The sequence below is a fragment of the Theropithecus gelada genome, chromosome 15 (genome assembly GCF_003255815.1).
Source record: "Theropithecus gelada isolate Dixy chromosome 15, Tgel_1.0, whole genome shotgun sequence".
Taxonomy (NCBI): Eukaryota; Metazoa; Chordata; class Mammalia; order Primates; family Cercopithecidae; genus Theropithecus; species Theropithecus gelada.
Genome location: NC_037683.1, coordinates 39,535,747 through 39,679,925, shown reverse-complemented (window position 1 = coordinate 39,679,925; position 144,179 = coordinate 39,535,747). Strand labels below are relative to the sequence as shown.

Here is a 144,179-nt window from a genome sequence, read left to right as displayed (position 1 = left end):
CAGATTTACCAGCTCCTGGGACTGCGAATGTTACCCACTTACCCTCACTAACTACTTTATTGTCTTGTAAGGATGATACTATTACTGACTTTGCGAGGTTGTTATGAGGATCAAGTGAAACAACGGAAATAAACACTCTTCATCAATGGTAAAGTTTTGTAAAGGCAAAAAGAGTCTAACACACCAGCGATGCTTGGCATTACAAGAATAGAGCCAGGTAAGCTTTCTGAAGAACAAAATTCTTGTCTCTAGCCAGAAAAAAAAAAGGGGGGGGCATTTTTCAGGTTCTCTCAAATATTATGTCAGTGGAATTCACATTTAAATAGCATTTTATAGCTACAAAGATTTTGCCCATATATTACCTCCATATTCAAGGGCTAATCCTGAAAGCAATGAGAGTATAAAGACAAAAGGCTTGGATTCAAGAAATAATTGAATTGTAGTAACAATAGGAAAAGGTAGTAGCTCATAGAGGAGGATCATTAATTCTCTGGTAGACTGAGGGAGCTGAGGGGACGTGAAAAGTCTGAAAGATGAGGGGGGAAAGGAAAGGCACTCTGGACAGACAACGACAAGTACATGAAGACCTAGTTTGCTAATTTTGCTCACAATTGTACCCCCAGCACTTTCTGTCATCAGAATCATCTGATTTTTATTTTAATTTGAGCTTCCTGAAACTCAATTTTTCCAGTGTCTGTTCCCATAGGTATGAGTGGGCCCAAGAATCTGATACTGTAAAATGTCCCCCAAGGAAATTGGGAAACATCTGTGTGATTAATGAACGAGGGAGTGAAGGAAGATGGCTGTAACTGAAAGTAGGAAACTGCTTAGTAGGCTAAAACACTCTCAAGGAGGATGAAGACGGTGTGATGTATTGAGAAAGACAGGAGTAGAACCTAAAATACTTTGTGATTGGTTGAAGACTTGGGGAGAGAGGGAAGAAAATAGATGGGCAAAGATAACAAAGTGGATTTTTTCAGAGTTTATGCTAACTGCTATACACACATTATTTCAGTTGGTCTTTCTAATAGCCAAACTGGATTCAAGAAACTTAAAAGATTTGCTTAAGGCCACAACATTATCAAGGGGCAGAGGTGGAAATTGAAGCTTATCCCCTGAATCTAAATCTAAGTTGAATATTTGCAGCTGACTTTTCTTCCTCAGACTAATTTCACAAATAGTTAAATCTGAAATGGAAAAAAAAAAATTTAAAACATTTTAGTTGGGATTTAATTCTTTTTAGGCAATCTTTTAAAAAGACCCAAATAAGCCTAGAAAAATTACACATGTTTTCTCAACGCTAAAGATGAAGATGTTGATAATGCCCCAATAGGAAACATATCCTATCTCTCCTTGAGAAGAGTCAAGGCTCTCCAGGGTTGGGTTGGAAGAGAATAAAACATTTGAGGAAGTCAAAGATAATTTAATGGTTTGGAGCAAGGACATTATCAGATTATATCTGTCACTTACTGCCTATGTAGTTTTGACACATTACTTTAAATATGCTTTCTCATCTAGGAGGTTGTTGTTGATAGTACTTCATAAGGCTATTGTGAATGTTACATGAGACTGCATATAAAATGTTTAGTATACAGTCTAATAGTCACTCGACAAATGTAAGCCAGTACTGTTTTACCATTATTAAGTTGATCCATAAGAAATGACTGACATTTGAACATTTTGATCTGCAAAACAGTAAGTTAAACTTAGTAGAATACCAACCCTGATACTTGATATCGTGATATCTATTTCTGGGTTTCTATTTTTTTTTTTTCTGGAGACAGAGTCTCACTTTGTCTCCCAGACTGGAGTGCAGTGGCCCGATCTCGGCTCACTGTAACCTCTGCCTCCCAGGTTCAAGCATTTCTCCTGCCTCAGCCTCCTGAGTAGCTGGGACTACAGGTGTCTGCCAACACGCCTGGCTAATTTTTGTATTTTTAGTAGAGATGGGGTTTCACCATATTGGCCAGGCTGGTCTCGAACTCTTGACCTTGTGATCTGCCCACCTCAGCCTCCCAAAGTGCTGGGATTACAGGTGTGAGCCACTGAGCCTGGTCTCTCTTCTTAATCATTAGCACAAATATCAGTACTTTGGAACTCCTCAAGAGAATAGATCCTAGTTCAACTAACATTTACCTCTTAGAAGAAGCTAGGTTAATGTTACTATTCCAGTCCTTCTCAACCATTAATGTGCATAAGAATCACCTGAGGATCTTGTTAATATGCAGTTTGCTGTTTCAGGGATGGAAAATGAGATGCTGCATTTCTGAAGGCTTCCAGGTGATGCTGTGGCCACTGGTCCAGAACTACATTTGCAATAGTAGAAGCACACACTTGACGAAGAGTGCTAAAATGACCCTTCCTTTTCAGGTTCCTTTCTCTAGCCTGGCTCTTGGCATTGGACACTTACTCTATGCTTCACTCTGCCCCTAGCTCTGAAACTAACTAAAAAGCTAATTCAGCTAGTCAGACAATGCAGTCAAGTCAGTTTTGCCAATACTCCCAACTTGATCTTGTACCTTTGTCCTGATCTTAGTTTCAGGACTCTTCAGTGTGACTTACTACAGCATTATCCCCCTGCAGAGATAATCACTGGAGTTTGAAAACATGTCAAATCAGATAATTCATGATTTGAGATGAGTGGCAGTAAAGCATTGAAGAGAACCTTATGAATAAGTTACAAACACTTCAAATGAAAGACATCTTGGTTTTTTTCCACTAAAAAATAATCATATTATGTCCACCATTTATTGTCTTCTATGTGCCAATAAGCACAAAACTGATCACAAATCAACTCAAAAATCTTACAAGGCAGCTATTACCATCCCCATTTAACTGTCAGCTGTGCTGTGTCCAAGTCTGCACAAGTTGGTAAAACAGAGCAGACATTGGTGATTTTGTTTTTTTGTAGTTGTCCAAGGTAAAATGTAAAGTGTTTTAAATACCTTAGGATGAGCTAGTAGCAAGTTGGCAGCTTCCTCAAAAAAATTTTTTTTTTTTTTTTTTTTGAAGACGGAGTCTCACTCTGTCACTCAGGCTGGAGTTCAGTGGCCGGATCTCGGTTCACTGCAAGCTCCGCCTCCCGGGTTCACGCCATTCTCCAGCCTCAGCCTCCCGAGTAGCTGGGACTACAGGCGCCCGCCACCTCCCCCGGCTAGTTTTTTTGTTTTGTATTTTTTTAGTAGAGACAGGGTTTCACCGTGTTAGCCAGGATGGTCTCGATCTCCTGACCTTGTAATCCGCCCGTCTCAGCCTCCCAAAGTGCTGGGATTACAGGCTTGAGCCACCGCGCCCGGTCTCAAAATATTACAAGTCCACCTCCTGCAGTTTGTCAGGCAAGTCTTCCTAGGCAAAATATGCTAATGCCAGCACTGCAAAACCATGGGAAGCCAAAAGACTGGCCGGAAATTCTATTAGGCCCCCAATGCCCCCAAACAAATCGATGACTCCTGGGAAAGGGCCTTCCACTGAGAGTGCAAAGAGAGAAGAGAATGGGATCAGAAAGAGTGATAAAAGGGTCAAACAGCTGCAAAAATATAAGGTGAGCAAAATTACATACACACACACACACACACACTAGCATATTAGTTTTAAAACTTTATGGGAAATACCGGTTTTTTAATAATTTGATACAATTTGTTGTTGTTTTTATTTCCATTATGATATGGTTTGGCTGTGTCCCCAGCCAAACCTCAACTTGAATTGTATTTCCCAGAATTCCCAGAGTCAAAGAAGGAATTCTGGGAGATACAATTGGGAGGGACCCAGGGCAAGGTAATTGAATCATAGGGGCTAGTCTTTCCCGTGCTATTCTCATAATAGTGAATAAGTCTCACGAGATCTGATGGTTTTATCAGAGGTTTCTGCTGTTGCTTCTTCCTCATAATATCTTGTTGCTGCCGTGTAAGAAGTGCCTCTCGCCCTCCACCGTGATTATGAGACCTCCCCAGCCATGTGGAGCAATTAAATCTCTTTTTGTTCCCACTTTCGGGTATGCCTTTATCAGCAGCATGAAAACGAACTAATACACATTAACAGTGATTTCTGTATCACCAAAGATTAGTTTCACCTGGAGGGAGAAAAAGGGCTCCTCGTACTCAACCTTCTCGGATCTGCTTCCTCTGCACCCCAGGGCCTGAGAAACAGCGCTGCACAGTCTAGCTGGCCTTGGGCTGAACAGTGACTGAATCTTGAAAATAAATGGAGTCATATAGGTCCAGACTGACCCAAAAGGGGCTGTTCATCACATCATGTTTGAGCAGCCTCCGGAAAGGCTTCTCAGGCTTCAGAGACCAAAAGAGATCCATTGGATGTACCCCCATGTAGTCACCTCCAAATGCGGGAGCCTGCTCCAGATCCACCTCACCAGCCTCATTAGCCCTGCAGAAGGCCAGGGACCAGAACAGATTCCCCTTCTCATCCTTCAGCGAGGCCTTCCGAGTCACCACCTGGGATGGGGGCAAGCCTGTCAATTGGATATGCACTGGATCATCTGCAAGGGCACTTGCTGGGGTGGCTGACAGCTGGAACATTGACAACTGGCAAGGGAGCAAGTGGTGCCTCACCCCCTGTGGTGAGAGAGAAGACTTTAAATTGGAGAATTCAATTCCAAGAAAATGTCAAGGCAAGGTTTATATTGGGTCTGACCAAATTAAACTTCTGGGAACTTAGTGAAAAATATGCAGAACTTTTGGAGGAGGGAGAGACATGCAGAAAGTACTCATTGTTCTTGTTTTACAGATGAGGAAACGGGTTATATGGCATGCTCCAAGTCTCACAAGTAGTTGGTAGAAGTGGGAATTCAAGCTATATCTGACACCGCAGCCTCCTGTTTTATCCATTATAACACTAGTAAATCTTAGTTTTATGGTTTTCAGTACATTAAGGTTTAATTCTTCAGTGGAAATAATACCTGTGTGACCTATTTTTACAAGGTGTTAGGAGCCAAGGGGGATAATACATGACAAAGCGTCTGAAACAACACTGCTTTTCAGCCCCACCTGTTGGGTATGGGTATGGGCACAGAATTACGTAAACACGCACTCTGTTATGGTCCTTGTTGTTGTTTTTCTTTTAGTCTCTCATCCCTATCTGCCATTGTTAGACCTCTAGCTCTTTGCAGATTTTCCATTGTTTGGTTTTTTTTAAGAGAAAATAAAACTTCATGCTCTTGTCTTTGCTATTATGCTTCTCTAATAGAGTTATAAATGCCAATGTTGTTTGTAGTAAAGAGACTATAATATACATTTGATTGGCCATTTTGTACCCTGCTCCATTATAAGGAAAATCTCGGGTCTTCTTCCCTCCCTCCCTTCCTTCCTGTACAATGCATTAGCCCAATACAGCTTTTATTTTTATAGTTAATTAATTTGAATTGCTTACTATAACCACTCTTCAGCATGCATCCTTTATCTAGTTTTATCCTCCCAAGTGAGCCTCTCAAGGGTAGTAACTGTGTATGAAAACTTTAGGGATCCTTTCGACACTGATATAATAAATTATACAATGCACCTGTTTAGGAGTTATAAGGTTCATAAGGGGCAGAATACAATAGCACCAAAAATGTAATAGAAATAAATATTTATATAGTACATTTGTGATTGAAGATTTGAGGCTTTCTTCCCAAGTTGTGGTTCCTTTTTATCTGAGAATAGTCTCCTAAAGCCCAGAGCTATGATCACTCAGGAGCTATGTATGTACCTTGTGGCATGAACCCTGGTGCCATTGCTGATTGGATTAGAGCTGAATTTCAGATTCAAGATGTGGCAATGATGTTTTCATCTTGCTAGCTTAGAAATGAGACCCAGAGATCACCAGTCACTCTATCAGGGTCAAGCCTAAGGTTAGGCAAGAGAGGCATCTAGAGGACCAAAACTTACTTTCATGTCACTGATAGACCAAGCCTCTAAGGTCTTCCTTATATTGTGCACCCTTGGAACCTCTCTTTCCTTACCCTGGCCCTGGACTCACATGCAATTGGATCCATAAAATTCAGAAGCTGAAGCTATATCCAGATAATTCCAGAAAATCAGTCTTAGGGGAAATATGTGGGAGTTTGAGGGGAGAGGGAGAGGGAGAGGGAGAGAGAGAGGGAAAGGGAGGGGGAGAGAGAGAGGGAGAGGGAGGGGGAGAGAGAGAGGGAGAGGGAGGGAGGGGGAGAGGGAGAGGGAGGTGGGGAGAAAGAGAGAGAGAAGTTATGAATGAATAAAGTAGATACAAAGATGAAAGTCAGAGAAAGTAATCTTACTAGATTTCAAATTCCTGGTTCTAATCACTCCTGAAGGTCAACTGTACTTGAGTTCCTTGAGACACTCTGGCATCCCTATAATAGAATCCCTTTGTTTACATTAGCTTGAGTTAATAACTATTACTTGCAATCAAAGAGTCAACTAGTTCAACTTTGTATTTCCAAGCTCAGGATGATTGTCTTCTGTAAGGTCATATGATCAAGAGAGAAAAGGTGCCAAGTTTCCTGACTTAGTTGCATGCTTTTTTTTAATGGCCAACAGACTATGATTCAAACTTTGGGAAAGCACATGACTTTTACTTTTTCTAAAAAGTTCTACTAAGTGAGAAATTCCTCCAGGATATCAGAACAGTCTGGAGTTTCCTTTTGGTCATATCTGAGAGTCCACCAACAGAGAAAATCCCAGCATCAAACTCCTTTCTAAAACCAGGTTGGCTGTGCCCCTAGACTGTGTGATAGAATCAGTCTCACCCTGTTATGTGAAGGCCTGGTATCCCACATCACTCATCACCTCTCTCTGTTGTCTCTGCTACTCTATATTAGTGAAGGCTACTAATGATGAGGTACAGAAATCTCCAAATTTTGAGGCCCCTAGTCCCCAAAAGATACACTTCAATATAATCCCACTTAACCTTTACCACCACAAATATATTTAACCTGGAAAAATGATTTTGTTATCATAAACTGAAAAGACATATTATACATTTTCATGTATAGATTCATTTCTGGTGAATTGATAGCATCAGCACACTGTAAACTAAGGAGATCAGTTGTAGGATTTATTAGTTTAGCTACAGAAAAATCAGTCTTTTCCCATGAGTGTTGGTACTTTTTTATTCTCAGCCCACTACTATCAATTTTCCTTAAATCTGGGGTATTTGTTTGTAGACACCTGATTTTCAGTCTGTACAAAACACAATGATTCCATCATGTTTCTGTCCTTGAATCACTCGTTGAATTGTATGTCAGGACAGTGACTGTCTTTAGGACTCCGAGAGTGCATATTAAACAGCCATGAGACATACAAGACTGTATTAGTCTGTTCTCACATTGCTGATAAAGACATACTTGAGACTGGGCAAGTATTAATTCTGGATAATATTAATTTTGGATAATATTAATTCCCATGGTAAAGCTTTTTCATTTTTCAAGGCTCTTTCAAGGTCATTATTCCCTGTGGGAACAACAACCCTGTAGGAATAAAAACATATTACTATCCTTACATTACAAATTAGGAAATAGAGCTCAGTGAGTTAAATGGTTTAGCCAAGTTTTCCTATGTAGTCAATGATGAAGCAAGAATCTTAACTCATATCAGGTGACCCAATATCTAAACTGTAACTATTTTCCCCAAATGAGAGTAGAAATATGAAAACTCACTCTTCTCTTAACCTACCCCTCCTTTTTTTTTCTTTCCCAATACTTTATTTTTAATTTCATCTTTCTTTTTCCTGACTCTGAACCTTTTAGTTAAGTATACACCCTGGTGCATACTTTGGCAGGACAGATAGTGAAATAGTAGAATTATAGCCCACAAACTCATGTGTGCACAAAATGCATTTTTTCTATTTTTCTAGATTCCAAGTAAATTCTATTTTAAGTCTTTGTTCTAAGATTACATCTCTGCCACCTGGAGGAACAAAGGCTCAAAATAGAAATGACTTGGAATCCAAGTAAGTTTTCTGTGACTTCTATAATGCTGAAAGACTCGGGAAGCTTATACATTATTGTGCATTCTTCCGAACCTGCTGTACAATGTGTGCCAGAGGCTCCAAATTCAGATACCCATGGGGACCAAGCAGGTAATATAAATTTATAGATAAGGGCCAGGAATAAATGAGATATAGAACTGTAAAGAACTAAAGACAACCTAGTCTTTAGCCCAGTCTAAAGATATCCAGTGTGCAACAAAACAAGATGTGAACCAAACAAAACATACTCATTTATGACTTCTGGAGTGCATATCAGCCATTAAGTTTTTTGTAACTCAGAAATCAAAAGAAGATTTCCCCCCCCCTTTCTGATGTGCTACATTTTTTTAAGGCAATGGATATCAACTTGTCTCCTTTAGGTAGAAGAAGGATGACAAAGTAAAATGGAAATGCCAAAATGAGGGGATGAGAAGTGGGAAGTGAGGACTCACATATTAATATGTCCAGTGATAAAGAACAAGTTGAGCTGGGCATGGTGGCTCATGCCTGTAATCCCAGCACTTTGAGAGGCCGAGGCAGGTGGATCACGAGGTCAGGCGTTCGAGACCAGCCTGGCCAATATGGTGAAACGTCATCTCTAAAAATACAAAAATTAGCTGTGGTGGCATGTCCCTGTAGTCCCAGCTACTCGGGAGGCTGAGGCAGAAGAATCACTTAAACCCAGGAGGTGGAGGTTGCAGAGAGCCAAGATCACGCCACTACACTCTAGCCTGGGCGACAGAGCAAGATATTGTCTCAAAAAAAAAAAAAAAAAAAAAAAAAACAAGTTGACACCGGCCCCAAAATCCAAAGCCTTCAAAACCTTCTCCTTGCCACCTCTCCCCATGCTTAATCTATATGACTTTTTCCTACTTTTATTTTGTTACATTTGTATTACCTTATTCTCAGTTGGATCCCAACTAATCCATATACATGGATTCATACCCTTGTTAGTTGATAAGGCTTATTGCTTCTCAGAGCTAGCTCCTCATAGGTTCCAGAGTGTTCATTTATACGATCCTTAAGGCTTTTCCTGTCCAACACTGCATTGTCACAATCATCAATAAACTACCTACTATATAAGGGACACCCATCTGAAGAGGTCTCTCCTTCTTCTGGGCCCTCTAGAATGCCTCTCAAAGCACTTAATATATTGAGCCTTATAATCATTTATATTGTGTTTTCTCTCTCCTATTAATCTGAAATTTTCTTGAAGGCAGAATTCTGTTTGATTTATTCGTCACTTTTACTGTATACAGAGCCCTTCACATTCCATGTGTTCATAAATGGTTTTAACTTTACACTCTTCTTCATTCCCACAAACTCTTGTCCTTTTTCCCAAATCTTTCTCCCTTTCTACCGTTTTTTTTCTAGTCTCTACAATATTGTCAGACTGATCTCCGCAAAACTCAAAAGTCAAATTACTCTTCTACTTTAAACTTCCAGTAACTCCCAGATTCATTTAAGGGTGGAATCTAAATCCTTTGGCATAGCACTCAAGACCATTTCCAAGGGAGTGGCTCTACCATGGAGCCTTAGAGACTCTACATGTGTCTACATGGGATGCACAGGCAATGCTTGGACTGCCGTGTGACCTAAATCTGGGTGGAATGCCCTGCGATCCTCCTAACATGGCAAGGGAGGAAATCTTCAGAGAAGGCTTCACGAGGTTGTTTTCTCATCTGCCTCTATCTTGTGGGATGCTGCCATGAGGCGGTTTTCTGATATACCTCCCAGGTTGCAGAGGAACGTGAGACTTTCCAACTTAACTCCTATGCTTCCGTAGGGCAGAACTGCAGCTCTATAGCCATTTAGCTGCCGTCTGGAATTGACTGGCCAGCAATAGGGTGTATCACAACTCTTGCTGAAGCCATCTGACCCCTTCTGTTTCAGTGCCATCCTTTTGGTGTGTGGGATGAGGACTCACATCGTTAGCTTCTCTTGTCTTCACTATATATGTATAAGTAATAATCTGGCTGAATCTAAAAGTAGTTCATTATTTCTTTACCAACTGAATCGGTAAGTGTTAGACTTGGATGGACCTTTGTGTTTGGCACCCTTCATAATCTGATTCAATCAAAGCATTTAACCCTGATCTATTTACTAGTCTAAACAACTATCTCATTACAAACTTAACATACAATATTGTGAAAGTCTGCTTCTTTATCTGACTATCCATTTTCTGCTCTATACAAATACAGTAGTCACTAGCCATACATAGCTAATTAAATGTAATTAATTAAAAATAAAACAGAAATCTAGTTCCTCAGCCACACTAACCACAATTTAATTGCTCAATAACCACATGTAACTAGTGGCTACTATATTGAACAATGTAGATATGGAACATTTCTGCCATTAGAGAATATTCTATTGGATAGCACTATTCCAGATTATAAATTCCTCAAGGGCAGAAATTACACCTTGTTCAACACTATGTTCGTCAGTTCTTAGAATAGGGCCTGACACATATTTACTAAGCAAGTGACTGCTTAATAAATATTTGATGAATACATGAAAGAATAAATGATATGCATGAAGGAAAAAAATTGAGAGAAATTTCTGAGAGACAATGAATAAGAAAGAATAGAAGCCAACTTGACTGTTTATAGTCTACTTCTGAAGGTGGGAGATGCTTCAAGATCCAGTTGAATATATTTTCCCAGCTTCCCCACTCTTTTGCACTGGAAGCCGGGATTCCCCACACTGCAGGGTATCCGGGAGACAAAGGATACAAAGCAGTGGATAACAAGCAGCATTAACCTTGCTGCCTCCCACAGGATTCACCTTGGAGTGGTTGGGGAGGGAGCCCTTAGCAATATGGAGACAGCCTTATTGGAGGCTGAACGTGAAAGCAATGTTATGGAGTCTGGAGGTCCCTGACCACAGTGAAAGGGATCAGGTCTGTATCACTGGGAGACAGTGACTTATTAGAAGAAAGAGAAGTCAAAATCTGATAGGGCACCAAAAAGAGGAGGCAAAAAACAAGGAATAAAAGAACGGAAGATCACCAATGCAGATTAAAATTACTAATCGAGAAACAAAACTCTTATTCTCTTTAGGAGCCTGTTGCTTTTGTCATCGTTGGCACTTCATCTCTCAGTCCAGGTAGAACTATCGCCCCCACCTCACCTCCCCCTACTCCCATGCACTAAATCCCAGAGAAAAGTGTTTTGAAAGTCAAGAAACCATCTCTATAAATTCGTATTAGCTGGACCCTTACTACTCTGGTAGCCCAGTTGTGCATGTTGCCTCCAAAATAGTCACCCAACAATCTCTTAGTTAGGTTAATGCATCTGATAAAAATCTGTATTTCAGAGCAATGAACCACCTGAGATGATGATTACTCATCCCTCAGAGAACTGTTTCCCTCTGGGATGAGAGAAACAAGCACAGCAAGATGAAAGCAGCCTTTCCAGATGCCCTGCAGGCAGATGTGTCAGAAAGCAGACCCTCTCCGCTAGGCAGTGACAGCCCTGACTCCCCGGATACTCACTGTGAGTTCAGCTGCAGGAGGCAGACGAAAGCAACTTGCTTAACTTAGAAGCCAACTTAGAAGCACTGGATGCTTGCCTGTTGCTTGTGAATTTATATCATTTAAAACAACCCAGCCCATTGAAAATTGAAATTATCTGCACAGAAACCATCCAGTACTCCTCTTTTGAAGTCCCCAGTGACAGGGCTACCAGCAGTTGCTGCTGAAGGGTCTTGGCAGAGCCCGGTCTCTCTAGTCTGCTTTTTAGTTCAGGTGTTCATAATGGAGTCTAATATTTCATCACATAGCTCAGGTTTCTAAGCGTTTTCTCTTGACTCGCTCAACTCCTGGTTCTAATCTCCTTTGCTTTAGTTCCTTCTGTGTCTCCTCCTCTAAGTCAGTGGTCTCTGGACAGTTTCCTCTGGAACAGTGTCTAAGAGAGCAAGTCCCAAACACCAATTTTAGGAGCAATGTGAGCTGATGGCATAAGACTCACCTGAGGAGCCTGTTAAGTGAAGATTCCTGGGTCCTGCACCTGAACGTTCTGACTTGATAGGTCTGAGATAAGGTTCTTGCATGTGTATTTTTAACAGGGGTTCCTAATGTGTATCCTAATCTGGAAACCACTTTTCCAAAGGACAGCAAAATCTTTCCCAGATGAAAATGCTACCCAGGACTGGAACTACTGAAATTTTCATTGTCCCATTGTTAATCCCATCAGCCACTGGCCAATGTCAAAATGTTTAAATGAGCTAACTTACAGATTGTAGACTCTGCTTTAGGCAGTGAATTCCTTAAGGGAGGGGCCTTGCCTTTTTGTTTTTGCATCTCTTGCAGCCAGTAAGGTATAGTTGGAAGATCAGTGGTCTCTGGACTCAGAGAGATTTAGATTAGAACCCTTACTTCATTACTCTGTGCGACTTACATCAAACAAATTACTTAACTCTCCATGTGCTTCAGCCTTCTAATTTGTAAAATGGGAGTAATATGATAAAATGGAATAAAAGTGAAACATAAGACTTGGGAAAAAGGGGTTGATCTTGGAACTCAAAGACATATTGGGATGTCTAGAAAAAGAGGGAGGTATTTTGGTACACAGTACTCATACTGGATGAGAGGTACATTGGTGAGATAGCAAGGACCCTATATTCATGATTAATTTCCAGAACCAGATACAAACATAGGAGGTAAAGTGGAGGAGAGGTGCAGCAGAAATAGAAAGTGTTGTTTTCACTAAGACTCTAAGAGAAACACAGAAAAGGGTGGGCAAGTCATGATGACCCAGGTGACAAAGTGAAGTACCAGCTAAGAAGTACATGCAGGCCTTCTCCACCCTGCTCCCCAGAACAGGGAACACGGTACTCCACAGACCATCAAGGGATATAGCCAATGAGAACTTAGGACACTGGCAAAGCACTGGACGTAAGGTGTTCACCATATACAAGGGAGGTATTTGCAGTTGTCAGTAGTAGGTATGAGCCACACACACACACCAAAAAGTAAGAGGACATCACTCAGCTTTGGTCATATCACTGAAGAAGGCCTGGAGCAAGCGGAGCTAGAAAAAGAAAAAAATGAATGGTCAGTGTTGCAGGGAAGCAGACAGAACTTATTGATTAACACATGAGACATCCGTAAGGATACCCCACAAATAACTGTCATGGGTGTTTTCAGGAGAAAAGATTTTCCACATTTTCCAGAAGGATTAGGAACTGTGAAATAGAGGTTAAGGTATAAAGTAGTTGGCATATTTTAGTGCTTAATGACTGCTACTTGATTTTCCTTGCAAACAATTGAAGAAAAATTTAGAGTGCCTGGATACCCTAATATTGACAAATTATTGTAAATAAACCTCTGTTTTATTTGGTGCATCTGTGTCATTCCATTTGGAAAAATTATAGGAAAACTTAACATATGACACAGCTATATATGTGCATATTTGCTTAACTAAAATATATGCACATGCAAACTGAAGAAAAACACATATGGCCATCCAGATGACATAATCAAACATACTTGTAATCATTAGCAGCCATCCTTAACTATTGTGAGATATAGTTCCTGATAGTAACCAAGATGATTGTGAATTTGCCAACATCCAGATCCATAATGGCAATCACATAGCTATTATGGTATCAGTTCGATATTCATTCAATAATAATTCATTAAGTTCTCGTTATTTCCAAGGATGTTTGAATTAACCAGGACCCTGTTCCTGCTCAAGAAATGCATAGACTGGTTCAAGGGTTGGCAAACTACAGTCTGCAGACCAAATCCAGTCTCTATCTGTTTTAATAGATAAAGTTTTTGTTTATGTGTTATTTACAGTTCCTTTCACTTTACAATGGCAGTTGATGATTGCAATAGAGACCACATATTTTGGAGCCTTTCGGATTTCAGATTTCAGATTTTCAGATTAGGGATCAACCTGCATAAAGTTTCAGTTGCTTTGGAAAACCCTAATACAGCCCACGATCCTAAAATATTTACTATCTACCCCTTTACAGCAAAAGTTTGTTGACCCCTGGTGTACCTGAAAAGATAGAAAAAGTAAACAGGCAATTCCAATGGAGTGTGGTAAGTGCACTTCAAAAACTAAAATCCTAGGAATACTCAGAAGGGGCACCTAACACATAGCAGGAAAGATTCCTGGAAGGGGTACCTATGAGTGGAGCTTGACACCTGGGCAGGGATTCACTGGATAAAGTAGTATGAAGTGACTTCTAGAAGGAAGGACAAGTTTAGATATAGATATATCCCCTTTGTGGGACTGCAGTATAATAAAAGCTTCATGAGGGCAGGCATTTTTTTTTTTTACTATTTTGTTACTTAAAGTATCCAGTCACCTGGAACTATTCCTGGCTCATTGTGGGTGCCACAATGAAATGCTCCTGACTATCTACCATGCTTAGCAAAAAGGTCTTCTTTTCCTTAATATAAATTTTAGTATCAATAAATATGCACTGAATGAATTCAAAACATTCAAGTAACTGGAGTACTGGGAAGATGAGTTTGGAAGGAAGACAGTTATATAATCTAGCCAAACAACAAGGTGAGGCCTCAGCAATCATATGCTAGTTTTTGAACACTGATCAGTATTTACATCACTAATGACAGATTAGTTTGGACTTTGAAAACAGTCCTTATCTGCTGGATTCTGGCCTCCAAACCCAATGATTATTACTTGAGAGATTTTAGAGATTGAGCTGGGAGGGGGTTAATGCAGACTGGGAAATTTATGAATTTTCTCTTTGGAATGTGCTTCGAGACTAGTGCCCAAATCTGTGGAATGGGGAAAGTTTTTGAAATGACAATTATTTTTAACTCAAGCCTGTATCCACTAATGCATTATCTTCTTAATTTACTTGGATGCAGTAGCCATGACTAGGGGGTTTAGAGCCAACAGTTTTAATTAGAATGAAATAATAAAACATTGTCCCTATCTTACCTCATTTGCCAATGGCTGGTTGATAAACCTGAGAAATGTTATGAATAGCATGCTCATGGGGGAAATAACTGGCTAGTTTTAAATATGTCAGTATGAAAATACTACTTTAAATGAGAGATTTCAATGGTACAATGAAGGAAAAAATGATTTCTGGCTAAGGCATAAGTAAGCTCTATGTTTTACCCTCCTTTGGTTACAGTGTATATTGGTCTTCAATAACACTTATCAATGATTTTTCATAACTAAAATTAATCTTCCAGTTATCCTAGAATATTATTTTTCATTCTTGAATCCCACAAATTATTTCAGGACCTTTGTTATAACATACCACACTGGACTGCTCCTATCTACCATGCTTAGCAAAAAGGTCTTCTTTTTCTTAATATAAATTTTAGTATCAAATTAATTTATACCATGTGTCATGTAACACCTTTTATCATGGAAATTTTACTTTGTAGATTGCAATCTTGGAAATATATTATTGTGCCCATTATAATCTTTAAAAGTATATTTTTTAAAAATCTAGAACTACTGACAAAAAGGTTAAAATTTAGGAACATCCGATTGCTTAAATCATGGACAAGGAGAGGGGAAATGGTAGCAAAAATGAAATAAATGATTTTGCAATGAATACTATTTTTTTTTTTTTTTTTTTTTGAGACAGAGTCTCACTCTGATGCCCAGGCTGGAGTGCAGTGGCACAATCTCGGCTCACTGCAAGCTCCGCCTCCCAGGTTCACGCCATTCTCCTGCCTCAGCCTCCCGAGTAGCTCGGACTACAGGTGCCCGCCACCATGCCCGGCTAATTTTTTGTATGTTTAATAGAGACAGGGTTTCACCGTGTTAGCCAGGATGGTCTCCATCTCCTGACCTCGTGATCCGCCTGCCTCAGCCCCCCAAAGTGCTGGGATTACAGGCATGAGCCACCACGCCCGGCCACAGTGAAGACTATTCTAATGGTTTAAAGTCACCAGGTGTACTTAGGGATTCCATGACGTTTCCACAAAGCTACAACACAATCAATGGAAACTATGACTCTTTTTGTGATAGACCCAAGAATGTTCCTAGTCATTATTGGCACCTAAAAAATGTTCTCCATAAGAAAGGTAAACATAGAAATTGAAGTGTTTCTAGCTGCTCTGAGATAAAAACAGTGATAGCGTATGACCAAAATTTATTTCAAATTTCCAGAGAAGAGAGTTTAACAGCCTATGGAAGAAAATCTCAGTATAATGGAATGGAGAAAATATAGGGATAAGTCCCCGAATTCTAATCCCAGTCCTGCCATTAAATTAATTGCAAAAAAAAAAAAAAAAATTTCTAGGCTATATTATTTACCTATATAATGAGAAGGCTGGCTCTAAACAGTCTAAACAGTATTCAAAAAAGTTACTCATTAGGTAGCTATTGTATTTTCCTCTAATTTGGTCTTGAGGTCTCTCTCAGGAGATGGGTAAAAACCCTTGCCCTGCCCTGCCAGGGCTCCAGGGATTTGGTCATGAATGTTTATAGTATGTCTTTCATGGGACACTTCTTTATCCCAGCAGACAGCCTCATGCCTGGGTGTCCAACCCATGGCAGGGTGTTCCTCTCACAGAAAACTTGTTTATACTAGAAGATGCCTTTGTGGCTCTTGTCTGACCTGTGTCCAGTTTATTCCTACAAAGACAGCCCCTCTCTAGGAGAGCCCTGATGGAGAAAGAAGGTAGATTTTGGTGTGTTGGTCAGGTGAGACACAGAAGAGGCAACTCAGCAAAACACATGAAATAACAGAAGAGTATATTACTCATAGATTATAGAAGAGAGGGAAAGAGCGCCAACGGGAAGGGGAGAGCTGTCCAGGATATGCACTCAACCAGCATGTGGGGAGCGAGAGAGAGAGAGGGACCTTTGGGCCAACACCTTTATTGGGGTTCAGGGTGTTACCCAAGCAGGTTTCCCAAGGGAAGTTTGAATTGATGGGTTTAGAATAAGCAGTCAATAGTTCCAAGAGGTCACAGGCAACTGAGAGGTGGTTGCTAAGCATATCTGCACAGTTCATATGAGGTTTTGGGGTTAGTGGGCAAGTGAAGTAAGTTGTATCTAACTGTCCCCTAGGGAGGCAGTCACAAGAAGGCAGTTGTATAAGCAGATATCCTGATCAGCCACACTGAGGAAGTTGGAAGAGGCAGAGAACTAGAAATTGTTGTTAAGGGTGACTAAGTCCTGCTTTTGGGATGAGAAGGTCCAACTTACACTCAAAATGGATACATTTGAGTATACATGCATATAAAGGTAATATAAAATTATAAGAATTCACTGTAGTAGCATCTTTATAATTTTTGCCATATCTGGGTACTCCCTGACCTATTACTTTTAAGGTAAGAGTAATATTTAATAATATCTCTCAATGCATTTACAATTCTCAGTAATCATTTTATTGTTCCTCTGAAGCTTTATTACATTAAGGCAAACCCTGGGGCTTATTGTCCTCGGGAAGAAGGCAACCCTGCCTAGAAAGGTCGAGGCCTTGACCAAAGATGGAAGTGGATTATGAAAAACCGAAAATCCCGGAGGAAACTTTTGTTCTGTTTCCTGTTTGGAGTTCTGGAAAACAGTAAAATGGGACATGGTGTGTTTAGACAAATGGAGATTCAAAGATAGCATACACAAGTCTCTTTTTGCTCTCCTGTTCTGTGAAAGGTTTCTGGGAGTTTCCATATTCTCATAGTGATGGGCTTGGAAGGCAGCTGAGAGTTGAATGCCAATAAGTCTTACCTGAAAACATTATGGCCATGGGTGATCTGGGAATCACATAACTGTCTTGGACACTTTATTTATAAGGAAATAACATAGATTCCGTAATTTGTAAGTAATAGAAATTTATTTCTCACAATTCTGAATGCTGAGAAATTCAAGATCAAGGCACTGGCTGGTTTAGTGTCTGATGAGGGCGTGCTCTCTTCTCCACAGATGGCACCTTGTTGCTGCATCCTCACATGCAGAAGGAGCAAAACAGCTCCCTTCAACCTTTTTAAAGCTGATCCCATTCATGAGAGTAGAGCCTATGTGATTTAATCACTTCCCTAAAGGTTCTACTTCTTAATACCATTACTTTGGGGGTTAGGTTTCAACATATAAATCTGGGGGATACACCAACATTCAGACCATAGAGTTCTGCTTCTGGCCGTCCAAAATGTATGTTCTTCTCACATGCAGAATGTATTCATTCCATCCCAATAGCTCCCCAGGCCTTAACTTGTTCCACCACCAATTCAAAAGTCTGAAGTCCAAAGTCTCATTTAAATCAAATATGACTGAGACTCAAAGGTGTGACTCATCCTGAGGCAAATTTCCCTTCAGCTGTGAGCCTCTGAAATCAAACAAGTTACATGCTTTGAAAATACTATGGTGGAGTAGGCACAGGGCAGACATTTCCTTTCCAAAAGGGAGAAGTAGGAAAGAAGAAAAAGATAATAAATCCTGACTAACTCCAAAACCCAACAGGGCAAATATTAAGGCTCAAGAATAGTCTTCGACTTGACGTTTTACCTTCTAAACCCTTGGAGGGTGGGGGGTAGTCCTGTCTCCATGGCTTTGCTAGGCACAACCCATACAGCATTTCTCACATATTGGAGTCACATGCCTATGGCTCTCCCAGGCTGGAATTGCACACTGGTGGCTCTGGCAGTCTGGGGTCTTGGGGGTGGCTCTGCTCCCACGGTTTCACTGGGCATTGCCATACTGGGGGCTCTCTGTGGTGTTCCTGCTCCTGTGATAGTTCTCTGGGCTCTGAGGCTTTCTGGGGCATCCTTTGAAATCTAAGTGGAGGCAGGCATGCCCTCACAAGTTGTGCACTCTGCACTTTGGTAGAGATAGTACTGCACAGACACCACCAAGATTTACTAGATTGCCTTCCAGAGAGTGGCCAAACCTGCACATGGCCCTGCTTGAACCATACCTGGGGCAGCTGAGGAGCACTGCATCAGAATGTAGGAAGTGGAGATTTGAGGCCACCTGGTGCTAAGGTCCTACAGGTGCCCAAGCTTCCTCTTTTGATATAGATATGCTGCCCCCAGCCTTGGCACTCTGTGCCTATGATTGGAAGGACAGCACAAATAAACACTGAAAGGCCTTTGGGGTCATTCTTTCATTATCGTGATAAATAGCACCTGATTTCTGGCTCGCCGTACTAATCTCCTTATCAAATGGTTACTTAGCCACACCTTTGGTATTCTCTCTTGAATACACCTTTCCATTCTATACAGTACGACCAGGCTGATAATTTTCCAAATCTTTAAGTTCTGCTTCCACATTTTATTATAAGTAGTCAAAATCCTCAACATTTTGCTTAGAGATTTCTTCTAGAACATGAACATAATTTGGCCAAGTTATTTGCTCCTTTGTAACAGAGATCATCTCATCTTCAGTTGCCAATAGCATGTCCTTCATTTCCTTCTGAGATTTCATCAGAATGGCCTTTACCATCTGTATTTCGATAATATCAACATTTTGATCACAACCACTTAGTAATCTCTAAGAAGATGGAGGCTATTTCTACAGCTTTTTCAACCTCACCTTCTTCTGAGCCCTCGCCTGAGTTGCCTCTAAGGCTCCTTTCATGGCAGTGGACCTGTAATTCTTTCCATCCTTTATTTATTATTCAGTTCCAAAGCTGCTTTCACATTTTTAGGTTTTGCTGTGAACACATCACCCTATCTCTCTGTGCCTATTTCTGTCTTTGTCGGTCTCTGCTGCTGTAACAAAATACCTTAGACTGGGTAATTTACAATAGAAATGTATTTCTCACAGTTCTGGAGTGTGAGAGGTCTAAGATCAAGGAACTAGCAGATATGGTCTCTGGTAAGGGCTATTCTCTGCTCCATAGATAGCATCTTGTTTCTGCATCCTCACATGGTGAAGGTGGCAAGGCACCTCCCTTCAACCTCTTTTTATTTTTATTTTTTTATTTACTTTTTTAATTTGTTTGAACCTTTAATAAGAAAAAACATATACTATTGAGCTCAAGAACACGGTGTGTTTGGTGTGCCATTGGGCCAAGGGTTGGGGATACACAGAATTAGGAAACGGGATATACATCAACAAAAATACACACGATCATAAGAAGGAAAACTGGCGCTTGGCACAATCAACTCTCAGTTTCCTCATCATTCAGCAGCATGTTGGGAATCCTGTGGCTGAGGCAGAACACACGTCCAGACTCTGGGCACTGCAGGGTGCCTCCAACACATCCAGCAGCACATGGTGCATCTTCCTCAGAAACTGTTTATCCTCCTCATATCCTTCAACCGGCCCTATAGGCACCCCAATCAGGTGCAAGGTATGTATCAGCTGCCTCCAGGAGCACTGGTCACTCCTAGGGTATCAAGCTATACTACTAACATTTAGTGTTCAAAAACTTCACTTCACACTATTGTATGTAAGTGATCACATGTCAGTGTGCCAGATCTGTCTTAGCTAAAACTAGTAAATGACTTAACTTAGATGGTTTCTGAAACCTGTACGTTTGGTATTGTTTGGCCCATAAGCTTTTAATTCTCTTAGCATGGAGGATGAAGGAAGCTGTACATTGTTGCTTGAGAGTCTGCAGCTTTAGACCAGATTTATATTTGCACTGGAAGTATGGCAAGTGAGTGAAAAAAATGTTAGTGCACTTTGGATTTTTAATTTCCTTTTTTAAAATTATTCTGCTTGTACCAAGGCTGAAAACCTCAATTTATGTTAATGACAGTAGAGATTTTTTTTTTATGTCTACATTCTTTCTAATAAACTGCTGGAAGACTTCTTGGCTGTCCTTTTAAGTGTCTGGCTTACTGTAATTTTATGTATTTACCATTGATTGTAATGTATTTTTATTTGAGGAAGAATTTGGGATTCTTCCTCTGTTTGGAAAAAAAGGCTTGCTTCAATGTAATAGGAAACCTTTTAAAAGTGGATCTGTAACAGAAAATTTTATATGCACTTTGCTGCAGTTGGAAAAGAAAGCATTGTGATTTTATTGAAATAAAACTAAATGTGTTGTCCTCCTCTAAAAAAGATAATAATAATTCAAGATTTGAACAAAAACTTGAAAGAGGTGATGAAATTGTTCATCTCTACAACAGTATTCATGACTTGGACTGGACATGCAAATTAACATATAATGCAAATTGATCTACTTATTTGAACAACCTGAATTTATACTTATAAATCAAATGTATATCAGTGTTCTCCATACAAGACAACATGAGTACGGCCATTGTAAATCTAGCAAGGTGAACGAACGCCTTAATTATAATATATTGGATTCTTTTTATCTTTTGAATTACCAAATTTCATCAGAAGTTTCTGAAAACAATCTATTGTGAAGAGTCATTTGAAAGAGTAGAAAAAAATCAAAGATAATTATAAGAATTTTCCTGACTTTTAGCTCTAATAGGAATATTGTGGCAGCTTAGTTCTAAATTACCCCGCTCTTCCTAAAAACCAGAGTTACAAAAAAAGGCACACTTTCGGTGAAACTAGAAGACAGATAAATCTAACAAATTGCAAATATCCACTCCCAGAAAGAGACAGCACTATGAGAAGAGGAAGCATCTGTGAGGAAATCAATCTCCAGGCGAGGCAGAAAGAGAACTGTCAGAAATAGAGAGTGGAACCCATAAGTGGCAGAACTCAGTAAGCCATTATGGTGGACACACTGATGCTGTACTGAAATCCTCCTTCAGAAATCAAGGATTTGTAATCCAGCTGTTGAAAGCACTGCTGGGAAACAGCGCTCAGCTGTCAGCCATCTTCAAGGATTACCTTGGCTGAATAAAGCCACCTAAGGCATGCCCCAACGCAATGGCTATTATCAAAAAAAGAAAAAAAAGAAAAAAACAAGTGTTGATGAGAATGCAGAGAAACTGGAACCCTTGTGTATTGCTGTTGGAAATGTAAATGGTGGAGCCACTATGAAAAACAGTATGATGGTCCACCAAAAAGTCAAACATAGAATTACCATGCGATCCAGTAATTCCACTTTGGGTATATATCCAAAAGTATTGAAAAGCAGGACTTAAACACATCTTTATATACCAATGTTCATAGCAGTATTATTCAAAATAGTCAAAAGGTAGAAAAAACCCAAATGTCCATCAACAGATGAATGACTAAATAAAATGATGGGTATATACACATGCAATGGAATATCATTCAGCTGTAAAAAAGAAAAGAAAATTCTGACACATGCTACAAAATGGATAAACTTTGAAGACATTACATTAAGTGAAATAAGCCAGACTCAAAAGGGCAAGTAAGGATTTTACTTATATGAGGAACTTAGAATAAATTCACAAAAACAGAAAATAAAAAGGTGTTTTCCAGGAACTAGGATAAGGGGAAAATGTTATTGTTTAATGAATATAAAGTTTTAGTTTGGAAAGATGAAAAAGTTCTGGAGATAGGCAGTTGTAATGATAGCATATCAATGTGAATGTACTTAATGCCACTATACAGCATATATGTTACACAACTAAAAATTTTATGTCTATTTTATGTTGTATCTATTTTATCACAATAAAAAAGTCAGTATCTTTTACAAAGTTTTGTTCATATTTTTTAATTAAGCAAAAATTTACATAGATTCCTTTTTTTGCTTAAATTTTTTTATTTTTATTTTAGATTCAAGGGTAAGTGTGCAAGTTTGTTATACAGATAAACTCATGTGACAGGGATTTATTGTACAGATTATTTTGTCACCCATGTACTAAGCATAGTACCCAATAGCTACTTTTTCTGTTCCTCTCCTTCCTCCCACCCTCCACTCTCAAATAGGCCCCAGTGTCTGTTGTTCACCGCTTTGTGTCCATGTGTTCTCATCATTTAGCTCCCACATATAAGGGAAAACATGCAGTATTTGGTTTTCTGTTCCTGTGTTAGTTTATTCCAACTCAATCCGTGTTCCTGCAAAGAACACAATCTTGTTCTTTTCTTGCGGCTGCGTAGTATTCCATCGTGTATATGTACCACATTTTCTTTATTCAGTCTACCATTGGTGGGCATTTAGGATGATTCCATGTCTTTGCTATTGTGAATAGTGCTGCAATGAGCATATGCATGCATGCATCTTTATGATAGAACAGTTTCTGTTCCTTTGGTAATGGAATCCTAGTAATGGGATTGCTAGGTCAAGTGGTAGTTGTATTTTTAGCTCCTTGAGGAATTTCCACACTGCTTTCCACAATGGTTGAATTTTATACTCCCACCAACAGTGTATAAGCATTCCCTTTTCTCTGCAACCTCACCAGCATCTGTTATTTTTTGACTTTTTAATAGTAGCCATTCTGACTGGTATAAGATAGTATCTCATTGTGGTTCTGATTTGCATTTCTCTAATGATCAGTGATGTTGAACTTCTTTTTATATGCTTGTTGGCCATATGTATGTCTTCTTTTGAAAAGTGTCAGGTCATGTCCTTTTCTATTTTCACTCTGGCAACATTAATATGCCAGATTAAGGATTTTTAAAAATATTTTATTATGTAATTTAATTTTAAATCTTTTTTTTTATTTTCCTGGTATGTGAAAGTCTAAAAAATATAAAGAACTGGTTTGGACTGGAAATATCCACTATAATATAGAAAAAAATATATTATACTAGATATCAATAAAAATCCAGGTTGTCTTTTTAAAAATTACCAGGAATAATTACATATCCAGGATTGTACTACTAAACTTTCTAAAAAGAAGATAATTTTTATTGTAATTAAACTATTATATTTAAAAAGAAATTTTTTAAGATTCTGTTTATGAAAGAAGTACATTGGTATAATATCTAACCCAAAAATATCATGAAAAAGGAAACCACAGTTTAATTCCATTTATTAATGTTAATTGAGAATACATCATGACCAAATGAGTTGCCTTTCTCAAATGCAAAGATGACTAAATACTAAAAAATAATTTATTCCATTTAGCTATCCAGAGAAAAAACATAAAATTATTTCTGATGATGATAAAAAGACACTTGAAAAACAATTCAAAAATTCTTAGTTTAAAAAATTTTTTCATAGACTATAAATCAAGTGACATACATGAGGCCAAACACCAACATCATACTATATAGGCAAAAACATTCCTCCTAAAGTCCAAAACAGGAAATAAGAAAATTACACCCATTATTACAACTATTATATAACTTTGGACGGCAGGTGTTAGCCATTACATGATTATTACTCATATAGTCAAAGGAGATGTTCCTATTGAGTGGGTCTATGAAATATGACCACTTATATAACTGAGAGAGGAGGGAGGCTATTAGTCTCACTCAACCAAATGGAATGATTTTACTCTAAACAGAGGGAGTATCAGAAAGCAGATAGAAGGAAAAGAGTTTAGGCACACACAACCAAAGTGTCCTCAAGTTACTTCCACTACTCTAATTCTTCACTGGCTCCCCACCTACCTACAAAATGATTCAAAATATATTTCTAGTCATCCATCTTCACCTTAATTATCCACCAATCACCTTCCACTTCCATACATTGCAATTTAGTTGCTCAGAAATATTTGGGCTATGACTTGCCCCTTAGAGAAAACCCCTCAAAGTTGACCTTGGACAAAGTTATTTGGATTTCACTATGCCCATGACCATAAAATTATGTCCTGCAAGCCAAATAACCTACAGCCTATTTTTGTACTGCTTGTGGATTAAGAATGGTTTTTACATTTGTAAATACTTGGAGAAAAAATAAAAAGAAAATTACTATTTTGTGATGCAAAGACTATAGGAAAATTTTAGTGTCCATAAATCAAGTTTAATTGAAACACAGACAGTCATTCATTACATACTATCCATAGGTGTTGCTGTGCTATCATGGCAGAGCTGAGTAATGGTAACAGGGACCTTATGGCTTGCAATACTGAAAATATTTGCTATCTAATACTTTACAGAAAGAGTTTGCCAGCTCCTACTCTAGAGATACACAATCCCCTCATCATGGCTGTGTCCCCAAGATGCAATTCTGTGAATTTCATATGGTTCCTTTCTCATTGCTGAGAATGCCAAAATGTTGGACATTTTTAAGTGCAAAAATAAGTTTATTTAATTTTATTAGCTTTTGCTGAATTATTGATTGTAGACCCATTCTATGATCTTATATCCATATCAACTTCCATATTGCCTTAAACTAATAGATTCTTTTCCCAGATCTAGTTTTCCAATAACAATTGCATTACTATTTTAAAATATGAGAGATCTAAGCATATTTAATTTGAGTTTTAGGACCTCAACAAACATCAACCTTTGATTCATTTCATGTCTGTTTTATAAGCCAGGGTATTCTGTAGTTTATTGGTGGTAGCTTTTTTTCCCTTACGTATTGCTATGATTGCAAACTGGAATATTTTAGGTCAGGTAGAACTCTAAGTTCATTTCTACAAATATGGGACTCTCAGTATATGATATTGGGTTAAGAGGAAACGATTTTTCCCTTTTAAAGTTAAGGCGACCATTCTCAGTCCTCTTGGTCTTCTCTTGCTGTGACTTCCTTCTTACAGTAAAAGATCAAAGACATTCCTCTGTGAAGGGCAGTAGTGTAGGAGCTGGTGAAGGAGAGACTGTCTAGAACTTCCTGCTCATGCAGTCCAAGTCTCTAGTGCAGAAGCTGCAGTGCTCCTCGAAGACCTTGTAGCTCAAGCACATTCCCTTGCTGCAATATTCCAAGGATACTGGCCTTATATCTTGAGGTTGGTGCCAAACGACCCCCATGGATGACGGAAGTCTGAACCATCCCCAAGTGGGGCATGATGACCTTTCTTGGGGGACCCATAACAACAAGAAAACCCTTCTGTGGTACCACATCTCTGTTGAGTACAAACTCCCTGGAGATAATGCCGAGGAGTCAGCAATACCATCAGAGGAGGGGTACTATGACTTTACTAGTAGACCAAATGAGAAGTGATACTGCTGTCAACTTCTGTGACAACAAAATGAACTAAAAAAGAAAGGTATCCTTTGTGGTGTCAGTGCTCTAGTAAGCAGAAAATCTGTAAGGCTCCTAAGAACATCCTGGTTGCTGGCAGCCATTTCTTTAAGACTTTATATAGCGTTAAAAGCTAAGAAAGCCCTAACCAAAATAATACTACCCACTTAGATATTGCTGGAGTCAAAATTTTTCAGTCTTTGTGGACTTCTTATATTCTGGTAACCTGGTGCTCACAAGCCAGAATAATGATAGTGACCTATCTTCAAACAAGTGAAATTTCAAACTTGCTGAAATTTTATTAAAGATGCCTAAATTTATTAAAGATTAAATATAAGCATTAAATCAGAAGTTCCAGGGTCTGCAGTTGTGGACTATAATAATAGAAAACCAGGCTGGGCATAATGGCTCATGCCTGTAATCCCAGCACTTTGGGAGGCCAATGTACATGGATCACTTGAGGCCAGGAGTTCAAGATCTGCCTGGCATACATGGCAAAACCCTGTCTCTACTGAAAATACAAAATTAGCCAAGGAGGGTGGCTCATGCCTGTAATCCCAGCTACTCAAGAGGCATGAGAATTGCTTGAATCTGGGAAACAGAAGTTGCAGTGAGCCAGGATCCTGCCTCTACCCTCTAGCCTGGGTGACAGGCAAGACTGTCTAAAAAACAAACAAACAAACAAACAAACCTCAGTTAATAGAGATGGTCTGTCTTCATCATGGGATCAAAAAATTGCCAATTTGGGGGAAACATTAAATCTTACCAATTTGGTAAGTAATATAAAAATTGAAAATGATGGCTGTAATGTCAACAAGGGCCAAACAGAAAACTACCAAGTGAATGACAATAGTTGGGTCCAGAATGCATCTCCTGAAATGGCTGAAAACAAATCCAAAGGTCAAACAAGTGTTTGCTGGGAATCATATGGGCTCCCAGGGAATTCAAGAAACTGGGAAACATGGAGGAAAAACCAAACTACAAAGAGATTTATTTATAATACATCATCTAATAATGAAACAAATTTGGAAGATTACTCAATGATGCAGCCACCTATTGCCTTTTCAGGGGAAAATATGCTACTCATATTTGAGTAGAAACCTTGGAAGAACCAGATTTGGATGTTGCTCTACTTTCAGGGCTGGATGATGATAAGAATGTATTAGCTGAAGCTGGGTCTAATCAAGATGGAGGTGATATTAGAACTTCACATGATTTTATAATAAGTGTGGTTTGACACCTGGCACTTCAAGTGACTTCAAGTATGAGTTGATACCAGATACTTCAAATGATTTCAAGTATCAATTGATACCAGGTCCTTCAAATGATTTCAAATATGGATTATTGCCAGAATCTTGGCCAAAACAAGAAACTTGGGAAAATGGTGAATCATTCGTGTTAGGTTGTTCTTGTGTTGCTATAGAGAAATACCTGAGACTGGGTAATTTATAAAGAAGAGAGATTTAATTGGATCATGGTCCTGCAGGCTTTACAGAAGCATGATGCTTGCATCTGCTTGGCTTCTGGGGAGGCCTCAGGAAGTTTACAGTCATGGCAGCAGGTGAACGGCGAGGAGGCACCTCACATGGCGAGAGAGGAGGCAAGAAAGAGTGTGAGGGCAGGGAGGAGGTGCCATACACTTTTAAACAGTCAGATCTCTTGAGAACTCACTCACTATCATACTCTCATGAGGACAGTATCAAGCCATGTGGGTTCACCCCCATGACCCAAATATCTCGCAGCAGGCCTCATCTCCAACACTGGGGATTACATTTCAGTATGAAATTTGGGCACAACAAATATCCAAACCATATCATCATCTCCAATCATGAATAAGTTAAAATGCCATCATTGTAGCTATGCAGCCAAATGCAACACTAAAAAGGCACTTGCTTATTTATACATGAGTGAGGTCATTTAGCTGTGATTTTTTACACTTGAAGAAAACATGGAAGAAAACATTTCTTGGTGCATAAGAAGGATAAAATTGCAAATATATGGTATGTAAGAAGATCATGCTAGCAGCCAGTGTTGGAGTAAGACATGGATCTTGACCCTATGGTTTTTGTGTAGGCTGTACAAATAAATCACAGCCAGGAAGGCAAGAAAGTATAGATGAGAGACAGGATACAGAATCCCTCATGATAAAGACTATGAGGAGAATGAAGTAGGAGAAGCTGATGAAAAACGGGTTGATGATGGAGATCAGAATGACCCATCGCAGTGAGATGAATTAGCAGATGTTTGTATGTCTCTAGATATTTAACTGACACACTATATTCCCCAAGGATACTGCATTTGTACAAAATACAAATTGACAGTTTGGATTGTTGAACTTAAAGGCTTGCAAAATGTGGTACATGCTAGATGGTAGTTATGTTGCTAGAGAATTGTATGATCAAAGCCTTATAGCAAAAAAAGTTTTAATATTTGCAAAGGACTGTACAACAATCATGTGGTTGAATTACATGGAGTCTTCATATATTTTGTTGGTTATCAAACTAAAGTATTTTTTACTTATGGGATGTACAGTAACTATTTGGGTCTTATGGAAATATAGTACCTGTCCTAATAGAGCTCACATTCATGTGCTACTCTAACATGACTGAAAAAATTCATTATGGAAGTACAGTGACAGTTGACCCAATCACTCAGTTCATCAAACTCCCCAGGTTAGCCTGTACTAGCAGAGTTGTATTTCTATATTTATTTTTTGCTTTATTAATTTTATTTTTAATACAGATTTTCAGTAAGGGGCATTTTCAACCTCATTGGTTCTATTTTCTTGTCTTTTCCATTTTAATTTGCTTCATAACTTAAACCAAGTCTCTTCTAGTCTTAGTTATTATGTCTCAATTATGTGCCAGTGGGCATGTTTTTAAGAACTGAAGAAGTAATTTATTGCAATGAACTAACTGACTTCCTCTATTCCTTCTTTCCTTTTTGACATGAATTTTACTACCCCACAAATGAAAAATGATGTTGCAAAGTTACTGTGGTGAAGTTGAAAAATATCACTAAAATGATTATAATTTAGTATTACCTTTCTCCTGCAGCTCTAATCCGATGAATTCTTACTATATAGTGTGTTCTGACATGGTATTTGGTTTTAGGTATCTGTTACTTTGGTGCTATTCTTGTTTGCCTTTTCTTATTTTTGCCAGGGTACTATACCTCAGTCCTATTTAGAAGACCTGATGGAAAGAAAAGTCATGTAAATAATAAGTAAAATGATTTGTTTTATGATTTATCCACCATGTCCAGTTTGGTAGCTTGTTATGCAGTATAAGTGAAATATCAGGTTTTTACCCTATGCTCTTTTTAATCATTAAAATTAATACAAAATGTATATAGCAGTTGGGGGAGACATTCCGCCATGAAAATTGAGAGAAGGTCCTGGTAAAGAGATGTGCTTCTTTATTTTCTAGGAATATCTAGTCTTCTTAGAGTGGACTGGTCATATCTGGAATGAGGTGCTTCCTGAGAAATCTCTGGATCTCCTTCCAAGCATGTTCCTGTGCGGCTGCGTGTGGGATCACTTCTCCTCCCCAGTGTAACTTCAAATCGCGGGTCATTGAGGCACAGCACAGAGGAGAATAGGGAGGTTCTATCAGGTGGCCTGCCCCAGGGTAAGAGAGCAGGGTCCAGTTGTTCTTCCCATGTCTCCTCAGCTGTCCTATGGCTTGTTCAGCATGTGCTTTGCTGTTGATAATCTTATCGCCTTCTCCTACGATGAAGAGGAAATGCCCCTGGGCCTCTTCAACAGGAAATAAATATTGACTGGCCCCAACTTCAGTTGTCTCATAAATGCGATAGAGCTCTAGTAACCCCAAGGCACTGGTGGATATTAATTGTGCAGAATAGGGAAAGGGCTGATAGATCTTACCACGATACACCTGTGGAATGCCAAAAGGAAAGTTGGTTCCATTAATAAGTACCGTGGCTGTGACTTGCTTTAGGTTAACAGCCATAGATAGTCCAATCTGTACTCCTTGACATACAGAGACTACCCCAACGCCTGGGCCAAAGACCTGAAAAATATAATAGAAATGAGAAATTATTCTATCCTTCATTTAGGAAAACTCCACAATCTCAAACAACCAAAGAACTTCAATGGCTAATGAGAACAAAGCAAGTATTAATCCTACCCACATCCCTAGATATAGATTTCTGGAATATATAATATGTATTCAAAAGAAATACTCCAAAAATATGTCAAGCTTTACTGACTGTATATTATGGATTCAGCATTGTGTTAGGTTCTGAGTTTAAAATGCCCTAAAGAAATACAAATGTCATAAGAAATGGCAGGTGGCCATTGTGAATAATGTGGGTCAGGGTGTAGATGATTGGTAAACTTTCTTGCACCAGTTCTGAGCTCCCTTCAGAGGAAAGGGCACCTTGTAGGAAGAGACTGAGAAAGAAAGTGAGATCACAGGATAGAGTTGAACAGAGGATTCTAGATTTGCTTTGGTTTTTCCAAGTTTTCTCATTGTAGAGAAAAATGTCATAAAGGAGGCTTGGCTCAGCTTCCTCCCTCATTGTCAGTCATCAAATAAGCATCCTTAAATCTTCTACCCTAAGGCAAGCACTGGGAGTCACAGACAGAAAACTAACAATCTCTTGTCATTAAGGAACTCACTGCCAGATGAAGAGACAGGAGGAAAAAAGAAACACAACACATGATTGGAGCCTCATAAATTCTATGATATAAGACTGCATATAGGCTAGACTGCCAACCCAGATTAGCAGGGAATAAAGGCAGGATCAAAGAAAGGCTCTCAGAGGAAATGGGCTACAAAACAAAATGAGTCTTCGTATCAAAAAATGAAAGCCAAGCCTGGGCAACATAGTGAGACCCCATCTCTACAAAACTAAAAAATTAGTTGGATATGGTGGTGTGAGCCTGTAGGCCCAGCTACTCAGGAGGTTGAGGTAGGAGGATCAGTTGAGCCCAGGAGTTCAAGGCTTTAGTGAGCCATGATTGTGCTAGTGTACCCCAGCCTGGGCAATAGAGTGAGACCCTGTCTCAAGAAATAAAAATAAAAATAAAGTCAACAAGAAGGAATGGTATTCTATGCTGAGTATAGCAGACACTGTTAGTTGCCTACACCGGAGCCATTCTCCAGAATTTCAAAGCTAATATGACCTTGATTTTGTGTGGTGTAGCAATATATCCAGCCCCAATGGATAAATTCTGAGGGATCCTAATCTATTTCCCTTTCTCAGCCTTTCTTCTAAGGCCAACATATTCTACCTAAGGACTTTTTCCCCCGCCATGCAAAATGACACAGAATCATGAAGAGAAAGCCTATGTTTATGATCATTCTTTTCAGACTAGTATACTGGCCTGTTGACTTAATTCCTAAAACTGCCAGAGTCATTCTGTGATCTTCAGAGTAAGGCTAGAAAATGGCAGAAATGTCAATCTAATCGCCTTGATCAAAAACTACACTGAGTTTCTAAGCCAAAGTTTGAACCATCTATCACCAAATCTGTTATGTAAGAGAATAAGATGCCTTATGTTGATGTTGTTTAAGCCACCATCAGCCACTTTTCTGGGAAATGTAGCCAAAACATTCCTAATGTATTCACCATGGGAGAAACACATGCGAAAACTGAGAGGCAATGAAGAGCAAGGCATTTAGAGGAACCACAAGTAGTTCTTCATTATTTTAATTTAGAATATAAGGTGGGAAATAACATAATAAGTCTGGAACAGAAAACACTAACTTTATGGTGCATAGCTTTGAAAGATAGATTAAGCATCTTCAGTTTCTTTTCCTAACTAAGGAGGAGAATTAGGACAAATTTTAAAGATAGGCATAAGATAAGACTGAATAAGTACACAGAAGTCAGATCCTAGGAAGTTTTGTCTAACATGCTAGGAAGCCTGAATTTTATCCTGTAATAAATAGGGAGACTCTTAAGCAAGTGAGTAAAATAGTTGTGTTCTAGGAAGGCCCATTTTACAACTGTGACTTGCATAAATGGAGGCAGAAAAGCCATAGCTTAATGCACTGATATAAGCAGGAAATTATAATGTCCTGAACTAAGGTAACACCAGTAAAAATGAAAAGGAAACCACATGTTCAAGAGTTATTTTTGAGTATTGAATGTATTGCTCCTAGTTACCAATTTGGTTGGGAATTCTAAGGAGGAGTTAAAGAAAATCGTTCTTTGTGCCACAAAATAAAGCTCTGATTCTCCTTGAGCACTGGCTCCTGGCAAGGACAGAGTCCCAGAGAGAAGCATCACTTTTCTAAAACCTTTGTTGACTTCCTGTATTTATTTTAATTGATCTTCTATATTTTACAGGCATTTTATAAACCAATGTTTGGGATATTTTCCCTACTACTTAGAAACACATGAATCAATATACAACTCATGACAAGCTGATGAAAATGTGAGAAATTCTTAGGGTAAGAGGGGAAAAAAAATAAACAAATGGAATGAGTCATATATACTCTTTATTTCCTACCCTGTATATTTAAGAGGGGTGGCTTGAATCAATTAAAAGTTCCTTTCAAGCTCTGAAATTCTGTATTTTTTTAATTTTAATTTTTATTTATTATTCATTTTTGTTTTTTGAGACTGAGTCTCATTCCGTCGCCCATGCTGGAGTGCAGTGGCGCAATCTCAGCTCACTGCAACCTCCACCTCTCAGGTTCAAGCAATTCTCCTGCCTCAGCCTCCCAAGCTGGAACTACAGGCGCCCCCCACCACACCCGGCAAATTTTTGTATTTTTAGTAGAGATGGGGTTTCTCCATGTTGGCCGGGCTGATCTACTACTATGATATGGGATAGAATTGGAGTTTATTAAACTTTGTTAATTGCCTGGTTAGGTCATCTGCCCACCTCGACCTCCCAAAGTGCTGGGATTACAGGCATGAGCCACTGTGCCCAGCCTAATTTTTATTTTTAATTGACAAATAATAATGATACATATCTATAAGGCACAATGTGATATTTCAGTGCATATGTACATGGTGGAATGAACAAATCAGGCTGATTAACATATCCATTACCTCACAAATTTACCATTTCTTTGTGGTAAGAACATTTAAAATCTAATCTTTTAGCAATTTGGAAATATACAATACATTATTATTAACTATAATCACCATGCTGTGCAATAGATCACCAGATCTTAGTCTTCTTGTCTAACAGAAACTTTGTACCCTTTGACCTACCTTTCTGCCCCAGTCCTATAGCTTAATATAAAAGATAGAGAGTGACAGTTATGGTAAGGAAAGATGGGAACTCAGAATGGATTTGGCCATGGAAGATAAACTAAAAGCAAGTGTAACATGAATGAACAAAAAAGCATGACTCAAATCTGTGCAGGCCTTTTAATATGTTTCTGGCCCTTGTCAAAACAGTAACTCTTGTTACAATTTCTACCACAAAATTTGGGATCAAGAAATTTTGAGTTCTTAGAAGTTACTTAAAATCAATACGTAGAGAAATATGACCCGCAAGAAAGATCTCTGTTCTATCATCCTGCAGAAGAGACAATGTGAAGTAGGTTTAATGGAATTTCTCAGAGTCTGGGGGAAAAAATCTGGTTTCCAGGCCTGGATTAATCATTAACTAGCTATCTATGTGACATTGGCAACGACAGTGATGAAAAAGTCATGTAGCAAATATAAGGGGAACGAGGCAAAGACAGTGAAAAAAGAGAATCACATAACCTCTCCACTTCTCATCTAAGCCAAGAAGAAGGCTCACAATGATAATATTGACTGACAGTTCAAGGGCAGTTCCATTATATGCATCAAAAATAGCCATTTAAAATGTTCAATGTGTCAGTAGATTGTCAGTAATTGTTGCTTATTTCTGCAAACCTGATTATATTTTGGTGATCCTTATATAAAAAACCATGTAGTATGGAGATTTAATTTTATTTCAATTCTTATTAAGAAAAATTAGAGGCCAAGGCAGGTGGATCACTTGAGGTCAGGAGTTTGAGACCAGCCTTCCCAAAATGGCAAAACCCTGTTTCTACTAAAAATACAAAAAGTAGTCAGGTGTGGTGGTGCACACTTATAGTCCCAGCTACTCAGGAGGCTGAGGTAGGAAAATCACTTTAACCTGGGAGGTGGAGGTTGCAGTGAGCTGAGATTGTGCCACTGCCTCTACCCTAGGCGATAGAGCAAGACTCTGTCAAAAAAAAAAAAAAAAAAGGAAAGGAAAGAAAAAATATTGGGCAATTAACAAGGTTTAATAAACTACAACTCTATCCCATATCATAGTAGCAAAGCACATGTTTTAAAATTTTAAAAGGCATATGGATTGGAAAGCACTATAGTGTTATGTGTAAGGGCTCACAAGTAACTAAAAATTCAGACTCATTCCTCAAAGAAATACAGATTATCTGTCCAGTTAAGTATAGTGATGAGAAAAATGAGAGCTAGTTAATAATTAGAGCTATAAGATAAGGCTGAAGAAGTATGAAGTCAGATCATAGAAAGTTTTGTCTAACATTTGTTCATCTTTGAGCGCTTAGTATTGCCAGGTTCTATGTAAGTATTTTGCACGCATTATCCTTTTTTTTTTTTTTTTTTTTTGAGACAGAGTCTCGCTTTGTCACCCAGGCTGGAGTGCGGTGGCAGGAACATGGCTCACTGCAGCCTCAACCTCCCGGGCTCAAGCAATCTTTCCTCCTCAGCCCCTGTTGAGTAGCTGGGACTACAGGTGCCCACTACCACACCCAGCTATTTTGTTAGTATTTATAGAGAAAGAGTTTGGCTATGTTGCCCAGGCTTGTCTTGAACTGTTGGCCTCTATTAATCCTCCCATCTTGGTCTCCCAGAGTGCTAGAATTACAGGCTTGAGCCATCACACCCAGCTAGTCCCTTTTTAAAAAATAACCATAATATCCTATGACTTCTCTTAACTTCCAAGTACGATTCTCAGTGAACTTGAAATTCTATTCATGCCCATGTTATTTATAATTCACATGATTTATTTCTCATCCAGTGTCTTTTGCTCAGAAAGACAAAATGCATAGGAAGTTAGCCTGTGCCCATCGTAGTATCAAAAGGCACTGGCTTCTGGCCAAGTGTCAGATCATGCCACTGCACTCCAGCCTGGGTGACAAAGCAAGACACTGTCTCTTAACAAAAACAAAAAACCCCAGGGAGTCAAACCTACTGAAAAGGCAAAAATTACCTTCGGATGTCTCAGGAGAAAGTTGGCAGCCTCCTCAAAATATTCCAAATCTGTTACTTCTGGTTTGGCGGGCAGGTCTTCATAGTTAAAGTAAGCCAAGGCCAAGGAGGCAAAGCCACGACTGGCTAGGAGGCTGGCCCGAAATTCAAGCAGCCCACCCAAACCACCAAACAAATCAATCACCCCTGGGAAGCGACCCTCTCCTGAAAAATAACAAAACAGAATTGTACATGAAGAGAAGGTGTGGAAAAGATAAGAAAAACTTGAAAATACAAAGCAGAAATGCAAATTATAAGATAATAAAAGAAAAGATAAAATAAAGATAATAAAAGCATGAGAAGACAAAGCAGAAATGCAAAATTATATTCAAATATAATTTTGAAATTAACATTTAAATTTTCAAATACGATTCCAACAGTTTTAGCCTTCTCCCTGGGGCAGAATTAAGGCCCATTGACTATACAATGGAATACAATATCTAGATGTTTGACTAGGAACTACATTCACTGACATATTTACTGTCTGCAGCCCAGGAAATGGGAATTCATGGTAGTTTCTATACTCTTGTTGTAAAGAAAGGCATAGAAATTAGGCTGGAGCTTCTTAACCTATAAAGAAGTATACAGATAAGTTTTAGGAAATCCATGGAGATCCTGAAATTACAATATATGCAAAATATGGTGTGTATATATATATATATATATAGACACACACACTTATAGATGAATTTTACTTACGAGAGGTTCCACAGATTTAATTTGGTTCTCAAAGAAATCTATGGCTCAAAAAAATTTTTTGCAATGATTGTATTAGCTAAAATCCTGACTTAACACTGCTCTGCTACACTCATTTGACTATACAGTGATGAAATCTTACACCTAAGCATATGTCAATGATGAGCCCTTTTATTCAATACCACCATGTTTATTTTCTGCAGGCTGACACATGGTAAAAAGTAGGGACAGTCAGAGTATCATCCTACACTCACTCCGTATAGGCAGCTTTCTTCCAAAATAAAGCAGAGCCTACACACTGAAAGAAACTTACGATGCACTTATTGGGGATATTCTGTTCTTTTATAAGTGATTTTAACTAAGACAGACTGATCCCATGCATGTTTGAAATGAGTGGCTTGATTTAAAGGAGTATTGGGAATTTTTTTTAACTTACTATAATTAATTACAATGAATAAAGAAGAAATAAAGTGATGTTGAATATATCTTAGTTTTAAATTATCATTTGCATAAATGAATAAGGATGTTTTTACCATCTGATTGACAAGAATGGGGAAACACTTAAAAGTACTGAGTCTTTTATCTTGGAAGAATGTTACAGTCAAGAAATATTTGTGATCCGACTCAACCTCCTTATAACCTCACACAACTCAGCTCTCTTTTGTTTCCCCTGTAGAAAACACACGTGAAGCAGGAGACCCAGCACATGCAATGTTCAAGAGGATTCCCAAACAGCACACCCTAAACCAGCACATCATCCCAAGATGGAAGGCCTGTACCAATAAACAGATTTTTAACTGGGGTAGGATAATAGAGGTACAGCAATTTGTGCCATTTAATTCTTGATCACTACCCATAATAAAGTGGTCTACATGCTATTTACTGGGTATTTAAAAAATTCAGATTTATCTGAGCAAGTGCATGGGTTATGGTGAATTTGGAAAGGAAAGCTTTTATTGCTTCTTTTCTTCTGAGAAATTAACTTTGCTTTATCTGGCCCCACAATAAACTCTGAGAAATGTACCAAAAGATGTTTAAACCACTTAGTTATCGGTATTTGGAGATTTCTGTGGGAAACTATGAGTGTTCTGATAAGTTTTATAGCCATTAGGAAGCATGCTATATTATTAGATTCATGGAATAATCTATAAATATGTAATATTTATGAAGCTACAGGGTACAAAATTTCTTGCATCCTCTATATTTGCTGCAATCTTTCAGTCCATCTTATCTCCAGCTTGTTGTGGCAACAAGGTAATAACCAACGCCTAAATTGAAACTCAACCTAACAGAGCCTGCACAAGGATCTGGGATATGGTTTCCATCACATCAAGATGAGGGTCTTCATATAGCCAGACTTCAATCCAGAAAAATTTAGCAAATCCAAAGCTATGTAAAGTCCATAATGTAGGGACTCCATAAACTATATGTAGTCACATTCTTAGACAAGCTTCAGAATTATTGAGAAGAAACTTGAGCTGGAGTGGAATATTACCACATTCTTGTTCTGACCCAAGGTTAACATTGATTGTAAGGCAGGAAGCAGTGCTCTAGGTATTATCCATATTCAAGTTAAATTTCTAGAGAGATAATGCATTTAAAGTGGAAAAACAAGAATAACAATAACCAGAGTAATTCTACTCACCTGGAGGGAGAAAGAGAGCTCCTCGAAGGCGGCCTTCTCGAACCTGAATTCGTGTGACACCAGGTGCCACATACCACCTCTCCAAAGTCAGGCTGGCCTTTGGAGCACTGGCAGCTTTATTGTTCACTATTAACTCTAAGTCGTAAAGTTTTAATTGGACCTGGAAAGGCTTATTCATCACATCTTTTTTCAACAGTCTTGTTAATAGCTTTTCAGGTTTCAGAGACCAGAAGAGACCCATGGGGTGGACTCCCATATAATCCCCTCCAAGTGAAGAAGCATGCTTCAGGTCCACCTCACCAAATTCATTGGCCCTATAGTGGGCTTGAGAATAAAACATGTTTCCGCTTTCATCTTCCAGTGATGCCTGAAAACTCACCATCTGAAAGGGAGTCAGGCCTGTAGCTTGGATATGCACTGGCTCATCAACAAGTGCACTCACAGGGGTAGCTGTCAACTGGATCATTTTTTTAGTGTGGCACCTGGAATGATTCTTCAGGAATATCTTCATCAAAACCTCAAAAAATAAAGAAAGAGGAGCAGTAAAATAAAGTAGAGATAAAGGTTGATGAAAGATGAATTGAATCAGCATTCAGGCCACTTAAGAGTCAGTTCTAACCCTCTAGTTCTTTAGAAATTTCCTGATATAATCTTCTAGTACAAGACACCTGAGAGCTTTCAACGAATTTCTAGAAGACAGTAAGCAAGCTGACAAATTTTGTAACAATAATGAACCAGCGTTAAAGAAGCAGCAGCCAAAATATGCATGAATGGTATCAATATATCTAGGAAGATAACACAACCTGTCAAACAGAACCTTTAAAAAAATCAAGTACAACAGAGGATAAAAATGAGATTTGGATTTGAAAACATGGTTATTTATTGAACGTCTATATATATGAGACATTTGACTTCACGCTAATCCCTTCCCCAAGTCCTGGAAACAGAATGCTTTGCATCCAAGAGTTTACCTGCAACAGAACATAAAAAAATAGAGGGATCATGGAAGAGGAATACTATACAGCCATGAAAAAATGAAACCATATCCTTTGCAGCAACGTGGATGCAGCTAAAGGCCATTTCCTAAGTGAACTAATGCAGAAACAGATAACCAAATACCTCATGTTCTCACTTATAAGTGGGAGCTAAACATTGGGTACACATGGACAATGGGAACAGTAGACACTGGGGACTGCAAGAGGATGGAGAGAGGGATGGTGGCAAGGGCTGAAAAACTACCTATTGGGTACTTTACTTAATACCAGAGTGACAGGTTCAGTCATACCCCAAACCTCAGCATCATCACACAATATACCTATGTAACAATCCTGCACATATACCCCCTGATTCTAAAATAAAAGTTAAAAAAAAAAAAACCAACCCAGAAGGATCTTCTCAAAAGAATGAGAATAAAATCTTTGGAAAGAACAAAAGGGGTGGTGTGTGTATTGCTCCCTAGAGAAAAAACATCCATAGCTTTGTACTTAGGATTTGCCCAAAGGAAAGCAAAACTAGAAGCTGACAAGCCCTTCAGGTACATAAAAGTCTTGCTGAGCTTTTTGTAATCTTTTAAAAATTAAGAAAAGCCCATCTCCTTTCGATTAGTGTGAAGAAAGCCACAAGAGTTACCACTGTTCTCACTCTAGCAAACAAAAGTATCTGCATAAGCTACAAAATTAGTTTTGGGTTTGTTGGGTGATTTTTTTTTTTTTTTGGTCTTTATTTTTGTTTTGTTTATAACTCATTAGATTACTGAGAATGCAAAGAATCTACATGAACTGAACTCCAGCAAATGACAAGCTGCTCCATAGGAAACAGGAAATTTTCTCTCCTACATGCTGATTTTCAATTATGATAAAGCAGCAAAAAATAAACCCAACAGAAAAAAAAAAAAAATAAGGAGAAATCAACAGAAAATACAATGCATTTTTAACGGATATGTGTGGATTGGTTTGATAAACTAGAATTCCAAGAAACTGTAGCTACAGAGTAAGTCTTTCTCTATCTGCCAACTTTCTGTAGAGCTTCACCATGTGCTCAGACGGAGATCACGGGTGCAAGCTGAGAGAAATCTGAGGCATTGCAGGCCTTCATGTAAAATAAGACAGCTGCCTTTCAATGAATGGGGTCAGAGGAGCAGAGTAGAGAGAGATTTCCCCAGACTCAGAGATCCAGGAGCAGGATTGCAAAGCAAAGCAAGCTCCCTAGTGACCCTTACTACAGAAAGATTGTGAATCAGAATCTTTCACAGTTTGAAAGGCTAGCAACACGGCCATAATACACAAAAATCTCTCCAGATATTCAGCAGTGCTGAGTCCCAAGACCATTCTGATGAGAAAGGCATAATTCCATACACTCAAAAATATCTGAAGCCAGTTTTGCACTGAATCAAATAAACTTGCAACAAAGCCAAAACCCAGCTCAACTGCACATCAGAATGATTCAGCCCCTAATTCTAACATTCTGACAGAGTAAATGTATGCTCTTTGCTGGAAGTAAACATTATTTATTTCAATCATTATTTTTATACATAATATTCAGGATACTTTTTTTTTTTTTTTTTTGAGATGGAGTCTTGCTCTGTGGCCCAGACTGGAGTGCAGTGGCGCAATCTCGGCTCGCTGCAAGCTCCGCCTCCCGGGTTCACACCATTTTCCTGCCTCCGCCTCTTGAGTAGCTGGGACTACAGGCGCCCGCCACCACGCCCAGCTAATTTTTTGTATTTTTAGTGGAGACGGGGTTTCACTGTGTTAGCCAGGATGGTCTCAATCTCCTGACCTCGTGATCCAACCGCTTGGGCCTCCCAAAGTGCTGGGATTACAGGCGTGAGCCACCGCGCCTGGCCGATACATTTTTATTTCCACATAATACTTATACCTATTTATGAGGTACATGTGATATTTTGTTACATGCATAGAATGTGTAATGATCAAGTCAGGGTCTTTAGGGAATTTATTACCTTGAGTATTTATCATTTCTATGTGTTGGGAACATTTAAAGTTCTCCTTTCTACCTGTTTTAAAATATACAATACAGTGTGTTAAGTGCAGTCATTCTACTCTGCCTAGCAAACATTTACCCTCAAGTAGACCCCAGTGTCTATTGCTCCCTTCTTTGTGTTCATGAGTTTTCATTATTCAACTCCCACTTATAAGTGAAAACATGTGGTATTTGGTTTTCTGTTCTTGTGTTAGTTTGCTAAGTATTATAGCCCCCAGCTTCATCCATGTTCCCACAAAAGACACGATCTCATTCTTTTTTATGGCTGCGTAGTATTCCATGGTATATCTGTGCCACATTTTCTTTATCTGGCTGTCATTAATAGGCATTAGGTAGATTCCATGTCTTTGAAATTGTGAAAAGCTATTATGAATAGTGCTGCAATGAACATTCACATGCATGTGTCTTCATGGTAGAATGATTTATTTACATTCCTTCCGATAGATACCCAGTAATGGGATTGCTGGGTTGAATGATAGTTCTGCTTTTAGCTCTTGAGAAGTCATTATAATGCTTTCCACAATGGTTGAACTAATTTACAATCCCATCAACAGTGTATAAGTGTTTCCTTTTGCCCACCACATTGCCAGCATCTATTATTTTTTGACTTTTAATGATAGCCATTCTGATTGGTATGAGATGGTATTTCATTGTGGAAACCAGTAACATTTTATTTGTTAAAAGTTAACAGCTTCAGAATAGATCTAAATGCAACTTTTCCAAAAAATAGCAAAAAGTACTGTGTAAAGCATCTCTTCATTAAATGCAAACTTTCATTTTGTGATGCACTGCAACAAAGTTTTGCATATACCTTGATGCAAAGAAAATTTTAAGTTGCATCCTGTTTAAAAAAACACAAACAAAACTTTTATGAACTGAACAAGGATGACTACAACCATGAAAAAAAATTCAGAGAAAGAAAATTTTCCTCCAAGAAAGCATATTGCTTTGTTTATATACAACATGTACACAAGTCTTAATTGTACCAAAGGCAATATTTTATACTTAAATTACAGATCCATGAAGGGAAGTAGTTTAATATACCAAAGATAATTTGTTATTTGATGCCCTTAATTTCAATATTTGGGGATATTTTTAAGGTTTTCTCAAAAAATGGCATTAATAGTAGCTCTGTACAATTATATTTAAGGGAATAGGAAAATGAAAACACCCTTATATCATATTTCATAAACTGTTCTAAAGACAGCAAATTCTTGCTCAGCTGCTTTTCCTTGCTGTAAAATAAGCTACTAGTAATTCTAAACCAATCTAGAATGCATTGTTTCTGGACTAAATATAAGCAAGCATACTTACAAAAATGCTTTGCGATGAGTACTTGGCCTATTTGTCCCCGTAGCCATAAAAAATAATGTGATCATGTCTTTTGAAGGAACAGGGATGAGTATCAAATAGCTAAGGAAAGACTAGAATTTATTTTTAAATTCTGTGACTGACTTCCAAAAATCCCTTATCACTAGAAGTACTGGCAAAATATCAGATATTAAGGATCAGACTTAATTCTTTGATATAAGCATGAAATTGTTACTGATAGCTTTCCAGGGCTAGCATAAACCATTAAGTATCCCAAGAAGCATGAGCGACAACAATGAAGTCTAGTATACAATGCAAGGCAGGCTGAATGATAACGATGTTTTATTTTACAGGAAAAGTCAATATTAATAATATACTTTAGAGAAACTATCACCTACTTGGATGTTTTTAACATTATAGCAACTAAAATGTCAAGCTTCAAAATGACCAAACTTGTAACTTATAGCTGGAACATTTTGCTGAATTTGTCATTATACTATAATTTATAGTGTACAACATCTGAGGACTCAGCACTATCTTGGCAAACAGACTTACTCCTCCCACCCATCAGAGGTCTGGGGGGTAGGGGTGGAGCCCTTTTCTCCCCATCATTACTGAACTTTATACCACACAAGAAATCAGTGAAAGGTAAACAACAAGGTACAATGTAATTCTATTATATATTTTGCATCTTATTTGTGACATATACAAGTATATTTTTGGTTTTGGAGCTATAAATTAATTTAGCAAGCTTCAAAGTTCATAAATTTTAACTTTTCAAATGAGAAGTAACTTTTCAAATAAAGTTTAGGACTTTATGGCTATTAATTTTACTATCAAAATGTCCAAGGGACTCAATTCATTTAATAATTATAATTCTTCTAAATACCATTTGAAGAATTATTTATGGACACTAGACTCAAGCACACTAAATCCAAACAGTACACGTATGACCTAAGTTTTGAAGTTTTTCATCTCAGTTACCCATCTTTCAACTTGCTACTTCCTCTCATGCTTTCATTTACTAAATACAAACTGTCAGATTTTTAAACTGAATCCTCTCCTCCAAGGCCCTATCAGATAACTTTGTAAATACGCATTTTCAGCCTTCAAGCACCAACATTTTAATCTGAGACTAATGCCTAGAGCCACATTTCTTGTTACAAGTTCAACACTAAAAATTCATAATTCTGGAGCATTAGCCTAAAATTACCTGAAAAATGAACCAAGTTTCATATATTTCCATAAATCTTAAAACGCCAAACTAGAATTCCATTATTTTAAAAAATATTTCTAATGAAGACAAGGCAACTATATTTATTACATCCACACTATTAAAGGATAAGTGACAGCAACAAAGGGACCTACTCATATCTCAGAAGACCAAGATTTATCATGATAAAGTCTAAAAAAATTGGCAAAGGCAATGAAATCCTAAATACCACTATCATAAAAATAATCAATTTCTATCTTTCTATCTTCCTTCTGCTACAAGAGGAACCAAAGAAGTCAAATAGATAATTGTTCTGTCTGAGCCAACAATGAAATCTTTAAGAACAGGTATATTCCCTGTTATTTTCTCAGGGCATTATATTATACCTGTTTTATTTAAAAAATAAAAATAAAATCTTCAAAAATAAAAAAGAGTTAGCCTTGTGAATACTTTGAAGCAAAGTTTCTTGAATTTCTATGACGAACTCTTCAAACAATTCAATTTTTCAGAGTCATCACACAAAAGTCCCTTTGATATGGGATCGATCCCGTGATTACTGATATGGTTTGGCTGTGTCCCCAACCAAGTCTCAACCTTGAATTGTAATAATCCCCACATGTTAAGGGCAGGGCCAGGTGGAAATAACTGAATCATGGGCGTGGTTCCCCCCATGCTGTTCTCATGGTAGTGAATAAGTCTCACAAGATCTGATGGTTTTATAAATGGGAGTTCCCCTGCACAAGCTCTCCACCATGTAAGCCACCATGTAAGACATGCCTTTGCTTCTCCTTTGTCTTCTGCCATGATTTTGAGGCCTCTCCAGTCATGTGAAACTTTGAGTCCATTAAACCTCTTTCCTTTATAAATTACCTACTCTCACGTATGTCTGTATTAGCACTGTGAGAATAGACTAATACAGTTACACAACAGCTTCCTTCTTTGTTGTCAGAGTGGCTCTTTGTTCCTTCAGGATCCTAAACTTCTCATTCAAAGTCATCTCTGTCTCTTTTCCAGTACTGTTTATGTCAATTGTAGGGGACCACTTTAAGAACTTTCTTTATTTCACATTGCTTCCATTTTGTTAAAAATGAAGATACAGCAGTATGAATTAATCCTGATTTCTGTGTTACTGGGCATTGCACTGCTCCAGGATTGTCCACAGACAGAGTCAAAATTCCTCTGTTGGTGGTGAAAGTGAGACAGCCAGGTGAGAAGGAGTCCGTGGAAAAACTCCAACCGCCTATGCACTGGGAGTAATGCACACTGGGTGCCACAGAAGTTCCTACCATTTGCAGTAGGGAGGAACCTGGCCCCTCCTCTTCCTGGGTGGAGCCTTGGATTCAAATGAGGAGGCATGGAGCACACTAGCGGCCGTTCTGGCTTTGCGGAAGGTCACTGTTCCCCCTTTTCTCCTTTTTGCCCAATAAGTTCCATTTTTCTCACTCCACAAATTGTCTGTGAGCCTAAATTTTTGTGGCCGTGGGACAAGGACCACATCTTTAGCTGCACTAAAAAGAAGTCCTGCAACAAAAGTCTGCCATTGATGAGTTCTCTTTCCTACTACATTATCCAGCAATTGCTCTTGCGTTCAACTGGGCCTGAACCTTTAGGTGTCTTCTGAAAAGAAAATTTGCCTAACGCTCATGTTTGTGATGGTTTAATTTATTTCCACTCTTGGTAAAATTGTCTGGAATGTTATTTTTTTCTGTTTAGCTGGTTAGGTCTCTTGAGAACTGCAACTGGTTTTTCTGCACTTCGTATTAGTCTCAAAAGGTTTCCCTTCCTTTTTAACACTAGAAAATAGCGTTCTATATTCCTGTCACTTAGAGATAGATGATACATAGGACTAATTTCTTTGTGAATTCCAGTTGCTTTCCTAGATGCAAGGCCAGTGATAACTCCATAAAGCTATCTCTTTCCAGGCATTACTCTTCCTCTGTGGCTCAGACTAGGCTTACCAAAGCCAGAATTCTATTAGATTCTCCATCATATGCTCATCCTGAATTGCCAGGCTCCAGTTAGAAAAGTCTGCTTCTTTCCTTCCTTTCAATTTAGTTTGATGATATCATCCAAAGACATGTCAATTTTGCTGAGATTTTCAATGTTACAGGCTTTCAGTGGCAGCAACGAGGTCACCGTGCCTCCCACCAACCGGGTACCAAAATGGTTCATGGCTGGCAACACCTCACTAGAACAGTCAGCAGAGAAGGCTGAAGTTGGAGGCCTGCCACCTCCCACTCATGCACACAGACTAGCAGCACCTAGGGAGCGTGTAGGCATGCTGGCCTGGTTTAGTGGTATTTTAAAGATTGTTTCAAAATGAATGGAAAAAACGATGTAGATAAAACTAAATAGATCTAAAAGTTGGAGAAAGAGAAAAATAGAAAACAATTTTGTAAGAGGGCATTAATGGGCATTAGGTAAATTCCATGTCTTTGAAATTGTGAAAAGTTATTGTGAATAGTGCTGCAATGAACATTCATGTGCATGTGTCTTTATGGTAGAATGATTTATTTATATTCCTTTGGATATATAAAAGGTTTACGGAATTCTTGTGTGGTCAAAAGCTGAGTGAGAGTCAATGAAATCATTCATTAGGTTTTATTAAAATTAGCTTTAGTATTGATAGTACTCTAATACAAAGTAAAATTTAGTTTTCTCTTTTGAACAAGACTTTTGGATAGTATTAATGAGAGATAATAAAATTTTTGTTTACCTTTTGAGTCTTAATACAACACTATCAAATGTTGGGTGGACCAAAGGGAGCCCCTACTGGTTCCCCAACATTAAAGAGCACCAAACCAGTTTCCTGTATTTACACAGATTGGGGAAGTTTCAAAACTCAGAAGGCAAAAATTACAATGAGAAAGCTGATTAATAATGTCCTGGGGCAATGTGGAGACAGGCTAATCAGATAAAATTGACAAAAAGGCCCATATCCCTTGGCTCAACCCCTTGCTGGGAACCCAAAGCTTTTTTGACAAGAGAGGGTAAAATGGTCTGGGGGTGGAGTACAGAGTTCCTGAGACTAGAGCATAAAATATAAGGATTGATAGGATTATAAAAGCTAAAATGTTTACAACACCCCTTCATGCTAAAAACCCTCAATAAACTAGGTACTGATGGAACATGTCTCAAAATAATAAGAGCTATTTATGACAAATCCATAGCCAATATCATACTGAATGGGCAAAAGTTGGAAGCATTCCCTTTGAAAACCAGCACAAGACAAAGATGTCCTGTCTCACAACTCCTATTCAACATAGTATTGGAAGTTCTGGCCAGGGCAATGAGGCAAGAGAAAGAAATAAGGGGTATTCAAATAGGAAGAGAGGAAGACAAATTGTCCCTGTTTGCAGATGACATGATTCTACATTTAGAAAACCCCATCATCTCAGCCTAAAAACTCCTTAAGCCGATAAACAACTTGAGCAAAGTCTCAGGATACAAAATCAATGTGCAAAAATCACAAGCATTACTATACACCAATATGAGACAAGCAGAGAGCCAAATCATGAATGAACTCCCAATCACAATTGCTACAAAGAGAATAAAATATATAGGAATACAACTTACAAGGGATGTGAAGGATCTCTTCAAGGAGAACTACAAACCACTGCTCAAGGAAATAAGAGAGGACATAAACAAATGGAAAAAAAAAAAATCCATGCTCATGGATAGGAAGAATTGATATTGTGAAAATGGCCATACTGCCCAAAGTAATTTATAAAGTCAATGCTATTCCCATCAAGCTTCCATTCACTTTCTTTGCAGAACTAGAAAAAACTACTTTTAATTTAATTTAATATGAAACCAAAAAAGAGCCCATATAGCCAAGACAATCCTAAGCAAAAAGAACAAAGCTGGAGGTATCACACTACCTGACTTCAAACTATACTACAAGGCTACATTAACCAAAACAGCATGGTACTGGTACCAAAACAGAGCTATAGACCAATGGAACAGAACAGAGGCCTCAGAAATAACACCACACATCTACGACCATCTGATCTTTGATAAACCTGATAAAAACAAGCAACAGGGAAAGGATTCCCTATTTAATAAATGGTCCTGGGGAAACTGGCTAGCTATATGCAGAAAATGGAAACTGGACCCCTTCCTTACACCTTATACAAAAATTAATTCAAGATGGATTAAAGACTTAAATGTAAAACCTAAAACCATAAAAACCCTAGAAGAAAACTTAGGCAATACCATTCAGGACATAGGCATGGGCAAAGGCTTCATGACTAAAACACCAAAAGCAATTTCAGCAGAAGCCAAAATTGACAGATGGGATCTAATTAAACTAAAGAGCTTCTGCTCAGCAAAAGAAACTATCATCAGAGTGAACAGGCAGCCTACAGAACGAAAGAAAATTTTTGCAATCTATCCATCTGGCAAAGGGCTAACATCCAGAATCTACAAGGAACTTAAACAAATTTACAAGAAAAAAACAAACTGCCTCATCAAAAAGCAGGTGAGGGATATGAACAGACACTTCTAAAAAGAAGACATTTATGCAGCCAACAAACATATAAAAATAAAAAGCTCATCATCACTGGTCATTAGAGAAATGCAAATCAAAACCACAATGAGATCATATCTCATGCCAGTTAGAATGGTGATCATTAAAAAGTCAAGAAACAACAGATGCCGGAGAGGATGTGAAGAAATAGGAACTATCGTACACTGTTGGTGGGAGTGTAAATTACTTCAACCATTGTAGAAGACAGTACGGTGATTCCTCAAGGATCTAGAACCAGAAATACCATTTGACCCAGCAATACCATTACTGGATATATACCCAAAGGATTATAAATCATTCTACTGTAAAGATACATGCACACATATGTTTATTGCAGCACTATTTACAATAGCAAAGACTTGGAACCAACCCAAATGCCCATCAATGTTAGACAGTATAGAGAAAATGTGGCACATTTTCACCATGGAATACTATGCAGCCATAAAAAAGAATGAGTTCCTATCCTTTGTGGGGACATGGATGAAGATGGAAACCATCATCCTCAACAAACTAACACAGGAACTGAAAATCAACCACCACATGTTCTCACTCACAAGTGGGAGTTGAACAGTGAGAACACATGAACACAGGGAGGGGAACATCACACACTAGGGCCTATCGGGGGGTGGGAGGCAAGGGGAGGGAGAGCATTAGGACAAATACCTAATGCATGCAGGGCTTAAATCCTAGATGATGTGTTGATAGGTGTGGCAAACCACCATGGCACATGTATACCTATGTAACAAACCTGCAGGTTCAGCACATGTATCCCAGAACTTTAAAAAAAAAAAAAGTTGAAATGTTTAAATAGGCTTTATGTAAGAAAGTTGTGTCTCCTTTACCTAGATGTTTTATGGGAATAGAGATTATATAACTAGAGAATATTTCCTCTACCTAGTACTGTAAAGAGAAGGCATATAAATCCACCCTTTGAGCAATATTAATTGGATGCACTAAATGGGAACCAATAAGATTTTCAAGTCCAGAGAGGGTAGAGTAGAAGTTAGAAGGCTGCCAGGGACAAATTCTGTATTTGATAGCCCTTTGTAGAATGTTTATTGTAGCTTATAGCAAAAGCCTGTGAATACCTCCCAGCAGCAACTATCAGGACCCTGGACTAGAGAATTTCCACTTGAAGGGCATTTACTGCCTTGCTATGGGATGTTAACTGAAGTTACTCCTATGACTAAAGGACATAAAATGTTTGTTTTTGTTTGTTTGTCTGTTTTTGAGACAGGGTCTCACTCTGTCGACCAGGCTGGAGTCCAGTGGTGCAATCTTGGCTCACTGCAACCTCTGCCTCATGGGTTCAAGCAATCCTCCTGCCTCAGCCTCCTGACTAGCTGGGACTACAGGCATGCGCCACCACGCCCGGCCAATTTTTGTATTTTTGGTAGAGATGAGGTTTTGCCATGTTGGCCAGGCTGGTCTCAAATTCCTGGGCTTAAGTGATCCACCTGCCTCGGCCTCCTAAACTGTTGGGATTACAGGAGTGAGCCACCACAAATGGTTTTGAAAGCTAAAATCCTCATGTTGTCTGGGGTGATGTCAAGAGAAACATTCTAATGGGGACAGTAGTACCCAAAAGAGTCCCATAATAAAATAGAAGTGGTTTATATAGGATCAGTCTACCTAGGAAGTGCAAGGAGGAGACATTCATGTGCAGGGAGCCTCTTTCCCCCTAGGAATGACTCTGGAACTGTGTGAGGAACTGCTGGATTCTACAGTGTCCAATAAATAGCTCTCACTTGCCTTACAAACAGCTGCTTGGTTTGTGAATGGCAGTACCAAGGTTAATCAATCACACCCTGTTTGGAAGGCTGCTACTCTGATTAAAGAAGAGTCAAGAAAACCTTTTGTGATGGTTAATATTCACTGTCAATGTGATTGGATTGAAGGATGCAAGGTATTGTTCCTGGGTGTGTCTGTGATGGTGTTGCCAAAGATTAACATTTCAGTCAGTGGACTGAGAGAGGCAGACCCACCCTCAATGTGGGTGAGCACCATCCAGTCAGCTGCCAGCAGGGCTAGAATAAAGCAGGGAGAAGGTGGGAGAAGCTGACTTGCTGAGTCTTCCGGCCATCTTTCTCCCATGCTGGATGCTTCCTGTCCTCGAACATCGGACTCCAAATTCTTCAGCTTTTGGACTCTTGAACTTACACCAGTGGTTTGCCAGGGGCTCTTGGGCCTTTGGCCACAGACTGAAGGCTGCACTGTTGGCTTCTCTACTTTTGAGGTTTTGGAACTTGAACTGATCGACTACTGGCTTCTTTGTCCCTCAGCTTGCAGAGGGCCTATTGTGGGACTTCATCTTGTGATCGTGTAAGTCAATTCTCTTTAATACACTCCCTTTTATACATACATATATCCTGTTAGTTCTGTCCCTCTAAAGAACCTGGCTAATACACCTTTCTTCTTCTGAGCTACTTATAGTTTATAACAATTGAGTAAAATATACTTTTGTGAGAAAAATTTACCTTTCTATCTGAATTCTCTAAAATTTGGGAACTATTTGTGAGTATTATTTTATGGCAATATAGTTATTTACATGAATTCAGTAAGAATATGTTTTCTTTTATATGAGGACACACTGGAGAAACTGGTTATTTTGCCAAGGCTTTGACTGAAATGGCATATTTTCAAATATGATCTGACTTCTTTGAGAAATTGAGGTTGATTTTATAAAGCTGATTTAAAAAAAAACAAAAACGCCTAGAAAGACTGGCCTAGTACCTTCTCTACAGTCCTTTATAAGGTTCCTGACCTGTGGTAAGTAAAGAATGTCACTTTGTTGTTTTTGAGATGGAGTTTCGCTCTTGCTCAGGCTCGAGTACAAGGGAACAATCTCTGCTCACTAAAATCTCCGCCTCCCAGGTTACAGTGATTCTCCTGCCTCAGCCTCCTGAGTAGCTGGGATTACAGGTGCCTGCCACCACACCCGACTAATTTTTATATTTTAGTAGAGACAAGGTTTTGCCATGTTGGCCAGACTGGTCTCCAACTCCTGATCTCAGGTGATCCGCCTGCCTCAGCCTCCCAAAGTGCTGGGATTACAGGCATGATCCCAGGAACCTCTAGTTATTTGGAAATCTTTAGAAGAATTCACCCAATTTATACAGCTATTGCAGCCTGATGGCAAATCTCTGGCTTTGTTAGCCTCAAGGCTTTAAAAAATCTGAGATTCTTTATTTAAAAGTTCCAAAAAAGCCAATTGTAAAAGAACCTATATGGCCAATCACTATTCTTGCTGCACTTTATGCAAATAATCAGGTCAAGTATAATAAGACTAAAATTCATTTTGCAAATAAATTGGTCCTACAATAATTTAGCCTTGGTAGAAATAGAAACTTAGAAAAAAAATTACGTTTCAGAAAAAAACTATTGTATACCCATGGTTAGTTTTGTTTTTTTTTTTTTTTGAGACAGAGTCTTACTCTTTTGCCCAGGCTGGAGTGCGGTGGCGCGATCTCGGCTCACTGCAAGCTCTGCCTCCCAGGTTCACGCCATTCTCCTGCCTCAGCCTCCCGAGTAGCTGGGACTACGGGCGCCCGCCACTATGTCCGGCTAATTTTTTGTATTTTTAGTAGAGACGGGGTTTCACCATGTTAGCTGGGATGGTCTTGATCTCCTGACCTCGTGATCCGCCTGCCTCGGCCTCCCAAAGTGCTGAGATTATAGGCGTGAGCCACCACACCCAGCCTAGATTCTAGTCTTAACCATTGTTTTTATTACTTGCCTACAATTTGGACTAATCCTAAATTATTTTTTGGCTACAAGTCTCTAACGACAAACCCAGTTTTAATTTTCTTCATGTTGTTTTTAGTTGACTGCCTAATGGAATAGGGTTTTTTTGTTTTTGTTTTTGTTTTTTTTTTTGCTCTGGCATACAAATTCTTTTTGACTGTAGTCCTTGTGTGAATATTAATGTTATTTATCTCTCAGTGTTTTACTTCATCCGAGAAAATAAAAATCATGGTACTCCAAAGACTAGAGATGCTTCAAGAAAGCCTATGCATTTTTCCTCATCTGAAATCCCACTGGGCCTGATCTGTTTCCCATTGCCAATGCACTGCTGCTAAAGCTATACGATATCAAGCACCCTTCCTCTAAACTCAAGGACCATTGAAGAAGAGGAGAGTGTGTGAGATTCTAAGAGCCTGATTAGAAAGCTGGAGTGTGGCGGTTATAGCAATTCCATCTTGGATTCTAATCTGCCATGTTAACATCCGATTAACCCCACTTCTAGGAATGCCTCTAAGATTTCTGCCTTATCTAGTATCTCTTATATAAGAGCACTTACCATAAATCCTACCCTTAGGCAAATTCCTACATATTCCTGCTGAAGCATGATTATCCTTTCCCCATGGTATATCAACCCTGGGTCTGGGGAGTAACAGTGAGGGAATCCTTTGTCTCACAGCCGCCTGAGACATAGCTTCTGTTTGTAAGCCCCTATTAAATGTTTCTCTCTGAGAAACTGTTTGGTCACTCTCTTTGTTCAGTGTCTCAGCTCCCTTGGCCTTTGGGGGTAGGTTTGTATAGACCTGCTCACTTACCACAGAGCAAGCTTACTCACAGTATGGTGGCTGGGTTGGAAGAGCAAGCACCACAAGAGAGAAAAAGCTAGGTAGAAGCCGTATCCTTTTTATATCCTAGCGTTGGAAATCACATAGCATAATCTCTGCCATTTAATAGCAGTCACAAGCTCCCATCAAAATTCAAGTGGAGAAAACACTGATACCTATTAACAGTAGGAAAAATGTCAATCACATTGTACCTTTTTTTTAAGTGGATGAAATGTGTATGTGTATTTGCTTTTTAAGATGGAGTCTTGCTCTGTCGCCTAGGCTGGAGTGCAGTGGTGCAATCTCGGCTCACTGCAATCTCCGCTTCCCAGTTCAAGTGATTCTCCTGCCTCAGCCTCCCGAGTAGCTGGATTACAGGTGCCCCCACCATGCCTGGCTAATTTTTTTTCTATTTTTTTGGTACAGATGGGGTTTCAGCATGTTGGTCAGGCTGGCCTCGAACTCCTGACCTCAAATGATCCACCTGCCTCGGCCTCCCAAAGTGCTGGAATTACAGGCAAAGCCACACACACCTGGCCTTGTGTGTGTATTTGTATGTGCATTTGTGTATACATCTTTGGGAAATGCAATCTGCCACAACAGGAAAGGAGGAATAAAGGAGCAAATAATAAATGGGATAAATGGAAAACAACTACCAAGATGGGAGTTTAAAACCCAAACGGATCAATAATTACATTAAATATAAACAGATCAAACACTCCAATTACAAGACACAGGCCAGGCATGGTGACTCATGCCTGTAATCCTAGCACTCTGGGAGGCTGAGGTGTGAGGATCACTTGATTCCAGGAGGTTGAGACCAGCCTGGGCAACATAGTGAGATCTCACCTCTACAACAACAAAAAAAGTAAAAATTAGTTGGGTGTGGTGGGGCACACCTGTAGTCCCAGCTGCTTGAGAGGTTGAGGCAGAATTGCTTGAGTCTGAGAGGTTGAGGATGCAGTGAGCTGTGATCATGCCACTGGGTGAAAGAGCTGACTCCATTCTGGGAGAAAGAACTGAAATCCTATCTCTAAAATACATACATACATACATAGAAATAAAAAAGAAGACAGATTGTCAAACTAGTTGAAAAAGCAAGTGGTTATTTTTCAGAAACACATTGTCAAAAAAGACAGATTGAAAGTAAAAGAAAATATATGCAACAGTGTTTGTGTTGCATATATATGTGTATATATAGATGAGAGATGAGACAGACACAGACATAAATACATGCTGACAAGAATGAGCCTACAGAGAGAGAGGTGCTGAGAATAATTCAGTGGTGAGTAAACATTGCATCTGTTTTCTGAGAAGCTTAAAAATAAGTGATACTATAGCTTCCAAGTATCATATTTCATTTTTCTTGTAATCAAGAAATTGAGTACTTAAGGTCATACAGAAATACATGAGAGTCAGAAATGGAATCTACATTTCCAACTCTTAGCCAAATTGATTAGTATTTCAAAAAGAATTTATCAAGGGTCTACATGTCATAGTCACTGACAGATAAGATGCAGTTCCTACTCTAAATAAGCTTAAGGTATAGTATTTCTTCTACATATTGTTACAGTAGGTAGCTAGTCAAGCATGAGTCAGGCAAGAGAGAGTTCCCCCCACCCACCAGAATGTGAGGTGACTATCAGGTGATGGTCACTCTGCTTCTCTAAAATAACAATTGGTCACAGTCAGCACCAGGGAAAGGCAGTTTCTCAACAGATAAAACACCTGAAATTGGTAACTGGCAGCTTTCAGGAATTGGGCGAATGAGCTCAAACATGTGCATTAAGAGGCAAAATGGCAGAGTATGACCTTCCAGGGGCATGCCACCAGAATTCGAAAGAAAGCCTCAGATGAGCATGTATGAAACTCCAGTAAACACACTGTGCATGCTCACATCCCAAGCATAAGCAGGGCACTATGCATGTGGGTGGTTCCCCTTAACCCTTAAGGGAAGGATGAAGGGAAAGGGGTGCAAGATGCCAGAAGTAGGCCAGCATATAAAATCCTAGGTTCAAGGTTAAACAAGGCACTTGACCTCCAAGATGCCTGCTTGGGTCTCTCCCAACTGTGTTTTCCTTTCTTTCTCGCTCTAAAGCTTTTTAATAAACTTCTGCTCCTGCTCTGAAACTTGCTTCGGTCTCTTTTACTGCCTTATGCCCCTCAGTTGAATTCTTTCTTTTGAGGAGGCAAGAAATGAGACTGCTGGAGACCCACACAGATTTGCCACCAGTAACTCAGATATTCGCCACCCCTAACAATATTATCCATTAAATTTATTTCTATTCAAATATCACATGCATCAACCAGTGTACCCAAACAGAAATAAGTCAATTAGAAAGTCATTAACTTTAGCTCAACTTATACTTGCTTTTTTTGGTATTTTTTAACATTACATTTCACTACCAGAAATCATTCCTGAATTGCATAAATAGGTATAACATATATTCAAAGATTCAAGAAATATTTTCACAGAATCTAATTCTAACATGGCATTAGTCTTACATTAAAAGAAAATTACCCTTCAAACAAAATATAAATAGGATCACAATACAGTTTCCCAGAATAGGAGGGCTTATTCTATAAAATTCTAGGCAATAGTCTTTTAAAAGAGGGAGAAATATTGATAAGGATTGGGAAGACAGAATAAAGAAATTTTAACAAATGACTTCTGATAGCCCTTTCATTTTCCTCAGAAATATAAATTCTAGCTCAATATTGTCATAATAGCAAGTCCCTACTGACATCCTTTCTAAGCGAATCAAAATGAAAAGACACACTTAACTGAACACTCCTGGCAACTCTACAGCTGTGATTATGAAATGAGCAGAAAGACTAGTTGTCTTCATGAACTGCTAAAATTCCAAACACTGAAGTAAATAAACTGATTTAATTCAAGAGCTGAGATTTTAACTTATTTCCAATCGACCCAAAAGAAATAGTCCTGATTAAAATACAAAGTACCTGGATTCTTCCTCTTGAGTCTTCTTTACCAGCAGTAAAAGAAAAATGACAGACACTCTCCCAAAAGTTGCCCAGAAGGCCAAAACCTCAAATATGCCTTTGGAAGTATAACAGAGCTAACTTAAGTGCTAGGTTACCACCTATCTCTTGCTCTAGTTTCCTATTAATTTTTAACAGTTATTGAACCCAATAAATGTATCACTATTTTCCCTCTTCATTTTCTGTTCTCTCTAAATCCCCCCCTCTTAGGGATTGCCACTATATTTTACTCACATATTTTAGTAATTTTCTTTATAGAAGTTGTTTGACCCCTATTGGTACCATTAGGGCATATTTTTCTTCTGCAATAAAATACTCAAGGTAACTTCTGAAGGGATCTGCATTTGCAAATGTTTTCTTTCCTGAGACAACAAAAGCTGAAAAATACAAATGTGATCACAGTAATGAGTAATAAAATACTCAAGCCCCACTTTCAGAATTTGGGGAGCACCAAATCTCCTACTAATCCTCAACTAATTCACACAGTTTCTTGAAATAGCTATAGAATGGAGTGTTAGTAGGATTTTACACGACAATAAAAGGACTATCTCTATAAAAGTTTTGGATCTTTTTTGAGATGATAAGAGCATTTAAAAAGTACGAACTTAAAGGAAACTACTGGTAAATTCAACTTAATTTTAAGGAAGTCTGATCAGCCAAATACTCCATAAAATACTTGAAAACTACAAGCTACTACCTTGCAAGACTTATGCTGCAGATACAATTGATTAAGAATTATTAACTAGGATACATAAAATATTCCTAAAAATGTAATGTCTAAAAATCTCAGGTGAATATGAGAAAAAGTCTTAAACAGGTACTTAACAATGAGACACAAGCATAAGTATATGGGAAAAGGCTTAACTCATTTATTATCAAAGAAATGCAAATTAAAATCATGGGGTATATTTCATACCTATAAGGTTGGCAAAAATTAAAAATTCCAAAAACAAGAGTTAGTTAGTAAGCAAATCACTCAGACTGAAGCCATACTAAGGGAATATAAATTGGTACCACCACTTCAGAAAGCAATTTGACAATGTCTAATAAATGTGACAATATGAATAACTTTTGACCCAGCAATTCCTCTTCTAGAGAATAAAAATAAATGAATTACAACGACATGCAATAACCTGGATGAATCTTATAAACATAATGTTGTTAGAAACTAGTCATAAATACACATAAATAAATCTTACAAATTTATGTTTGCTGAACTAAAACTATAGGCCACACTTTCGGAGTAAATATTTAAACAAAAGCAAGGAAAGGATTACTGAGAGTCTGGATTGTGGTGAAAAATTATTAATGTAGTTTACATTAACGGAATGCAAGTAAGTAAATGAAAAAAATACATACCATGCAACAGTAAGCATAAGAAACCTAAAGTAGTAATGAAAGATTATAAATATCATATATCTATATGACAAGGTCATAAAAATCATAAATCCAAATAATGGATTTCAAGATATATGGGGCAAAAATTGACAGGAAAAAAAATAGGAAAAATAGACAATTTCATAACCATGAGTGGAGGTGTTTAAATCCCTCTTTTAACAATTGGTAGAAAACTTGAAAAAAATCAGTAAAGGCATAGATTTGAACACTATAATGACCTTACCCTAATCGCCTTAACAACTTCAAATGTACATGACATGTTCAACAAGATAGGCCATAAGTTAGACCATAAAATCTTGATATATGTAAAAATACTGAAATCATATATTCTCAATGAAATTAGAAATTAATAACAGTAAGCTATCTAGAAAACTCCCAAATATTTGAAAATCAAACATTTTTATATATGTGTGTGTATATATATATATATATAGATAATAAGTCATGAGTCAAAAAGAAATCACACTGGAAATTAGGAAATATTTCAAACTGAATGATGAATAATAATATAATTTTTAAGGAAGGCAAAGCTAAAAAACGGATAAACTACAACCTAGACGGATTAAATAAAAACAAGATAGGACACAAATAACAACTCAAAATGAAAGTGGGCTTGTTATTATAGATCCAGTTGACACTAATTAGGGAATATTATGAACAATTTTATGCTAATTTGGTAACATATGAAATCAATTACTTGAAAAAATTTACTGAAGAATAAATGAGACCAAGAAACATAATAATGACTAACTAAATAAACCAGGATTGGATCCTAGATTGGAGGTGAAATTGTTATAAAGGCCATTACAGGGCATTGGTGAAATTTGAATATGGATAGTATATTATTGTTACATCAGTGTTACATATTTTGAATTTGGTATTTCATGACGGAAAGCAGAACTCTGATGGTTGCTCCAGTCTGTTACTGTACAGCTAAGATTAACTTTAGAATTCTATGGGATCAGAGGTTACTGACTATTTTTAAATTTGGAAACCTTTTAAGTAAAAGCTTTAGGATTTTTGCACTGTGAAACAACCTAGTGAAAATTTCAAGGTCCTTGTCACTTTGTGTTTTAGGATTCACAGAATATGTGCTAATGGGATTATGAATCAAAGAAGCAGGACCGAATTGTTCATTCCTAGGTTTAGGGTCAAGAAATTCAAGTAGCTTCTACTTCTGAGTAGAAAGATTTATGGCAGACCAATTCTCTAAGAACTAGAAAAGCAAGATTAGAAAGAACAGAAAAGCAAAACACTGGGAACAATTTAAATAGCCAATTGAATATTGGTTAAATAATTGCATGACATCTAATTACACAATAATATGCTATTAATCAAATTTGTTATTGTCTATTTAAAAATATGGGGAAATGCTTCTAATGTGAAGGGCAGCATGATGCCATAGTAATTGTAAAATACAGGAAAAAATTTTTTTTCATTTGAAAATATACCAAAATGTTAGGTAATTATGAGCAGCAAAATAGGTTTGTTTTCTCATTCTTGTTTTTGCTTTTTTATTCCCAAATTTTCTAAAAACAATGTGCTACTTTTGTAATCAGAAAAATGACACGTTAAGAGAGGGAGGAGTCTATTTTATGCTGTTTAAAACATATATTACATATGTAAAACCATTCTATTGAGTCTGAATCTCTATTAGCAGGCTTTATGTAAGCATACCTACTAAGCTTACAGAAGTTCCAACTACGTAAAATTAGTTAACTGATACCTTTTTAATGTAAAAATCATTAAATTTTTAAAAATGTACACCCTTTAAAATTACAATATATGTTTGATTATCTCATTAAACAAGTCAGCAAGCCTAATTTAATCTTTCAGGAAAACTAAAGGCCATTATTCTGACATAGTCACTGTATTGAACTATAAACCAGTGATGCCCTCTAGAGGTACTGATGGACATGCAGCTTACCTTCCCTGTTGGGATGTGTTTACCCACCTTGTTGGCTAAATTTACCAGGGCTGTTGTTTCAGGTGGCAGTACTTGTCTCCCACCTCATTACTAGCACCTAGATCCATGTTCTCAAAACATAATCAGCTTTTGAAGCATGCAGAAGCTCAGGACCTACTCCAGACTTACCAAATCAGAATTTGCATTTTTAAAAGATCCCCACATGAAAAAATGAATAAATAAAAGATCCCAAATGATTAATATGCACATTACATTTTCAGAATATTGCTTTAGGCTACAAAGGAGAAATTTCTTCTGTCCTAGCAATCACATGAAGCTGCTTGGTTTTTGCAGTTACCTCTCCAGTTGTAACTGTTTTTCCATATAGACCTCCTCATCCCTTATTTCCATCTTGCCCTTTGTTTTTCTGTGTCTCTGGATCAGAAGGAAAAATTGTATAGAAAATGAGATAATGAAATCCTGTACATAAAATTTCAATGATTCCTTGCTGAATCTTTTACACAGCAGAAGCAGAAGGACATACAGTAGGTCTTCTGTATCTGTGTGTTCCCCATCTGTGGATTCAACCAATTGTGGATCAAAAATGTTCGGGGGAGGGGAGGAGAAGATGACTACATCTGTACTGAATATGCTGAATATGTATACTTTTTTCCTTCTGATTATTCCCTAAATAATCAGCATAACAACTATTTACACAGCTATTTACATTGTATTCACTATTTACATAGCTATTTACATTGTATTCACAATTGTAAATACTATTTATATAGCTATTTACATAGCTACATATTTACATAACTTTAAAATTTACATATTTACATAACTACATTGTATTCACAATTTACGTATTTACATAACTATTTACATTGTATTCACAATTGTAAATACTATTTGCATTGTATTCAGTATTATAAGTAATCTAAAGATGATTTAAAGTATATGGGAGGATGTGCATACATAATATGCAAATACTACATCATTTCATACAAGGGGCTTGGGCATCTGTGGACTTTGGTATCCAAGTAGGTGTCCTGGAACCAATCCCCAAGGGATATCAAGGGGTCAACTCTAATGTCTAAGCTCCAGAGCTCCAGGCATTCTGACACCTGAAGTTCTTGAATGAAGTGCCTGCGGATGATATTTGTAGGGAATGTCTATACTGTCAACTAATTTTCTTAATGAAGATTCCAGAATTTATATTCCCAACTGAATTTTGCCCTCTTCAAAGGAGTCACCCTGGGAAAGAGAATGCAATTTCTTTTGTTAAAAACCTTTCTATCACTTTTCTTTAGGAATTGTCAGCAGTCAAAACAATATAAGACATTCTTTCTGTCTCATTACTCTCCAGCCATATCTAAAGGTTGAAAACAATAATCCTGAATTTGACAACTTTGTCATTCAGAACTATCTGATAACCTATTTAAGTAATTTCCACAAATTAAGTCCATTAAAATACAAAGACTTGCCACTCTAGTCAATACTCAACACCACTTTTTAAGTTATAGAAAAAAAGGTTTAAAATCAGCATCATCTCCTCTGAAGAGAATACGCAATTAGATATAGAATCTGGCACATCTCTTATGAGGAAGAGTCACAGCACTCAATAGCTGGCACATATTCTAATTTTTTCAAAGTTATACTTACTGGAAAGAAATGGCAAGGCAGAATACCAGCAAATTTCACTTAAAAAATTTACAACACACAATACACTTTAACAAATCTACTTTAATTCTAAAAGAAATTAATCTAGAACTGTCAGTAATACATAACATACTTTTATGTTTCTTTTATAGGTATCTATCTAATAAAAGTTTATTTGTATATGGGCAATGCATAATAACTCTATCTTAGATATGAATCCTAACAGGAGGAAAATATTTTCTTGCAACTACTTTATGCCTATGAAGGGTGTGAACTTGCAATGTCCTCCTGTCTTAAACCCAAGTTAATGACAGTGCCCTCTCAAAACTTTTCATAAATTAATAATTACCTAATTTCATTTAAAAAATGGTTTCAGCAAATATGAAAACAGAAAGTCCATTACTTGTCCATTCATAATATGAGAAAAAAAAAGATGATACATTCCTCTACAGAAAAAGTGGGTTTAGAGAACAGTTCTGGTAGTATTTCACATGGTAAAGTATCAAAAGGTCTAATGAGCAGCCCTCTTGCTCAGGGAAAAACAATGATTTTGATGTGTTTCTCTTCCAAATTGCTTAGTAACTCCAAGTGATTTTCAAATTTGGAGGCAGATTACTGGCACTGAGTTCATCAAATTTAGATCTGTCTTGAATAGGGACATTATAGAAATCAAGAACATCTCTAACCCTGCACATCTGGTGGAGTCTGGAGTTAGGGACTACATGACCCAAGTCATCAGCTAAATGTGCCAAAAGATTGAACTTTAGACGACTATCTTCCAGGGAGATGTCTTGCCAATTACTAGGAAGAGATGAACCAAAAACTTCTTTAACGTAAGATTCCAAACGACTCTGGAGATCTTCAGGTGGTGTGTATGCTTGGCTTCGTAAGGGTGGACACACTAGGATAGGTTCCTTTTTCTCTTCTACTGTCTCAGCAACCACTGGCTCTTTCTCTTTTCTGGAATGATCAAAAACACACAAATCTATTAATGAAGTTGACGAACACCAGACTAAATCTTGCCTACCAATCAAAATCAACAATGGCACACTGACTACCGCTGGGGACCGTGGAGAGTAGTAAAGAATATGATAGGCCCCTGCCCTTAGAACGTTCATAGTTGAACTGACTTGGGAGAGACAGAAAAAAACTAAGTATATATTTTACATACTGTAAGAATTCCTAAGAATAGGTGAAAAAGTAAGGTAAATCATTCTGTCTGGGATACCCCATCCTCCAAGATCCCACCTCAATCTACCTTTCTGGTCTTACCTTTCACTGATTACCTACATATACTCCATGTGATACTCTATATCCTGTGTCCCAAGCAGACTCCCACTTTCCTGACACAATGTGTTGGCTCAAGTTATATCTTAAAATGTCTGTCTTTTATCTTCACCTATGTAAATCTTGCTTATTCTGTAAGTCTTAGGATAAAATTGTTCTCTTCCAAGAGGCTTTACGTAATTTCCAGAATCAAATGTAATTGTAATTTCATGTGATCTCTTCAGCACTTTATACTGCTCTCAGAGTGCATCACATCCTACCTGACTTTTAATTTTACTTATATTCTACTTCACAGAAAGTGAAGAGATGGAAAAAGATATTCCATGCAAACAGAAACCAAAAAGAACAGGAGTAGCTACACTTACATCAGATAAAATAAATTTCAAGTGAAAAACTATAAAAGAGATTAAGAAGGTCATTACATAATCATAAAGAGTCAATTCAGCAAACGCATATAACAATTATAAATATATATGCAACCAATATTGGAGAACCTAAACATATAACACAAATATTAATAAATCTAAAGGAAGAGATAGACTACAATACATTAATAGTTGTGGATTTCAACACCCACTCTCAATAATAGATCATCCAGACAAAATCAATGAAGAAACACTGGAATTAAATTCTACACCAAATGGACTTGACACTTAGAGAACATTTCACCCAACTGCTGCAGAATACATAGTCTTCTCATGAGTACATGGTACATTCTCCAGGGTAGACTGTATCTTAGAACACAAAACAAGTTTTAACAAACTCATAAAACTCAAAATCATATCAAGGACTTTTCTAACAACAATGAAATAGCACTAGACATCAATAACAAGAACTCTGGAAACTATACAACTACATAAAAAATAACATGCTCCCAAATGACCAAGGAGTCAATGATGAAATTAGGAAGGAAATTTTAAAATGTCTTGAAGCAATAAAAATGAAAACACAACACATCAAAATCTATGTGATACAGCAAAAGCAGTAATAAGAGGGAAGCTTATAGTAATAAACACCTACATGAAAAAAGAAAAATTTCAAATAAACAATCTAAAGATGCACCTTAAATTAGAAAAAGACAAACCAAGCCCAAAATTAGTAGAAGGAGAGAAATAAGATCAGTGTAGAAACAAATGAAATAGACTAAAAAAAGCAATTAAAAAGATCAATGAATTAAAAAGTTGGTTTATTGAAAAATTAAAATCAACAAATCTTTATCTAGAATAAGAAAAACAGAGAAAAGACACAAATAAATAAAATTAGAAGCAAAAAAGGAGATTACACTGATATCACAAAAATTTAAAGGCTAATTAGAGATTATTACAAGCAACTATACACCAATAGATTGGAAAACCTAGAAGAGATGGATTAATTCCTAGGCACAGACAACTTAGCAGGACTGAATCATGAAGAAATAGAAAACCCAACAGAAATAATGAGATAGAAGCTGTAATAAAAGTCTCCCATCAAAGAAAAGCTTAAGACTTGATGGCTTCACTACTGAACTCCACCAAGCATTTAAAGAAGAACTAATGCCAACCAATAAGAATTCTACCAAAGCTATTCCAAAACACTGAAGAGGAGACAATACTTCCAAACACATTCTACAAGGCTAGCATTACCCCGATGCCAAAACCAGACAAAGACAAAATAAAAAAGGAAAACACATTCTACAAGACCAGCATTACCCTGATACCAAAACCAGACAAAGACAAAATAAAAAAGGAAAACTACAGGTCAATATTCCTGATGAGCACAGATGCAAAAATCCTCAACATTCATCCCAGAATGCAAGAATGGTTCAACATATGCAAATCAACAAACTCGATACATCACATTGACAGAATCAAGAACAAGAATCATGTGATCATTTCAATAGATGCTGAAAAAGCATTTCATAGAATTCAACATCCTTTCATGATAAAAACTGTCAATAAACTGGATACTGAAGGAACATACTTCAACATAATAAAAGTCATGCATGACAAACCCACCAAACAAGGACACAAAACAAGCTAGCACCATTGAATGGGAAAAAACTGAAAGCCTTTCCTCTAAGATCTTGAATAAGACAAGGATGCTCACTTTCATCACTTGTATTCAAAACAGAACTTGAAGTCCTAGCCACAGCAATTAGATAAGAGAAAGAAATAAAGTACATCAAAATTGAAAAGAAGTCAAATTGTTCTTATTTGATATATGATCTTACATATCATATGTAAGATATATAATCTTATATATCTTGATATATGTATATTTAGAAAAACCTAAATATCCACCAAAAAGCTCTTAGAAATAATAAATTCAGTAAAGTTTCAGAATACAAAAATCAAGATACAAAATCAGTAGCATTTCCATATGCCAATAGTAAACAATCTGAAAAAGAAATCAAGAAATCAATTCCATTAACAATAGCCACACACACACACACAAAAATCTAGGAATAGACTTCAACAAAGAAGTAAAAGGTCTCTACAATAAAAACTATAAAACACTGATGAAAAAAATTGAAGGGGACACACAAAAAATGGAGATACTCCATGTTCATGGATTGGGAGAATTAATGTTGTTGAAATGCTTATGCTACTCAAAGCAATATACTGTCAATGTAATCTTTATCAAAATACCAATGATGTTCTTCACAGAAATAGAAAAAAAATCCTAAGATTAGTATGAAACCACAAAATGCCTTGAATAGCCAAAGTAATGCTAAGAAAAAAAAAAATCGCACCTAACTGGCTCCACCTTGCTTCTAACCTTTAAGCTGTCCTTGTTCATTCCTGGACATAGGCCAAACTAACCGTGGGAAGGAATTCAGTTTATGGTTTGACTCCGAAACAAAATTGATAATAGCCTTTTTCTGAAAAGACCTTCTTCTTGCCCAGGAACCAGTTTGCTTTTGTAGGACTAACAAATTAGCTACAAGATTAGAAATTATGGTTACGGGTCATACAGACTCCAGCTGCAAGAGTCTGATCCTCCCCAAATTGCTCCTGGGGATAACACTGCTATTGTAAAATCCAAGGTCAGTGCTTGAGATATTTTGCAGACCCTGCACTCAATGGATTAGCTGACACCACCGAAGCCGGTAATCTGGCTCAACCAGTTCTGTGATCCCACCCAGGAACATAAGTTGGCAAGAACTCACTTAGTCCCCCTGTGATTTCATTTCCAACCCAACCAATCAACACTCCCCATTTCCGGGGCCCCCACCTGCCAAATTATCTTTAAAACCTCTGATCCCTGAGTTTTCAGGGAGACAGATTTGACTAATAATAAAAGTCCAGTGTCCTGCACAGCCGACTCTGTGTGAATTACTTTCTCCACTGCAATTTCTCTGCCTTGATACATCAGCTCTGTCTAGGCAAAGTGAACCCACTGGGCAGTTACAAAACTATAACACTACTAGAAGAAAACATTGGGGAGATGTTTCAGGACATTGGTCTGGGCAACGACCTCTTGAGTAAGACCGCAAAAGCACAGGCAACAAGAACAAAAGTAGACAAATGGGATTACACTAAACTAAAAAGCTTCTGTGTAGAAGAAAACATTGGGGAGATGCTTCAGGACTTTGGTCTAGGCAATGACCTTTTGAGTAAGACCTCAAAAGCACAGGCAACAAGAACAAAAATCAACAAATGGGATTACATCAAGCTAAAAAGCTTGTGTATAGCAAAGGCAACAATAAACGAAGTGAACAGACAACCTAGAGGATAGGAGAAAAATTGGCAAACTATCTGACAAGGGATTAATAACCAGAATATATAAGGAACCCAAACAACTCAATAACAACAACAACAACAAAAACTGATTTAAAAATAGCAAAAGATCTGAATACGTATTTCTCAAAGAAGATATACAAAAGACCAACAGGTATATAAAAAAAAGATCTCTAATCATCAGGGAAATGCAACTCAAAACCACAATGAGGTATCATCTCACCTCAGTTAAAATGACTATTATTTAAAAGACAAAAAATAACAAATGCTGGCAAGGATATGGAGAAAGTGGAATACTAGTACACTATTGGTGGTAATGTAAATTAGCACAACTGCTATGGAGAAAAGTATGGAAATTTCCCCAAAAAACGAAAAACAGAATTACCATATGATCCAGCAATCCCACTGCTTGGTATACGTCCAAAAGAAAGTTAATCAGTCTGACAGAGATATCTGCACTCCATGTTTATTACAGCATTATTCACAATAGCCAAGATATGGAATCAAACTAAGTTTCTACCAATGGATGAATAGATATTAAAAAAAACTGTACATATACTCAATGGAATATTATTCAGCCATTAAAAAAGGATGAAATCCTGTCACTTGCAGTAACATGGATGAAATTGGAGGATACTGTTAAGTGAAATAAGCCAGGTGCAGACAGACAGATATCGCACATTCTCACTTCTATGTGTGAACCAAAAAAAAAAAAATGACCTCATGGAGGTAGTAATAAATTGATGGTTACCAGAGGCTGGGAAGGGTAGTGAGGAGGTGGGGTATGAAGACAGATTGGTTAGAAATACAGTTAAAAAGGGGAACACAGTTAGAGAAGAGAAATACAGCTAGAAAGAGTAAGTTCTAGTGTTTGATTTCACAATTGGGTGACTATAGTTAGTAATAATTTATTTATATTTCAAAATAGCTAGAAGTGAAGATTTAGAATGCTCCCAAAACAAATAAATAACTTGATGGATATGTCAACTATTCACATTTGGCCATTACATATTGTATGCTTGCATCAAAATATCATGTGTACCCCATAAATATGCACAATTATTATGTATCCATAAACATTAAAAAAAAATTACAAATAAACATCACCTCATACCCATTAGGATGGTCATTACCAAAAAGACAAGTGCGGTAAGGACATGGAAAAAAAGGCACCCTTATATACTGCTGATGGGAATGAAAATTGGCAGAACCATTATAAAAAACCAAATTGAGGTTCCTCAAAAAGTTATAAACAGAACTATCCTAACTATCCTAAGATCTAGCGATCTTACCACTGGGTATATATCCAAAGGAAATGAAAGCAGCACCTCAAAGAGATATCTGCACTCTCATCTTCATTGCAGCATGTGTGTATATATGTATACACACATACATACACAATATTTAAGGCTGAATAAAATGCCATTGTGTGTATATATGTATGTGTCTATGAATATATGTATATATTATGTGTGTGCATACATACACACACATAAAATGGCATTTTATTCAGCCTTAAAAAAGGATATATGTAACACATGGATAAACCTAGAAAATATTATGCTACGAGAAATAAGCCAGACAGAAAAATACCACATGATCTCGTTTATATGTAGTATCTAAAAAAGTCAAATTAGGCCGGGCGTGGTGGCTCATGCCTGTAATCCCAGCAAGCACTTTGGGAGGCTGAGGTAGGTGGATCATGAGGTCAAGAGATCGAGACCATCCTGGCCAACATGGAGAAACCATTTTTGTAAAAATACAAAAATTAGCTGGGTGTGGTGGCGGGTGCCTATAGTCCCCGTTACTCGGGAGGCTAAGGCAGGAGAATCGTTTGAACCTGGGAGGCAGAAGTTGCAGTGAGCTCAGCTGGCGCCACTGCAGTCCAGCCTGGAGACAGAGCGAGACTCCATCTCCAAAACAAAAAAAAAAGTCAAATTCACAGAAACAGAGAGTAGGATGATGGTTCGCAGGGGTGGTGGAAATGGAGAGATGTTGGACAAAGATAAAATTTAAATTATGTAGAATGAGTAAGTTCCAGAGATCTAACGTACACCATGGTGATGACCATTAATAATACTGTACTGTATACTTGAAATCTTCTGAGAGAAAACTCTTTAAAGTGTTTTCACCACACACACAAAAATTCTAACTGGCCAGGCATGGTGGTTCACCCCTGTAATCCCAGCAATTTGGGAGGCTGAGGCGGGAAGATTAAGCCCAGGAGTTCAAGACCAGCCTGGGCAACACAGTGAGAACTCCTTTCTCTAAAACAAAACAAAACAAAAAAGTATGTAAAGAGATGAATATGATAATTAGCTTGACTAATAATCAACATCAAGTTGTATACCTTAAATATATAAATTTTTTAAAATAGTAAAGAAAATATAATCATCATTCTCAGTAATCTCTTATTTCCTCTAGTTTTCTTCATAATTTACCACTTCCTGAAATTACATTACACATTTGTTCATTTCTTCCTCCATTAGAACATTGGCCCAAAGAGAACAAAAATTTGGTCTGTTTTAGTAACCACTGTATTCTTGTAACACTTAAGATATAGCCTGGCTATAGTAAACAATCTAAAAAATATTTGTTGAGTGAATGAATAAAACAAACTTGGAAGATATTTTAGAGATAATAACAACTATTAACCAAAGAAGAGGGAAAGCTAATATATGAACTGATGAAAAAAATATTTCCTAATTGTAGTAGTTTTTGTTTGAAACCTAAGAGGGCATACATTGTTCCTTAGGGTCAATACCATACGTTTTGATTTCCTAAACACTATCTAAGTCAAATTAGATTTACCTTCAAACTATTACACACGGTGCAGCCGTGCAGCGGAAAAAGCAGTAGATGGGGAGTTAGGAGACCTATGTTCTACATCCAGCTTTGCAATTAACTTGCTTTGTGACTTTGGGAAAATCACTTCCCTCCTGTGGGCCTGTTTCCTCATATGTTGGAGTACCTCGAGGATGAGAAGGGATTTTGTTTTTCCTGCTGTCTCCTAGGCGCTTAGAGTAATGCTGGTCCTGAGAAATCTGTTGAATTACTGAATGAATGAACAAACAAAATGAGGAGGCGGTACTTCATTACTGAACCTTGCTTGTGAAGAAACACAGCCGGCCAATGAGTTTAGTTTACTAAGCGCTTTCATGTGCTTTCAGGCAACACGCTCAGTGTCTCGCACACGAGGTTAATTCTATTTGCTCAATAAATGAATGAGTGAAGTGAAAGGGAAAGGGGGTAGTATTTCCGTTATAAGATGAGAAAACTAAGGCCGAGAGGGGAAGAGACTGGGTCCCACCACTCAATGAGTGCTTCTCAACTCGGGACCCTAACCGTACCTCCTTGTTCTTGCTCTGATCAGGCGCGGGACCACGATAGCGTTAACACCCTCTTTTGAATTCGTCCCTCATCCTCCTTAACTTTCCTTGAACGTGACCCACCGTCCACCCTTCAGCTTTACCTGAATCGAGACCAAAATTCTCTACGTGGTGTCCCTGAGACTGTCCACAGGAAGACTCGCCTGGTAATACCGGACAGATATCTCGCCGCCATCTTCGATGAGATCCACGGGCCTGAGCGCAGCCCTCAGCCAGCAGTGACGTGCCCAGACCAACCAATCGGATATAATCCCAGTGGCAAGAGCTTTCGTTTTCCTGTAGGCTTCCTCCCGCTGTGTACGCTGGGAAATGTAGTCCCGTAGCTGTTGCTGGCGGCGCCTGGACCGCGGCGCTCTTTCCGAGCATGACGGGAGATGTAGTTGAGGGGGGCCCCGGGAACGATTTGGGTGACGCCTTCTGGTCCGGGGGCGGGCGGTCATAGCGCTACTTGGCTGAAAGGAGGAGGAACTGGCAGCGGGGAGGAGGCTGTAGCAAGGCCTGAAAGGCTGCGTAACCAGGCAGGAGTAGGGGTTGGGGTTCGGGGTTGGGGGACAGCCAGGGATCGCGTCTGATATGCTGTTGGGGTCGTGACCGCCTAGGGGCCGAGGCAGGCACTGGTCAGACCCAGCCAGGGATCCTTGTCTTCGTCGAGCCTAATTTCCAGCAGCCGGGTAGGCCTCACCAGAGGCTCCTTTCCGTGAGGCCGCCCCCAATTCCTGCCCCTATTCTCTGCCTGGGAGATGGCTTCCCCGAGCCCCCCGCCGGAGTCAAAGGTAAGTAAGCACCCCTCGGGGATCCCGGTTGTCTCGCCACTACCCCAGCTAGGCCGCACCACTGCTTTCTCCCCGAGCCCCCCACCCACCTCCTAACCGCCTCTTTAGGGCCAGCGCCTTGCAAGGAACTCCCCACTAGTGCGCTGGGTTGCGGTTCGCGAACAGACTGCCCATTGGCCCCCCCCCCCTTTTTTTTTTTCTTTTTCTAGAGAGACTTGATAAATCGGCCAGAGAAAATAAATAATGCTCCAGACTAGCTCGCTCATTTGTGAGTTCTTCAGGTGAAGCACCATTTTTGACCTTCTCTTGTGTCTTCTGTTCCTGGCACAGTGCCTGGACCCCAAGGTACACGCCTAGAGAACCTCAAGGAATTGAATTGAATAGAGTCACAAGCCAGTGCAAATGGAAAATTGAAGTAGGCAGTGAGGTGAGGGAAGCTTGGAGAGGCCTTGGGGCAGTTTACTAAAATTAAACTGTTAGGGCATAATACATCAGAAAAGCCTTATCCATAGGTCCTTTCTAGTCTGAGATGTCTGTCAGTTACAGTTCGTTCCCAGAATTGGGCAATATATGAAACTTTCAGTTATCATGTTCCTCCTAGCCTATTTGGCCCCAATAAGTGATTGCCTCTGCCACTTTTAGTGGTAGAATTGTCCTTGAGACAACAGGAACTGACTACAGAAATCATACTATTTCAGGGGTTGCTGACATTTGAGGATGTGGCTGTGTTTTTTACCCAGGAGGAGTGGGATTATCTGGACCCAGCTCAGAGAAGCCTGTATAAAGATGTCATGATGGAGAATTATGGAAACCTGGTCTCACTGGGTAAGAATCTGCTGTTTCTCTAATTAAAATATCTAAGAAAGTAGAGAGAAATCAGACTAACAGAATATTTGGATGGAAACCAGTACCAAAACTGCTTAGTTCCAAAGTTCTGATTCAAACCTTTTAGCCATTAATTGTTTCCATACCTCTCATCCCTAGCTTCCTTGAAGTGACCAAACTGCAAGCCTTTCGGGCATCCTGTCTTCGTAATCTCATTCCCATATTGTTCTGTACTTTCCGTCCTGGCTTATCCTCCCACAGCTTTCCTCCCACCCCTTTTCACTCTGCCTTCTGGAGCCCCTGTTCGTCTTCACATAATGTTCCTTACCTCCTGGCCTTAACTGAAATCTGGCACTTTCCCAAGGACAACGTTTCTCTGGCAGTTTTTCAAGTGGGGGCCGCTTATTCTCCCACATCCGCCTCCTTCCCCATCCTTTGTCTCAGCGTTGGAAGGGGGAAGTTATTGTTCACTCAGCTTTTAAATGCTGTCCCCAAAGCATTAGTTTTCCACCTTCAAACAAAATCTCTCCTTCTTTGAGGTCTCAGCAGTCTTGCTTTTTCCACTCAATTCCTTTTCACTATCTGTCAACTTTTTGTTTGGTCCTTCACACATAACTTTGTCACATGTTTCATATCTATTTTAACTCATGCCATGGATGACCTAGTTAATACTTCAGCCTCAGTGGGTCTTACTTCAGGGACCCTGCTTTTCATTTTCACTCAGCACCTTACATCATTGATCATAGCAATTTTGTCATAACACGCAAATTGTAAATCCCAATACCCTATTCTCTGACCAGTTATTCAACAATGGAAGTTTATTAAACTAACTAGACAAGGGTAACCAAAACAGAGAGGCTTTCTCCCCTTATGGAGCATACTACCACTTCTCTTATCTTTACTACTCCTTTCCACCTAAACCCACTCATTATTAACGATGTTTCCTGTCCCTTGATGTCTCTATTTTTTCACCAAGGTGTCGATCCTCTCTGGGCTTGTCTCCCCATCTAATGACCAGCAAGCTCACCTGCCAGCCTGTCATTATTCTCTATCCATTCTGCAAACTTCAAATCCTGTGTTTGTTATAAAATGCACCTTTCCCTCTTTCCTACCCGAATTGCTAAACATAGCAGGAGAAATTCTCTAACCAAAAAGATTGATGTCCTGTATATAAGTATGGCCTTTTTCTTCTAGTCTCCACTGGGGTTTTTATGTCTTAGCAATATTTTTTGTCCTTGATATGCTCACTGCCCTGTTCTTTTTAGTGACTATTCCAAAAGCTTATCCATCATTCAGTAGTGAAGCTCACCTGTTTCTCAGAGAAAATAGGGGCCAATAAGCACGAACTCTCAACTTCTCTGCCTCTTATCTGCACACTTAAAGCTGCTCTCATCTTCTCACCTTTCCAGAAACTAATCAGTCATTCTTTTTTCCGTTATTGTTTCAGTCTCTATTTATTCTCCCTTATTCTGATGATTGGTATGTTCATAACTCTTCCAATAGGAGAAAAGACAGGAAAAAAGAAAAAATCCCTCCTATGAGCCAGACTCTCCCTCTTGCTGCTGCCTATAATTTACTGCTTGTTCTCTTCACAGTCAAGATTTTGTAAGAGTAGTTAATGTGTGTTCTGTACTTCTTTACCTCCCCTTGTGTCTGAGCCCCTTTGTGTTGCCTCTGATACTCCCTTTAAATTGTTTAACAGTGATCTGTAACAACATCATTGTCAAATGCAGTAGACCCTTTTGGGACCTTATTTTATTCGACCTCTCTATGAACATGTGAAAGTCTTTATTGTTTCCCTCTACTGGCTTGCATTCTCAGACTTCCCCTCAGTCTGTACTCTTTCCCTGGGGGACCTTACCTACACTCAGGTCATCAGCTACCACTCTGTGAAGATAAGTCCCAGGTTTTTTTTAGGACGTAGCCTCATTCTATTGCCCAGGCTGTAATGTAGTGGTGCGACCTCAGCTCACTGCAGCCTCCACCTCCTGGATTCAAGAGATTCTCCTGCCTCAGCCTCCTGAGTAGCTGAGATAAACAGGTGTGCACCACCACACCCAGCTAATTTTTGTATTTTTAGTAGAGAAGGGGTTTCACTGTGTTGGCCAGGCTGGTCTCGAGCTCCCGATCTCAGGTCTTTGGCCTCCCAAAGTGCTGGGATTATAGGCATGAGCCACTGTGCCTGGCCCAAATCTTTATTTCCACCTAAGAAAGGTAATGTGGAGCCTAACTGCCTAGGTTTAAATCCTGGTTCCACCACTTACTTAGCCTGGTGACTATAGTCTCTTTGCCTCAGTTTATTTTTTTATAAAATGGAAATAATAATAGCACCTACCTCATAGGGTTACTGTGAGCGTTAACTAAATTAATATATGTAAAACACTTAACACACTAACATGTAGTAAGAACAGTGTAAATGTTGACTTATATTGTTGTCATCGTCTTCTCTGTTGAGTTTCAAATTCCTAGTCATCTTTTGAAGACCACATGAGTAACTCAAACCTGGCAAGTTTCAATCCATTAAAATCAAGGGCCTTCTCTCCAGAGTTAAGCACTCCTTTCATTGTTTTACCTTGTATATACTCCTGCTATTGAGTTTATTATACTATACTACAATCATTCTATATGTGTTACTTTTCTAACCTCACTGATTACTGTGAGGATGGTAAATATACCTGTTTCATTTGATTTCTCCAGCACTTAACACAGAGCCAGGCCTATATTATATGCTTCTTAAATATTTGTATGACTAGGTACAGTTAATTTCAGACTTAGTATCTCTCAACTGGATTATTGCATTAACCCCTAAACTACCCCCTTGCCACTAGTCTCCTTTTTTAAAATATATTCTCTCTACTGCCACCAAAGTGATTTTGTATTAGTTAACTGTGTAAAACTTCTGATGGTTCCTGATAGCTTAAAGGATAAAAATCTTAATTTCTTATCATATAGGACCTTCCAAGTATAGCCTCTGCCTATCTTTCTTGCCTCACCTGTTTTTTCCTGCACACTACTTTAGTCTTCAGCCATATCAGCTGTTGATATGTGTGTGTGTGTGTGTGTGTGTGTGTGTTTTAATATGCCATGTTGTCTTTCAGTCACTGCCAGATTATCCATACATACGGTATTCTGGTTGATAGAACCAAATAAGTGCCCATATGTAAATACCATATGGACAAGGTGTGACAGTGTGCCCATAGATGATCTTGTACTTGTAGGCTGTCTTCTTTATTGCAGCTTAAATACAGCTTTCCGTCATTCATCATTTATCCTCCCACAGTCTTTTCATCGTGCTCAATAGACCCTATCTCCAGCCCCTTGGTGAGAGCTCCCTTGATAAGAGATCACTATTACTCTACTGTTGCAATGCTTCTACTTCATCTTAACTGCTTTTCATAATGCAACTCTCGTCTAGCTTTATAGTTTTGGCTTTTCATTCATACTTTTCTTGTTCAAGCTTATTAAAAAGAAAAAAAAACCTTCAATAGCTACATCAGTGATACGGTTGATAGCTTAATTTCTCAGATCTTTGACATCTTCAGTTTTAATGACTCTTTCCGCAATGACTTGCAGATTGCCACCTTCTTACTGTGTCTTCACATGGCAGAAGAGGGGGGAGAGAGAGAGAGCGCGCAAACATTCTGGTCTTTGTTCCTCTTTTTATAAGAACACTAATCCCATCATGGGGGCCCCACCATCATGAGCTCATCTAAATTTAATTACTTCCCAAAGGCCCCACCTCCAAATACCATCACATTGTAGATTAGGGGTTCACCATATGAATTTGGTGAGAACACAAACATTCAGTCTATAACACTGTCTTATCTCTTTTTTTCTCCTTGACAATTTAGTCTTTCCTCGTATGTTCACATACTTCTGTCCTTTTGGCTTCTGGTTTGATAGGTTACAGTTCTAGCTACCTTCAGAATAACTAGTGACTTCAGTTTCAATTCCAGGTTCTTTGGTGAAACCCACTTTGAGTCAACTATCTATGTAGAAAAATTGGCTATGAGCACAGGATGGGAAGATACTGCATAAGCATTACCAAGCCCAGATCTAATGGATAGTCATTTTAAGGCTGCTCTGTGTGGAGCCTTACACTTGTTTTCTTCACCTGCCTATCCTGTTGACCTATTTATTTTTATGCCAATGTCATTGTTTTATTTGCTTTAACAATATATTATATTTTATGTCTGGTAATATAAGTCATTCTTTAATAATCTTTTTCAGGATGTACTTCACTAGTCTGCCTTCTTCTAAACTTTAGAAGCATTGACTTTTTTATTGGTTCATAAATGATTTTTGATTGGAATGTGATTAGTTTCATAGATTGAAAGGAATTGAGATCCTTACAATATTGAATCTCTTTACCCATGTGGTTAACTCTGTTTAACTGTATCCTTTTGTCTTTCAGAAAAATTGTATGGAATATTTTTATGGCTCTTACACATTTCTTATGTTTATTCCTAGGTTTTATTTTTTTTGTTACTATTGTGAAGAGTTTATCATTTCTGTATAATATTTACTAACTTTTTTTGTATTAAGAACAAGCTTTTTAATCTTGTTATGATTATATTTTCATTTGCCTATTTCAGGAATTTTAGGTATACATTCATATCATCTTCAAGTAATGATAATTTTGTCTTACTCATTTGAATGAAATTGACAGAACAGTATCCACTAATCCAGCTAATATAACTGAACAAATATTCTGAAGAGACTGCCTTCTCACAAAGAATTTACAATCCAGTGGAAGAGACAAATAATAAACAGTTAAAAAAATGTAGTGTAATCATAGCAATAATAGAGTTATGGACGAGGGCTGGTAATAAAAAAATAGAACACCTAGATCTGTCTAGTGGACTTAGTAAAGGCTTTGTAGAGGAACTGTTGCTTTAAACTTAAAGATTGCTTTGAATCTTAAAGTGAAACCAAAAGTTTGCCAGGTAAACAGTGTTGAGGGACATTTAGTAAATGAGATATGTAAAGATAAGACATGAAAGAGTGTAACATAAACAATTTGCCTATATAAAGTATGATAAAGTAGGTAGGAACATGACTTAAGGCTCAGAGACTGTGTCATGAAGAGTTGTATCATAGCAAAGAGCTTGATTCAATCCTAACGGTGATGGGGAGCTGCTAAATCTACAGGTGATGACATGGTAGAATTCTGTTTTATAGAGATCTCTTCTCAAATCAGTAAGGCAGATATAATGTGTTGGTAATCTGAAGACTGGAGCCAAAGATTGTAAGGCAGCTACATGATTGTGAGGGTTAAAAGGTAAGTGCTAAAGATAAATCCAGGATTTGGATGATTGATTAACAATAAGAAGAAGGGAGAAATACAGGATGATTCCTGCTTTGAGACTGTAGGGTAATGGATGATGGTGCCTTTCAGGAGATAATTAAAGGTGGGAAAAGGCATTAGAGCAGATGATGATGACCATGTTAATTGTGAGCCCTTTGTGCGGCATTTAACTGGAGATGTCTGGAGGGTGTATATACAGAACAAGTAAGGATGTAAATGTGGGTAACAATAACAAAAATCAGTTGACAAAGGAAAAGAAATAAATGAGGGAAATTTATCAGAAAAAGCCAAAGAAGTAGGGAATGAAATAAAAGAATGTAATAGCGTAGAAACCAAAAACAGATAATGTCAAGAAATTGGGGTGATCAACAGTGTTAGGTGCTGCTGAATAACATAAGAACTGAAAAATGCCCGTTTTAGGCCGGGCATGGTGGCTCACTCCTGTAATCCGAGCACTTTGGGAAGCCGAGGTGGGTGCATCACCTGAGGTCAGAGTTCGAGACCAGCTTGGCCAACATGGTGAAACACCATCTCTACTAAAAATGCAAAAAAAATTAGCCAGACATTGTGGCAGGTGCCTGTAATCCCAGCTACTTAGGAGGCTGAGGCAGGAGAATCGCTTGAACCCGGAAGGTGGAGGTTGTAGTGAACCAAGATCGCTCCATTGCACTCCAGCCTGGGCAACAAGAGCAAAACTCTGTCAAAAAAAAAAAAAAAAATGCCCATTTTTTTAAAAAAAAAATTTGAGTCATTGGTAATCTAATGGGAAGTTTCTCTAGATACTGGAAACAGAAACCAGATTTTGCCATAGGTTGCAGAATAGGTTGAATAGGAAGAGGTTGGGCATGGAAAACATAAGAAATAGAAAACCTCAGTGTTAAGATTTTGTTTCAATGCTTGGCTTTCATAAAGAGAAGGATTTCAGGTTCAAGATAAAATTGGACGTATTTATGTAATGGTAGGAAAGTGTATATTGAAGAAAGAGGAAAGGCAGAGGATAATTAAGCAAATGCCCAGAGGTGAGTGGAATCGATAAGGGGTGGATGGATTAGCTTTACATAAGAATCAGATATATCTTTACGTACCATTGGCAGATAATTTTATAGGTAGAGGACAGAAAGTTTAGGGAGTTCTTTCATGTTTTTTCATTATGTGAAAGAAAATACAGCCCACCGAAAACAAATTTGAGAGGGGACACTATAAGTAGCCTTAGAAGAAATAAAATTTCTAGTAGTTTCTTAGAGGGATAGGAGAAGGTTATTTTAGAATAAAATAATGACTAGTTTGAAGTAAGCAAATGGAAAATTCAAAGATGACTCCACAAAAAAATTGAGAGAAAAGAGGATGTATGAAAAAGGAGCTTGTTTAGGGCCAAATATAAATTTGGTCATTATTGAATCTTCTGGTGGAATTATCTAATATCTATTCCAGCAAGAGATGGAAAATCAGGAAGATGTCAGAAGCAGGCCTAAATGTACTATATACCACTCTGTTATATGATAGACCACTGTGCTGTCTTTTCTTCAACACATCCAAGATTTTCATTTCTCAGATGTCATGCAGCCTCTCAGTTGGAACAAGATGGTGAACCTTGGGTCTTACATTGTTAGAGAGTTTAGAATCACTTGTACTTGCGGTATGATTTGTGGTTGGTGAAGTCATAAGCCACCACAGACTGCCCTTTTTGGTTGTTACTCCCACGAACTCTGACCATGTTTCTTAATACTTATTTTATTCTGCATCCCAATATCATAGACTCTCTGTCACCTAACCCTTTATTATTGTTTTTAAAAGCCATTTTGTCTCTTTATACAGGAACTGCTTTTTACTTAATATTTTCTTTATCATATTATTTTCTTTCCCCATTTTTTACTTAACATCCATTCCATTTGATTGGGGAGGTGGGGGGGGGGCTTCATGTCTTATCTCTGAATCCTGGCTGATTACAGTGTTTCTGGAGTGCTTTTGATGGGCAGTGAGTAAATGCTTGTTAATAAATGAATTATTGTTTCCCCTGGATCTTTGTATTTTATTCTTCTTAGCATCTTTTTTTATTTTTATTTTTATTTTTTTGAGATTAGGTCTCACTGTATTGCTTAGGCTGGTGTGCAGTGATGCAAACATGGCTTGCTGCAGCCTCAACCTGTTGGGCTTAAGTGATCAATCCTCTCACCTCAGCTACCTGAGTAGCTGGGACTACAGGTGTGTGCCACCATGCCTGGCTACTTTAAAAAAATTTTTTTCTTTTTTGGTAGAGATGAAGTCTCACTGTTGCCCAGGCTGGTCTCAAACTCCTGAGCTCAAGTGATCCTCCCACCTCACTCCCCCAAAATGCTAGGATTACAGGCATGAGCCACTATGCCTGGCCATTAGCATCTGGTCCTTTCTGTTAATTATTTGGTCTGATCATACTCCAATAATGTTTTTTCATCCTAAATTTTCCTGAACTTAGTGGGGATTTTTTTTCATCCTACCCTGTTTTCTTTGATAGACTGATTAATCCCACCTTGACTTGATTTGTTTCTTTCTTTGCCCATTTTACTTTGTTTCTCCTTGCTTCAAAGACCTTGATTGATCTTTGTATTTCCTGTTTATTATTCCAGATGTTTTGAACAGAGATAAGGATGAGGAGCCAACCGTAAAACAAGAAATTGAAGAAATTGAGGAAGAAGTGGAACCACAGGGTGTAATAGTTACAAGAATCAAAAGTGAAATTGACCAGGATCCTATGAGTAGAGAAACCTTTGAACTTGTTGGTAGGTTAGATAAACAAAGAGGAATCTTCTTATGGGAAATACCAAGGGAATCTTTGACCCCGGAACAGAGAATGTTCAGAGAAAACACTAACATTATCCGTAAAAGACCAAACTCAGAAGAGAAATGCCATAGATGTGAAGAATGTGGAAAGGGTTTTGTCCGCAAGGCCCATTTCATTCAACATCAAAGGGTCCATACTGGTGAGAAACCTTTTCAGTGCAATGAATGTGGGAAAAGTTTTAGCCGCAGTTCATTTGTTATTGAACATCAGAGAATTCACACTGGGGAAAGGCCCTATGAGTGTAATTACTGTGGAAAAACCTTTAGTGTGAGCTCAACCCTTATTAGACATCAGAGAATCCACACTGGAGAAAGACCCTATCAGTGTAATCAGTGTAAACAGAGCTTCAGCCAGAGAAGGAGCCTTGTTAAACATCAAAGGATTCATACAGGTGAGAAACCCCATAAATGTAGTGACTGTGGGAAAGCCTTCAGTTGGAAATCACACCTTATTGAGCATCAAAGAACTCACACTGGTGAGAAACCTTATCACTGCACCAAATGTAAGAAGAGCTTTAGTCGAAATTCATTGCTTGTTGAGCATCAAAGAATTCACACTGGGGAAAGACCCCACAAATGTGGTGAATGTGGGAAAGCCTTTCGATTAAGCACATACCTTATACAACACCAAAAAATTCACACTGGCGAGAAGCCTTTTCTTTGTATTGAGTGTGGAAAAAGTTTCAGTCGGAGCTCATTCCTTATTGAACATCAGAGGATCCATACTGGTGAAAGACCTTATCAATGCAAAGAGTGTGGGAAAAGTTTCAGTCAACTTTGCAACCTTACTCGTCATCAGAGAATTCACACAGGAGACAAGCCCCATAAATGTGAGGAATGTGGGAAAGCCTTTAGTAGAAGCTCAGGTCTTATTCAGCATCAGAGAATTCACACCAGGGAGAAGACTTATCCATACAATGAAACTAAGGAAAGTTTTGATCCAAATTGCAGTCTTGTTATACAGCAGGAAGTCTACCCTAAGGAGAAATCTTATAAATGTGATGAATGTGGGAAAACTTTTAGTGTTAGTGCTCATCTTGTACAACATCAAAGAATCCACACTGGTGAAAAGCCCTATCTATGTACTGTCTGTGGGAAAAGCTTCAGCCGGAGCTCATTTCTTATTGAACATCAGAGAATCCACACTGGTGAGAGACCCTATCTGTGCAGACAGTGTGGAAAAAGCTTTAGTCAACTTTGTAATCTTATTCGACATCAGGGTGTTCACACAGGTAATAAACCCCATAAATGTGATGAATGTGGAAAGGCCTTTAGCCGGAACTCGGGTCTTATTCAGCATCAGAGAATACACACAGGAGAGAAACCTTATAAGTGTGAGAAGTGTGACAAAAGTTTCAGTCAACAGCGCAGTCTTGTCAACCATCAGAAGATGCATGCAGAGGTGAAAACCCAAGAAACCCATGAATGTGATGCTTGTGGTGAAGCCTTTAATTGCCGCATTTCTCTTATTCAGCATCAGAAATTGCACACAGCATGGATGCAATAAATGTAGAGCGATACATAAGCTCAATTTGATTTGAGACTAGTTACCCAAGTGCAGTTTTAGTATGGCTCAACGTGGGTCAAATTTGGTGATAAAGCAAATTCTCCTTGGCCTCAGACAAATGGTTTCTAAAGATTCTGTGAATAGTGAACAACTGCCCATGAGCATCTGACTTCCCTTACTCTTTGTTTGATGATCATAAAGACTTAGTAATTTATCTAAGTATCTTTAATAAATCTTTCAGCAGAGAGATTAAATCTAGGTTCAGAGCATGGGTGCTCTGAGGGACAAAGTAGGATTGCTATAAGGGAGCTGGAGCAGCTGATATTGGAAAACTGAGAATAATGATTCAAAGAGTCTTCTGTCACCATCTCATATTGTGGTTCTTTCAGTTCCATGATATGTTTGGCTCTGCATGCCAAAGTCCAGTAATTAAGCACATATAACTTGTCAAGGAAACAAAGCCCAAATGTTTTTGAAATCAATATACAGTTTTTGTCCTTGTTTAAGTAAGCCAGATGTTTGGCATGTGAGTTAAAGGCAGTTCCAATGCCTGATGGTTCCCAGATCTATGAAATGAGTGGACCATTAACCTTACATGTAAAGATTATGTTAGTAATTAAGAAACCTAACAAAGGTGTTACCAAGGAACCTTTGGGAGTGCCTTTTTTGTTTCTCAAGATGGACCCAAAAAAGTGGAGGAAAATACTGTTCTTTTGTGCCCTCCTACCTGTGAAAGATATTTGTAGTCCTATGTGAATGAGCTTATTCCTCCACAACCAGGTGCATATAAAAGTGTACATATTTTGATTGCCAAGAATTGGAAATGAAAAGACCTGGAGTCTATGCTAGGAAGCTGAGATATTTTGGTATTGCATTGGTTTTTATGATAACTAGGTTTTGCATGCAATTAAAAATCCTTATTTCTTGTTCTAGGGCTTCCCTTAGTTAATGGTTATTATAAACCTATTACTTCATCTGTTTTAACCATTAAAACCTGTTTTGTTTTTTGCTTTGTGTAAGAGTTGTTACTTGAGTGTAAAACCAATTCTGTGAAAAGTATTACTGTATTTTTAAAATTAGAATCAAAGATAGGAAGGAAATTGCTCTCATTTGTTCTGTGTGTGACTAGTTAACCTTTTCTGGAGTAGCTCAATTAAGCCCAGGTTCTTTAGTTTCTGAGTATAGAATTCCAAATTACCAGAATTCTGCAATTCCAGCTTCCTAGTAGTTTGAGCAAATGACCCCTCCCTTTCTCCTGTATCTCAGTCATTCTAAAAATTACCTCCAGACTTTCATCTTCCTATCTCTTTATGTGTGTACCTGCATGTGAGTGTGGAGATTATGATACATGTATAGAAAGATAGATATCTTTGTGCACTCCCTTATTCAAATTAGGTACTCATAGTTACTATACAGCTGACATTTAAAAACAATTTGTAGTACAAGGAAAAGTACAAAAAACAACATACTGCACCTGACTCGTCCATAAAATTATCCTGCCCTGGATCTTCCCAATTGTACTTATTTTACACCAGTTCCCAGATCAGGATCTCAACTAATGAGGTTCTTAGACCTGTTCTCAGTATTTTAAAAATCTATCATGTATGTTTTCACTACATGTACACTGAAACACAATTCTTTGCTTTTTCTTGAAGTCACATCAGTTTCTTGTATGGTTATCTTCCATAGCAGAAGCACTGGCTGCTGTTGACCTCATAGTAGTTTGACCCATGTTTATATGAGGTATTCCTACATAATTTTTAATATCCTTGGACATGAATCTGGAATTTATGGAAATTTTGTAATTTTAAGATCCTTGGACAACTCAGAACTCCAGTAACAGTTAACAATTCTTGACTGCATGTACAAATCATTGCTTATAAAAAACATAGCCCCCTGAAAAATCATTTTTAAAAATTATACTTTAAGTTCTGGGATACATGTGCAGAACGTGCAGGTTTGTTACATAGGTATACATGTGCCATGGTGCCATTTTGCATGGTGCCATTGCAGAAATTTTCTTCCATTCTGTAGGTTGCCTGTTCACTCTGATGCTAGTTTCTTTTGCTGTGCAGAAGCTCTTTAGTTTCATTAAATCCCATTTGTCAATGTTGGCTTTTGTTGCAGTTGCTTTTGGTGTTTTAGTCATGAAGTCTTTGCCCATGCCTATGTTCTGAATAGTATTGCCTAAGTTTTCTTCTAGGGTTTTTATGGTTTTAGGTCTTACATTTAAATCTTTATTCCATCTTGAGCTAATATTTGTATAAGGTGTAAGGAAGGGGTCCAGTTTCCACTTTCTGCATATGGCTAGCTGGTTTTCCCAGGACCATTCATTAAATAGGGAATCCTTTACCCATTGCTTGTTTTTGTCAGGTTTGTCAAAGATGAGATGGTTGTAGATGTGTGGTGTTATTTCTGAGGCTTCTTCTATTCCATTGGTCTGTGTATCTGTTTTGGTACCAGTACCGTGCTGTTTTGGTTACTGTAGCCTTGTAGCATAGTTTGAAGTCAGGTAGTGTGATGCCTCCAGCTTTGTTCTTTTTACTTAGGATTGTCTTTGCTATGTGGGTTCTTTTTTGGTTCCATATGAAATTTAAAGTAGTTTTTTTCTGGTTCTGTAATAAAAGTCAATGGTAGCTTGATGGGAATAGCATTGAATTTATAAATTACTTTGGGCACTATGGCCATTTTTATATAAAAATTTATTTTTTAAAAAAAGCAATTAGGTGTCCATTTCTGTTTCCCAAGAAAATTATAAAAGGTATGCAGAGGGCTCTAGAGAGGGAAATGAAGTATCTAGAAGAGAAGGGAAGGAAAAAGTTAAATCAAGAGGAGGATGCTCAAGATGAGGCTAAAAGATGAGCACCAGGGAAGATGCATAGCATCTGAAGGCAGGGGAATTGTGAGATAACTGGTAGCTACAAATTGAACTCCTGATTTCTTGATGAATTGGGAATATGAGAGGAGGTAAGGCTGCCCTTCCATAAGGGCAGATCAAGAGTTGTCATGCCAGGGAGACTATTCTGCCTAAAATTCTGTGGTGCTATTTTGTATTTAAGTATGCTGTGTATGTTAAAAGGGCACATATTTGAAGTGTTCAGCTCTTAGTTTTCACTACTAACCACCTATTTAACCAGCACCCAGCTTAAGAATAACATTACTAGTACTACAAATACTTCCCTTGTGCAACTTTGCAAATATTAAACCCCAAATCCTGTGTTCCATTTTAAGTCGAGACAACCTGTAAGTGAATGGGAGGGAAAGATTTGGCACCAGATTTTTTGTTTGTTTTTGTTTTTTGTTTGTTTTTTAAATCGTCACCTGGTTCTCATTAAGTGTGCAAGGACCATGGTTCTTGACCTTCCTTAGATTTGTGGATCTTAATTCTCAGAAAATTGCATTTGCAAAATATTGTGCCAGGACCTTGTTTCTGTGTAAAAACCTCAAGAGGTCTTTAAAGTAGTACAGTTAAGAGATTATGGTGCTTCAACTAAGGCAGTGGGAATGTGAGAAAGAGATGGATTTTAGAAATATTTATAAACAGAGTGAAATTTTGTTGCTAATTGGAGGAGAAAACTAAGGAAGAGTAAAGATTCAAAGTCACTTTGGGTGGTGTTCTTATTCAGTGAGACAGGACAAAAAAGTGTACCTTGTATGGAATGAGGAGATCACTAATATTTTGAATGTCTGTTTGTCTGTGAGATAGTAAAGATGTCCAGAGGCAATTGCGGATATGGATATGGTGCTCAGGAAAAAGAACTGGGCTAGAAATGGATTTAGGAATTCACCAGTGTTTCGATATGAATGGATTAAGCTTTAAGGAAAGAATGCAGCAAGAAAAGAAGTCCAGAGATGGAATCCTAGGGCCTACCTGTTTAGTGGGTAGGCAAGGTGCAAAGGAAACAGGAACAACCAGAAGTATGGGAAACCCAACATGTAATGATAACTTCTGTCGGAAAGTGATCCAGAAGCGTGCTGCAGAGAGACTGAGGAAGGGTTGAAGAGTGTCTTTTGGATTTGATAGTTAGTCATTAATGGGTTTCTGTAAGAACAGATTCTGGAGTTACGAAGAGCCAGTTTTCAGGGGGCTAAATAGTGTCTGGAGAGTAGATCATCAGCTCCCAAATACGGTCAATTCTTGACAAAAATTATTCTACATTCAAGTGGTAAAAATAATAATATAATATAATTGTTAAAAAAAAGATAAATTGATTATTAGAGACCTTTGTTCTGAAAGTATGCTCTTTTCTAAAAAAAACTAAGTCCTTTTTTGAAATAATAGTGATTTGGGAGGATAGTCTGTTACATTTATGTCTTTACTTAAAATAAATGGCAATCCTTTATTGGTTATTCTTTTTACTTGCTTAATTTTACTATTCTATAAAGTTAGAGAATAAAAATAGATTACTCATCTGTGACTATAAAGAGGGCTGTAGATGAAGATTTAAAAAAATTGAGTAGATAGCCAGTTGAGGGAGAGGAGTGTTTTATGACCCCAGGTGGGTAGTAGGGGTGGGTTGATTGGTTTGTTTGAATGTAAGGCCATCTATAACTATAATGCACAAACAAAAGAGAGACATTTGCTTTACTGCACAAGTGGGACAAGATCAGTTAACTTGTATTTTAAAAATTTAAGAATACCTGCGAGGTGTTATGTCAGTTTGATAGTTGCATCAAGCAGCCCTTTATCATCAAGGAGACTTGAAGACTTGAGGAATGCATAGTAAGCTACATGTGTTACATAAGACGGGGAAAAAAATCACCCAACTTTCCAAAACACTGAGTTTTGATTGTGTGATTTCATTCACACAAATAAAACATGGTGTGTGCGTCTTTCCCGTGTTGTTGCCTATCTGGGAGCCATGCTCTAAGAACAGGTTTCTCATGTTAATCCGCTGGCTGACGTAAGTCCCCACATAACATGACAGTCATTGTGTCCCTGCAACCCAGAAGCGCACTCTGAACAGGACAGAGTAACAGAGCAGGAGAAGGAAAAGTTGTACGTTGCTGCAGAAGGCTGCCTTGACCTTGATTATCTTAGGAGGGCAGAATACATTTCTCTGACACCTGAGACCCTGGGCTACTGCCTAGCCCTAGCTATTCTGAACTGCCAAAAGAATTAGTGCTATGTTTAGAAAATGCCCTATTTTTCATCTGCCACCCTACTCAGCCTGGCTGAGTCTGAGCGTATATGTAAGTCTTTCCGAGAACTAGGTAAAGAATTTTGAGCTTTTATTTGTTCCAAGCGCTTGCCTATCAGGTTGCAATGAAACAGACTTTATTAAGATGGTAAATGGCTGTGCTACATACAAGGAGTTGTTTGTTGTTTTCTCTAGTCTAAAGATATCATGTCTACTCACCTACTCCACCAACAAAAGGCCAGGTGCTACATTGGATTGCTATTATACACACTTAGCTGGCTCCTGGTTCTCTCCTGATCCTCTACATTCTAGAAAGTAATTTTCAGTGCTGCTCTTATGTTATTCTTTCCTTAAATGTCTTCCACAGTTCCCTATTTCTCATCACTTCAAGGCAAGACATTCTAAAATACCTCTGCCCATCCATGTGCCACTCCATTATGGGAAATCAGCCTTACCATTCCAGGTTGATTTCCCATAATTCTCTCAACACATGGTTTGTACTGTAGTAAGGACACGTAATTCATGGTCATTCTCACTCATGAGCCTTTACCTTTCTTCAAGAGCCAGTTGACAGGGAAAACTAATATTTATTCACTACTTATGTATCTGGCACTGTACATAAAATATTGCCCACACAACAAGCCTCTTTTACAGATGTGAAGACTGAGGCTCACAGAGACTGTTTCCCAAGCTCATGTAACTAATAATAAACTGCCTTCAGCTAATCCTCCCTCTTCCATAAAGTATTCCTTCCCTTTTGATCTCAGCATCTAGCCTATGCCACTGCAATTTAGCACATTATTGTGTACAATTTTCTTTGTTTTCTGACTGCATGCTTGTCTTCCTCATTTCCGTGGTAAGCATAGAAGGACCATGTAGTATCTTTACAGTGCTGAGCATACAGTAGGTGCTGCAAGAGTATTGCTGGCTGATTTTTATGTATGTTATACGTATTGATGCCCAGTACTGAGTGCTTTAGATTATTTCAAGAGGCTTAGACTGCTTTCCAGCCAGAATACCATGTTTATATGAGCAGCAGAAAAAGAGTTGTGACTGGCTGTGTTGAGCTTTGCATCACTTCTCTCTCTTAATTCATCCTCTCTACAAAATGGGCTTTGGGATTGGTAGCATTGCGTGAGCCCACCAGGCTACATTAAGCATGGGCAATTTATCTTTTACTCTAGAAATGTGGCAGATATTGTTCCAAGGGCAGGTTTACAGTTCTTTATCTGAAAGCCTTGAGGCCATCTGTGCTTTGGAAATCAGAATTTTTTTCAGATTTTAGAGAGTAAATATATTGCTTGTGCTATATATCGTATAACTCCCTCTTCAGGGTCTGAGGAAGCACCTGCAATCAAGCATGTTAATATTGCTGCATCTCAAATGGAGTAAAGATAACAGGTTCAGGTCAGGTTTTGCCACCAAATAATTTACTAAAACTTACAAGAAAACTCTTGGTCTTCAGAGTTTTTAGATTTCAGAATTGTGAATAAGAGATTGTGAACTTGTTATTGAGATGTATTAACTTATTTATTCTTTCAACAATATGTGATCATGTACTTTTTCTTATTTTGGTGATGACGAAACTGAAAGACAGAAAGGTATAATGTGTCCAAGGTCACATGGCTAGTAAGTGACAGGGCTGGCATTTGAATCTATGCTGTCTGACTCCAGAACCTGTGCTTTGAAGAACCCTGAGTACTTCCACCCAAGAGGACTTTGCAAATCACACTAGCCTAAATCTCACCACCAACTGGTTATGTGACCTTGGAAAACTTCTTTAGCATGCTGGACCCCAGTTTTCTCCTCTGTCGCTGTGAGTGACATCTAGACGGCAGCTGGAGTATTTCATTCCAGGAGGGCTAAATCAGATGATCTGGAACTCCCATTTCTGCTTTGCCTAAAGCTCACTCCAAGATTTCTGCAAGTTTCTAGAAGCTTATCTTCTCACTGTCACGGTTGTTTTTTGTTTCTCCTAAATTAATTCACATTATGAATCATTACGAATCATCTCAGTACCTTGTTTTTATAAAGCATGATGTATGTAGACTCAAATGGGAAACTCAGTTTTTCCTCACAAGAAGACAGTATCTTTAGATTGCTTAATAATAGTTATCCTCGGCCGGGCGCGGTGGCTCAAGCCTGTAATCCCAGCACTTTGGGAGGCCGAGACGGGCGGATCACGAGGTCAGGAGATCAAGACCATCCTGGCTAACATGGTGAAACCCCGTCTCTACTAAAAAATACAAAAAACTAGCCGGGCGAGGTGGCAGGCGCCTGTAGTCCCAGCTACTCGGGAGGCTGAGGCAGGAGAATGGCGTAAACCCGGGAGGCGGAGCTTGCAGTGAGCTGAGATCCGGCCACTGCACTCCAGCCTGGGCGACAGAGCGAGACTCCGTCTCAAAAAAAATAAATAAATAAAAAATAAAAATAATAGTTATCCTCCTTCTCAAAAGCCCGTCACCTCCTCACAATTACATATTGCCCTAGCTTCTTTCCTGCCTCCTCCTTTTCCTTCCTTTCTCATTTCCTCCTCTCTTCCCTCATTTTCTTGCTCATTCCTTTCCTTCTTTCCCTCTTCCCTCTTCAGAGCAAAAACAAATTCCTCTTTTTATTCTTTCCAGAACTTAGTCATTTGTGTGTTTGTGTGGCTTTAGCTCTTGATAGCTTCAAAATGTCATCTTCTCCCAGTGACTTATGAATGTGTTTTCTTACATACAGGCAGTATCCTGTGTGTGAGTTCCCTTCTTTTGCTTTCCTGTGATGTCCAACCTGAATGTCATCTCCCTTTCCTACACCCAGACATCTGATTCTACACCCTGACTCTCCTTCCCACTTACCAACCCCCAGTCAATGGTTTGTGTGTTTCTTGCTTAGCTATTTAAGCTTAATTGTCTGGTGTGCCCTAAAGCTGAAATTTCTCTATTTTTCATGTCTAGTACCAGGTTTTAGTTTTAGTAGGTGTTTAATAACTACTAAAATAAATCTGACAAAGTAACCAAAGCTGGAAAGCCACTAAATACTCACTCAGAAATCACAGCGAAATTGAAGTCTGTAGCCTTGTGAAACACTTGTCTGCATATTACCCTGAAAGGAGGAAATTACTGGGATTGAGATTTCAAAGACAACTGTAGTCCTTTAGTAGGGAAAATATATCAGATGATAGCCAGGAAAATGCATTATATAAATCCTCATTCCCAGTAAAATGTAATTCAGCCTTGACCAAAATATACAAGTAACTCATCCTTGATTATAAATTCATGCTTAACTGATAAGAATCTAAGAGGTTTCTTTAGATACCTCTTAAAATATCTAAAGAATTTAGCAATGCTGAGTAAGATCTAGATAAAAATTATCTGGAAGAAAAGCTTTGTCTCACAAGGTGTTACCTACCAGCTTTTAGGACAGCTTGGCACATAGTAGGACATGAAATGCTTGATGATTGACTGAAATGTACAAGGAGAAATGTACAAGACCTACGCCACGGGTGGCAGAGATATTGAACACAGCCTGTAGCCTTGCCCTGTAAGATCTCTGGCTGTGTGTCCATTTTATGAGCAAGAGACCTGAATTTAGAAGACATGAATTTTAATCTCTCAGCTCTACCATAAATGTTTGACCCTCCGTAAGTAATTTTAGTTCTCTGGGCTTTGTTTTATCATCTGTAAAATGAAAACCATGGGCTTAATAGATCTCTAATACAGGCTTGAGTTGCTTGTATGAATATAGTTGCTTTTAGAAAAGTAATGACAAGTACATGGAAATAAACATTCAAATACTGTAGAGGGCAGGTAATAAGGAAAAGTCATCTCTCCTGTGCCCCCACTCCCAGGTCTTTCTCCTTAAGAGTAAGCCCCTTTGGCTAATTCTGTCTTATTCCTCTAAATAATATGTTAAGCCTCTGTTACTTCATTTGTTAATCTATACAATACCATTTGTCTTTGTATTATTCAAGGTAAGAAATTTAGCATACTATCATATTTTAATTTTAGATATATATTTTAATGATTTATATCCTTTTCCTTTATTACTTAAATAGAATTAAAGCACTATTTCTTAACCCATCAGTTTTAAGTAGTATTCCTGACTCTCTTTGCTTTCCTCCACTTCTTCTCCTCCTTATATTTCCCGCTTCTGTCAGTTAAATCATTACTTTTACACTGTCCAAAGTCATAATATTTAAATTCTCTTTTATAACTCTGATTGTCTTAAGTGCTTTAACTGTAGGTTAATTCTGAAAATTGAAAGTCAATACAGTATCATTATGTGAATATTATTTACTGCAAAACTACGAAATGTACCTGGACGTGCAGATGACAAGGTAGTCCTGTTTCACCAAATCTGGGCCACTTGAAGAGGAATGCTCCAAGCATTGAAGTCACATGAATTATCTTATTACACTCCACAAGTTGCTCAAAATCATTCTACATTTTTAGCTGTCTTCGTATTGTGAATGGCTTTAAATTTTCAAATACCCTCAAACTTGAAATTTAGATTGGTAGTTCTCAAACTTGACTGTACATTGGAATCAGAGGGAACTTTAAGAAATCTAATAGAGGATCCTAGGTCTAGAGTTTCTGATTTAATTGAGCTGGGGTGTGGCCTGAGCATCAGAGTTTTTAAAATTTTGCGACTTGATTCCAATGAATAGCCAGAGTTGAAGACCTTTACTGTTGAAACCCAGTCATGTCTAGTAGAGTCAAAAGTAATGAAATACACTGAGTCTTTGGACAACAAGAGCAGAAAAGTGAAACCCGATAGCAGCTGAAGGTTTATAGAATATTTATTTCTTTTTTGGTTGCAGCTATCTGCTTCCCAACCTACCACTGCTAAGACTGTTTCATAAGATGAACTTCTCTACACTCAGCTAATGAGGTGTTTCAATCAGCAGCTGTTCTTTGGATGAGAAGCCGATACTGTTTTAAAGCCTATTATTTTCTTGGGTGGGTATTCTGGAGCATGGGGAGCTGAAAGTGTTGCAAGGAAACTGCTGTGTGAAATTTGATTAGATCCTTGGTATTCATTTTTATGTTTCAATAACTGATTTGTTTTTTCTCCCCATTGTACTTAAGATTTAATATCTGTTGTATTTCCAGCAGTTCAAATCTAATTGTGTCGAATTTCCAGGATTGGAGGAAAAGTTGCTCCCATTCAACCCTCCTACTAGAAGCGCTGGAGCTAGGCTGGCGAGCATTGGACCCTAGTAAGTGTAGCAGGCTGTGAAGAGCGACTGGGTGGAAGCAGCCCCGGAAGAGCCCGTGTGAATGTACTGTCCTTTGGCCGCCTGGCAGTTAGCCTAGAAGACAAATATGAGAAAGGAGACGAGTTAGAGTAAATGTGACCCCACCTTGACCCTGTCTACTTCTCATGGGAAACCAGCCAAACCTTCACTCAGATTTTCTTCTTTTTAACAGCGATGTTGCTGAATATTGCTGCTGACACCATCCCCTTCTATCAAGTGTCTCCCCTTTTTATCCCAGTTTTCTGAGCATTTCTTTGGTAAGGTTGAGGTTTGTGTCAGTTACTGGGGAAATCTCTGTTCAGTACCAACAATATTGCAGCAACAGTACTGGAAACTGAAGTTGAGAAATTTCTCACTAGTATAGTACACTATACCAAAAGAAAAACATGTTTATTTTTTAAATATTTCCATTTTTGACCTATATTGGTCTAGAAGAATATGTAATTTTTATTTAGTTGTTATCATAGTATCATTTGCTTTCCTGTATACATTCCAGTTAAAGATAAATTCAGAATTATGAAACTTATGATAATATTTGAATGTCACTCAGTGGTACCACTTCTTCCAGTCAGTGTTGCTATTGTCTGTTGTCTCCAGGACTTATTTCTACATTTTACATCAATGGTTCTCCAAGTGTGTTTCATGGTCTACCAGCATCCCTTAGGAACATGTTAGAAATAGAAACTCCCTGGCCTTACCCCAGACCTACTGAATTAGAAACTCAGTGGGTGAGACCCATAAGCTGCATTTTTAACAAGCGCTTCAAGTGAGGGTCGGGGAAATGAAAAGAGGTTGCTAACGGGTACAAAAATACAGTTAGAGAGAAGGAATAAAGTTCTAGTGTTCGATAGAACAGTAAGGTGATTATAGTAAACGATGATTTATTACATATTTTAAAATAGCTAGAAGAGAAGATTTGGAATGTTCCCAACTCAAATAAATAATAAATATTTGGAGTGAATACCCTAATTATCCTGATTTGATCATTAAACATTTTATGCGTATATAAAAAATCACAGATGCCCCATAAATGTATACAATTATTATGTGTAAATATAAAAGATTACAACAAAACCAAGTCCTTCAAGTGATTCAGATCCACACTGGAGCTTGGGAAGCACCATCCTTGATGATAAACTCAGCTTCCCTTCTTCTGTGTGGATGTCCCTATGAGCTGCGCTTTCACAATCCCTCCATCATGTGAGCTAGGTCTCCTCAATCCATCAGCCATGCAGCAGCACCGCTGCACTCTGCTTTCCACAGTCAAGGTAAAACACTACTTTGAAAATCTCATACCTCTCTTATGCCTGTGAGATGATTATTTAGCTTCCCTGGGGCCTTCCTTCCCTTTAGGGCCTCATCACCACACTGCTGACTACTCTTGGTTCCTTGCCTGGCTTCCTCTATGGTCAGCAAGCTAACAGAGGCTATTGGTAAAGTTTGTCACTATTCTATCTTCCTATTAAACTTTCACTCTTCTACCCTGCTATTTTGCATTCAGGTTTATCTGAATCTTCCTGCATGCTTTAGACAGCTGTTAGGAAAATTCAGGAATGAAGCTACCACACACTCACTCTTATTTCAGCTGCACCTTACCTGATGCTTGACCATGTCTGGCCATAATGTGTGATCAATTTCCTAACAAGTTCCTTTAACTGCTTTTCTACCCTTTCCGACTGTCAGTATTGAAATTTCCATTTCTTCATCATTCTCAGCAGATACCCTCAACTGTAATCAGTCATCAACTGCTACATCTCTTGACTTATATAGAGCTGATTCCAACCATATTCTCTTTTCTGCCTCTTCCCTCCTTTTTGTCGTACACCAGCTGTGCCACCTATGCTTAATATTGAGTCTCATGCAGTCCTGCTCCTCTGAGTTCGTCTCCACTCAATTATCCCCACTCTCCTCATCTTTACTGTCTCCTCTGGTTCCTCTTTCTTTACATTTAAGTATGCAAAGCTCTCTCCTATTTGGCTAAACTCCAAGCTTCCTGGAGGACATGGCTATGTCTGATTTGTTCACCCCAGTTCTCGGCTCATAAAGGGTATTTTTTAAATTTTGGTTATTATTTGAATAAAAACTTCGTTGGTCCCCATTTCTCCTGGCAACCTTTCTGGGTCTTTTTCTGAAAAGCTTCTTGAATGGGCACCTTCCCTTTCCTCTTTATTGAAGCTGTTTCAGTGAGGGTCACTGATATGCTCCTAAATGCCTATCTCAGTGTCTTTTCTTGACCTTTGTTTTGAATCTCTCTATAGCATGTTATTATTAGCCCTTTGAAATTCTTTACTTGGCTGGGTGCGGTGGCTCACGTCTGTAATCTCAGCACTTTGGGAGGTTGAGGCGGGCAGATCACCTGAGGTCAGGAGTTTGAGACCAGCATGGCCGACATGGTGAAACCCCGTCTCTACTAAAAAATACAGAAATTAGCCAGATATGGTGGTGCCTGCCTGTAGTCCCAGCTGCTCAGGAGGCTGAGGCAGAAGAATGGCTTGAATCTAGGAGGTGGAGGTTGCAGCGAGCTGAGATTGTGCCACTGTACTCCAGCCTGGGTGACAGAGTAACACTCCATCTCAAAACAAACAAACAAACACGAAAGAAAGAAAAATAAATTATTCACTCTTTGTTCCCAGAATGCTTGGTTCACCCTACGATATAATTGCTGCTTTTCTTAGTTGCTTCTCTTCTTCATCTTCCCAAAGTAAAAAGTATCCTAGATTCAGTTCTTGATCCTCTTATCTCCTTCTCTCTGAAGTGTTTGTTGAAATTGTCCTTCAGTCTCCTTTCATCAACTATACTACCAGTGTGGATAATTCAAAACTCTCTCTAGCCTCAATCCTCATACTGACCTCTACTGCCACATTTTCAAATGCCTAAGAGACACTAATAGAAGTAGATACCTTCTTGGCCTGAAGAAAACAATGCTTCTCCATGTCAGAAAGTCAAGCCCCAAATGTGAACACCATCAAGTAGATAAGAGGTAGCAGCATCTTACCACGGCCCGCTTCATAAAAGCCTCCTGGGTTGCCTCCTTGTTTGCAGCTTTGCCACCCCAGGCAGCCAGTGCACTGGCCTGGAGGGCCCGTCCATAAGAGAAACTTAGTTTCCAGGGCTTTGGTAGAGGGCAAAGGTTGATAGCATTGAGGTTGAGAGTAGCATCCTCTTCACTCATGCCACCAGACAAAAAGCAGATGCCTGGTAGGAGAGAAGCCATTTCACTCTATTAGTCCCACCTTATGTACCCTGCTTGAGAAAGCAAGCAATGAACCTACCAGAAAAGTAATGTCTCAGTCTTTTCTCTGCTTAATTTGCCTGAACCGGGTCAGAGAAATCAGTTTGCTTTTGCTGAAGCTAGTTGGGCTAGAGAGAAGAGTTTGAAATACGTAAGGAAGGCAGTGAAATGTTGAAGAAATACATGGATTGTGGGCATCTGGGTAGACTTGGGATGCTTGGTATTCTGAAGTGTGAGGAGAAGTGCTGGCTGCCTGTGAGATAACAGAGGTTTGTTTCATGAATAGAAGCAGATTTCTGGACAAACACGAGTAGCTCTCCAAAGAATGAGGGCTAAGACCTTGAGTTAGAGAAGAAAGAAGGCCTTACCAGGAACAGCTGCAGGAACGGTACGGTGGAGAGCTGTTACGGTGGCCATAGCCACTTGCTCTGGAGTATACTTCTTGGTGCAGGCGTGTCCAGCAGTCACCATGTTGGGCTTTAGCAGGGTGCCCTCCAGGTAAACATGATGGTCATTCAGGGCCTTGTAGACAGCAGCCAGGACCTGAAGGACAAGAGGTCCCACCAGGTGAAACTCAAAGCTAGACTTAGAGTCACCTGACGTTGGCACATTTACACTGCAGGGAGGCAGGATGAAGGAATTCTCATTTGCTGCTTGGCAAAAGCTTCTGAGCCAGCCTCCAGGCCTCATCAGACCAATGTGTTGCTATCCATAGCCACTGAGCACAACCAAACTGGCCTGTCTTCATCACCCCTAATCTAGCTTCTCATTCACTGCATGAATGACGGGCATGGCTCTGCTTCCTAGAAGCCCTTCATTCCTTTCTTTCTATTACTCCCATGGTCAATGTCATTCCTTATTGAGACTGCATTGCTTCAGTTATTTGGGGTCATCTAAACAGGCCTCCACTGTCCATGTTTACAGAAGCTGAGTAGTCATATAAGCATACATTTTAGAGGCGCAAGTGCTTTTAGATTGCATTTCAGTGCACATAATTTTCCAAGTAGGGAAACTAAGGTCAGATGACATTATGACTCTCCTACTTTCCCACAGTGTGTGAATAGAACCACCCTCTTTCAGATATACTGTGGCTAATTTAGAAAGTCAGATGGAATAAAGTACTCTCTAATTACATGTTCTCGTTTGAGCCATGTGTCTTATTTTAAAATTTCTTTGTGTACATGTAATCGAATTGAAGTCAAAAGAGATAATATGACTTGCCCAAGAACCCACAAGTGGAAACGCGGATTCTCCCACCCAAGTCTTGGTACTGCAACTCCTGTGCTTTTTCTATATGGAGCATACCATGTACCAAAAAAGTGAAGGGCTGACGAGCACCTCCCTACCTTCTCAATGCTATCCATCCTAAAGACTACTTCAAATATAACAGCTGTTATATGTTAAGTAACAGCTGTTACCTAAAACTAAGATTTTTCAGCTAGAATTGGGAACTTCATATTTAAAACTTACCTTCTCAGTAACGTACTGGCAGTGTTCCAGGTCATGGTCTCCATCAGGAATTACCTCTGGTTCAACAATAGGTACAAGTCCATTCTAAAAAGGAAAATCAGGGAAGCAAAAGTGAAGCTCTGATCATTGTTATCCTTTCCTTAGGAGGAGATTCAACAGTTGCAATTGGTATAAATTGAAGCCATTATGGAGAAATACTATATAGGTGACTTAAAGGCAGTAGATTTTTTCAGAATGGGGTAAAAACTAAATACAAAACCATAATTTCTGTATCTCTTTCTAGAGACTATTCTAGGTGCCTCAGAACCTAGCTACTGCCTTTTTAGGGCATCTAAGCATAAATCATTAAGAAAGATGTCTCTAAGGTGGGTTAGTGAGGAAATTCAAGCAGTGTTTATAGTTCTAATTGGGAATCCCAGCTGTCTACAACTCTAGTAACCCCAACATAGTACTCACAGAAGAAAATCAAACTTAACTTGGACCCAGAGACATTTTAGTATGTGTTGGAAACTTTAGCATCTGGTCACCATCCTCCATGGAATTATTTGGATTGAAACTCGGTCAGAGCTGTCACTCTTCAGCTAGGAATCTAAGAGGATCATGTCTTGGATGTTACGGAGAATAGACAACCAAGTTCCCTGGCCTCAAAAGCCCGATCACTTATAAGACAGCTTTAGGAACTTTGACAGAGGGCAGCAGTTGATGACATTATCCTTTGAACTCATAGCTTAGTTGGACTCCTACTGGCTTCTGGAACCAAATCTCTCCCTACCACAGTTGGCTATAGCAACCGTTGTGAAAAATGCCACTAGGATATACTGGTGACGGAAAAGGAGGTCCATGTGTGGTTACAATATAATAGAAAAGAAAAGCTCTGAAGAAAACTCTAGCCTACTGTTTTTCAGCCCAAGGGGAAGGCAGAGCACCTGCTGACAGATGCTGGCGTAGCGAGCCAGGGCATTGGCGTTTTCCTGGATAGCGAGGCTGGATGGACACTGGTCGGCAATCCTCAGCACAGCACGCCATTTCCCAAAGTCAACGCCATCTTTCTTGTACTGAGCACAGCGCTCTGAGAGGCCATCAAGCCCTGCAAGTCACAAAAGAGAGAAAGGCTTCTTCACACCTTTGTACCAGATCCATGAGGTCTCTCATAAAGTGAAGGAGTTCTCCCTTGGCTAAGCTTTCAATCCACTGAGCTTGAGGACTGAAAACAGCCAAGCATATCAGCATTAATCACAACACTGAACCACGAGACCTAGATTTAATAAATAGTGTTTTGATATAAATACTATCTACTCCATATCTAGATAGAAGAAACCAATAGTTAATATGATACTCATTTTACAAATGTGGAAACTGAGGCTCCTAATGGTTAAGCGACTTTACCAAGTTTGAACTGTTGAAGAGTGACAGAGCTGGGACTCAAATTCTGCTTAGATAACACAATGTTGTGAGTTAATGCTTGTCTACTTGGGCAGAAGTACCTTGCAAAATTATCTAGGTAGCATGTGATAGAACCAGGATTCAAACCCAGGTGTGTCTGACTCAAAGTGTGGGGCCTTTCCACTCTACTGCTGCTAAATATTTTTATAAAAGTAATACTTCCAGGTGCAGAGTTTAATCTTCTTTGTCCAAGGGACTGTGGTAAGCACCTTATATACATTGTGTAAATTAATCCCTACAACAGTTACTCCATTTCGAGATAGGAGAACTGAGGGTCAGAATATTTCAGTGACTGGCCCAAGGTCACAGTTGTTAAATGGAGGAGCTGGTATTGAAAATCAGGTATGTGTGGCTCAAAGACCAGTGTAATAGTTGTGTTTTGTTTTCCCTTGCTTCCTTCTTTACTTGGCTTCATTTCTAGCTTACACTGGCATGATTCATCTCAGTGGGCAATATCCTTACCTTGAATGGTGGTTTCTTTGTTTGTTCCTGCAAGGGGAGCACCTCCTTGGTCTAACTGTGGATACAAATAATTAACAAATAATTAACAGGTGTCAGATGTCAGGAAAACACAAGCAGAACTCTTGGAACTAACTAATAGTTTGCATCTTTTACAGACAAGGAGTTGAATTAGCAAAGTGTATTAGTCATTGTGGGGGACCCAGTTCAGTCCATAGCAGAAGGGAAGTTACCTGGAAGGTACAATGTGAGAGTGTCTACCCTAACATTTATTGAGCACCTGTATACACCAGGTATTGTGTTAGTACAGGAGGTAAAGAGAATTAAGGATACAACCTCTACTCTCTACATAGCAAAAGTCAAAGTCATGAGCTCGAGAATTAGCCTAAACTGGCTCTGACCTTGCCTTGCTGTGTGGGCAAGTTATGTTACTCTTCATAGTTCAGTTTTCTCACTTCATCTCTAAATAAGGGTGATAATTGAGTCTACTACCAGAAGTTATGAGAATTAAATGAGTTCTTGGAATGGTAAACACTCTTATTCAATGGATATTAGTTTTCACTTTTGAGAAGTTTATGCACTATTGGAAGACCTAGTTATAAGATAGAATAGTAAATGCTTTAATAATTATAACAGTTACCATTAAGTGAATAATTATGCAATATAAACTTTTTCTTTTTTTTTTCTTTTCTTTTCCTTTTTTCTTTTTTTTTTTTTTTTTTTTTTGAGACAGGGTCTCACTCTGCCATCCAGACTGGAGTGCAGTGGTATGACCACAGCTCACTCCAACCTCAACCTCCAGCGCTCAGGTGATCAATGTTTCCACCTCAGCCTCCTGAGTAGCTGGGACTACAGGCATGCACCAATACACCTGGCTACTATTTTTTATTTTTAGTAGAGACAAGGTCTCGCTGTGTTGCTCAGTCTGGTCTCAAACTCCTGAGCTCAAGCGACCCTCTTGCCTTTGGCTTCCAAAGTACTGGGATTACAGCCGTAAGCAACCATGTCCAGCCTAGAAACTTTTAGTCATTTCATCCCTGTAAGAACATCATGAGGTAGCTTCCCATTTTAAGAAATGAGATTGAGATGCAAAGAGATTAAGAATGTGTAGAAAACTTGAGTGAAAGAAGAGGGCACTGGAGGAAAAATCTAGAAGAAGATCTGGTTCTCTGTGGGAAGATGATGATGGAAAAGGGTGAGAAGAGAAATTAGATGAGGAGAATGTTCAGAGTGTTGGCCCCACTCTTGCCAGTGTACTGGGAGTTTGCCTAGGACAAAGCAGACGTGAGGTGTGAATGGAGGTGTTCACCTTGATTCCCACCACGATCCCCTTTTCCTTGAGGATGTTTCTGAACAGCTTTCCCTGGCTGTCCTTCTGGTAGAGGGTCTCATGGAAAAGGATCACACCCCCGATGCTCTGGTTGATGGAACTGTCCACAGAGAAGAGGATTTCTCGGAACTGCCGGCGGTTCTCTTCGGTGTTTTCCACCTTGATCCTCTGCAGGCGGTTCCCCATGGTACCTATGGTGGGAGGGCCGAGGGCAGCATAAGGAGCAAGCCAGGGCTTTCCTGTCAGCCTTCTCCACATCATCTCAGAGACCTTCACCACGGTGGAAAGCAAGACTCCCTTCCTTTTTTCAGATAGTCAAAGTTCTTGCCTCAATTTTTTGTGTTCCAGGGAGAAGACCCTGGTTGCTATCAGGTTGCTGGTTAGGGAGTGTGTGGGCTGGGCATATAGAGGTCAGGGTGGAAGCCACCATCAGGTCCAGGTGGATATGTAAGGCCCTCAGGCCTCTTTAGCCTCCCTGTTCCAGTCCTCAGTCTCTCTGGATGTACATACAGAAGGAGGGATGGGGCACGCTCTTGATTCTCAGGGTTCTGTCGTTTTATGGCAGATTGTGCAACTCTGCCACAGCTTTCCCTTGTGTCATCCTGAGTTTCTCCCATCCATAAGCCCTGTCCTATTCCAGATGCAGATACTTTCCTGCCTTTCCCGACTGGACTGACTTTAAACTGACTTCTCACTAGCAGCAGATGCCTGTGTATCTGACTTTACGCTAGTTACTAAGTTTCTGGCCTTACTACAAGGCTGGATTCAAATGACCCCTGGCAAAGGGCCTTAAAATGAAGGGCTTGAGCCTCTTTCCTTGGCTTTCAGGAATGTGCCTACTACTTACAGGACTCAAAAGTTCTATGCTTACTGAGTCTTCTGCTCCCACTCCTGTGTACATAAACCTTTACTTCCATAAAGAATATGATTATCAAGCTGTTTTTGCTAAGTGTAGAAAAAATAATATGTTGTTATATGATGGGACTCCTTTTTACACTTACCTACAGATTCATCTGCAGCCAGGATCCCCTTTCCATTGGCAACAATGCTATGGGCAATTTCTGAGAGCTCCTTCTTCTGCTCCTGGGTGAGGGCTGGAAATTGGTGGGCCATCGCGACAGGTCTGGAAAAGAGTGTAGGAGAGTTGTGCACAGAACCGTGGGTGGCTCGGATGGATGCATGATCAAGACAGTTGGGGTGCAGACATGCTATGCAGACTGCTGTGACACCTCTGGCCTATTTCCACAGCTGGATAAACAAATGAGGTGTGTTTTTCCCCCGTCACTTATTAGTTGCAATTAGCCACAATGAATGAAGGTGGGATGCTGAATGTTCATGGTGATCCTAGACAGAATGCTTTCCAGGAGACCTTTGGAATCACTAATTCAAACACTGAACGAACTAATTAGTGACCCACTAAAATACGACTAATAGAGGGAACTGCAGTAATGGACTGTCTCTCTGTGCTGTGGACTCCTGGTGCCACTGTATTTCCATAATGGCTTGAGGCTAGGACAATGACACTCTTGGCCTCTGCAGTTATCCTCCACTTTGCTCTGTTAGTCTGTAGTTCCAACAGATTATTCTCCAGGCAACAAGCTTGAAAGGATAAATCTATACATAGTCTTGAAGCTAAGTTCCCTTTGGCCTCGGACTACAGAGAGTTGGGTGCAAGTTTCTTTTTCCTTATATTCAACCATCTATGAAACCCCTTGGGGCAGACCAGAGAGGATGTTTCCTAAGTGCCTCTGGGCTCAGGTTTCTCACTGCCTATGAGGATGCTAAAGTTGTATGGCAGTCCCTGCTCCAGCTTCACTGCTTTAGCAAGGGGAGACTCTGGCTTGAAGACCCCCTAACCAAGCAGCCTCCATACTGGTGGTGCTCTGAAGGGGATTGTTGCCCCTGTTTGGCTGCCACTTTGGGTTAATCTTGAAAATGCAAACTCAAAGAGCCCTCACTTTGGGTGTTACAAAGAGTGCTTTTTGCATAGGTTGGGCTACCAAAGGAAAAGTGGTAGTGAAGATTATCTTGGGTACCTTCCTATCCAATCCCCGGGTCTCCTCCTTTCTCTCATCTTCTCTCCCTCCAATACACTCAGCACGGGGTGGATGCTCCATGTCTACATATTACTTCCTGGAAGCCCAGGGACACCTCAGGTCTCATTTGATCCACTGGCAATGAGGTAATTATAGCAGGTATTATCTTCATTAATTAATGAGCAAACTAAGACTTAGAGAAGCTAACTGACTTGTTTAAGGTCCCAGCTAGGATGAAGCAGAGTCCCTATCCAGTCCTATCCTCATGACAAATATATTTCTCTACACTTTCTGCATCCCTTTGGGGTAGGCTGTCAGTACTCTGTCCCTTGATATAAAGAGCCAGTGGCCACTGAGCTAATTCATGAGAAGGTGTAACTGATGACCTCATTGTTGCCTCTCCATTTCAACAGAGGTTCTTTTTTTTTTTTTTTTTTTTTTTTGAGACGGAGTCTCGCTCTGTCGCCCAGGCTGGAGTGCAGTGGCTGGATCTCAGCTCACTGCAAGCTCTGCCTCCCAGGTTTATGCCATTCTCCTGCCTCAGCCTCCCGAGTAGCTGGGACTACAGGCGCCTGCCACCTCGCCCAGCTAGTTTTTTGTATTTTTTAGTAGAGATGGGGTTTCACCGAGTTAGCCAGGATGGTCTCGATCTCCTGACCTCGTGATCCGCCCATCTCGGCCTCCCAAAGTGCTGGGATTACAGGCTTGAGCCACCATGCCCGGCCTCAACAGAGGTTCTTTTCTTAACCCAAAAGAATGAAACTGCAGTGCTGTTACTGGGGTAATAGGACAAGCTAGTGGGCAAGAATTTCTAGAGAAGGTGACCTTCCAAGGCCCATTACGTTCCAGCCGCCAGCAGAGCATCTTTGCCCTGTTTATATATTAGCCTCTAATATTGGAGTAAAAGATTTTTAGCTTTGGACCTGGCCTCCAGATCATCATGCTGAAAAAAGCCAACTTGGGGGTGATCTTCAGAGCAAGGTGCAAACTTTCTCTCTCAGTTTAGGCATCTGCACAAAGGAGTTGACAATTACCGAAAAGGAAAGATGGTTTCTTAATGAAACAAAAGGAAAAATCAGCCCAATAATAATAATAACAAGTGATCATGTATTGTCAAGAACTCTGCTAATGTCTTTACATGCACTATATAATTTTTCTTCAAAATAATCCCAGAAGGTGGTTGGGCTCTTTTTCCCTCCCATTTAATAGATTAGGAAAGAATATACGAGAGTGTAAATTACTTGTCCAAGGACAAATAGCTAATAAGGCATCAAGTTGAGATAAGTGGCAGCACTCCTTTCCATTCAAGGGAAAGAGTGAGTTTGATGGAAAAAAAAAAAAAACGGCCTTTGGATGATTCCTAACATCCTTGATGACACCCTGGAGTACCTTAGGCTGTGGGTGATTACACCGTGGACATTACTTATTCATAAACATCTGACACATTCATGTAGAGGCTTGCTGCTAGTAGATCAGACAGACCTAGGTTTAAGAACCGTCTCTGCCTAATCTAACTGGAACCTCGGGCAAGTCAGGCAGCTTCCTGAGTCTCAGTTCACTATGGATTAAATGGTGATAATCACTGTTCTGGTTGTCTCTTTGCCAGGTAATGCAAATACAAGCTGTGAACACCTTGCTCACTGTAGTTGCTCAAAATATGTTTGTTAAATTGCATGATACACATGACAAAGCTTTACAAAGCACTATAAAATGCAATGTATTACTAATTCTCTTTTTTTAATTAAAAAAAATCACCTAAGGGGCCTCTATGTTTCTATTTACTACCTATTTCCAAACTATTTTCTTCAATCTGGATGTGCTGACTCAACCAGAATAACAGTGAAAAGGTCAATTCAAACTAATACTGTTTACAGGGAGTTAAACTTCCACAGCGGGATTAAAGGTCTGTACCACGTTAGCACAAATGTCGCCTCTCTGTTAATCATAAAACAGGGTCACAGGCCAATGTTCACCACAGGGAGACTGGAGGCCAGCCTGGGATGGGCAATGACACGGAACAATTTCAGTATTCCTAAGCCTTTGCTCTCTGAGGTCTCAAGCCAACGTTTTTCAGTGTGATGGAAAGTTGTTCACATTATATTATTAAATGAAAAACAAGTTTCAGAGAAGCATGCAATATATACTATCCTCCTATTTTTTAATTAAAAAATGATATATACCCATACTGTGTGTGTGTCTATGGAAAGAAAGAGTGACAACTCTGGAGTTACCTCTGAAGAATGCGGTAGGGTGGAGAGATTCTCACATTTCTTTTCTTTTTCTTTCTTTCTTTTTTGTTTTCTGAGACAGGATCTTGCTCTGTTGCCTAGCCTGGAGTGCACTGGCACGATCGTGACTCACTGAAGCCTCATCCTCCTGGGCTCAAGAGATCTTCCCACCTCAGACACGAAGCAGCTGAAAGCTACAGGCACCTGCCACCATGCCCAGCTATTTTTTTCATTTTTTATTTTTGGTATAAACAAAGTCTTGCTATGTTTCCCAGGGTTTTCTTGAACTCCTGAGTTCATGTGATCCTCCCACCTTGGCCTCCCAAAGTGCTGGGATTACAGGCGTGAGCCACTGCACCCAGCCACATTTCATTTTATACATTTTTTTATCACACAGTTTATTACATATGTGTAACAGGTAAAATGTATATAAATCTGGAGGAAAGTTGTACTAACAACAGAAGGTAACCACAGAAAAACAGAGCTACAAATGACCTCAGAGATATTTGTGTAAACCCTGTCACTTTAGAGATGAGGAAACTGAAGCCAGAGAGACTGTCTGATGTGCCTTCTAAGTTGTGATGTTCTAGGATTGCAAGTTACATCCTACTGGCTTATGACTTGGAATTCTATTTCTAATCCTTCAGCAAAATAGCAGATAGAATCCTATAGTATGGTTCCTTCTACCTTCCTTGAAGACGTTCTGTGAAAACATAATTATTCGTAACATGGATATTTAATTCCTGGAGAAATAGAAGGCAGCAGAAAGTTCGTTTGCTTCTCTGTGTACAAGACAAATGGATTTTTAAGGCAAATGTGAGGAGGCTTATTTATTGAAAGCCTGTGATTTCTAGGCATTGCATGCAGCACTTTTGTACATGATGCATAAAGATGCCCATAGCTTCATTATCCACTCCAATGTCCCAGTGACAAGGGCAGTGGGATGATCTAGGGCAGCCCTAGGACAACCTGATTTCCAGTGCCCTTCAACACATGTGGAGCAGCCCAGAACAAGTCCTGAATGGTGCTCTTTCCTCTAAACTTGGACTGAAGACAAAGGACTTCTTAGATATTAACCTTTTCCCATTCCCTGTCCCAGTATCTTTGGCTCTAACCTGGGCCTGGGTGCTACCCAGATGTGCCTTAGCTAAAGTGATGAATAGCAGGACAGCAGAGTTCAAGCTCTGGTGCATCCAAAATGAGCCCTAGGTAACTGTTTAAAGAGAACTTATTTTTTAAAAAGGCAACGTATTCTCACAAATGCCTATTTTTCAGAGAGTAGAGCAGATGTATAAAAAAACACAACTTTTTTATTCCTACTATCTTAAGCTGTAGGGTCTTCACAATCTCTGGGGCCAGCGCAAAATGTTCTGGAAAGTTTCAAACATGAAGGGTTTGGAAATTCATAATCAAGTGACGACTATGCTCTGTGAAGTTTCCAACCCTGTTGCATTTCCTCATTCGAGCAGTGGGTGAAGGCAAAGGGTAAAACACTCCAAGAGTTTGTTTCTGTGACAAAGAAACTTCAGTGTCAGTACCAGTAGGTGGGGGAAGAGAATGTAGAAAATGACATAAGGCAGTTGAGATGTAAATAAATCACTAAAATAAGTAGTTGTTGTGAAAAGAGAGTTGAGAGTTGAAATGAACAGGAATCTCAAAAACTGATTAGAACCTAACCATAGAAGTGTTCAAGTTGTTTTTCCTAGATCAGAGACTCACAAGGGCCTTATTCAGGTAACATATGTAACTGGCAATCAATCTTGGGCATTTTGCCACCTCTCAAAAAGCCAGGAAAGGTGTGAATGAGCGTTTATGCTTAGAGAGAGGAAAACAAGCATTTCCCTCCAAGCAGAGCCATTACGTTTTCAGCCACCGTAAAGTTTTTCCCGAAAACAAAGGCAAACCAATCTTCCCTTCTATAAGCTTAGTGCTATTATTAACCCCTTATTCACTGGTGCAGTCCAAGTATACAATGGAAGCTTTTTTACTTACAGTTTGGGAGAGAAGAGTCCTCCTAGGTATCAAAAGCTGTGAGTGAGGCAGCAACTGCCAAATAAGACAGATCTTTGGTAACACACAATTTTTATAGACTTCTCATTAAAGTTTTTTTTTTTTTCCAACGTTTACCCTCCCCTTTCTACCTTGACCTAGTAGGGAGGTGTTTATTCAACACCTCCGATTGGCTCATAAACAACCAATCCTTGAAATCATGCCCATACACTCCTTATACTCACAGAATGTTAAAGCTGCAAGGAATGTCTTTAGACCATGGAGTTCCTAATATAGACTCTCCATTTCACAGATGAGGAAACTGAGGCAAGGAAGATTAGGAGATTCCCCTAAGTCATGCAGCTAGTCAATGACGGAGCTCTAGGGGCCATTAAATGATAGTAGGAAGGCTGTTAGTGTAGCTGTAACACTTACAGAACACATGAACTTGGTGAAAGGTTTTTGGTTTTGTTTTTTACTTGTCTGAGCCTTTATTTTCTTTTCTGTAAAGTGGGATCTCAATTTCATAGTACCATTAAGTAAGTTTGTATAGTGTCTGTGTGCAGTAGGCATTCAAGAATCATTATTTCCAAATTAGGCAATCAATGCTATATATGTGTGTGTGTGTGTGTGTGTGTGTGTGTGTGTGTATATTTGTTTGTTTGTTTGTTTTTGAGATGGAATCTTGCTCTGTTGCCCAGGCTGGAGTGCAGTGACAGGATCTTAGCTCATTGCAAGCTCCGCCTCTCAGGTTCACGCCATTCTCCTGCCTCAGCCTCCTGAGTAGCTGGGACTACAGGCGCCCGCCACCCCGCCCAGCTATTTTTTTGTATTTTTAGTAGAGACTGGGTTTTACTATGTTAGCCAGGATGGTCTCGATCTCCTGACCTCTTGATCCACCTGCCTCGGCGTCCCAAAGTGCTGGGATTACAGGCGTGAGCCACTGCGCCCAGACAATCAATGCTATATTTTTATTATTTATCTTCAATATATCATTAGTAGCCAATTCCAACAATTTATTATATAATTTATAGTTAAATTTAAATAATCTTTCAATAAAAGAAATGGATTCTGAATCCTTGAATTTCCCATGTGTTAATTTTGTCCAGATGGGAAATAAAATATTCTGTTTTAAAAAATCATTGTCTCTCCCATCTTCTCCAGTCCTCCAAAACCTAGCTGGGCTCTCTGATGTATTTGATGCCAGAAATCGTTGTCTTTTATTCCCATTCTCTCGCAATCTTTGTACTTTTATCTTCAAATTTGGTAAAAACTAGAATTAAACTCAAAGAGATTGAACTAAGCCATCAGCACCCGTAAATATGGTACTGTCTGGATATGGGTTGATTCTGGAGGGTTTTTTCCTAAGTATGAAATCCAAATTTAATCCCAGAGAAGAATAAAAATATTATATGCTTCCAGAGGCAAATGAAGAATGAGGCAAGTAAATGAGGGAAATCTAAAAGTGATGGAATGACCATAAGTACAGAAAAGGATAAATTCTCATGAATATGTTCTTTTGGAATAATTCATAAAATGGAAAACAAAACCAAGATGCTTGATGTTGCAGAGTGTAACACTAGAATTTTTGGATGAAAAGGTGAAATGTCAACAAAATGAAGGAAAAAATAAACAGAACTAGGTGATCTAAAAAAGTTTAGATTTAGTCAGCTTCTGAGAGTGGTAAGTATTCATCATTGAATGTGAATATTGAAGGAAACTGAAGTATTTGAAACACAATATTGAGGCTCATTTGGCTAGGGAAGTTTTGACCAAGGCCTCTCCTGAGGATAGTAGAAGGACAGACCAGGGAAAGGTCCTATCAGCTCCCTTGACTCCACTTACTATCTGATGGTATGTTTCCTGGTTTCCCCAACTTCAACTGGGCTCATTCAAGCTCCTGGTACCTGATTCATCAGACCCATGTGACCAGCTTCGGGGCTATGTGAGGTTTCATCCTCTATGATTTTTGGTAAAGGAGGATGGAGGAACAAGAGGTGGATGGTGATGAAAGAATAGAGAGTAGGTGTAATGAAAGTTCTTGGGAGTCAGGGCGGGGGTGATCAGTACCATAGCTAAAACATTCTACCTGCTGAGAGATGCTACTAGTACTAATTACTCTTGTTATACAACAATAATAGCTATCCTTTTTTTTGAGAGTCTATGATGTACCTGGTTGTTTTCATAAATTATCTCCAATATCAGTGCCTCTCTGAAGAAAGGCTTATTACCCCCATTTTATGCATAACAAAACTCTCGTTCAGAGAGGGCAAGTAACTTGTCCAGAGTCACAGTACAGGTAGATGGAGAGTCTGTCTCATTCCAAGACAGTGATCTAAAGCAGAGCTGCTTACATTTTGGTAACTGCAGACTCATAAATTAGCTCTTTCCCTATTGCCTTCTCAGCAGTTTATAACCTTGGACATTAAACCTTCATTAATCAGGGAGGAATGACTTGCGTCGGCAGACGTAGGTGTCCTTGGTGAGCTGGGCATGGCTCCACGTGAACAACAGCCTGGCTAGGAATGTCAGAACAGCATGAGTCCTCCTGCCCCGAGTGCTGCCACTTGCTGCTGTTTCTGTAGCATCAGCGTTTGCCCACCTCTGGGGATTGATGTGCAATCGAAAGTCAAAGTTCAGGAAAACAAAGCTAAGCATTTACTGGACCTTAGAGAAACAGCAACTCCTGACCAACACACACTGCTTGCAGGGCTTTTGTTTTTATTTTTACTTTTTTTTTTTTTTTTTAAGTCTCCTAACACAATAAAATGTTCCAAATTGAGTATTATATGTGGAAACAGCATTGGACTTGGAGGCTGTGAAACACTGGGAAATTCTTCAACCTTGGTCCAGTTTCCCCATCTGTAAAATGAACTAGGAATGCCTCCATCAGAAATGTATTATGAAGCATGAATGAAATAATATATGAGGGGCGTTTTGTTCAGAATAGGTTTTCATTAAATAGCTAGATCTGAATGCATAACTCTGGTTTAGAGGCCTTTGATTGTAAGATCTTTTAATAGGCAATATGACAACAATACTATTCATGATCGTTACAGTCAATACTTCTAACAATGGCGTTGCTTATTCTCTACTCCCTTCCCAACTCTAGATATTTCTTCTGGTTTGAGTGTGATATATACAAAAGCCAATCCACAGACCATGTGATAAATGTGTTATTAATGCACAGCATGAGGTCTGAGTCATAAGCAAACTTGTACATACAAATAAATCTCACATATTATAGAGTTACACTTACTGCAGAATTAGCAATATTATAGAGAAATAACTTTCATAAAAAGAGACCGCATTACACAATGCAACTGGAAGAATCGCGATTGGCATTTTAAAACGTATTTTCCAAACTGTGGTACGGATATTTCCTTATCATATTGCGATCTGCTTTGATGGTTGGAATAGGTTCAGGACCCCAAAATCAGTAGTTATTACTTTGTTCTAGAGATAGAGCTATGTTTTCTCAGCATGGTTCTTAAAAGTGTTTTGTTGTTATATGTATAAGGCATTTTGTTAGCTATGGAGACTTTTTAGAGGATATGAGGTGAGTAATACTGGCCTATTCTCAAGAAATTTGCATTCTAAAAGGAAGAGAAGATTGAAGTTGAGAATCAAACCAAATCAAATCAAACCAAATACAAAAATGTGTATAAAAACATCCAGAGATTGTTGTTATTGTTGTTGCTGTTGTTATTGCAGCATTCATGGATGACTGTGTGAAGTAACATGAAAGAAAAGTCCTGCGAAAAACCCAAATATTTGAGAGTTTTTACAAGGCCAAGTCAATTGATTCAATCTGTCAGACTGTAAGACCTACGGGGGTCTGGGGTGGTAATGTCTTACCAATGTTTCCTCATTATCCAGCCCCATGCCTAGAATACATTAGACACCCAATTAACTTTTGTGGAATAAATGTATCAGTAAATATATGAGTATCAATATGGGTGTATATTAGTATCAATCTCAGAAAAGTCTAGAGTAACTGGCTTATAATATTCATCCCAGAGAACTTTGAAATAAATAATAAGTAGAGTATGAACACTTCTTTCTTTTAAAACTATACTAGGTTCTGAAAGCTCTTCTATCATTGTTCATTTGGAATTTCACAGGCATCCAGGCTGTAGTGCCTTGCAATGGTACACAAGAAACACAGCCTCCCTACTTTCAGCAAATTCTGGTACAACATACACAACACAAAATTTACCATCTTAGCCATTTTTAAGCGTTCAGATTAGTAGCATTAAGTGTATTCACATTGTGGGGCAACCAATCTTCAGAACTCTTTTCATCCTGCAAAATTAAAACTCTATACTATTAAATAACAGCTCTCCATTCATCCTCCCCACCATCCCATAGCAACCACCATTCTGCTTTCTATCTCTAACAATTTGACTATGCACCTCATGTAAATGAAATCATGTAGTTGTCTTTTTGTGTCTGGCTTATTTCACTTGGTACGATGTCCTCAAGGTTCATCCATGTTGTAGTGTGTGTTCGAATTTCCTTCATTTTTAAAGCTGAATAATATTCCCTTGTATACTGCATTTTGTTTATCCATTCATCTGTTGACAGGCACATGGGTTGCTTCCACCATTTAGCTGTTGTGAATAATGCTGCTATGAACATGGGTATATAAATATCTTTCTTTAGACTCTGCTGTCAATTATTTCATGGTTTTATTGAGGTGGAATTCACATAGTATACAATTCACCCATTTAAAATGTACAATCCAATAATTTTTTAGTCTATTCATAGAATCAGAGTATTAGATGTCGGTTTGTGAGAGATGTGGTAGGTTTTTCAAGATGCTCCAAATCTGATGGTACAAATAGTTTTAAAGCACCAGCATGAAGTCCAGGAGCAACAGGCAACAGTTGTCCAGGAGCAACTGCAGCAGATTTGAGAATAAAGGAGTCATGGGTCCCATTTCATTTCCTTGTGGTAATTTTTTCAGATGCTTTTCATCACTAAGAAATTTGAACTCTGTGTATTCTAGGAACACTAGAGTGCCTTGTATATTCAAGTATCCAGGGTAAGTAAATTCAAGAGTATCCAAATTCTGGGGCTTAAAAATACCCCTTTGAGAATAAAAAGTAAAGCTAATGCTTGAAGTATGTTGAAGAACTGGAGTATTTCCTTGTCTGAGGAAATGTGGATATGCAGTTTGGATGTTGCAGAGGCAGAATGAACAGGAAATAATTTCACACTCAGTGACGAGGATTTAGCTGACAGGAAAGAGTTACACAGTGGTCTGAAGTGTCCACCAACCCCCCATTTCCCCATATGTCTTTGAATTGGGTTGTTAACTGCCTTGTCAGTGTTTTCTCTTTGCCTTTTGCTCAATCATCTCAAAGTTCAGTTTTTCCCTATCTAATCAGGTTTTCAATTACCTAGGTCATTTATGACCCCCAACACAGTATTTATTTTACTCTTCCTTATAACAACTTTTCATAAACTTTTTCATAAAATTTTCATAAAGCTCTTTGGCATTAAGGTGAGATGGCCTTGTGCTAGGGAGGAAAAACCTCTAGATAAGGAGGCATGAGGTGTCTGGGTGCTGTGTCCAGTTCTGCTGTTGACTGGCCATGGGGCTGAATAAAGTCAGCTTCTCCCAGTCTCCCTTCTCTAATGTGTAAAGTGGCCTGATAATACCACTACTGCCTAATTTTACTGTGTTGCTGTGATGGTCAAACGATATCGTCTAAATTAGTGCTCTGAAAAGTATGAAGACCTACATAAGTGTAAAACATTATAAAGCGAGCATTACACAGTTGATGCCTGTGTGTGCACATACGCATGCTGGCACACACGCACATATGCATGCATACACAAGTTTGAGAATCAGAAAACAAGGTTTTAGCCCTAGCTTTGCCTTGATGACATTGCCCACTGGAGCACATACTGTTGAGCACATACTGTTAGGGAGACTTTTCTGGGCTGGAGAATGTGTCATTTAATCTTCACTACCCCAGCAGGGTAGGCATTGTTTTGGAAAGGAGGGAGATGATCTGGTAACTTCCCCAAGGTCCCACCATTAGTAAGCAACAGGGTAGGGACGGAAACACAGATCTATGACTCTTAAGCCACCCAGAGCTTTGAACTCTTATCTATACAGCAAAATGGGGGTCTCTTCTACCTATGATATTCTATAGTCTTTGCTGCCCAAATTGCATGTTTTTGAGACATATGGTTACCCTAGAAAAAAGAAAATAATTTTAAACAGTAATATAATACACTTAGATTAGAAGATAAAATGTTTTCAGGCCGGGTGCTGTGGCTCACTCCTGTAATCCTAGCACTCTGGGAGGCCAAGGCGGGTGGATCTGCCTGGCCAATATAGTGAAACCCCATCTCTACTAAAAATGCAAAAATTAGCTGGGTGTGGTAGTGCATGCCTGTAGCTCCAGCTTCTCGGAAGGCTGAGGCAGGAGAATTGCTTGAACCCAGGAGGCAGAAGTTGCAGTGAGCGGAGATAGGCCACTGCACTCCAGCTTGGGTGACAGAACGAGACTGCATCTAAAAAATAATAATAATAAAATAAATAAACAAATATAAGAAGAAATGTTTTCTGTTGAGAAGTGCTGTTTGTATGGATTATTTCTTGACTCTTAGAAATCTTCACAATGCTGTCATGCACGGAAGAAATGGGTAGTTCTAACATCCTGCCTCTTTTCCCCCAGCTATTTGGATTTCCTGCATCCCAGTTCAGCACCCTTTAGGAATGAAGAATGCCAGCCTGACCAAATCCAGAACTACATTTTCCTGGAAAGCTGGCTAAAAGTCCCAGACTGGCAAGGGGCAAGCAGCCAGTAGCGTGTGCAGGTGGCAGGCCAGCCAGTGGCCACCTCAGTGCCACCTGCTCTCACACAAAGTGAAGAATGGAGCCACTCCACTTCCCAGGTTATTAATCCAGTCACCTGTAAATTCAACTCTCTGCCATTCAAAAGGTCCAGCTATAAACCTTCTTGGGGCGTCAACATGATTTAGTTATTAAGAATGTGGACTTTGAAGTCAGATCAAACTTGTTTCAAATTCCAGCCCAGAGCTTTCAGGCTGGGTTACTTTGGAAAAATTCTCTAACCTTTTTGAACCTCAGTTTCCTCCTCAGCAAAATAATAATAAAATGTACCCTACAACATTGCTGGAAGATTAGGTTGAATAATGAATCAAAGCATTAAGCATATGCCTAGCAAAGGTAAGTACCATATAAATAACAGGTCCTGTGATGATCACTGTCACTATGCCTTTCTCCTTTCCACATTCTCCACATCCCTCTCTCCCTCTCTGTCACTAAAGAGAAGTCCTTTCAAAAGTTTTGCTCCCACAGTGTTCAATCTCATTGTCTCCTGTGTCCTTCATCTGGAATCTCTCCATCTCACTTCCACCCTCAAAAGATTTCTCCATTTATTATGTAGAAAGTGAAGCTGGACCCTGAGCTCATCTCAGAGGTTGTATACCCACATCCAAGAAGAGTACCCCTGTAGAAGACAGTGGGGAGCTATAAATAAAGACTTCATCCCCTGTTACATAAACCAAACGTGGGTATAACTTACACTCAGAAAAGATGGAGAGAAGCAGAAGCAGGTTTGAGGAAAACAGAGAAAATGGCAATATTATTTGTGGAAAGTGTAAAAAGGAAAGAAGGAGGGAAGATGAATAAAGAGATAAGGCCTTACACCCATGTTTCCTGAGTTAGAAGCAGATTGGACAGCTGGAAGAACCAACCTGTCAGGCATGCAGACAGCTGACCTCGTTAGCACCCCTCCATCACATCATTCAAGGTGTGTGGCTGGCCTGCACCAGAGCACGCCTGTCCTCCGTGGCACAGCTGACTCTTAGGCGTGCTAGATCCCCCACTGGGGTGCCAGATGGAGGTGTAAATAAGAGGTTGGAACAAGTTATCTCTGTGGCAAGGAGCCCAGGAAAATTCGTCCAATTGCTGGCACTCCAGCAGGAGGCTGCATGCCGAGTGATCATGACCAGGCAGCAGATGTCCTGGCTTCCTTGGAGGGGAGAAAAGGAGGGTATTCATGCTCTTTCAATTTATTTCCTACCCCAGTCCCAGGGCAGGCCTGCCCTTTTTGCCACTCCTTTTAATGGCTCTTTTTTGGGTCATTTGCCGAGTGAGAACAGAGACCCTCTGATCCTAGGGAGGAATGGAAAAACTGTCAGTTAAAAAAATGGGAAGAATGGAAAGGCAGTCATTTATTAAAAAATAATTACGTTTTTTTACCATATGACCCAGGAATTCCACTCCTAGGTATCTACTAAAGAGAAATAAAAACATACATCCAGGTAAACACACACCCTAGTATTCATAGCAGTATCATCCATAACAGCCCAAAAGTGGAAACAACCCAAATGCTCATCAACTGGCAAAGGGATAAACAAAATGTGATATATCCATACCATGGAACATTATTAAGTCATAAAGAAGAATGACGCACTGATACAAGATACAACATGGATGAACCTTGAACACATTATGCTAAGTGCGAAAAGCCAGGCACAAAAACTCACATATTGCATGATTCCATTTATATACAATATCTAAAATATACAAATCCACAGAGGCAAAAAATATATTAGTATTGCCTAGATCAGTTAGGGCACAGGGAATGGGGAGTAACCGCTAATGTAACCTGGGTTTCTTTTGGAATGACAACATTTTTCTTTTTTTTTTTTTTTTTTTTTTTTTGAGACGGAGTCTTGCTCTGTCGCCCAGGCTGGAGTGCAGTGGCCAGATCTCAGCTCACTGCAAGCTCCGCCTCCTGGGTTCACGCCATTCTCCTGCCTCAGCCTCCGGAGTAGCTGGGACTATAGGCGCCCACAACCTCGCCCGGCTAGTTTTTTGTATTTTTTTTTTTAGTAGAGACGGGGTTTCACCGTGTTAGCCAGGATGGTCTCGATCTCCTGACCTCGTGATCCACCCGTCTCGGCCTCCCAAAGTGCTAGGATTACAGGCTTGAGCCACCGCGCCCGGCCGACAACATTTTTCTAAAATTAGATAGTGGAGATGCTTGCTCAACTTTGTAAATCTGCTGAAGACCATTGGATTTTGCGCTTTAAATAGATGAATTTTATGATACGGCAATTATGTCTTATACAGCTGTTAAATAAATGAATAAGTGAAAATACAATAATTATATCCTGGGATGTTGTAGTCAGAGGAAACAAGCAGCTACCTCTTGCTCACAGTGTGTGACGCTGAATTTGCCAGTCATTTCTCCAGTGCCCTCTCCCCTCCTCCAAGCCCAAAGGCATGGTCTCTGACATCTTCTTTCTCAAGATGCATGTACTCCCTTATCCATCCTGGACCTAGGAGGGAAGCTGCCTATAGAGATTCTGCAAAAGTGAGGGTCCCTTTTGACTCAGGTGTAATAGGGAAGAGAAGGCAGGATCACACACAGGTAGGTATAGCTCAGATCTCAGCTGGGTTCTCCTTGCCTTTTTAGATCCAGAAAGGGCTGGCTCCAATCTTCATTCTACAACTTCCAGAAAGTTCAATGCCTTCCCCTAATTTGGGGGAACTTCCCAAGAGAGTTATGATATTAAAGTCACTTTGGCTCAGAGCTTCTCATTTCACTGACTCAGTTCAGTCAAGTACCTGGCTCATCACAGCAGGCCCTTGTACCAGCCCTGCCAGTGCCATGATGGGAAACTTGGCTCCCTTTATTTGATTTCCATAAAACCCCCAAACAAACAAACAAACAAACAAACAAATTTCACTTTCAATAAGCCTTTATGTAGACATAACTAAAAGTTTACAAAGAGAAATGGGAATTACATGGTGGCAATAGATCCATTTAAAATTGAGCCTTAATCCTGTCAACTGATCACAGGAAGAGAAAAAGAAGAAAGAAAATAAATAAAATTGAGCATTAGTCATCCTTATTTGTAGAAGTCCTTTGAAATACCCCACCATGTATGAGACACCATGTATGGTGTGTTTCATTCACTGCTTCAAACTCTGCTTCTCTTCTCTCCTTTCTCATCTCTCCTCCTCACCTATTTCACTCAGAGATCTGAGTTACTTCTTCTCCCCTGGGCAGCAGTCTTCAACTCATCTTTATACTTTATATTTCCAAACAGATCAATGTACTGGCCTATCGGACAGGGCTATCTGTTCTGCTAGCAACAAGTTGACTCACAAAAACATTTTTCTTCCTTTAACACGTTCCATATTCCTCAAAAGGCACTTTTGGTATTGCATCACAATTTTAGTTTCTCTTTTAAGTATATTCCAAAGTTGTGTTGTGAGGCTACAGGAGAGGCAAAAGGGAGTGCTACAAATGAGTTCAGAGAAAAGGCAGTCTCTTTTCCTCTGAGACTGCAGGAAAGAATCAAAATAAGGAAACTGCAAACAGGTTGGGAATGTGTAGAGGGTTTCTGCTCCGAGATAGAACTCACAGGTGTGTTTGTTGGTAAGAAATGGAGGATGGAGTTGGATGCTGAGCTGTGATGAGGAGCAGTCCTTCTATGTATCTGTTTTCTCCCCTGCCCCTTTGCTCTGTGACTGTGGGGGTGAAATAGACAAGAAAACACCAGAGAAGAACTAACAAAGGACAAGCGTTCCTTTATACCCAGATGATGTAATTTCATTTTCTTGAGCTAGACATAACCAGAACAGACACTGGCCTTGTTAGCTAGTCATTGCCAGGAAGAAAGGCGAGGGAAGACACAGGTGATTTAGAACCTGAAGCCATGTTTTAAATAGACATCCACCCTCTTTAAACTGGGTTGTAAAACTCAAAGTCCACACAAGAAAAGACACACATTTGCTTGCTAAAACCAAGAATAACACTGCATAAAATTAGGTATGTATCAATGTTTTTATCGTAGGCATGTAGGAAATCTAGCCAAGACTAGAGCTACTTGGTTAGTAATATACAGACAATAAATATCTGGTGTTTTAGGCACTCATTTGAAATAAAGTAAAGACAATTTTTGAAATGGAGTAAACTTGTATCGGCTTCCACACGTGTGTGGTTATCTGCTGAGTAGAGGCTGAATGGTCTGGCTCCTTAACTTTCATCAGACCAACGCTAGGGGAGAGTCTGAGCTTCACATTCAAGAAAGCTTTGTGTTAATCTGTTTGGGTTGTGTATTAGTCTGTTCTCACGCTGTTAATAAAGACGCACCCAAGACTGGGTAATTTATAAAGAAAAGAGGTTTAATTGACTTAGAGTTCAGCATGGCTGAGGAGGCCTCAGGAAACTTACAATCATGGCAGAAGGAAGAGCAAACGCGTCCTTCTTCACATGGCGGCAGCAAGGACAAGTGCCAAGCATAAGGGAGAAAAGCTCCTTATAAAACCATCAGATCTCATGGGAATGCACTCACTACCATGAGAACAGCAGCATGGGGGTAACCACCATCAATTGCCTCCCACCAGGTCCCTCCCATGACACCTGGGGATTATGGGAACTACAGTTCAAGATGAGATTTGGGTGGGGACACAGCTAAAAAGGATTGCTACAGAGGAATATCTGAGACTGGCTAATTTATAAAGAAAAGAGGTTTATTTCAGCTGACGGTTCTGCAGGCTGTACAGGCATGGCACCAACATCAGCTCAGCTTCTGGTGAAGGCCTCAGGAAGCTTTTTAGTCATAATAGAAGGCAAAGGGGGAGCCAGCATATCACATGTCAAGCGGGAGCAAGAGAGAGCAGAGGGAGGTCCCAGACTGAAATAACCAGATCTCGAGGGAACTAACCAAAAGAGAACTCACTCATTACCAAGGGAGTGGTACTAAGCTATTCATGAGGGATCTACCCCATGATTTAATATGTCCCACCTGGCCCCACCTTCAGCATCGCAGATCACATTTCAACATGAAATTTGGAGGGGTCACACATCCAAATCATATCAGGCCTAAAATTCATTTTGGATGTTATCATCAAATGAGTGTTACACACAGTTATTGCTTTATGCATGGATTTAAAGCATTACTTTACTAAATGTGTAAATCCAATTTATACCACAAGTTTCGGTAACTCTGGTTTTGCCATTTCTTCGCTTTTATTATATTTGCTGGAAACGTAAAAGTATGGAAGTAGCCTGTGTGTCCCTTGGCCTTTGAAAGGACCTGTCTTTCACCTATCTTGATTGTTTATATACATATGTATCTTATATATGAATCACACATATATATACGTATATACACATGTATCTTTATTCCACAGCAAAGGATTATAAACTTGGCCTCCAGTTCCCTAGTGATTTAGCAAACAATCACTGCAAAGAAATATTAGGGGAGGATTGCTTGAAGAAGATGCAGTCCATCTAGTTTGAATGATCTCAGAGGTATCAAGAATGAGAACCTTGTATACTTGTGCCTACACTTTTCCTACTGGAATAACTTTGAAGGAACAGCACTTGTGTGCTTTTGGTATGACACCATCTGATTTGTCTGAAGGTCATCATCAGAAAAAGGTCTATTCAACTTACTCTCGGGCTATTGTCCAATAATCTCTATAGGCTATGCTCTTTATGAAGTGCTCAGAGATCCCCATCTGATTGGAAAATTAGGAATAGTTGTGCTATTCTTAACACTGTTTTATTGATTGTAGCTTTATGATGCATTTAGACATCTGAAAGAATAGATTCCTCACAATCTCCTTCCAACATTTATTGCTCTCACTACCTCTTAATTTTCTAAACACAGTTCAGAATGATTTCATGAAGTTCCCAATTTGATATTTTGATTGAAATTATGCTAAACTTATAAACAAATTAGGAAACAATTGATATGTTAGTGAAACTTACCATCAAGAAAAATAATATGCTTCTCTAATCACATCTTAATTTTTATAATTCATTAAATGTTTGTAGTTCTTTTGACAAGTGGCCCTGTGCACGTCTTAAGTTTGTTTTAAGAAGATTTCTGTTATGTTAAATTGGACATTTTCTTATTATATTTTTAATCTATTAATGCTGTTGGAAAATCTGTTTTTTTTTATTATAGGAAAGCTTGAGCCTAGAAGTTTGAGACAAGTCTGGGCAATATGATGAAACCCTATCTCTACTGCAAATGCAAAAATTAGCCAGGCGTGGTGGCACATGCCTGTAGCCCCAGCTACTCGGAGGCTGAGGCAGGAGAATCGCTTGAGCCTGGGAGGTGTGGCTGCAGTGAGCTGGGCTCACGCCACTGCACTCCAGTCTAGGCAATGGAGTGAGACTCTGTCTCAAAACAAACAGAGAGAGAAAGAGGAAAGAACCAAAAAAGAAAGAAAGAAAAAAGAGAGGAAGGAAGGAAGGAGAGAGGGAGGGAGAGAAAGAAAGGGCAAGCAAAGAATAAAGAAAGAGAGAAAAAAAGAAAGAAAGGAACTAAGGAAGGGAAGAGAGAAAGAAAGGAGAAAGAAAGTTGAAAGAAAGAAAGTAAAACGGGAATGAAGGAAGGAAAGAAAGAGGAAGGGAGGGAGGGAGGAAGGAAGACAGGAAGGAAGGAAGGAAAAAAGAAAAAGAAAGAAAGAGAAAGAAAGAAAAGCAAGAAAAAGCAAGAAAGGAAGAAAGAACGAAAGAAAAAGAGAAAGAAAAGAGAGAAAGAAAGAGAGAGAGAAAGAAAGAAAGAAAGAAAGAAAAGAAAGAAAGAAAGAGAGAGAGAAAGAAAGAAAGGAAGGAAGGAAAGAAGAAAGAAAGGAAAGAAAGAAAACGAAAGAAAGAAACAGGAAAGAAAGAAAGGGGGCGGGCAGGCAGGCAGGCAGGCGACTGACAATCTTAAAACATTAATAACAGCAGAACCGCTGCGGAGGCAGCGGCGCCGGGCTCCTGCAGGAGGTGCTGGCGGTCCAGGTTGGAGGCGGGGACACCGTCAGAGCCGGGTCGGGCATGCAGGGCGGAGGTGGGCTGTCTATTTAGGGCTGGAGGTGCAGGGCTAGGGCGGGGATCCTATCCCGACCAGGTCTCTCTCGTGGAAAGACGGCGGCCGCTGTGTCCGGCTGTTAGGAACAAGCGGCTGCGAAGGAGAAACAAAGCGCTCAGAACCGAGAGCTCCATAGGGAGCGGACTGACCCTTTTCTAGTCCCGGACGCCGCACTAAACCCGTCACAAGGCGGCGCACAGGTACCTGGTGGCCGAAGAGGCAGCGATGTCCAGTGAGTTGGATCCTGGAGGCGGCGGGAGCCAACACTTGCTGCACATCAGTGAGCAGAGCTACAGTCAAATCCATGTGACCTTCCAAGAGCAAGCACAATTGTCCTGTGCAAATCCCAGGCGGATGTTCCAGAAAAGAGAAATAGCAACATAAAAACCATATGTCTCCAGGCAGCTTACTAAAAAGTATAGTTCATAAGTAACGATAATTCTGGGCAACAGTCTGCTGAAGTAACCTTACAAGTACGATAAAATATGTCACGTTAGTGTATTAAAGCAACATATTACCAGGCAAAGAACAGGTGCTCAGACATATATAAATATCTCCAACGACAAACGGAAAATGTATCTTTATAAAAATCATTTCCAAAATCATCAAACAGCATAAAATATTTAGACATAAACCTGGCAAATAGGTAAGATCTCTATGGAGAAAATTAGACAACCATTTTAATTTTAAAACTTAAATATAATTTAAAAATGTGTACCGTATTCACTCTAATCTCATTTCAAGTACTTACTAGCCATGTGTTGCCAGTGGCAAGAGTGTTGAACTGTGCAGTGTTAGACCTCTAAGGTTATAGAAAACTAAGGAAGTTTTCTAGTTTGTTGCAGAGAAGTATGATATGTTTATCAATAAAACTTCCAAGCCTAAAAATATATTACATTTATATAAAGTTCTGTGAGGGATGTGGAACCGAATAATGTAAATGTTTTGAACTTTAACATGTAATTTTCTTTAATGGGTATTTAATCATTATCTTGTTTAAGATTCCATGATTTGTACTTAAAAGGGTGACCATTATTAAAACATACTGGATATGACATCCTTTGGAATTATTTACATTTGTAATGAAACATAGATACTCATTTAAAATGCAAAAGTGTATATAGTCTCTCAAAATTATTTTTGAAAAGAATGCAGGTTGTAGGTTTTTATTTTTATTTTTATTTTTTTAGAGATGGAGGCTTTCTATGTTGCCCAGGTTGGAGTGCAGTGGCTATTCACAGACACATTAAGTGTGCACTACAGCCCCAAACTCCTGGGCTCCGCAGTGATCCTGAGTGTTCCTCTTGCGTCAGGCTCGGGAGTAGCTAAGACTGCAGGCTTGGGCCACCACTCCCAGCTTGAAGACTGCCGTCTTAAGGGTACTTAATAATTTTCTTTCAATGGATATATATCTTAAATGTTTCATCTGTCAAAAAGAAAAAAAAAGAATAAATGTTGAGTATTATCAAAGTCTTTGGGGCCATTACAAATAATTTTTTTTGTTTTTTTACTGTTAAGATTTTGATATCATTAATTACTTTATATCATTTGTATCCTTGGAATATTACTCGATTATAAACCAAAGTCCCATGGAATTCAGTCCTGCCATGAGCACATGTAATCAGAAGTAATGAAAAAATAATTTAAAAGTATATTCGTGTTTCTCAAGGGACATTAACAAAGATCAGATTCATAAGCACAGTAACACTTCTTTATACCCACTTTTCTTTGATTTTTCACTCCATAAATACTCCAGAGTCTCTCACTATCTCACACCCTCCCTTTCCTCTCTTCCAAAGGTCTCCCAGACAAGTCTTTAGAACAGATTAATTTCAGTACTCCTTCCTTGGGCCACACCACATCTCTTCTCCACAGGAGATGGAAGCCAACACTAGTATTTCTGCACACCAGCTGCACCAGGAGTCCTGAAAACAGCTGGAGGACATAGAAGCTCTATGCCTCCATTTGTCTGTAATTCTTTACAGAGAGAAGTTAAGACCCTCTAAGAAATGTAGTTGTTGTCTCACTCTGGCTGCTTTTCTCAAAAAACCCTCTCGGATAATTCCTTAAGAATAAAACTGTCTATCTTTTTGTGTGACTGAAATTTCCTTGGCCATGCTGTATCATCATCTCTATATATTTATATCATATATATGGGATGATATATATAATTATATATACATAGATATGCGCACACACACACACACACACAGATAGGGTTTGGCTGTGTCCCTACCCAAATCTCCTCTTGAATTCCCACATGTGGGAAGGACCTGGTGGGAGGTAATTGAATCACGGGGACAGGTGTTTCCCATGCTGTTCTCGTAGTAGTGAATAAGTCTCATGATATCTGATGGTTATCTAACGGGGAGTTTTCCTGCACAAGCTCTTTCTTTGCCTTCTGCCATCCATGTAAGGTGTGACTTGCTCCTCCTTGCCTTCTGCCATGATTGTGAGGCCTTTCCAGCCACATGGAACTGTAAGTCTATTAAACCTCTTTCTTGTATAAATTACCCACTCTTGGGTATGTCTTTCTCAGCAGTGTGAAAATGGACTAATACAGCAAATTGATACCAGTAGAGTGGGATGCTGCTGAAAACATACCCAAAAATGTGAAAATGACTTTGGAACTGGGTAACAGGCAGACATTGGAACACTTTGGAGGGCTCAGAAGAAGACAGGAAAATGTGGGAAAGTGTGGAACTCCCTAGAGACTTGTTGAATGGCTTTGACAAAAATGCTGGTAATGATATGGACAATGAAATCCAGGCTAAGTTGGTCTCAGATGGAGATGAAGAACTTTTTGAGTACTGGAGCAAAGGTGACTCTTGTTATGTTTTAGCAAAGTGACCAGCGGCATTTTGCCCCTGCCCTAGAGATTTGTGGAACTTTGAACTTGAGAGAGATGATTTAGGGTATCTGGCAGAAGAAATTTATAAGCAGCAAAGCATTCAAGAGGTGACTTGGGTAATGTTAAAGGCATTCAGTTTTAAAAGGGAAACAGAGCATAGAAGTTCAGAAAATTTGTAGCCTGATGATGTGATAGAAAAGAAAATCCCATTTTCTGAGGAGAAATTCAAGCCAGCTGCAGAAATTTGCATAAGTAAAGAGGAGCCAAATGTTAATCACCAAGACAAAGGGAAAATGTCTCCAGGGCATGTCAGAGGTCTTCATGGCAGCCCCTCCCATCACAGGTCAGGAGGCCTAGGAAGAAAAGATGGTTTCATGGGCTGGGTCCAGCGCCCTCCTGCCCTGTGCAGCCTAGGGACTTGGTACCCTGCATTCTAGCCACTCCATCCATGGTTAAAAGGGGCCAATGTACAGCTTGGGCTGTTGCCTCAGACTGTGGAAGCCACAAGCCTTGGCAGCTTCCATGTGGTGTTGAGCCTGCAGGTGCACAGAAGTGAAGAATTGGGGTTTGGGAACCTCTGCGTAGATTTCAAAAGATGTATAGAAATGCCTGGATTCCTAGGCAGAAGTTTGCTGCAGGGGTGGGGCCCTCATGGAAAACTTCTGCTAGGGCAGTGCAGAAGGGAAATGTGGGGTCAGAGTCTCTACACAGAGTCCCTACTGGGGCGCCACCTAGTGGAGCTGTGAGAAAGATGGCCACCGTCCTCCAGACCCCAGAATTGTAGATCACTGACAGCTTGCACAGTGTGTCTGGAAAAGCTGCAGACATTCAATACCAGCCCATGAAGGCAGCCGGAAGGGAGGCTGTACCCTGCAAAGCTACAGGGCCAGAGCTGCCCAAGACCATAGGAACCCATCTCTTACATTAGTGTGACCCAGATGTGAGACATGATGTCAAAGGAGATCATTTTGGAACTTTAAGATTTGACTGACCTGCTGGATTTTGGACTTGCATGGGGCCTGTAGCCCCATTGTTTTGGCCAATTTGGAATGGCTATATTTACCCAATGCCTGTACCCCCATTGTGTCTAGGAAGTAACTAACTTGGTTTTGATTTTACAGGCTCATAGGCAGAAGGGACTCACCTTGTTTCAGATGAGACTTTGAACTGTGGACTTTCGAGTTAATGCTGAAGTGAGTTAAGACTTTGTGGGACTGTTAGGAAGGCATGATTGGTTTTGAAATGTGAGGACATGAGATTTGGGAGGGGCCATGGTGGAATGATATGGTTTGGCTGCATCCCCACCCAAGTCTCATGTTGAATTCCCATGTGTTGTGGGAAGGACCTGGTAGGAGGTAATTGAATCATGGGGGCAAGTCTTTCCTATGCTGTTCTTGTGATAGTGAATAAGTCTCACAAGATCTGATGGTTTTAAAAAGGGGAATTTCCCTGCACAAGTTCTCTCTTCTCTTGTCTGCTGCCATGTGAGACGTCCTTTTACCTTCTGCCATAATTGTGAGGCCTCCCCAGCCATGTGGAAATATAAGTCCAATAATCTTCTTTCTTCTGTAAATTGCCCAGTTTGGGGTATGTCTTTATCAGCAGTGTGAAAATGGACTAATACACACACACACACACATATACACACACACACAGTTTATGTCACTATTACACCTTATTGTAAATGAATAACTAGTCTTCTGGATCTATGTTTTTATCTTATGATCCTGGTTAAGATGTTCACTTTGAGAAATGTATCTGTTCTGAGCCTATAAATAAAATCCAGCTTCTGATGCTGCAGGGCTATAGTTCAAACCATATGCCATGAGAAATTTACCCTGTGAGGCCTGTAGTCTTGTCCTTTTGATCCCTGGATAAACCCAGACACCCCCCCCATAGTTGAAAAAGTGCCACTAAATTGCATTATATGTAGGGTTTTGCATTCTGCTTTTTCATATTCCATTACATCTTGAGCATTTTCCTATGACATAATCACAGAAAAACCGTCTCTGAGAATGTAATTTTTAATAGGTCTATAATATTCTAAGATATAGATATGCCTTTATTTATTTGACTGGTAGTGTGACAAGCCCCCACCAGGTTACTTGAGGGTATATGTCTGCTGCCTGAACCCTGAAGGCTGGGCAGTGGCTCACAGTCATGATGCTCAGCAGAGAACCAAACAAGTGTTCCTGAAAACCCAAATACCCTGGAGAGTATCTGAGAACCTACCAGGAAAAACAGTCTCATTGCTCAAACACAGCAGGCAAAGAGCCAGAAATTAGCTTAAAAGTGGTGTAGAGATGGGAGGTGGTGCGGATCTCTAGAGCTGTCCCGTCACCATCCAGGAGTGCCCTGTGCATAAGTCCTAATAAACTCAGCTACTCGTTAAGCTGGACTTGTTCAAGTCATTCTTTGGTGTCTTCGTTCCTTCTCAGTTTGGAGGGGACATTAAAGTCCCAAGTTTTTCTTGTAACAAACCAACTTCTGTTATTGGAAGTCTGCTTATTTCTAATTGTTTGCTGTTATTATACATAAAGATGCAATGAATAACCTTATAGGTAAAGCTTTTTATACACCACTGCTTTTCTCATTCATACACTTCAAAGACTAGAAATATTAGATCAAATTGAATTAATTCTGTGGCCAACTGCAAATTGTTCCCCAATATCCATTTTCCCCTTCTAAAGTAGAGTTTTAGCTGGGTCTATAGCTACTTCGTTAATGATATTTCTATATAGCCAGCCTGGCAACTAGATGTGCCTGTGTGACTGAAGTCTGGTTAGTGAGATGTGAGTGTAATGATGTGGGCCCATTAAAGAATTATGCTTTGCCAGGCACAGTGGCTCACACCTGTAATCCCAGCACTTTGGGAGGCTGAGGTGGGAGGATCACGAGGTGAGGAGTTCAAGACCAGCCTGACCAACATGGTGAAACCCCACCTCTACTAAAAATACAAAAATTAGCCCGGTGTGGTGGTGCGCACCTATAATCCCAGCTACTCAGGAGGCTAAGGCAGGAGAATCACTTGAACCCAGGAGACGAGGTTGCAGTGAGTAGAGATCGTGCCACTGCACTCCAGCCTGGGCGACAGAGCGAGACTGTGTCTCAAAAAACAAAAACAAACAAACAAACAGAAAAAATTATGCTTCAACTGCTTGTCATTGTTTTTTCCCCGCTCTTTACTGGTGAGAAGATAGCAAAAGCTGAAGCAGACACAGAACCCACAAGTGGAAAATATAGCAGGGCTGGCTACATAATTTGTAGGGCTCAGTGCAAAATGGAAATACAAGCCCTCTTGTTCAAAAAAGAGGGAGAAGTGCCATTAAAGGTAATAAAATACGAAGTTTATCTTTCTTCCAAGTTCTTTTCATTTCTTACAGGATTTTTGTTACTTTTTAATGTCATTTTAAGTAAAGAAAACTGAAAGTTTGAATCAGTATAAATTTTCATTTTTATATCGTGCCACACCCATTTTAAATGCAGATATAAGAACATTTAACTCATGTAGAATCATAAAAATTATAATTTGTATTTTGTGGTTCATACATGAATATGTAGTTCATTCTTACCAGAAGAATAGGAACAATGCACACACAAAAAATTCAACTGTTTCTATTTCACTGCTTGATAAAATACATTATATCAACATTCTCTGCCTTCCACCTACTGATGAGTAAGGAAGGACTGACAGGAAAAGGAACTACAGGTTACCCTATTGTTCCCTTTCTGTGTCATCATTTTCAAAGATGTGGCTGGCTGATACAGGCAAGTAGCACAAGTAATAAAGGATGTGATGGAGTTTCTTGGTTGTTCATGTTTTTTACAATGCCATTGCTTTCTTTCTGGAACAGAAGCAAGTCTAGTTTGAATGGAAAGCTCGGCCTTTTGGGATCTGTCAGTACTCTCTCCCAGACCCTTCTTTGGTCATAGACATAACACACTTAACTTGTGCTCACTTGGAGTCTCCCTAAACTCCCATGCATCGTGGATCCACTGGGATTCTGCGGTCAGAGAGCGTCGCCGTTACTACATTCAAACATGGTGGCATGACATGATATACCTACTGTGAATGACAGGTGTCACACAAAGGAAGGACAGGTGCACCTAGTGTGTATTCCTCTGTTTATGTTCATGCTTCATTGTCCCATTGGATTTGACTTACAAAATACAAATTCAAAGAAGAAATTATGAAGAATTTCAAGATGGCAGCAGCAGAGCATCAAGCTACACATCGGACCTTTCTGATTGTAGGGCTCTGTGTGACTACACAAGATAAACCCTCATAAAGTCAGCTCTGGATGGCGGAAGCCCTGGACTGCCTGTCTACTGGATGTTAAATGAGATTGAAATAAATTTTGACCTAGTTTAAGCTGTGGTATTTTGGGGTCCCTTTTATATACTTTGTATCCTGACTAACGAAAACACTTTTAGTTCTCAAAACGTACTGCCAATTGTATAACAAAGAGAATATGTCCCCATGTTTAGTTAACACCCTCATGAGCAGTATATGACCACAAATGTTTCCCTCTGCTCTTGCTATTGTCTCTATTTTGATATTTCAACAGCATGTCCAATTCAAAATGCCCCAAACCAAACTCATCTCCCCTCCAATATCAAACACAGACACAAACCCAACTAATATTTATTTAGCTTTTAACATGTACCTAGCATTTTGCAGGCTTATTTCATTTATTAGGTATCATCATTCATTGTGCACATTTTCCAGATGAGGAAACGGAAGCTCATGCAACTTACTGAAGGTAATACTGAAATGAGATATGATTTCAGTATTTATGGCTCCAAAGCCTATGAGCATAATCACTTCTCTCTCCTTTTCTATGATGGCAAGAGAACTCCTAAAACAACGCTGGTGTGATTCGGAAAAGAAATGTTTTTCTTTACATCTTGCAGCAAATCAATGTCTACAATAAATTCAGAATTCTAGTATCCTGTCAGATCACTCTGTTCCTATCATTTCTACCATTGCCAACACATCCTGAAAACTAGTGTGTTCACCTGGGAGAGTTTGCTCAGAGAAGCAGAGGGTTTTGTTAATCCCCCTAGTGACCTCTTATGGCTGATGAACACCCTGCTGAGACCCTGCCTCTGGAATATATACCTGGTGTGCTTCTTCTTCTTCTTCTTCTTCTTCTTTTTTTTTTTTATACTTTAAGTTCTGGGGTACATGTGCACAAAGTGCAGGTTTGTTACATATGTATACTTGTGCCATGTTGGTGTGCTGCATCCATCAACTCATCAGCACCCATCAACTCATCAGCACCCATCAACGCATCATTTACATCAGGTATAAATCCCAATGCCATCCCTCCCCCCTCCCCCCTCCCCATCATAGGCCCCAGTGTGTGATGTTCCCCTTCCAGAGTCCAAGTGATCTCATTGTTCAATTCCCACCTATGAGTGAGAACATGCGGTGTTTGGTTTTCTGTTCTTGTGATAGTTTGCTGAGAATGATGGTTTCCAGCTGCATCCATGTCCCTACAAAGGACACAAACTCATCCTTTTTTATGGTGTGCTGCTTCTTGTTCTCCCCTCCCTGGGCTACAGAAAAAGGGCTCCAAGGAAATCAGGGTTAGGAAATGGGTCGTCCCTGGTTTCAAACAAAGGGCATAATTCTAATATGTGTCCAAAATAAGCCCAGAAAATATGTAAGAGAGATGGGTTTTCTGTTTCCTGGACTTGCCTTTCATATCTTTTTTTTTTTTTCCTCCTTGCATCCTCTCTCACTTTTCTTAATTTATTGGTGAGGAGAAAATGTTGTAATAACTTGTAAATCAGATTAGATAAATAATGATGCTATAACAAGCCTGGTGGCTTAATAGTATATACAAAGGGTGTTTACTGAAGTAATTATTTTAACAGAAAATCTATCTATCATCTATCTATATATCTGGAGGAGATTTTAAGTGATTGTATTACCTTTATACAGTGAAATACTATAAGGCCATTAAAGTGTACATATGAGTACGCACTACAGACATACAGACATACACACACATACAGGTGAGGAGAAGGGTGCAGGTAAAGAAACTAAGTTACAAAACCACATGTATGTTATCCCTGTTTTGTAACACTGGATGTATGCTTCTATGCAAAGAGAAGAGAAATTACCAAAATATTAACTATAGTGGTCATCATCTCAGAGTGGTGGAATTACATTTTTTTTTTTTTTTTTGAGACTGAGTCTTGCTCTATTGCCCAGGCTGGAATGCAGTGGCATGATCTCGGCTCACTGCAACCTCCGTCTCCTGGGTTCAAGCAATTCTCCTGCCTCAGCCTCCTGAGCAGCTGGGATTACAGGCGCGCGCTATCACGCCCAGCTAATTTTTGTATTTTTTTAGTAGAGACAGGGTTTTACGATGTTGGCTGGGCTGGTCTTGAACTCCTGACCTCAAGTGATCCACTGGCCTCGGCCTCCCAAAGTGCTGGAATTACAGGCATGAGCCACTGTGCCTGGCCAAGTAATTACAGATTTTAAAAAAATTATTTACAGTTTTCTGTATTGCAGTGGTTCTCAACTTAGTACATTAACAACATATGAAAAATCTGAATGCTTAGCCCACTCTAGACTAATTAAGTCAGAACTATTGGAAGTGAACCCAGGTTCTAGTAATTTTTAAAATCACCCAGATGATTCAATGTGCAATCAAGCTTGAGAATGAGTATATTGTTTGAATGCTTTACAATCAGTGATCGTTTTATACAAGCAGGAAGAAGGGAGAGCCAGAAGTTGTTATCTTCATTTCGCTAATTTATGTGCAGTGTGCCTGTGCGTATAGTGTGTATGCAGTGTGCATGTGTGGCTGCTGCAGACAAACTAAGGCTAAAGCTGGTAAAAATCCAAAGGAACACAGTAAAGTCACCTAGTCGATCATGAAATCTGGTCAGAAAAACCTGGCTTTGTTTCTTTGTTCTAATACTTCCTGGCTATGTGACCTTAAGCAGCTCACTTCACCTGTTTGAGTATCAGTTTTCTTTCCTAGTAAGGGCAAAAGGGAAATTCTATTCCCATAGAATTGCAGGATTCAGTGTCATATTGCATGAACAAGGGCTATGTAAGTTGCTAGTTATAATATGTGATGGAGTAAAGAAGTAGAAAAGACAGCAGGAGAAATAACTGAGCACTGCAAGATAAAATATTAACATTCCAGGAATGTTAATATTTTTTGTTTCTCGTGAATGCTTTCCTTTCCCTAACAAACACAGTTGCTGAGGGCCCGCTTTGCACCAGACACCATTTTAAGAGATAGACGAGAAAACCTAATGACAGTCTGATTGCTGTCAAGAGGTTCACATGTGTAAGGGAATGATGAGCTGTAACAAATAACACAGTGCGGTAAGTGCTGTAAAGAGGTGTTCCCAAGGCAGTAAGAGGGGGGCCCGTGCCTCTTCCAGAGAAGGGGAGGCAAGACTTGTGAAGCCTACAGAGAGCTCGGATCGGGAAATACTGACTACTTGCTTCGTCCTCTAGGGGGAGCTCAAGGCTTTCTGCTTTGGTATCTCAATGAAGTCAGTACTTCCAGTGAGAAGGGTGTAGATACAGATGTAGAACCGGGTTAGGATAAATGCTTCAGTGCCACTTGGTCTTGGAGTTCTCTCCTTTTAGGTATGTCTTTTCTATTGAATGGCTTCTTCCTTTGCTCCCGTGAAGCTGGGGCTATGGAAAGACATTGGGTTATCCCTCCCAGTTAAAAACTTTGCTCTCACCACTTAGAGGACTAAGGAAGAACCAGAGTGAAGGAAGCCCCATGGGCAGGAAGAGGACTCATTTGGGCTCAAGACATTCAGTCCAGCCTAGCTCACGAGGATAGATGAGATCATGATTCGGGACCATAACTTGTCACTTGTGCACATACTCTCAACGGTGGCATTTTTCAAGATATTGAAAGGAGGTGGCAGGATAGGATTAAGAAATTTGACCCAGACAGGCTTATCATACTCACTACAACCAACAGATGGTTCTAGATTTTTTTTTCATTAATGTTTCATGACTATGTACTCTCGATTTGAAGTTTTGAGGTCCTCTTGAAGTTTGTTTTTTGTTTTTTTAGACAAGGTCTTGCTCTGTCACCCAGTGCAGTGGTGTGATCATGGCTCACTGCAGCCTCTTACTCCTGGGCTCAAGCGATCCTCCAACTTCAGCCTCCCAAAGCATTGGGATTACAAGCATGAGCCACACACCTGGCTCAAAGTCCTCTTGAATCTGGCAAAAACACTTGATTTGGAATTTTCTAAAATTTCTCTTGTTGTAGCAACTGTATTTCATGGGAAGATATTTCTCTGATAGATCGATGCTCTTCTTTTTTTATCTCTGTATCACCTATAAATGCTCCCATTTGAACACTCTTAAAGAAGTAAGCTTAGGATAGTTTCTGATTGCCTCACATGGAAAGTTACAATGTAATCTCTCAGAGTTTTTGTGATGTCTAAATGAAAGATATATAGACAATTTTGATTTTTAAGTTGTTTTTCTTTGCTACTTTGGGCATCAAACTGGGGATAGTGTGGAAACCACCAGTTCCTGAGGTACTTGTGGCTAGGAAATTCACTTCTATACTAAAGAGCTTCATTTTTTGTTTGCTGTGTTATTAGAAAGTAGCTGGGTCTATGCCTTTATTCTTTGCATAGCAAGGTTTGCCTTGTTAGATACCAGCCAAGGTAGCACCCTAGATATTTGCCAGTCATATTTATCCTTGTTGAAGGCAAGTTGGCAGTAAATAACACTGAAGGATCCTGCTTGGTATGACTTCCGGTATCAAGTAAACTGTTCCAGAGTTGTTGGGGGGATCCAGATATACCCCGAGATCATCTCTTGTTTCACCCTCATCTCTGACCCTAGCCCCTGAGTAAACAGGTGAGTTCTGCTAGGGTCCACTTCTTGGTTAGCTGTTCCTTCTTGTGACTGTGTTGTAATAGATAGAACTGGCCATTTTTTCCAAACTAATCCCATTTGTATTGCATCCTGCAAAAATTCCTGTCTGTAGCATGTGACTGATCCTTTTCATTGATTTCTAGCACGGTATAGTGTTCCTTGTACTTTTATCTTTTGTGGTCAATAGAGGGAATCTAACGGCTTGCAGTAGAGGAGATTAGATAAGACTACTGATGTCAATATTGTGCTCAGAAGATGTTTCTTCTGAATCTCAGTGGGGGGTTCAGAAACTTGTCACCTCTCCAATAACTTCCCATCACACTGAGAATAAAATGCCAGCTCCTAACTGTGACCTAAAAGAGCTTCCTTCTCCCACTTCATCTCTGATCACTCCCTCTTTCTCTTTGTACCCCAGCCATACTGACCTTATTGCTCCTTAAACAGGCCAAGCTATGTCCACCTCAGGAACTTATGCTACTTGCTGTGCTTTCTGCCTGGAATGCTACACTCGATTTTTACATAGTTTACTCATTCATATCCCTGCCTAAATGTCATTTCACAGAAGTCTTTATAACATCTTATCAGAAATAACCCACACAACTTCTACATCCTTAAGCAGCTTTGCTTTTCCTTATAGCATTTATCACAATCTGAAATCATGTTGTGTTTTTTGTTTTGCTTTTGTTTGAGGTGGAGTCTCACTCTGTCGCCCACACTGGAGAACAATGGCAAGGTCTCAGATTACTGCAACCTCCACTTCCTGGGTTCAAGTGATTCTCCTGCCTCAGTCTCCCAAGTAGCTGGGATTACAGGTGGGTGCCACCATGCCCAGCTAATTTTTGTATTTTTAGTACAGACAGGGTTTCCCCATGTTGGAAGGGCTGGTCTCGAACTCCTGACCTCAGGTGATCCACCTGCCTCTGCCTTCCAAAGTGCTGGGATTATAGGCGTGAGCCACCATGCCCAACACATATTGTGTTTCGTCTGTATACTTTGTAAACATTTGTTTTCTTGCTAGAATGTAAGTTCTATGGGGTCAGGGACTCTCATCTGTCTTGTTTCTTACTCTGTCCCCAGACTCTAGAATAGTGCCAGGTGCCCAATAAGTTTTTGTTGATTGAATAAATAAATGAATGAAAATTAGCTTAAATTTTTAAGAGTTAAGCGGGATTTTGGCTATAACCTCACCATCTACAAAGCCTGGGAACAGAAACAACAACAACAACAACAACAACAAAAAATCAAAAACTAGTGCTGAACACATTGTTTAGGGTTGTAGTGTATTGCTTCTTCTTTAAAGGAAGGAGACGGTGCCTGAGACTAGCCCAGGTGCTGAGACCACAACTCAGGCAATTTAAGTTTATGAAGGCCAATCCCACCCACCCCTTTCCAAAACTCTAGGACTACTTGCTGGAATGTGTGTCCTAAAACCATACTTCTGAACATTTTTGAAATTGAAGTGCATCTCATAATAAGTATACTCTTATTTATTTTGCTTTTCTCCCCTAAAAAGCTGTTAAGGAAAGGGATATGGTGTGTCTTTTATTATTGAAGGCATCTTCAGTTAAAGAAGACAGTATTTTACAAAATTCCTCATTTATAGAATCTTAGATTGATAAAAGGTTACAGCTAGCGGGCATTAAAGATCCAGTGAATTTTAAAGACTTTCCTTTTTTTTTTTTCTTAACCTGGTCTTTTTGGAAAGAAATCTTTAGAGAAACTATAAACAAACCAGTGGATAAAACACAGTGGGGTGATAGGTGACTCAGCATGCTCACCCCTCCTCTGTGCTGACCTACACTTTCAAGGGAGCTTCCAGAGAGTAATTTGAAACTTAATGGAAAGATACAAGCCAGTTCCTTCATCTTTGGCTGGTGCAAAAACCACTGTTAAAAGTCTTTTATTGCTGGGTGCGGTGGCTCACGTCTGTAACCCAGCACTTTGGGAGGCCGAGGCGGGCGGATCACGAGGTCAGGAGATCGAGACCATCCTGGCTAACACAGTGAAACCCCGTCTCTACTAAAAATACAAAAAAAAAAAAAAAAAAAAAAGAATTAACTGGGCATGCTGGTGGTGCCTGTAGTCCCATATAGTGGGGAGGCTGAGGCAGGAGAATGGTGTGAACCAGAGAGGCGGAGCTTGCAGTGAGCCGAGATCTGGCCACTGCACTCCAGCCTGGGTGACAGAGCCAGACTCCGTCTCAAAAAAAAAAAAAAGTCTTTTGTTAAACAACAACTTTATGAGATATAATTGACATAATAAAGTGCATATGTGTAAAGTATAACATTTGGTAAGTTTCAACATGTGTATATACTCACGCAGCCATCACTGCAATCAAGACATTGAACATATTCATCATCCCTAAAAGTTTTTTTATGCACTTTTGTAAATTCTTCCTCCCTACCTCACCTCACCTCATACCCATCTCCAGGCAACCCTTATTTGCTTCATGTCACTATAATGATTAGTTTGCATTTTCTACAATTTTACATGAATTACATTATACACACTTTTTTTTTTGATCTGGCTTCTTTCAATCGGCATAATTATTTTGAGATTTATCCATATTGCTGCACATATCAATAGTTTTCATTGCTGAGTAGTATTCCATGGTATGGATATTCTCAGTCTGTTTCTCCATTTGCTGCAGATGGACATTTGAATGGTTTCCAGTTTTGGGCTATTACAAATGAAGCTCTATGAATATTCCTGTACGAGTCTTAATATGGACACATGTTTTCTTTATTGTTTTTATGTAAATACCTAGACGTTGAATGGCTGGATCTGATCAAATGGTAGGCATATGTTTAACTTTTCAAGGAACTGCCTACTTGTCTTTCAAAGTGGCTGTACTGTACGATAGTTTCAGTGGCTACATAACCTCACCAACACTCAGTATGTTCAGTTTCCTAACAGTTTAGCCATTCTAATGAATGTGTGGTAGTATCTCATTGTGGTTTTAATTTTCATTTCCCTTATGACTAATGACGTTAAGCATCCTTTAATGTACTTATTTGCCATTGTTACTGAGCGAAAGAGGCTTGTTTCCCAATGTGCTAGAAGCCAATGCTATGATACTGGGTTTTTGAGAAAAGAATAACTTTTTTTTTTTTTTTTTTTTTTTTTTTTTGAGACAGAGTTTTGCTCTTACAACCCAGACTGGAGTGCAATGGTACGATCTCGGCTCACTGCAACCTCCGCCTCCCGGGTTCAAGCGATTCTCCTGCCTCAGCCTCCCTAGTGGCTGGGATTACAAGCACCCACTACCACGGCCAGCTAATGTTTTGCATTTTTAGTAGAGACGGGGTTTCACTATATTGGCCAGGCTGGTCTCAAACTCCTAGCCTCAGGTGATCCAAAGTACAGGGATTACAGTACTTTGTAATTCTTAGCCACCATGCCTGGCTAAGAATAACTTCCGATTGCAGGTCGACCAACAAGGAGACAGGAGTCCAACTCAAATCTATTGCCACATGCTGGCTATAAGGCAATACTTTTATTAAGGTTTAGGGGATGGATTCTGGGATTTACCCCTGATTGGTAGAAGGAAAGGGGAGGTCTGGAAAGTCCTGTGTCATGCACCGTTATCTCTTCATGCTACCTCATGGAATACACGTGCAAATTTGGGGCAAGTGAGTACGAAACATGCAGTGGAAATTCAGGCTGTGATGTCAGCAAGCTTGTTGTGTGCAGATTCCAGTTGGCCATAATGATTCCAACTGATTTCAGCCAGTTGTTATCCTACAAGCAGCGAGAGTTTTCATGTTTCAGCAAGTTGTTCTGTTGTTCCTTTTGTTATCTACCATCCTGAAAACTGAAGAATTTCCGTGTCATTTCTTTCTTTAATCGTTGGGGCACTGTTCCACAATCTTCTCTGGTGGCATGTTTGTAATCACTACTTATGTTTTTTAATTGCCCCCATTTTTGTTTTCGTTTTTAAGATTCTGCAGTAATGACAATATTTTTGAAGCACTGTCTACACTATTTGTCTATTCTGAAATTTTGTTGACAGAACTACTAAATAAATAGTACTGTTAATGGGAAACAAAGGAGAACTGTGTTAATCTAACAGAGAACTATCACAATAGGTTGATATTTATGGCACAGAGACTGTTTACACTTATTCAGGCTGGCAGAAGTGACGATGAATGGGGGAAATGATGGCATATAATTGGGAGGCAATGGGAGATAGTGAAAGAAGCCAGAAAGGGGAATATTGATTTTTGCCCCATCCAAAGTCTCCCCTCCCACACTGTCTATATCATGCCATAGTCTTTCCCTGTCTCCCCAAATTTTTCATTATTATGGATTTTTTTTTATTTTATAGCAAATATGTTAAGGAGATGAAGACTAGCTCAGCAGCAGAATCTAGCAATTGGCTCTTCACTGTGATAAGCTTGCCAAGAATTTTTAATAGTGGACCACATGACCAGAAATCCATGTGTTGGCAAAATAAAGTTTTTTTTTTTTGAGACGGAGTCTTGCTTTGTCGCCCAGGCTGGAGTGCAGTGGTGCATCTCGGCTCACTGCAAGCTCTGCCTCCCGGGTTCACACCATTCTCCTGCCTCAGCCTCCCAATAGCTGGGACTACAGGCGCCTGCCACCATGCCCGGCTAATTTTTTGTATTTTTAGTAGAGACAGGGTTTCACCGTGTTAGCCAGGATGGTCTCGAGCTCCTGACCTCGTGATCTGCCCGCCTGGGCCTCCCAAAGTGCTGGGATCAAAAGAAAGTTTATATTGATTTCAGTATTAGTGCATAGCAAGTTTTATATTAAAAATAAGAAGAACTTTATACAAAAGTGCAGTTATAAACCTTGAGTTTGAACTTGTCTCTCTAGGAAGCACATAGTAGAGTGAGGACACTGACCTAGATTGGGGACAAAACTGTCATTTTGTCATGGAGTAGAATGAATGTGATCCTGGGGAAAGGAGAAGGGCTTGGGCAAAGGAGAAGTGAAGATTACATTCAAGATGTATAAGAAGAGCAGAAGCCAGCTCTCCTCCCATTTCCACTTTGGTCTGGAGAGGAAGAGGCGTTTCTGCCACCCCCATCCCCTCTGTCTTCCTTACTGTTTAGCTTCCTCCAGAGGGAGGAGGAATTACTCAAGTACTCAAAGCACAAGGCAATTACCAAACCACATTTCATTAGAGAGCACGGTCTTTAAGCTGATGTTCCCTTAAGCTGATGCCCCAATAAGGGACAGTTACAGGTCCCTTATTGCAGCACACTGGGAAAGGACATGGCTGTTCTCTGTCCTGTGCGTAGGTACTATGTGCATAAAGTGTATCTGGTCTGTTCCAGACCTTTTCATCACCCAGGGTGGAAGTGATGGAAAACTTCCTTAGGTTTGCAAACCTACATGGTATAATCGGATTTGGTTTTACAAAGATCTCTGCCCTGGGAGAGAAGTGGGCGCTTAGTTAATGAAAAGGTATTTTATTTTTTATTTGGTATTATTCTCATGTGGATATTCCTTAATTAGGAATCCCTGAATGGTAGAATTTCAGCTCCTAAACTGAACCCCTGACACTAACATAATTAATGTTAAACAAAATTTCTATCCAAAGGGAGCCCCCAAAAGAGGCAAAAATTGTATCTAAGCCAGAAGGACTACAACTAGGGTCAAGGTAACAGGACAAGTTCATAGGGTAGACAGTGAAACCAGGTTCCCTTTGTTGCATCATCTATGGATAGAGAGGACTATCATTTATCCATTCACCCACTCATCAACCAATCCTTCCTTTCATCCATTCAGTCGTTAACACATTTCTGAATTCCAAGCACTGGTCTGACTTCATAATACAGTAATAAACAAGTTGGTTATTGTTTGAAGGAGGATGGAAAAAAATGCGAAAAGAGGGTGTATGTAAATTTGTCATGAAATATATATATATATGAGTCAGAAGGAATGGCTCATGGCTCATACATATATATATTATATATAATGACTCATATATATAATCTCTCACACACACACACACACACACACTCGAGTCAGAGAGAATGGGAAAGATGGCATAGCATTTTCTTCCACCCTTGACCTATGTTGAAGCCTACAATAGAGTGTACTCATGAGAAAGTTTTTGAGATTCTGGACATAAGCCGTACTGATTGGAAGATCAAGTGACAAAACAAAGCAACAGTTAGAAAGAGGGTCATTGTTTCCACTTTCCCCCAGGACCAAGTACTGACCTGTAAAGTAGATATCACTAGTATTCACCAAAATCTGTTCTCCTCCCTTTTCATATACATGAAGCTTTCTGCACTTTTTAGCCCTCTTGCAGTTAAAGTAGAGCCATATTGATTAGTTCCAGCATCTGCAGCCTGAAGCAAAGAGCTAGTGAGTAACCACGATTAAGTTATCAATTTAAACCTGCTTAGTTGACCAGGGAGGCTTCATGGAAAACAGCTGCCCTAAAGAGTTGCCCAGATCTCAGTTAGATTTTGTGTCAGCGAGAAACAAACTTTTGTCATAGCAAGCCACTGAGAAGACACTGGGTCTTGCTGCACCAGTCTACCCTAGCCTGGAGCTGATATTTGGGGAAGCATTAAAAAAAAGTACCCCTGGCACAGGCACTGGTGGTTTCAAAATAGCTACTATAAGCGAGGGTAAAAGGCCTTTCCAGTTGCTTTGCAAGGCAGTGTGGAGCCAGAACTGGAAAGGAAAGATAAAGTAGATGCTCTGTGATGATTGTAGCTAGAAGACTTCTTTGTGAGTACATACATGTAAGGTACCTTTTTGCAGACTCCCAGAAATATTTAGTAGGACTTTTGGGGCTTGAGAAAGAGCATTATCAATAAAGGAAACTGCATTATTTAATCTTAACATGACTGCTTACATCCAAAGACTGGTGACACATGATGTCTTTAGGTGCTAACTGAGCTGTGGGATCTGTTAGGGAGAGGTCACAATTCTGTTTCTGGTTGGTAGGAATGACTTTAGTTCCTATCTTCATCCTTACTCCTTTCTTGAAGAGTAAAGTGTCACACATTGCTCAAATCTCTAGGAATTTCAGGATCTCCTGGGATTCATGTCAGACTCTTCTATATCTTTTCTGGGATACTGTGCTTTTTTGGAGAACATAATTTAATTTCATTATCGTAGTTTTTTTTTCTTGAAACTGAATACAGACAGGAAAATACTTTCTGATGCAGATGTATTAATATTTGCATGACAAAAAGAGCTTCAGAAATTTACAGCATGATTTATACTACACCTCAAAATCCATATGACTACTTTCTGAAATTGTGAATTTCTTTTCAAAAAAATAAAAGGCTCTTCATGGGCCCCAAATCAACAATTCAAAACAATTCCACAATAGTTGAAAATAAGCACAAGCTTACATTGCCATCTGGTCAATCCCATGTCCAATTTGAATTTGATTATCTGTACTTCCTTGAAAGTAGCAACAATGATCTTATTGTTTCCATGATGTTTCATGTTCAATTGTTCAGATGTCCTATCATATGAGAAAGAAAATGCAATCTTATGGGCCACCAGGAATCTAAGAAGCTATGCCTCTCAAAGTGCTTTGATATCTTCAATTAATCTTGTAGCAGCTAGAATATGTTTTCAATGATGTGCCTAACTTAACCGTATGACCATATTAAAATAAATTTCCATGTTACTTCAATTTCTACATAAAATGGCATGAGCAGAAAGGATATTAAAAGTCTTGATCACTTCCCCCAGCAACAGGGCAGTTACTGTTCACATTTTACCAAAGAGCTATCCATGTGCCTCGTCTTCCTGGCCAGAAAAAAGCCCCATCTTGTTTAGGTGGTGGGTAGGGAGCCACTGAGATCATAGAAGATGGGCCCCTATCCAAACCCCAAGGGAATGAATTGCAACTGGGCTTGTCCTGTTTTCCTTTGTCTGTGATTGGTCTAGGAGTGGGCATGTGGCCTATTTCTGGCCCTACGAAGCAAAAGGAGAGGTCTGCTGGGAGACTTCTTGAAATTGCTCTTCCTGGAAGGAGGAAAATAAACAAAACAACCACCAAAGGACTTTACAAGAGGAAGCTTTTTATCGCAGCCCCTTCCTACTCTCATTGAATGCAGTTCTGTGAGGACATGATATTTGAAGCTGCAGAAGCTGAGGTGGCAAAAGATGGCAGAACAGAAAAGTAGCCAGAATCTGAGTCCTAGATGACATCACTGCACTGCTGCAACTGCCTTCTCCAGACCTCTTGCCAGGTGAGAAAATTAAATGTCATTATTGCTTAAGCCCCTGGGAGACTAGATTCTGTTACTTGCCAGTGAACGCATCCTAATGCTGCGACCATCTCTTGCACTGAAGTCAACTTGCAAAATTTACAGCACAAACTCTGCCCATGTACGAAGAGAATGTAAAAAAGCATTCCAAACATCTCTTTTGGGAAAATAAATGGATAACACCATTTTTTCTTTTCATTTGAGTTGTCCTGTCTTTGGCAAGTGAAAGCTGAAAAGCAGAATTTTCACATATAAATCAAATTTCTCCATTTCCCTCCTGGCAAGGGATAAGAAACTCTTAGCTCATACATGCTTTCTAATTAGTTAAGAATTGGATTTCAAGCCCTACTCTTACTGTTCGGTTTATTCTGCTTAGTTCATTCAGACGAGAGAATCCTTGAAGGTAAGGTTTAGGGTGTTTAGGGTAGTCAAATGGTTATGAACAATGGTTGTGAATGATGACATATTCCAGCATTTTGGAGCAGCAGCTTAGTCAGCTATCCTCAGAGCCAGTCTGAGGACTCTGGCCAATACCAGTGTTGGTTGTCTAAACAAATTAATTTTTAAAAGTAAGGAATGTGTCTTTTCAGGTCTCTGGGTCCCTGTGGAAACACTGACAAGAACAGGTGGAAGAAATATGTGGTCATTGGTTAAAAACTCTGCAGGGTTCAAAGAAGGGCACTCTTACATCATGTGATGGGTGAGCTGTAGTCATTCTGTGAGGGGAACTCCAGGAGACCGGATCCAACTCACAACCAGCTACAGTGAAGTTATGATATGAGAAGCACTGACTTGGCACAAGACTTGGGAAAGGCAATGAGGCAGCAGGCAAGCTTTAAGGGATGACACTTACCTTGAGGGAGCAAGGACAAGTTGTGATCTTCCCAGTCCTCTCTCCATTTGCAGATCAGCAAGCTTCTGTCAGCAAGGAGGGGTGGACAATGAAACTCTTTGGGTTCAGCCTTGATTGTTTTTTGAGACAGGTGTGGCAAGGGACGGCCAACAAGGTAAGTCATCTTTGGACAAGCCAAGCGCTTTGGGAGACAATCGTTTCTGAAAATAAGTGTTTGTGTCAAACATTCTCTTTGTCGGTAGGAGACTTTTTTGTTGGATCATGTCGTCCTCAGAAAAGAGGTTGCAGAGAAGTTAAGGGAGATGGGATGACTTAGAGTCTCAGTGCTTTGGGGCAATTTATAGACAGCACCGTGTGATCCTGCCATCTCAGGACTTACCCCACTTTGCTAACTCCCTCACTGGGGCCAAGGTTCTGAAAGGAAGAAGGCATGTCTTATTCACTCACCTTTGAGTCTCCAGCACTGATCACAGCACCTGTCACTCAGTAGGCACTCAATAAATGTAAATTGATATGAAACATGACACGAGGTGCCTTTCACAGAACAAAAATTAATTTGTCCTAAAGGCCTCCTGGGATGCAATTTTGAATTTTAGTATGTGTCTACGTTGGGGTTAAGGTTAACGTTTAAGTGTGACAAGAAGGGGTTAGTTTGGCTGAAATAGTTCTTCCTGTGGTGTTAACTGGTAAAATGAAATATAATGTTATTCTAATCTCTTCCAAGCCTTTCCTGATTCAAACACGGAAATGTGTTTCTGCAGATTGCGGCATTTCAGCTAAAAGTTCAACGAGATTAAAAAGGAGAAAGCTTGAGTCATTTGAGTGAATATCGCAAACAGGATTTAGGTATTCATTAAGATAAGGATAAACTGCTAAATTTAGGTTTACTCATGATTAACTTGTTTGATGTATTTCCTTGCAGAATAGTACATGAACTAGATTTTGAATGTGATACAGACACACACCATTTTTTACATACATAGCTTTTAAAATTTAGATGTATTCTATGTGTACAATCCAGAAAGGAGATGAAAGCCTGCCTCCTCTTTTATAAACTTATTTGGAGGGGGAGCTAAATGGAAGCCAAACTTTTGCTGAACTCCAGTTGGAAATGGATTCTGGATACACTGGGGCTGGAGAAGGTTAGGGTTGAGAAGGACAAGAGGCACTGCACAAACACATTCCTGGAAATAAATCTACACAGACTGGTTGACTTGAAAACTGGTTAACCAGAAATTTTGCCCTGTTTGGGGTAAAGCTAGAAACATTGAATCCCAAAATCTGTGAATAACATGCCTAACAGGAAAACTGAAAATTCTGTGTATTTCTTTTCCAAAATTAAATGGCAGCCAATGTTTGCAGGTAAAAAAACAAAACAAACAAACAAAAAACCACAATGGGGAATTAGATTACAGCTGTTTGCTTAAAAATTGTTAACTGATTTTGTTGTTTGTTTAATGGAAACATTTGCATTGTGCATTCCTGTTATTTGAAGAAAAATGGTGAGAATATCACAGTGCAAATGAAGAATACAAGTTTGATAGAACTAATCTAATCTACCTTAGATACACTCCTCATTTGGGAGAACTTATTTAACTGGTAATTTAATTTAGGTGGAGAGGCACTTTAATTGGAGTTGATTACTGTGGGATTTTTATATACTGTACGATGCACTGTTGAGTTACAGCACCACATGACGTAAAGTTGGGTAATTTTAAGTCACTGGATATTTTTATCCCAACTATAATAGAATTTGCTGAAAAAATGCTTATTAACTGAAACTGTTTTCTAGGTTGGATACTATTTGGAAAATCTTTGGGACTATGTCAAAGATGATTGGAAATTTAATAGAGCTAGCAGACCAAAAAACAAAACAAAACAAAACAAAAAGACTTAATTTATTAGGACTGCAGTGGTGATGTGCTGTCACTTCAGGACACTCCATTGCCTGAATCGCAGCAGTGTTGCGAATCATCACTCTGCAGTGAATGGGAATTTTTGGTTTAGAATTTAACAGATTTTCCTGGTCTTTCTCCTAGCGACCGACACAGAAATATGAAAGGATAAAATGATTTCAAAAAAAGCACTTACGTTAACCATTTGGGGGTGAAAATGATGAAAATGTAAAGGCAAATGATGAATTTATCAGAGAATGAAGGAACAGATAGCATATGTATGTAGGAACACAGTAGCTTTAAAATATCAGAAAGATGAGGAAAAGGACAGAGATGCCAAGTGAAGCAGAGGGTTTCTACATTTGTCATCGGCTCTTGCATGTCCCACGTTCCCTTATGTAATAGATCTTTAATGGATGCCCTACTGTCACAGAACCTTTGTAAGACCAGCCTATGCAGAATGCAAAGGAACTAAATAATGGACAGTTAATGTTCTGGCAAAGCAATTTATTATCTTGCTAGGAGCTGGTTTCTCATTGCATTTAGAATAAACTTTAAACAGCTATATCACCTTCCAGGCCTGATATGATCTGGCCCCTGCAAACTTATCTTCATGTCTTCCCACTCCCATCCTCCTTCTTCAAGCTCTAGCTACACTGGCTTTTTTTCATCCTTGGACTTTTAACACTGGTTCTTTCTGCAAGGTCTTTGCACTGCCGTGCTCTCTCTCTCTGGAATGCTTTTCCTTTGGCTGAATTTTTCCATGTAATTGAGGTCTTAGTTCAATTTTAATATCCCCCAACAGATTTCCCATCCTATCTAAAGCAGTCCATGCCCTTCCCTATCCCTAGGTCCTGCTATCACATTACCTAGTTAGATTTCCTTGAAATCTCTTGAAATTCCCTTATTTATTCTTTTGAGTTTTTTTCCGCTTCACCTTCCCCATAGAACATGAGCTCCTCAGTGTCAGGGATCTTCTGTTTCGTTCATTGCTATATCCCCAACACCTAGAATAGAACATGACACATAGTGAGCAATGAATGAATGAGAAAGAGTATAAGACTCACAGTGGAACTGCCTACGAACGAAAGGAACACTGGACACAAAGAAATGGTCTAGGGAAGGAAATCAGGAGGAAGAGGAACAAAGAATGGGGTCTAGGGACTGAGAATTGGCTATAGTGCACAATTTTAGCCCCTATACCATGTTTCTTACATGCATTCCAAGCAGAGGGAATGGCAAGTGCTAAGAGGAAATCTTTCCATCATCACACACAGCTGTTTTTTACTTTGTTGTTGCTAGTCGTTTTGTTTTCAGTGTGTGTTGGGAGTTGGGGGAGGATGGGTGTGAGGGATCCCTGTGTGTTTCTCTCAGGGGAAGGCTGGGTTTTTTCTTTCAGGCTACGGGTGTTGCTGCGTGTTCTTGGGTTTGTCAGTGGAGCACAGACAGGAATACCACACATGGCAGCTCTGCAACTGATTCTAAGACTTTTAGACCAAGAGACAGGAAAGAGTGAAGGAATGATCACCACATTGTACCAGGGGTATACTGGTGAGAGGTAAGATGATTTGGGTGGCAGGGGTGACCCCCAATTTTTTTAACCCAGAAAAAGATGGATAAATGCTCTGACATTGCTGTGATCCAGGGATCTGTGGCCACGGTTGCTTGTGCAGGCAGCAGCCAATACTTCTGAGTGGCCCCCTTGGGACTACAAAACTGTGTGGTGGGGCAGGGAGCCCATACTATTTGCTACATCAGAAAAATCCATTCATGAAAAAGAAAGACAGAGAAGAATAAAAGTCTTCTCAGAAAGCCTTAGTAAAATGGGTGCTTTTATTTTCACAGACATGTCTATGCAAATACACTCAGTCACAAGAGAGAGCTTCTTAAGCCTGATCATAATTTAAACTCTGAAAGGTGAGTGAGCCTGTTAAGAGACCTCCACCCTTCTAGTAACCTATGTCCCTTGATATGGGAAGGATATCTTAGTTCTCTCTAGCCCCTTGCTTAGGATTAAATGAGAGACTTCAGCTTTGGTGTAAAGCTGTCAGCTGCCCTAATCAAGGACAATACACAAAAATTAGACTCCTTATAAGAATAAGGGATTAAATGGAGGAAGATTTAGAAGTGGGTAGGAACAAAAGAGCAGAACTAAGCCTGCATCTGCAGAAAATGTCCAAGGACAGCTGACAGAGTTCAGCTCCATGGGGAAAAGGCATGTTAGTGTGTAGATAGAGAAACTGGACAAGGAGGGATGGCCTTAGCCTTCCATAATGGAGAAGTCAAGGGAAGGGATGACTGCATGCAATAGACAACTGAATTAGAAAGAGCAGAAATGTAAACCAGCAGTGCTTCCCTATCTTGGGCCTGGCTGGCTTAAAGTGGCTCCACTGTCATTGGTCAAAAAACTTTCATGAGGAGATCCAATCACTAATGCAACAAACTCTAATGAGTTCTAAGTTGGAGATGGTTCAGTTCTAAAGCTTGGGGGTACACAGGTCACTGGGAGAGAAGGAATGAAGGAGTAGGATCTGAACATTATAATAAGTCATCTAGTAGCTCTGATCACTTTGGACATTGCTGGGGGATAAATAACAGCTCACTATAACATTACAACACATACTTATATCTGTTTGTTCCCCCAAACTAACATGACAATGTGTTTCTGCCATCTTAGCTTACAGAGACATGATTTAGTCCAGGTTACACTCAGATTTTACAAAAGAGACTTTGACCACATAGATATTCATAAAATTAATCTGGTTAAGAAAAAAGTGCAGGGGCTTGAAGTCAGAAGAGCTCTGTTCCCATTCTGGCTATGCTGCTGTCAGGTTTGTGACCTGGAGAGCAGTTTAGCATCTCTGGGTCTCAAATTGTTCATCTGTAGAGTGTGGGTGATCAACCTTTATGTAATCCCTCTGTGTTGAGTGGGTCTCCAGATGGAAGTTCCCTGTGGGAATTTAAAAGCAAACTGTGGCATCGAAAGAAACTAGACAATTGCTTGAACTCTTGGTCATCATCCGTCCTCATAAAGAAACTTGTTGGTCACTAGTCTGATAGTACTGTTAAAATACCTTTATTTGTAACTTTGGAGAAAAGTAATTTTCAGACTCTGATCTTAGAATAAGCTCATGAGGAGTCTCATTTCCAAGCTGGAGATCATTTCCAGTTTGAATGAACAATTCTTCTTTTTGGCTTGGCTGAAGGTGGCACTAGGTGAAAGCTGAGCTGCACATCCTTCAGAGGTCACAATGAAAAGTCAGTCTTTATTCTAGCATGGCTTGGTCTGGAATAGCTGGTATATAGGTGGCAGCCCCATGCCCTATCTCATACTTTAAACAACATCACCAATATAAGCTTGAGTTGTATATGTTTATTATAGGACAGAAAAGTTTGCCAAATGTCTTCTGTGGACTAAGCACTTGCTAGGCGTTTTACATATATTCTGCCAT

The 144,179-nt window shown here is 39.4% G+C and overlaps 5 protein-coding genes and 2 pseudogenes across 15 annotated transcripts in view; 2 read left to right on the top strand and 5 right to left on the bottom strand.

Annotated features, from left to right (window-relative positions):
* Nucleotides 1-25,266: 25,266 nt before the first annotated feature.
* Nucleotides 25,267-28,072, top strand: LOC112607699 (annotated as a pseudogene).
* Nucleotides 28,073-28,326: 254 nt separating this feature from the next.
* On the bottom strand, nucleotides 28,327-37,895 carry BAAT (bile acid-CoA:amino acid N-acyltransferase). Its single transcript, XM_025360014.1, has 3 exons — nucleotides 37,361-37,895; nucleotides 34,982-35,184; nucleotides 28,327-29,837 (listed from the first exon to the last, which is right to left on the bottom strand). The coding sequence occupies exons 1-3, from the start codon at nucleotides 37,869-37,871 to the stop codon at nucleotides 29,250-29,252; spliced, it is 1,302 nt and encodes a 433-aa protein (XP_025215799.1). The 5' UTR covers nucleotides 37,872-37,895; the 3' UTR covers nucleotides 28,327-29,249.
* A 5,908-nt stretch (nucleotides 37,896-43,803) lies between these two features.
* On the bottom strand, nucleotides 43,804-45,056 carry LOC112607697 (annotated as a pseudogene).
* A 14,311-nt stretch (nucleotides 45,057-59,367) lies between these two features.
* MRPL50 (mitochondrial ribosomal protein L50) lies at nucleotides 59,368-68,621 on the bottom strand. Of its 2 annotated transcripts, XM_025360729.1 has the most exons (3): nucleotides 68,425-68,527; nucleotides 60,633-60,906; nucleotides 59,368-59,541 (listed from the first exon to the last, which is right to left on the bottom strand). In XM_025360729.1, the coding sequence occupies exons 1-3, from the start codon at nucleotides 68,514-68,516 to the stop codon at nucleotides 59,500-59,502; spliced, it is 408 nt and encodes a 135-aa protein (XP_025216514.1). In that variant the 5' UTR covers nucleotides 68,517-68,527; the 3' UTR covers nucleotides 59,368-59,499. The 2 variants fall into 2 exon arrangements, with proteins under 2 accessions (XP_025216514.1, XP_025216513.1); XM_025360728.1 differs by lacking the exon at nucleotides 59,368-59,541 and having other exon boundaries at nucleotides 60,011-60,906; nucleotides 68,425-68,621.
* A 157-nt stretch (nucleotides 68,622-68,778) lies between these two features.
* ZNF189 (zinc finger protein 189) lies at nucleotides 68,779-80,585 on the top strand. 8 transcript variants are annotated; one of them, XM_025360681.1, is made up of 4 exons: nucleotides 68,779-69,114; nucleotides 69,855-69,939; nucleotides 77,348-77,449; nucleotides 77,851-80,585. In XM_025360681.1, exon 4 carries the CDS (start codon nucleotides 77,976-77,978, stop codon nucleotides 79,569-79,571), a length of 1,596 nt encoding a protein of 531 aa, XP_025216466.1. In that variant the 5' UTR covers nucleotides 68,779-69,114; nucleotides 69,855-69,939; nucleotides 77,348-77,449; nucleotides 77,851-77,975; the 3' UTR covers nucleotides 79,572-80,585. The 8 variants fall into 8 exon arrangements, with proteins under 8 accessions (XP_025216466.1, XP_025216469.1, XP_025216464.1 ...); XM_025360684.1 differs by having other exon boundaries at nucleotides 77,329-77,449; XM_025360679.1 differs by lacking the exon at nucleotides 77,348-77,449 and adding an exon at nucleotides 69,324-69,459.
* An 8,505-nt stretch (nucleotides 80,586-89,090) lies between these two features.
* On the bottom strand, nucleotides 89,091-104,260 carry ALDOB (aldolase, fructose-bisphosphate B). Its single transcript, XM_025360017.1, has 9 exons — nucleotides 104,145-104,260; nucleotides 98,890-99,011; nucleotides 97,868-98,079; nucleotides 96,562-96,616; nucleotides 95,583-95,743; nucleotides 94,657-94,740; nucleotides 93,555-93,729; nucleotides 92,950-93,149; nucleotides 89,091-90,008 (listed from the first exon to the last, which is right to left on the bottom strand). Exons 2-9 carry the CDS (start codon nucleotides 98,999-99,001, stop codon nucleotides 89,913-89,915), a joined length of 1,095 nt encoding a protein of 364 aa, XP_025215802.1. The 5' UTR covers nucleotides 99,002-99,011; nucleotides 104,145-104,260; the 3' UTR covers nucleotides 89,091-89,912.
* Nucleotides 104,261-142,539: 38,279 nt separating this feature from the next.
* Nucleotides 142,540-144,179, bottom strand: part of TMEM246 (transmembrane protein 246) — a 14,694-nt gene continuing 13,054 nt past the window's right edge. For 2 of the 3 annotated variants that reach the window (XM_025360398.1, XM_025360399.1), the window contains one exon: nucleotides 142,541-144,179. This exon is cut by the window's right edge and continues 2,360 nt beyond it. The gene's annotated coding sequence lies outside the window, so the exon portion shown is untranslated. The other variant, XM_025360397.1, reaches the window with a different exon arrangement.

Coding starts and splice junctions, on each gene's coding strand:
- BAAT (XM_025360014.1), bottom strand. CDS start 37,871: ATGAAGATATTCCTGAAGAATCATTCCAGGTGCCACACTAAAAAAATG. Junction 35,185..37,360: donor AGCTCTCTTTCTCCCTCCAG/GTGAGTAGAATT, acceptor GTTATTTTTCAG/GAGAGGGTCGCTTCCCAGGG. Junction 29,838..34,981: donor TTCTCCTGAGACATCCGAAG/GTAATTTTTGCC, acceptor TATATTTTTCAG/GTCTTTGGCCCAGGCGTTGG.
- ZNF189 (XM_025360676.1), top strand. CDS start 69,082: ATGGCTTCCCCGAGCCCCCCGCCGGAGTCAAAG. Junction 69,115..69,812: donor GCCCCCCGCCGGAGTCAAAG/GTAAGTAAGCAC, acceptor ATACTATTTCAG/GGGTTGCTGACATTTGAGGA. Junction 69,940..77,850: donor TGGAAACCTGGTCTCACTGG/GTAAGAATCTGC, acceptor TTATTATTCCAG/ATGTTTTGAACAGAGATAAG.
- ALDOB (XM_025360017.1), bottom strand. CDS start 99,001: ATGGCCCACCAATTTCCAGCCCTCACCCAGGAGCAGAAGAAGGAGCTC. Junction 95,744..96,561: donor CAAAGAAACCACCATTCAAG/GTAAGGATATTG, acceptor TGTGACTTGCAG/GGCTTGATGGCCTCTCAGAG. Junction 93,150..93,554: donor CGTTCCTGCAGCTGTTCCTG/GTAAGGCCTTCT, acceptor CTCTCCTACCAG/GCATCTGCTTTTTGTCTGGT.
- MRPL50 (XM_025360728.1), bottom strand. CDS start 68,516: ATGGCGGCGAGATATCTGTCCGGTATTACCAGGCGAGTCTTCCTGTGG. Junction 60,907..68,424: donor GAATTTTGGTCTCGATTCAG/GTAAAGCTGAAG, acceptor TGATCATTCCAG/AAAAGAGAAAGAGCCAGTGG.